Source organism: Bolinopsis microptera, chromosome 9 (assembly GCF_026151205.1).
Source record: "Bolinopsis microptera isolate Bmic1 chromosome 9, MBARI_Bmic_1.0, whole genome shotgun sequence".
Classification (NCBI taxonomy): Eukaryota; Metazoa; Ctenophora; class Tentaculata; order Lobata; family Bolinopsidae; genus Bolinopsis; species Bolinopsis microptera.
In genome coordinates this window covers 15,221,348-15,336,659 of record NC_087080.1, presented here as the reverse complement: position 1 = coordinate 15,336,659, position 115,312 = coordinate 15,221,348, and the positions used below count along the sequence as shown (strand labels likewise).

General features: G+C 38.4%; 4 protein-coding genes across 19 annotated transcripts; all 4 read right to left on the bottom strand.

Moving 5' to 3' along the window:
- Positions 1-4,703: 4,703 nt before the first annotated feature.
- Positions 4,704-7,747, bottom strand: LOC134820732 (geranylgeranyl transferase type-1 subunit beta-like). Its single transcript, XM_063831310.1, has 6 exons — positions 7,535-7,747; positions 7,277-7,402; positions 6,731-6,842; positions 6,464-6,590; positions 5,985-6,329; positions 4,704-5,700 (listed from the first exon to the last, which is right to left on the bottom strand). The coding sequence occupies exons 1-6, from the start codon at positions 7,722-7,724 to the stop codon at positions 5,530-5,532; spliced, it is 1,071 nt and encodes a 356-aa protein (XP_063687380.1). The 5' UTR covers positions 7,725-7,747; the 3' UTR covers positions 4,704-5,529.
- Positions 7,748-13,061: 5,314 nt separating this feature from the next.
- LOC134820452 (uncharacterized) lies at positions 13,062-27,895 on the bottom strand. Of its 2 annotated transcripts, none has more exons than XM_063830836.1 (14): positions 27,805-27,895; positions 27,339-27,412; positions 26,915-27,109; positions 26,454-26,527; positions 25,972-26,119; positions 23,279-23,436; positions 22,951-23,050; positions 22,538-22,649; positions 22,086-22,214; positions 16,016-16,095; positions 15,725-15,866; positions 15,425-15,550; positions 15,094-15,266; positions 13,062-13,623 (listed from the first exon to the last, which is right to left on the bottom strand). In XM_063830836.1, the coding sequence occupies exons 2-14, from the start codon at positions 27,402-27,404 to the stop codon at positions 13,489-13,491; spliced, it is 1,638 nt and encodes a 545-aa protein (XP_063686906.1). In that variant the 5' UTR covers positions 27,405-27,412; positions 27,805-27,895; the 3' UTR covers positions 13,062-13,488. The 2 variants fall into 2 exon arrangements, with proteins under 2 accessions (XP_063686906.1, XP_063686905.1); XM_063830835.1 differs by having other exon boundaries at positions 27,695-27,870.
- A 3,620-nt stretch (positions 27,896-31,515) lies between these two features.
- On the bottom strand, positions 31,516-79,793 carry LOC134820683 (potassium voltage-gated channel subfamily A member 2-like). Of its 15 annotated transcripts, XM_063831208.1 has the most exons (13): positions 67,526-67,850; positions 58,362-58,462; positions 58,092-58,154; positions 38,812-38,934; positions 38,420-38,563; positions 38,077-38,160; positions 37,641-37,775; positions 37,344-37,469; positions 36,680-36,822; positions 36,082-36,148; positions 35,741-35,905; positions 33,992-34,171; positions 31,516-32,535 (listed from the first exon to the last, which is right to left on the bottom strand). In XM_063831208.1, exons 2-12 carry the CDS (start codon positions 58,452-58,454, stop codon positions 33,995-33,997), a joined length of 1,320 nt encoding a protein of 439 aa, XP_063687278.1. In that variant the 5' UTR covers positions 58,455-58,462; positions 67,526-67,850; the 3' UTR covers positions 31,516-32,535; positions 33,992-33,994. The 15 variants fall into 15 exon arrangements, with proteins under 15 accessions (XP_063687278.1, XP_063687268.1, XP_063687280.1 ...); XM_063831198.1 differs by lacking the exons at positions 33,992-34,171; positions 67,526-67,850 and adding an exon at positions 75,870-76,105; XM_063831210.1 differs by lacking the exons at positions 58,092-58,154; positions 67,526-67,850 and adding an exon at positions 75,870-76,078.
- A 1,760-nt stretch (positions 79,794-81,553) lies between these two features.
- On the bottom strand, positions 81,554-87,123 carry LOC134820377 (uncharacterized). The gene is made up of 11 exons (XM_063830745.1): positions 86,931-87,123; positions 86,442-86,525; positions 86,053-86,112; positions 85,657-85,820; positions 85,240-85,494; positions 84,969-85,115; positions 84,569-84,701; positions 84,129-84,295; positions 83,838-83,953; positions 82,966-83,085; positions 81,554-82,767 (listed from the first exon to the last, which is right to left on the bottom strand). Exons 1-11 carry the CDS (start codon positions 87,119-87,121, stop codon positions 82,066-82,068), a joined length of 2,139 nt encoding a protein of 712 aa, XP_063686815.1. The 5' UTR covers positions 87,122-87,123; the 3' UTR covers positions 81,554-82,065.
- Positions 87,124-115,312: the final 28,189 nt, after the last annotated feature.

Below are 115,312 nucleotides of genomic sequence, written 5' to 3'. Positions count from 1 at the left end.
CAAGGAAAACCTGTGAAAAGTTTAAGGTCCTGGGCGTGTCTTTTCCAAAAGGTAAGGGTAACATTTTTTTAGTTTTAGTTCTACATGTAATTTTAGGTGAACCTCAAACTTTGGCGGGCAATATCTCTGGACTGCAAGGTCAGATTTTGATGCGGTTTTTCCTACTTGTTTGTCTCCAGCAGCTCTATCACATATATTAAAAATATGAAAATGATTTCCCCCTCTGACCTCAACACCATGTGGTATTCGTTACAAATCGTTTGTGGAATAGTTATCACCCGTGGTTACCCACGACAAATCGTTAGGGGAATAGTTATCACCCGTGGTTACCCACGACAAATCGTTTGGGGAATAGTTATCACCCGTGGTTACCCACGACAAATCGTTTGTGGAATAGTTATCACCCTGGGTTACCCACGACAAATCGTTTGTGGAATAGTTATCACCCGTGGTTACCCACGACAAATCGTTAGGGGAATAGTTATCACCCTGGGTTACCCACGACAAATCGTTTGTGGAATAGTTATCACCCGTGGTTACCCACGACAAATCGTTTGTGGAATAGTTATCACCCTGGGTTACCCACGACAAATCGTTTGTGGAATAGTTATCACCCTGGGTTACCCACGACAAATCGTTTGGGGAATAGTTATCACCCTGGGTTACCCACGACAAATCGTTTGTGGAATAGTTATCACCCTGGGTTATCCACGACAAATCGTTTGTGGAATAGTTATCACCCGTGGTTACCCACGACAAATCGTTCGGGGAATAGTTATCACCCTGGGTTACCCACGACAAATCGTTTGTGGAATGGTTATCACCCTGGGTTACCCACGACAAATCGTTTGTGGAATAGTTATCACCCTGGGTCACCCACGACAAATCGTTTGTGGAATAGTTATCACCCGTGGTTACCCACGACAAATCGTTTGTGGAATAGTTATCACCCTGGGTTACCCACGACAAATCGTTTGGGGAATAGTTATCACCCTGGGTTACCCACGACAAATCGTTTGGGGAATAGTTATCACCCTGGGTTACCCACGACAAATCGTTTGGGGAATAGTTATCACCCTGGGTTACCCACGACAAATCGTTTGTGGAATAGTTATCACCCTGGGTTACCCACGACAAATCGTTTGGGGAATAGTTATCACCCTGGGTTACCCACGACAAATCGATGGTCAGAAGACTGATCGTAAGACTTAGAAACGATTCTGGTTGGAAAAATACGAATTGAGACACGTTAAAGCAAGCTATATTGAAGTTGCCCAACGTCAATATGCTTCTTATGTGTATTAACCAGGAAATGCTCGATTACAAAAATAGGTATTCTCAAAATAATTTTTTTTGGTGCGGAAACGGTGGGCTAGATAGTCACTGAACTGCCTATGAGGTCATTTGGGTTGGACGGCACTAACCACTGTTTTGGTGTATGCCCCTTTAAAGCCTTAACTGTGATTTCGTTTTAAAAGGAATTGAGATTTGAATCTAAAAGAAAAACCGACGACAAAGAAGCAACTAGTGTGACTGAGCAAGTTCTCAGTTTTAACGAGCATCTTAAGACAACTTAAGAAGAATTAAGTAATGCTTACTTGTATAGTAAAACATTGAACCTGCTCAAGTTTTAAATTTCCTTGTTGGGGATCATGTGATGAGTCTTTGACTTCGCAAGAAATAAAACAGAAAGCCCAGAATATTCTATTAATGCTTTTCAAACAAAGTTAAAACGAATTCTTCATGTAGTGCATCCTGGGTTTGGACAGGATATGCCCGTTTAAAATATTTCCATCACGTTACATTACATGATTGTCAATAAATGTAATAGATTTGTAGTGTTGTAATTAGTTTAAATATATATTATGTCATATTCAGTTGATATTAGTTGTTTCGTATTAGTTGTTTGACATTAATATCATTAATTGTCTTATTTATTTCAAATTAGTAGTGTTATTGGCCCTGAATAATTCATGTTATGTCATATTATTATATAATATTGATATTATGTAGTATTTAGTCACACTAGTTGTATTATATTCGTCGTATAATAACACTATAACAGTTATAACCCAGAATATTCCATATTTCTGGGCCGTAACATGACAGAAGAGGTGACCTTTTTTAGAGTACAAATTAATTAAGCTGTCATGACTGGTCGAAAATGTACCAGATGAAGTCGCTTCTACCAAGAGGAACCGCTTCTGTAAATTTTGCATCAGCTGTTTAAATTGATTAATAATCTTTACTTACATCTTATCTTATCTTATTTTATGAGGATTTGTTGCGACGCAACAAGGCCATCGAATGAGTCGACCACCTTTGTTATTTTACTTCGGCATTACCTGCATTACAATGTAAACCAGCACTTTCAAGGAAGAGCTTTACAAGAAGCCGAAGGATCGTTCCTAAGGCCAGCGACGGTTAAGGCACTATGCCACACTTTCTTCGCCCGAGGCTTCGCTGTGTTGATCAAGCACAGCTACATAGTTAAAGATAACACGTCATGTTCATTGATTTGTGTTAAAATTATCGAGTTTTCAAGTTTCGACTATCGTCCTCTACGGCCGATGAGTGCATAATGATAATGCATATCCTGATTTTTCGACTGAAAGATAGCTCAGCTGCCCTAAGTGAAATTCCAGCCTGGCATAATGTAAATTATTTGGTCCCCTGAAGTGCTTAGAAGTTAAAAGCGAATATTGATAAGCAGTGCGCAGGCGCACGGTTTAAGCATGATAAAATATAACTGCATATCACAACTAACAACGTTTACTTGACCAGCTACTTTAAAAGTCAATAATTCTGCCAATTTTATACAATTTCAATCCGTCGCTTTTTAATCGGTCAAAGCGTCTAGAGCCTTTATTTTGACATTTTGAGGCGAAAACCTTAAAGCCTTTTACAATGTTGATAATTTTTTGAACTATTTTCAAAATAAAAACAAAACGAAACGTAGCGCAGTAAAATACAGCACTTTTAGTATGAAAATGTCACATACGTATTCATCAACGCAGATCACTTAATTAGTTCGGTTAAAATGAGATTAGAATTGTGACAAACGCCCTGCAGTTAGGATCAGATAATTGATGATGAAACTGTCATGATCACCAATTAATGTGAATTTGACGACATATCTCAGACGCCAGTTTAAAGTAGTAGCGCAGTATGTAGCACATTCAGTTTGAAAATATCACGTACTCATAACGCAGATCATTTAATTTAAGTTAGTTCGGTTAAAATGAAATTAAAACAAACGCCCTGCAGTTAGGATCAGATAATTGATGATGAAACTGTCATGATCACCATTTAAAGTGAAGTTGACGACATATCCCAGACGATTAACCACTAACCAGCGTGAACGTTTTTAATTGAGTCCGACATCATTAAAATTGGCCCTGAAATTAATGAATATATTACGAAATTGATTACAGTAGAATGGATATTGGTTTCGAGTACATAAAATATGACCTGCCCAACAGTATCCAAATCTAGTATGATAAAACAGCAGAGACAAAATTATATAAGACAACATAAAATAAGTACGGCACTTATATATGTTGCTTCTGATAAAACATCATCTGCATAGAATTAGACGGTTTGACCGGAACGAAATTTGGTTTGGTCAACAAACTTTCAAGATTAGCCAAGTCATTTAAGAAAGAGAAACAATTTCGAACAAGTAACAACTGAAACATTAGACTTCTGGGCGGGAGGTAAACCGGTCGTAATAGTTTACGTCGACGGCTGCGACAGTATGCCGGCTCTCTGCCGCAGACATAATCCAGTGCGGCCAGTAAAACAAGTAGTTTGGAACACGAGATCGCAGATCATGTTTCGTATTGGTCGTATTTCCCGGATGTTGGCTTGTTGTCTCCACCCAGTTCAAGCTTGTTTCGCTAAGTCCGCTGATCGCAAAACGATTGAATATTTACTGTCAAATCGTTGTGGAAACATTTGAGTTCGGGGTCTGAAACTAGTAAGATAGTCTGGAAAAGAGTCTGATAGTCTAAGCAGTATAACTAGTACTAGTATACGGATTGTAGAAGAGGACAAACCTTTCAGGAAGTCTGAGTTCTCAGAATTCCACATCTTCTTCTCAAAGATAAAACCTAACGAATGCCTTAATAATTGTCACGGGTATCAAATCCAAATTGCCATCTGACGCGAGCAGTAGGATCACACAATGGGGTCGGGTCACGGGTGGTCGGGAGAATAGAGCAGATCATCAAAATACAACACGACAACTTACTGAGTTAAATAACTCGCCCGGGTTTATAATGTCCAATAATTCGTCACCAATTTGGAATACTATGAAGAATTGCTAAAATAACAGCATAGCGGACCCTCGTGCGTCAGGAAAATGACTGGTACGCTAAATATCAAGCGTAACAATTAGCTGAGCTCACAACAGGATTATATAATACAGATCTATCGATGCATTTAATAATTTCCGAAATTGTTAGAGGAAACAGTAACCAACGATATGTGCGTGGAAATAATGGATCTCGTTCGGTCCGGATATTGAATGCTGATGGTCTTAAAATAGCGGATGGTCTTATAATAGCGGATGGTCATTTAGGCTTGGTTACTTTATTGCTGTAATTAAGTTATTGACAGGTCTGGTAGAGAAATAAACAAGTTTTGTTAAATAATGTGCACATTCATTTGGCTTATTTATTAAACTCATTAAATCCAGCATCAACAAGAAATTATTACATAACCATAATAATACACATAGATTAATATTTTAACTCCAAATGCATAAATCACTTGGGGTTAATTAAAACTCAATAATATATCAGGCGCAGGCTGCATTCTTTCATTTCTTATTTGAAACTTTCTTTGGTGCACTTTACAGCGCGACGTTTGTCCTTTATTTATTTTCAAGGATCAGATTTCTAAGTCATGAGACAAGGAGAAAACTTGGTTTTATTTATTTATTCATTAAAACTAAAACTTTACTAACTACTCTAATCAAAACTACTCTAAGTTAAATCTGCTTAGTTTTAGATACTTTCATTCTGCATGTTAATATGACTTTTAAATCATTTGAAGCAGGAGTTTGTTATCTCAAAATTCTTAACAAATCAGTTTTATTTCTTAAATCACCCTTAGCGTTGGAACAAAAGATAAAGGCAATATTGGAACATGGCCAAGTTCAATCACGAGAATTTCTCATTAGATTTATACTGTTGAAACCAGAAAATCAGCAAATGGGTACAAACGTAAGGTTAGTCAAACGATTTTAGCAGGAAGGATTTAAGAAACTGAAAATATTTACACTTACAAAATAAAGTTCAGGCAACAGCAATAATTTAAGTTGCCCTGATTTAGTTAAAGTTCAATAGATCAACTACCCTTTACAAACTGATAAATAATAAATATGTACAAAACTGTAGAATTATTTGTCTCTTTGAGCCTCAAAACTTCTTCAAATAGAAAATTTAGCCGATCAGCAGCAAACATATCACACAACATAGCACCTCAACACTACAATATCAAAAATAAGTCCGCAATTTCACCAAGCTAAGAGGTACACAGAGATTGCCAGTTCCGGTAAGCCCTCATACTGATGTTAAGGGCAGGATGGACCTCAACCTCACCCGAGATAACAAACATTCCAGCAATTCCAAAGTAGCTGTGTAGTGGGTCGGGGAGGTAGCCTGGCCATTTACTGAACCCACCCATGTAGCGATCCTGGAGGGTAAAGCTCATTAACATTCTATCAAGTTTGAGACATGAAGTGTCAGGTCGATAAAGGTCTAATTCTTGTTCAAGTGTAGAGTACATTTATTTCGAAGATCGCCTAGAGAGTGAGTAAATTTATATCTATAGCACATAAAATTTTACTGCAACTGACAAGCAGCAGAAAATAAATGCGTGGAAATTATAAATTATACTAACAACTCTGTGAAGAATTTCTGACTTGCAAACAGAGTACCTATTGTCAAAGCTTAAAAATTAAAGTCACTAATATTTACCTGAGTAGTCATAAGAAAGGAGAAGTTACACTCCTTATTAATGAACTCCTGGACACCGAGCAGAGTAAGACTTGCTCCCAACCAGAAGCTGTAGCAAGTGTCTACTGGTTTGTTAGGGCGACCGTTAAATCCACTCTGTTGTCTGTTCAGACACCAGTAAATTAGCCGGCTCCTGTTTTCTTCTGACATGTCCTCTAGTTTCCCCATTAATTGTAAAGCAGCGAGTGCACAGAAGGTGGAGCCGCCGTGTGATTCTCTGCCAAGGTTTTGAGCGAATCCTCCCTCGTAGGACTGAATTGAGAAGAGGAAATTTGCTGCCTTCTCCACGTCCATCCCCCTCCAGTCCTGAAGTGGATCTTTATTAGACCTCATGTTTAACTAATTAAAACAAGATTAACAATTAACATTTGAATATGGTATCTATCTCAGATAGACTCTTCAAGGAAAGCATTACAATTGTAAGTTTTTAAACAACTTACGTTCAAAAAGTAACTAATGCAAGCAGCGCAATAGACAAATCTCGCATCTGATTCTGTCCCAAAGGAGATACATTGATAAGAGCCGCTGTCCAGTTGTAAGGTTTTGAGTCCTTGTACAATGGCATCCCTATGAATTACAAACGTTCAGTTTAGATCAGATACAGTTTACACTGATGCAATATGTTTTTTAAATCATAAAAGTTACATGAATTAAAAACAATTCTACCAGAAGAAATGAGTTTTAGTTTAAGAATCTATTTTTCTAACCTGTCAATGCCTGATAAGTCATCTCCAAGAATTATTAGAGAGCACAAAGCAACGTAAGTCATAGCTATGTGTCCGTAATTAGCGTCAACTGATTCGGGTAGGGAATCTGTAGCTGAAATACTGAAGATAATACAAGTGATAAACATGCTCTATAATTTAAGAAGTAAATTTAATGACAAACGAGTTGATTCAAATACTAACTGTTCTGGAGCAATAGTGAAATGTGTTTTATTTTGATGGCAACTTCTGGGAAGGGAGTCAAGTAAATTATTTGCATTATAAACCTTGTGTGGCCAAGACAAAGAGAGTAAATATTTCTTAAATATTTCTTGAAATTGTATTTCTTTCAATTTTTATAAAAATGTGGGGTAAATGTGTCAAAATGTATTTGTTTTTATTTTACGAAGACTGTGAAATGTTCACAGCTGTGATATTGTAGGAATAAGGAAGACTCTTTTTAGAAGTTATGATGATGCAGATGTTAATGTGAGTATTCTTGAATTGATTTGATGATTGAAATATGTTTCACTTACAATTATTACTTACCATAAAATCCACATCTAGAATAGCCATGCTTATCATCAGGCTTTATTTGAAGTGAGTAAATCCAAGCTACAAGTTCTCCCTTTCTCTTGTCATTGATGTCATCAATTGCCCCAATCAGATCCAATGCTGAAAAATATTTCAGATTGATTTACAAATATTTGATAACATACATTAAAAAGCGGGAAAATCAGAAACAACAGACAACGGTAGATTATTTAAGTTGATAAAGAACTCAAGTGAGGTACACTAGCAACTTACCACTGAGAGAAAAGTAAAGCAAAGTTAAACGTGATGAGTCATGACTCTGATAAGCTTGTGGCAGGAGATTAAGCATCTGTTTAAAAAACTTGGTGTGCTTGTCTTTCAAGAGGTGTTTGGGCATCTCCTCTCTTTTTTCCTGTACATCATCATCTTCTTCTGTTTGAGTAATCTGATCTACATCAGACATTATAACACTACCACAAATATATTGTTATAATTTTACAGTTGAATGGAGTGAAAGTTGTAACATAAACATTCTGGGAGAATGTTTGGGATTTGTTACAAAGATGATTTTAAAAGCAGAGGTGACAAAAATAGAGTAATAGTAAAAATAAATCTATACAGTTACATAATTGAAACAACAATGGCCCCTTATTGTAGGCTGTTTTAATACTTTCAACACTTCTACATAACAAATAATTTGAGTTCAGGGATGGCAGAAAATAATGTAATCGGAAGGGCGACAACATGAACGAGGTGGAATGTCAAGCTTGGTCTAGTCAAGAACAAGGCGACAGCATGATTTATGATTGTGCTCTGCCAATTGCATCACTTGATTAATTTGTTGTATATAGGGGGGGGGGGGGTGTCATGTCCGTCTATGTCCGCCTATGTCCTGTCCTTTTTGGATTCTATGAGACAACGGACGTGTTTTTTGGGACATTGGCGGACACGGACGGACATTGGCGGACTCGGACGGACATTGGCGGACTCGGACGGACATAGGCGGACCCGGACGGACATAGGCGGACTCGGACGGACATTGGTGGACATTAGCGGACATTAGCGGACAAACATTTTGAGAATTTTTCGCAACTTGTATTATAATCTAGTACAAAACAAACGACTTATTAATCACACTAAATCTATTAATAGCTTTAACTTATTGGGGGGGGGGTGTCATGTCCGTCTATGTCCGCCTATGTCCTGTCCTTTTTGGATTCTATGAGACAACGGACGTGTTTTTTGGGACATTGGCGGACACGGACGGACATTGGCGGACTCGGACGGACATTGGCGGACTCGGACGGACATTGGCGGACCCGGACGGACATTTGCGGACTTGGATGGACATTGGTGGACATTAGCGGATATTGGTGGACATTAGCGGACAAAAATTTTGAGGACTGAAGAGTACTGAAGAGTACTGAAGAGTACTGAGGAGGATGGCTGAGAAGGATGGCTGAGGAGGATGGCTGAGGAGGATGACTGAGGAGGATGACTGAGGAGGATGACTGAGAGGGAGGAGAAGGATCAGGAAGACCCAGGAGGAGGAGGACCCAGAAGGAGGACCTAGGAGGAGGAGGAGGAGAACTGAGGAGGATGACTGAGGAGGAGGAGGACTCAGGAGGAGGACTGAGGAGGACTGAGAAGGAGGAGGACTGAGGAGGATGGCTGAGGAGGATGACTGAGAGGGAGGAGGAGGAGGAAGAGGACTGAGGAGGAGGAGGAGGAGAAGGACTGAGGAGGAGAAGGAGGACCCAGGAGGAGGAGGACCCAGGAGGAGGAGGACCCAGGAGGAGGACCCAGGAAAAGGCCCCAGGAGGAGGATCTGGGAAGGAGGAGAACTGTTGAGGACTGATGAGGAGGACTGAGGACGAGGAGGAGGAGTAGGAGGAGGACTGAGGAGGGGAGGAGGAAGAGGACTGGGGAGGATCAGGAAGACCCAGGAGGACCCAGGAGGAGGAGGAGGACTGAGGAGGACTGAGGAGGAAGACTGACGATGACTGAGAAGGAGGAGGACTGAGGAGTACTGAGGAGGATGGCTGAGGAGGATGGCTGGGGAGGATGGCTGAGGAGGATGACTGAGGAGGATGACTGAGAGGGAGGAGGAGGAGGACTCAGGAGGAGGACTCAGAAGGAAGAGGAGGAGGACTCAGGAGGAGGACTCAGGAGGAGGACTTAGGAGAAATGAGAAGGAGGACTGAGGAGAACTGAGGAGGAGGAGGAGGAGGAGGAGGACTGAATAGGAGGAGGACTCAGGAGGAGGAGGAGGACTGGGGAGGAGAAGGACTGTTGAGGACTGATGAGGAGGACTGAGGACGAGGAGGAGGAGTAGGAGGAGGACTGAGGAGGGGAGGAGGAAGAGGACTGAGGAAGATCAGGAAGACCTAGGGGGAGGAGGAGGAAGAGTAGGAGGAGGAAGCATCTAAATTTCTAAATGTTATTTCCATTTTTGTCCGTTTTTGTCCATTTTTGTCCGTTTTTGTCCGCTCTATTTTTTGTCCGTTTTGAAAATATAGGGTACCGAACGGACAAAAAACATGATCCCCTATAACAGCAAAAATTGAACATTTTATTTAGCAATTTAGGTGTCCATTAATGTCCGCCTATGTCCGCCTATGTCCGCCTATGTCCGTCTATGTCCGCCTATGTCCGCCTATGTCCGCCTATGTCCGTCTATGTCCGCCTATGTCCTGTCCTTTTTGGATTCTATGAGACAAGCGGACATAGACGGACGTGACACCCCCCCCCTATATAATATTGTTTGAATTACCTTCTCTTTTTACAGCAGTAAAAACAGACTTTGAAGAAGAGGACGAATGAAGTTGTGAGTGTAGAATTTACATCACAGCAGTGGCGTAACGTTGCTCCCCCCCCCCCCCCCCCACTGAAAAAACGCCCCCCTGTTGGCACCCCCTCCCCTTTTGGTGCCCCTCCCTAAAATTGAACAAATTAGGTGATTATAGAGGATATGCCGGTAAAATCTCTAAAAAAGTGTTTCTAGAGCAAAAAGTTAAGTTTTTCAAAATTGCCCCACATTCAAAGAACGATTTTGCTCCACCCCCCCCCCCCCCCCCCCCCCCCCCCCCCCCCCCCCCCCCCCCCCCCCGGCCCCCCAAAGATGGGACCCCCCTGCACAGTGGGGTCAGCGGGGCCCTTCATTACGCCGCTGCATCACAGAGAGTTCTCTTTAGCGTGTGAAATTTTTTGCCATTGTGGTCGTGTTTGGCTTTCTGGTTTGCGGCAGGATGAAGGCAACCGTTAACATTTGACTACAAGACACCTCGGAACGTTATCAAGCAGGAACTTGAAACACTAAAACCCTGTATTGGAGGGGTTTTTGAGGATGCTGTTGAGCAGAATCGGTCTACCAACACTTTTCAGGAAAACAAACTCATCCGAACTAGCGTTTCGTGTGGGTTCAAAACGCTTCCAGGCCGCCGATTCCTTGCCCCATCCGAGTTAGTTGTCGATCCTTCTACTACACTATCCAATTAGCAGTTAAGAATAAAAAGCGACACAGAATGGGCATTATATTTTCATGAATTGATATAAACTTGTTTATTCTGTAAAATGTGTTGTAAGTTTCTTATTTCAAAATTTCTCGTTTCATTGACATCGCAAAAATAGAAAACAATGCTTTCGAGTCCTGGACAGATGTAACTGATAGATATAAGGTTCTTTATGATATGAGTGGTGAACAATCTTGTAATGTTATCTCACAAGTCTGAATGAGGTTGCACTCTAATACGTTTCAGGAAAACAATCATAAACTTAATATGTATGTATTCCAAATTTGTATTCCTTTAAGGTTCCAGCAAAGCACAAATACCGATACTAATACACAAGTACCAATACTATACAAACCTTAGCAAGCTAGGGGGACGATTCCAAGTTTTTCAGAGACCCTCAAGAAGAACGACATGATCAATTGTCATTGACCTGATAAACTGGATTCCAACGATAATCCTAATGAAAGCCAGAACACTGTTACCAATACAAAAAGCCGCAGCTTACCGGCCACTTGTAAATTTTGATGTCAATGCTAAGGCTTACTTAATGAATTTATATCCGGAAAAAAAGGTTTAATTATATTTTAATTTCAAATTAAATAATAAAATAAAATTTATAAAATTCCATGTTCATAATTTTCATTCAAACAATATTATACAAAGTCAATTTAATAATATTTTTATTTAATTATTAATATTCGATCCATCATACTGCATACGCTTGTAGCGCGATGCACTAGTGGGCCATGCTGCGCGTCAAATTAATGCTTCTTCGTCAAATATTTTTTTTTCGTAAATTAATTCTTTGCAAGATTGTAGCTATGCATTACTGGGTTGACGGATGTTACTCGTCTAAATTTCTTCGAATTAGCCCGCGCCACTTTCTTCTCGATGGCACATGCTACGGCGCTGTGCTATGCATTATACAAAATGCTCCTCTTCCTTGCAAAATCTTAACAATGTGTTACCAGACGTGTTTAATTTATCTTTATTTGCCCTTTTCGAGCTTCTTGCATATAAGTGCAAAGCAATAAACTAGCAAGTTATGTAAATCAATCCACAATCCATTGCTAATTAGCTGTGACATGTGTGATGTGAAGGATACGGTACGCCAATCCCTTTGCGCGGCGCTTTTTTCGAGCTTCTTACATATATACATTTATATACGTAAGAAAATCGAAAATAGACTAGCAAGCCTGGCAAACCTTGTAGGTTTATAACCTACCAGGACGCGCGCCGAGTTGGACTCATCGACGCGGTAATATTTGGAACAAATCTTTTACGAGTTATATCACCCGTTACACGTTAGGGCAAACCTTAACCTGAACTAAAGTTAATATTGAACATGAAGTTCTAGTTGGACTCGTCGACGGCCAACATTTAAGTTTGGGACGAATATTTTAAGAGTTTTACTCTCCAGGAAACCCTACTGAATACTGGCTGGGGTAGTGCCAGTGGGGCGGCTTAATTCCAAAAGGAAAAGAGTTTGGAGATAGCGATAGATACTTCCGGTTTTTTGCAAAATTTTCGTCTCGTAAAAATGATTTTTTTTTCAGGGGAAATTTATTACTATATAAGTTATTTCAATAAATAAAAGTTTCATTTTAATAAAAAAAGTTTCATTTTAATAAAAAAAAGTTTCATTTTAATAAAAAAAAGTTTAATTTTAATAAAAAAAAGTTTCATTTCAATTTAAAAAAATTAAATAAAAGCTTGCAACTTTAACTTTGCAGATTCATAATCATGTCCCCTGGTTGGCTGAATTGTGTTACGTGAAGCTGGAATGCGTTACGCGTGCAATAAGCTTAAGCGGGCGCTCGAACACGCTGTGAAGACGCAACAGTAAGGTTTGCCATTTGCTGGGTCGTAAATTCATGCTCCATCTCCATTCTCCAATTTCTTTGTTCGGCTTCGCATGCACCCTTGTCATACGTTGTATGACCCGCCGCGCACGAAGTGCGCGGCTCCCCCTGTAGCGTCGAAGACGCTTCACTATAGTGAAGCGACCGTGGGGGTCACCACGTGATACAAATGCACCCTCCATCTCCGCCGGCCCGATGAGATGATGAGTCAGGAGTCGGGCAACGTCTGGCCGTCTGACAACAATTTCTGGGCTACTTATCGAGACTAGATGAATTTCTTTGTATCACGCGGTGACCCCCACTATCGCGGTGACCCCTGTCGCTTCACCCCTGTAGAGTTTCTACGATACAGGGGGAGCCGCGCACTCGTGCGCGGCGGGTCATACAACGTATGACAAGAATTTCTAAGGTGCACTTAGTAAAACTCGTAAATTAATTAAATTGTCGTGAGTTCGTACAGTAATTCTAAATCTCGATCTAACAATTCTGACAACATGATTATTATATTGTAATATAATCCTGAATGAAAATAACTTGATTGTAAGTACAGTAATTCATAGCTCTTTGACACAAGCAAAACTGAATCAATACACCCTAAACTAAAACAGCACATACTCCACTAAATGTGGCTCTTTTATTAAAACAGCTATCTTTACACTTTAAAGACTTCCCAGCTCACTTTAAAGACTTCCCAGCTCACGTGTCATGGTCATTGAGAATGAGACAGTTATATGAACCGGCCCTTTAGGATTTTTGTCAACTATCGCCAATTGCTAATATAAAGTCCTCAGTTTAAATTCTGGATATTCTTGAAAAGTACTTTCGGGCCGGCGAATGACCTCCTCCTGGCTCTTTAGTGCGCAACAGAGAACGCAGATATGATTCCCAGAATGAAGAGGAGAGTACAAATGACGGTAACCACGGCAACCACCCAGGTCCGGCTCCACCAGGAACTGTAGTACGGTGTCATTGTCATGACGTCACGCAACTGAGGGGGGTTTTCAATAATCGTACACTGTATCAGTATTATAGCATACATGTTACTGCTATTATTGGTCGAGAAAATATAGTAACACTAACACAGATTAATTAGACTACGGGTATTTGCCTCACAGAATGGCCAAAAAAAAGGAAGGTCTCTCAAAGTCACAAAACACACTTTATTCTAGTTTTTATCTCATAAGAAGCTAAGTTGACACTCATATTTTTCTTCCCGGGGGTTCATTTAATCTCATAACCATTTTTTCTTTGAGAAAAATTGGCCGGAAAATCTTCCTCCAAAAAAACATGCCTCACAGAATGGCTAAATCTGAATTTCTATAATTTTGTTGATGGAGATACTTTTTAAATTTCTATCACCACACGTTCTTAGAAAACCTATTAAGGAATGGGGTAATAACCTAAAACTCACGAAAAAACTGAGCTGTGAAAAATTATTTCACAAAAAAGAAAAAATGCCTGACAAAATGGCAAAAAAAAAAGAAAACGAGAAAATTTTATTTTTCTAAAACCTTTGGCTCTTGTTTCAGGCATGCTGCTGGTATTAATATGCCTTGTTAACACCCCTATATAGGTGAAATTTCTTAGAACTGAATAAAAAGGGCATAATTTCCTACACCAAAAATGGCCATTTTGTGTGGCGTTGTTCATATTCCCTGATTTCATGATTTATAACCTTCATTCGGCTGTAAAAACACTCCATCTGGGGTGTTATTGTATGATAAATAGCTTGTGAATACTTTAGACTTATGGTTTCATTGAATAAAAGGAGTTTTAAATTTTGGCCATTTTGTGAGGCATATTTTGGCCATTTTGTGAGGCGTTTAGCCATTTTAACATTTTGTTTCTTCCTAAATTGAACAATGTTCGTTTTGTTTGATGAATACTATTCTTTAAACATCTTCTGTCATACTGGTGCCAGAAGTTCTCACCAAAATGCAAACTTAGTTCAAAAATTTGAAAACAAATTTTGTGAGGCATATTTTGGCCATTTTGTGAGGCGTGTAGCCATTTTAGCATTTTTTTCTTCCTATATTGAACAATGTTCGTTTTGTTTGATGAATACTATTCTTTGAACATCTTCTGTCATACTGGTGCCAGAAGTTCTCACCAAAATGTAAACTTAGTTCAAAAATTTGAAAACAAATTTTTCAGTGCTCAAAATTTCTACATAAACAGTCATATTTATGCCAGAAAATGTGGTCCTAGTTAATGATTTCACCACAGGAAGTGTTGCCAGAAGACTTTTGTTTCATATGGTATCCACAAAACCTACCAGTCTTTTATAAAAAATTAGTTACAAAAACATTTACAAATTTGGCCATTCTGTGAGGCTAGCCATTCTGTGAGGCATTTACCCGTATGTCTATACTCCATCGCTTCACCAAGCTCGACATCCGTTTAATTGCAAATGTCATTTATGAGAAGTGATAAAAGTTAAATAAAGAATTGCAAATACCTTAGCGTATTTGTCCAGCAGCTGCATCCGGTCCTCTTCCCGGAAAGACAAACTAGCAGAAATGCTCTTCTCAATCCACGCGTCTACTCTACCGAACACTCTCCTGCACTTCCTTCTGCTCTGAACTTGAAGCATGATCGGGATGAACCCTATTAACAGGAATGCTATCAGACCTGTAGATTAACTATTTTAGTGTTTGAGTTCGGAAGACTCACTTAAACCCGTAAAACCCTTCATTGGAGATTTGGAATTTTGCTGATGAATGTGGACATGGCTGCCATTTAAAAATATTTCACAATCCATTATTCAACAGTTCATTAGATTTAGATACCTGCATATTTTGAGAGAGTCTTCAGATTTGAGATGAAAAGAGCACCACTGATAGGAATTATAGAAATGAAACAACCGACAAGCTTCAGTTTATTCTTGTACTTCGGGTCCGTGCTCAAATCGCGTCCTGGAAAATTAGTTCGTTATGCTGTTATTAGCACTATAGTTTGATAGCAACAGGGCCAGGGCAATAAATAAATGATTGTGGGGAAAGAGGCTGGCTCCAAGGGTGATATGCTCCAAGGGTGATATATAGGTAATAAGGGGAAGGTTGGAATTTGGTATCCAAGATATTACTAACCGGTGATAAGAAGACCAAGGTTGGCGACCATGGTGATGACACACAGAGGGTAGGCGCTGCACACAACTACACTCGGTGTCAACATGATAAGATAGCTGATCATACGGATCAGCATCGGATTTCCAGGTTGTCTGGTGACGTTCTGAAATAATCATTACTATTAGTTAACCATCCGTCGATGAGTCTATTTACTGATTACTCTTAAATGTGTTCAAGGACAGAAAGACCATTTGATTGTTTATTATAACCATCCATCACAATTAATAATTATTGTGAATTTTCAAAACTTGCCCAGTTAAGAGAAGCAGTGGCTGCCACATCCTCCCGGAATCTCAGAGCTGTCAGGATTGAAAAGGTCAGATAGACCGTACCTGAAATAGTACAGTAGCACACTTGTCTTAGAACGCACCTGAAATACTACAGTAGCTGCACACTTGTCTTAGAACGCACCTGAAATACTATAGTAGCAGCCATCAAAGCATGATCTTTGTGGTTTTTGTGGTTTTATTTGTCTCTTCTATTTGGACTAACTGTAACGTCATACTTAACTAGTGAATTCTTCTAGTTTCCCGAGATAGCTCAACTGACATTGGATTAGTGACATTGGATTGTTTGTATTGCTATGACGCGTCATCACGTACAATATCGTAGTGATCTATACTTTTTGCTGATGGTGAGTTGCAGTTCACGTGATTATGATAAGAGCATAATCATATAAGAGCCTCTGTAATGATCTTATACATAAGATCTACATTCTACAATGGTCTGCACTACAAACAATGGTCTGCACTACAAATTGTTATCTGAGGCGCATGCGGTGCTTGGCAACGCTCGTTAACAAGTCCGCGGTGCTTAGCAACGCTCGTTAACAGGGCCACCAATGACCAACGTCATGGTAGCATCATCCAAGTGCGCTACTTCCCGAGCATGTGGAACGCTCCTAGTGGGTACACATGGTTATAACGTTATAAATACACTACTTTACAGCATACAATAATCTCCTAACCCTTCACAGTTTTCAGTCGAATAAGTCAATTGCCAAATGTTATCGCAAGTTATAGCAAGTTATCGCTAGCCGCTACACCAGCTATATAAGATCCTCGGTTACTCCCTTCAAATTTTAATGAATCATATAATCCTTCATTTTACAAACAATACTGTCACTTACCTATAGGGAAACAGCATTAAACGGTAAAAATGCACCTAAAACTACTCAGTACAGAAATTCTGATGGCTTGCTGGCGTTCAGGTTCTTTGCCTGCTTTGTGATCGGTTTAATTACTCATAATCAATACACGTGCGACGAGCGGGCTACGGACATCTTACTATATATAAAGCGAGACGATATATATGTATGTATATATCCGTGCCATTTTACTGACACCACGGCATCAACTTTAACGCAACTTTCCGCAAAAACCGTAAAAGATATACAACTGAAACTTTTTTGACTGGGTCAAATGCCTTAATGGCCTTCAAATCAGCATGAAAAAATTAAAAATTGGCCAAGGAATAATAATTTTAGTGCCCAAAATTTGGACTCCCAAGTGGTGTCAAAAACGCGAATTAAATAGGTAATAATTATTTTATTCTCTCGAGTCTTGACACCACTTTAGGGTAGACGGGTTCCTGCTAGTGACTTTAATAGTTTAAATTTCTTATTACTTTATTATTATAGTCATAGCGAGATAAAAACAATGCATATGCAAAGCGAGCATGTGTTGCAGACCTCTACGATCTGAAAGGGTCAATCAACAGTTATCACTGTAATCACGTGCCTTTAATCACGTACATTACAGATCTTAACAACGCGGTCTATTAGCGCACCCTGCCCCGGCTTATGAGTTGTTCCCTCATTAATTATTTTATTACTATACCGTTTATACCGGTGTCTTAGGTTATAAATACAGAAAAGTTACCAGTGAGCCACAGCTTTAAATAATTATCGGTTTTATTCAGTACTTAAAGGTCTTAACATACGTTTGTGATAAAGTAGTCCAAGAAACTTTCCATATATTGATTCAAGCTACGCTAATTATAAGTTTTAGGATGAATGAGACTTCGATCCTGGAAACTACTCAGTACAGAATTTATGATGGCTTGCTAGCGACTAGCGTTCGGGTTCTTTGCCTGCTTTGTGATCGGACTGCCAGAAAACTGTCTAGCTTTGAGATATTTCGTCCACACAAAAAAACGAAATCTGTCAACTCTTCTTTACATAGTTGCCTGTTCTACTTCTAGTTCTATCGATATAGGTTCCTCTGTCATTCACCTCCCATTTGCTCTTAATCTGCTGAACACCACTTTAGAGTTAGACGGGTTCCTGCTAGTACTGATAACTGATAAGCATGAGTCTAATCGGTGTAGAAAAGAAGCATCGAAATGTTATTTCCATAACATTTTTTGTCCATTTTTGTCCGCCGTATTTTTTGTCCGTCTTGAAAATATAGGGTACCGCACGTACAAAAACAGACACAAAACATGAGCCCCCCCCCCCTATCCTTTTAAGAGCCCCAGGGGATTAGCACAATAATGTCATAGCCTCGCCTACCCTAGGCCTAGCAGCGAGATTACTCGCGTTGCAATATTGAAAACGCCAACTTGGAGCTGTTGCCTTGACAAAAACTGGCTTTTCTAGATGATGAAATTTGCAAGCTTTTGGTCTATTTACAAGCTTTTGGTCTATTAATTCGACAGCCTGATGCCTTTACCCCGTTGAAACTCAGTATGATCATTTAACTGCCCAATTTAAGCTCTTAACTCCAATCAGAAACCGAGTTATTTTGATTTAAAGTGCTGTAATTGCTATTAATATTATCACGAGAGTGCAAATAGGTGCAGCCTCATAACTAATGTCCTAATTATGCTGTACACCCCTAAATGTCCTAATTATGCTGTACACCCCTAAATGTGATAATGCTGGATATCTTTATGCCCAAGTGTGGCTTTTGACTTTAATCAGAGGCCAAAGTTTTATTTCGAAGTCGCAAAAGCGCCAAAAAAAGCGTGGTCGATTGCGCAAAACTGCATCATACTCCATAGTTACAATTTCTACCCAAGCCAAATTTGTTTCCGATCGGTTCCTTGAGGTATTCCAATTCTTTAACCCGGCCCCGGGGCTAAAATGTTTTAGACGGGAATGTTACCTGATCCATGAGTATATATAGATATCACCGCAGCCTTGAGGGCGGTACTAAATATTGCACGCGCGTGCGCGTGCAATATTTTATATCTCCACGAGGGCGCTAGCCCGAGGCGGAGATATTTTCGTATAGCACGGAGGGCCCAACGGGCCCGAGTGCTATACGATAGTTCCGCCCTCATGGCGAGGAATGATATCGTGTATATCCATGAGCGGGCGCTTTACAGTTTTCAACAATCATAGCAAATAGAAGTAAAAGATTTCGAACTAAAGCTGCAAATTTAATAGAAAATCATGCTTTAGCCTTTGGTGTAAGATGCAGAACAGGGCAACATTACTGATTATATAACACAATAGAAGAATTGAAATCCCACGTACTATAATGGTATTACACACCAACCAAATTGATGAACAGTCAACGGGATGTTAATCATTAACATAGATTAAAAATTGTGTATCTCCGTCAATCCATACTACGAGTAACACAGAATTCCTGTTACCATGACAACACGTCAGATGTACAATGAGAGTTAATCAGTACACAGTGTGTAGGGCCGGTCAAACAATAAATTCAGCTTAAACTATCAAAAAGAGTGCTCGGCATAACTTTAACAACTGTGTAACTATAAACTGAATGCCATCTGCAGTTACCAAGAGAGCTCAAGATAACGAAGCACGAAGGGACATTGAATATATATTATATATATTTTACGTTGAGTAAAAGATCAAATTCATCACATCAATATTAGTAGTAGACGGTATAGTTTCAAAACAAAAAACAGGGCAAAATTTCTTTCGGGAACACAATAGAATTACACGTAAAATTCCGGCCTAAAATTTCAAGAATTATTACTCGAAATAGCTTGAGCAATTATGGAAATGGAAATCAGTTGAAATAAACAATGGGGCGTGTATGGTGTATACTGTATAAACATCAACTCTAGACTTAAAGTCGCCACTAATTGTTGCAACCATGGTAACACGTCACGTGTTCAATGTCAGCCAATCATATTGCACTGCGTGGTATAGGGACTGAGGCCGATAAGTGATATAGGTAGTGCATTCCTTGAGCCGTGGGAACCATTAAGATGTAGTGTTAGTGACATAAATATGGTGTACGTGTCTTGTTATAGTTAAAGTTTAATAGTTTAGGCCCCAAAAATTTGTTTGAAAGTGAAAGTGCTCCGGGCTGTATTGTTACTTGTCACTTTAAGTATCATCTGCTCGCGTGCTGTATTTTAAGCGGGCTGGACGCGCACTGTGTCTTGTTACATCGGGCTGCGAGAGGTCAGAAGACAAAATATAGCCCGCTGGTGGATATAAAGGGGAATATAATAATTTAAAAACTATAAGTCATAAGCATGAGCAGAGGAACAGTTCAGAAATTTGGCTGTTGAGTCTAAAAAATATGTTTTTTTGCTCTAATTTATAATCTAGGCAGACTTAAATTTCAACTAAAACATGCACTGAACGATGGACTGAAACTGGTTCGTGAAAAACATAAACAGTTGGCCACGATGAATATTTACAATAATTTTGGGTACTTTTGGGGTATTATGGGGACTTTATTATGGGGGATTTCCAAAATCCATTAAGCCATTCCCCAATCCCCATAATACCCCAAAATACCCCTTGGCTTCCCCCTATTATAGTACACAGTCTTGCTCATTTGTTTAAATTGGTTATGCAGGCTTAAACAAGAAGATCTTGTTAAAGAAGATCTTACTTTGACATCAAAATCGGAAATGTCATGGTGAACCATCATATAATTTATACGTTCAGCTATGCAAGATTTCTCTGTAGTGGCTTTTTATGGCTTTTAGAGACAATACTCTAATTTATCTTCCTTACAAATAGCAACCAAGTCCCAAGACGATGGAGAAAATTTGTCATGTATTCATCATGCTGGTGTTTATGCCGCCACCATCTTCGAATGATCCGTTTTACGGTAAGGAAAAAATATATTAATTTGATGTAAATTAGAATTTATTGGTATTTCGTTCAATCATAGCTCAAAATTGGATAAATAACTTATATTTTACACAAGATATATGCACGAAGAAGGATACTGATTTCTATGGAAACGATATATCCTGGATAGCGAATTCACCTTCCATGATGGACTGCTTGTCAAAATGCAGCGAAACTGACGACTGTAAGTCCGTGGGTTTAATGCAGAATTATGGTCAAAAGTGCTACCTAAAAAGGAAGAGATACGGGGACAGAGTGACTGAAACGCACGGGGTCTACTCTAGAAATCTTGATTGTGGAGGTTAGTGGTTGCTTAATCAAAACGGCTTAGTTAGGAGTTTGGCGCGTGGTCGTCCGAAAACCGTTGTAAAATCGTATCATAAGACGGTTCCATTGCTCTCCTGTGTAAAACAGAAAAACAGCCATCTACCAAGGATTTTGAATGCGCGTTCCTGGCGACGAGAAGTAGAGCATTCAACAGTCTGCATGATTTAGAATAAGGAAATCCTTAACCAAGATATCTGGTCGATTCGAAATTGTATCGAACTAAAAGGCAGCATTTTGTCCCGGCTCAATAATAACGTTATATCGTCACTGACTTGCACTGGAAACAGCTTGTGTGACTTAAATTCTATTTGCGACAGTGTCACGTAATCGACAGGATAAAAGGCCTTGTTGATTATTTAATATTCACATGAGGCCGAGGGCGTGGAATGCGATGCATGGCACTTCAACACGAACTTTAGTACTTTTTTAGTCTTATCTTAATAAATTTTAAAAAATAACAACGGCACAAGGCTTCATCATAGCAGATAAAGGTTTAGAAAATCCACGATGGCGCACCCAGTATCATTAGAAATGGAACTTCAAATATCTAAAGAGAACTCTTTTCTTTTTCCGAATTTCAAATGAAAGTAAAGCCCTTGGTAAGGTGAAGCGTGATGACAGTCTGCTTGAAGTTTAAAGCAATAAATTACATAAAGCCTGTCATGATAGCAGAGATAAGATAACGAGTAATGTAATTTTCACTTTATTTTTTCCGTTGAACTCAAATGTGATACTTGAGGAGATATCAGGAAATTTGGTCTAATTTTAGAACATACGCCAAATATATATCAGTCACTGATATCATTAAAGTCACAGGTCCCGTGAAATAATGCGATACAACATGCAAACAAGTAAAGTTAAGACTTACAAGCGAAAGACAGGGCACCAGCGAACAAACTGACAAGTAAAGTTAAGACTTACAAGCGAAAGACAGGGCACCAGCGAACAGCTTGTGTAGATTTTTCTTGTCCCGGGCAGGTTGCGCTATCATGGGGATACCCTCGTGTAGAACTTGGGAGTATACCACAATCGGTACCATGTTCACGAAACCTGGGTAGTGGGTATACAGGGTGTACCACAAAGTGTGAATTTCTTCCACTTTAATAGTTTTTCGACACAATATATTGACACAATGTGATGAAGAGTTTTTAGCAACTGCTCCTTCATGATATTTTGTATCATTTCTCAAAAAATCACACTTTCTGTGGTACACCCTATAGTTGTAATTGTGCGAGGTTTTGGTGCAAAAGCTAAATATTGGATATTCATCGAGTTAGATTTTATAGTAGAACACCAAAGATATTTATTTAAACTTATGTATAATATATATTATCAAGCGTCGACTTTAAAACATTGAAAAAAATAAATCTTACTTGTGAAATCAAAGGCGAAAAAGCGTGTAGGATGGGGTTGATGCTCACCGTCGGCAATGTTACCCGTAGCGAGCCCGTATATACAGTGTATTATACCTACACCTATTGTGAACTGAAAAAATTTAATATATTAAAGTCACTATTGTGACGGTACATAAGAACTAGACAGAAACAAAGTGTGAAGGGCCTGAACGGAACCCCTCGGTTTCAGTTCCTTGTTTAACACTGCCGTACAGCAAGGACATCCACCGGGTTCTCCAAGGATATATACAGCTCCAACCTCTAATTCTCTAATTCGAATATAATAATAATATTTATATAAGCTGTTAAACACTAAAGAAGTGCAATGAAGTACAGCGAACCCTTTATTATGATCTATCAATCTTATTTCTAAAGAAGATTTTACTTTTTACCTGCATGATAAAGCTAAGAGCTATCTGGAAGGGCTTCATAGTGCTCACGTCCATGGCTGATATTGGTATCACTATGCACGCAAATATCAAGACTGAAAATCTGAGGAGACAAAGCGTGTCAGCAGTATTTCTGGTAGTCTGATACAGAAATAGAAAGAAAACATGCACAACTTATCACCATGTAGTTGTACTTCATTCACTTTAGCCCTCTGCGATTCAGAAGATCTGTCATAACTTAAATGGAAAGTAATTACTTGCCTGTCAGTTAGTAAATTAGTAGTTACTTTATTTAATTAATTAACTTAATTAATTAATTAGTTTTAATTGCCTGTAAGAGTTGAGACAGTCTCCCCCAGGTAGCAGCCCCTCGTAGTCAGATAGATTACACAGGCCGAGAGAGTGGATGGAGGTATTGTACGGTATTACCAGAGACCAGGTAGAAGCGAATATTGTAGCGTATGCACATAGCGTAACCAGCAGGTATACCTAAAGAAAAATTAGTTTTAGACAATTAACTATGTAAAACCAATAATTTATTGATGAATCATTTAGTTGCGATTAATAATCGTCATGATACAGAAAAAACGTGAATTTATTAAAATTACTCAGCGGAACAGAGCTCCAAATGAGATTCGTCCACTTTCTAACTTAACTCAACCGATACAGAAAACTCACAATAATCAAAGAAGCAGTAATAACTCAACCGATACAGAAAACTCACAATAATCAAAGAAGCAGTAATAATCCAACCGATACAGAAAACTCACAATAATCAAAGAAGCAGTAATATTCCAACCGATACAGAAAACTCACAATAATCAAAGAAGCAGTAATAATCCAACCGATACAGAAAACTCACAATAATCAAAGAAGCAGTAATAATCCAACCGATACAGAAAACTCACAATAATCAAAGAAGCAGTAATATTCCAACCGATACAGAAAACTCACAATAATCAAAGAAGCAGTAATATTCCAACCGATACAGAAAACTCACAATAATCAAAGAAGCAGTAATAATCCAACCGATACAGAAAACTCACAATAATCAAAGAAGCAGTAATAATCCAACCGATACAGAAAACTCACAATAATCAAAGAAGCAGTAATAATCCAACCGATACAGAAAACTCACAATAATCAAAGAAGCAGTAATAATCCAACCGATACAGAAAACTCACAATAATCAAAGAAGCAGTAATAATCCAACCGATACAGAAAACTCACAATAATCAAAGAAGCAGTAATAATCCAACCGATACAGAAAACTCACAATAATCAAAGAAGCAGTAATAATCCAACCGATACAGAAAACTCACAATAATCAAAGAAGCAGTAATAATCCAACCGATACAGAAAACTCACAATAATCAAAGAAGCAGTAATAATCCAACCGATACAGAAAACTTACAATAATCAAAGAAGCAGTAATATTCCAACCGATACAGAAAACTCACAATAATCAAAGAAGCAGTGATAATCCAACCGATACAGAAAACTCACAATAATCAAAGAAGCAGTAATATTCCAACCGATACAGAAAACTCACAATAATCAAAGAAGCAGTAATAATCCAACCGATACAGAAAACTCACAATAATCAAAGAAGCAGTAATATTCCAACCGATACAGAAAACTCACAATAATCAAAGAAGCAGTAATATTCCAACCGATACAGAAAACTCACAATAATCAAAGAAGCAGTAATATTCCAACCGATACTGAAAACTTACAATAATCAAAGAAGCAGTAATATTCCAACCGATACAGAAAACTCACAATAATCAAAGAAGCAGTAATATTCCAACCGATACAGAAAACTCACAATAATCAAAGAAGCAGTAATAATCCAACCGATACAGAAAACTTACAATAATCAAAGAAGCAGTAATATTCCAACCGATACAGAAAACTTACAATAATCAAAGAAGCAGTAATATTCCAACCGATACAGAAAACTCACAATAATCAAAGAAGCAGTAATATTCCAACCGATACAGAAAACTCACAATAATCAAAGAAGCAGTAATATTCCAACCGATACAGAAAACTCACAATAATCAAAGAAGCAGTAATAATCCAACCGATACAGAAAACTCACAATAATCAAAGAAGCAGTAATAATCCAACCGATACAGAAAACTTACAATAATCAAAGAAGCAGTAATATTCCAACCGATACAGAAAACTTACAATAATCAAAGAAGCAGTAATATTCCAACCGATACAGAAAACTCACAATAATCAAAGAAGCAGTAATATTCCAACCGATACAGAAAACTCACAATAATCAAAGAAGCAGTAATATTCCAACCGATACAGAAAACTCACAATAATCAAAGAAGCAGTAATAATCCAACCGATACAGAAAACTCACAATAATCAAAGAAGCAGTAATATTCCAACCGATACAGAAAACTCACAATAATCAAAGAAGCAGTAATATTCCAACCGATACAGAAAACTTACAATAATCAAAGAAGCAGTAATATTCCAACCGATACAGAAAACTCACAATAATCAAAGAAGCAGTAATATTCCAACCGATACAGAAAACTCACAATAATCAAAGAAGCAGTAATATTCCAACCGATACAGAAAACTCACAATAATCAAAGAAGCAGTAATATTCCAACCGATACAGAAAACTCACAATAATCAAAGAAGCAGTAATATTCCAACCGATACAGAAAACTCACAATAATCAAAGAAGCAGTAATAATCCAACCGATACAGAAAACTCACAATAATCAAAGAAGCAGTAATATTCCAACCGATACAGAAAACTCACAATAATCAAAGAAGCAGTAATATTCCAACCGATACAGAAAACTTACAATAATCAAAGAAGCAGTGATAACCCAACCGATACAGAAAACTCACAATAATCAAAGAAGCAGTAATATTCCAACCGATACAGAAAACTCACAATAATCAAAGAAGCAGTAATATTCCAACCGATACAGAAAACTCACAATAATCAAAGAAGCAGTAATAATCCAACCGATACAGAAAACTCACAATAATCAAAGAAGCAGTAATAATCCGGCCGGGTTTCCCAAAGAATACCTCCATCAGCTCTGTAAACTCAAACTTCCTGGCAGCTGTTATCTCATATTTAGGCTTTAACAGTCTGGTCCTTGAGTTGACACTACCAAAGGTGTTATTCCTGTAGGAATAATAAAAATCTAAGTTTAAGTAACACCACTATTAAGATAAAACTTATATACTCAGCAGAATAAATCAATTAATTAAATTAAATAAGAAAATAGAATTCGTTATATCGCGCGATAGGCAGTTTGAGTTGATGGCCAGAGTAAACCTACAAAAAAAAACATTTTAAAAGACTGGACCGTATAAAAATTTCGAACTATGAAACTTGAAAGTAGGGGCATCAACTATCCATCATTTGACCTACTGATTACGGATTAGTTATAATTAAAACTTTTGACCTACTGAGTACTGATTAGTTATTAAATAGTTGTTAAGACGTTAGGACGTACCTTCTACCAACGATGGAGACGTCATGGAAGTTGAGATCTGGAATATCCGATTCTCTGATCACTGTGTCTAAAGCCTGGTTAAAACACAGTGGTTAAAACACAGTTTTAAAACACAGTTTTAAACTAATAACAACACTACAAAGCTATTACATTTATTGAGAATTATGTAATGTAACGTGATGGAAATATTTTAAACGGACATATCCTGTCCAAACCCAGGATGCACTACATGAAGAATTCGTTGTAACTTTGTTTGAAAAGCATTAATAGATACATATAAATTTCTAGCCATCACGAGGATGTAATTATAATAATGATAAATTCTCGCTGATCGAATTTTTATTCGAAACATCCTCAGTTCGAAAACTTCGAAAAATTTTGACTGTACAATGTACATAATATGTTTTGTACGTTGCTGGAATATCAAATAAATAAGAAAAGTTTATAAAAATAGCAGTTACCTGTGCTCTGGAGCAAGTTTCCAGGGTCCAATTACTAGTAATAACAAGGGTCAATGTTACTAAAATTAGAGTCATAGCTCCCCACATTATACCCCCGTGGTAGAACACGTAGGGCATGGAGAAGAACCCGGCTCCGATGATGAAGTTTATGGACATGATGAAAGCAGGTACCATCCCTATCTCCGGTACATCCTCCTGCGGATGGTAAGGGTTGGTTAAGCTTGAATTGAGGGAGTTTGAATAACCTACGTTGAGCACCGATACTTACAAAGCTTTTGTGTATAATTCTGATAATGGTATGGATGTAAAATGATGAAGGAGAATCTGATTCCGACTGGAATAACAGGGATTATTTTGTTACTGCAAGTCTGAGAGAACGTATGCGGAGTGAAACTTCTCATTACTCTGTTCACTGTTGACCTACCTCATACTCGCTCCCCTCAGAGTTGATTGACTGTTTAAATGTTCTGACAGGGATTCCTTCGTTCATTCTGAAAGCTGGAGTGAGGTAAATTTTATGTGAAATCGGGTTGATTTTATTTTCCACAGAAGGTCTAAAAGTACAATGAACAGCTGGATAACGAATTGCTTTAAACAAGACTTGGATGTAATATTAACGATACAAACCACGACTTAATTAGAACAATAAACTAAAACTCAACAAGAAAAATTTCAAGCTACAAATTAAAAAGGGAAACGGAATTTATAAGTAAAGTTAGAAACTTCAACCATTCGAATAAATGGCATACAGTATTTCTGTGACTTAACAATATTACGCACCAATTCTTAGAATAAGTAAAATTGTGATTTGAAACGATACGCACACCATGTACTAATATAGTCAGAACAAGGAAGGAATTAATACATGAAAAAGATAACAGGAAACGTACTCCTTACGTAGTCAAGTGGCAGGAGGGTTCAAATTACACGTATAGAGTCACTAGACCAGACGGCGCAATCTCTCAAGATATACAGTCTCGCAAAATGTACAGTCTTATCTTTAAAAACGTACAGTCTTATCTTTTTTTAAAGCATGTCTGTAATCTTAATACACCTCGGTGGTGATTATGAGTAGTATGTGATAAATCATAAAATATTACATTTCCAATTTTGCAGGAGGTGAAATTAACGCTGAAATTTAAACTGAGCAAAATGAATTCGAAATGTGCAAATACTGATAAAGCGTAAATTTGCGATTCTTGTAGATAAAAATGGGTCGAATTTTATTTGAAATAAGAAATTATTAAGTTTCTCCAATCTTTATGCATTGATGATTATCATAGTGAGAATTGTGATATCATTATCTCTATTTGGTCTTTATATCACGTATTTATAATTATTTATCGCGTCCGCATCATATCTTTCCCAATAAATTCATGCTCTCTTTGTTCCTCAATAGTAAGGTAATCCCACTGGGAGACAACATTCAATTTAAAATTGAGAATCGAATAAATTTTAACCAACCTCCGAAACGGAACATGATTCTGGATCCAATGAATCAATATCGGGAACTCAGGATAGCCGATAGGCGCTTATCAAAGTACAAAGTTATGTTATCGTCTGCAGTGTATCTAGATATAAACTGATAATTGTATGCTCTTTCTAATCCTATCGCATTTCAAATTTGAATACCATATTCATAAAAAATCAGGAAAATGTGACCAATGTTCTACCGAGTAAGGTAATCAACGTCAACTAACTAATGAACCGACGAAATTGAATAAAGTCTCTGTTCAGCTGAAAAAGTTAATCAGCTGGTGTCAAATATCAATAGACTGGAAACATGACGAACATGCAAAGTATGAACCACGATAACATTAATTATACTAATAGGTCAGACGTCATATCAGTAGGTGCTAGAAGGTATGTAACAGGTTAATACGATACCCTCTCAAAATTTTTTATCAAAGAGCCTTCAGATTAGATTGTTCATAGCGGCTTGTGAGTCAGTACTGCAATAATACGGATCAGAAACCTGGACACTGACAAAGGCTCAAGAGAAAAGTTCGGACGGGACATACACAAAGATGCTGGGTATGGTGCTGGGTCTCATGGAAAGACAAGGTGAAAGGTCAGCAATATAACTTTGTATGGTAGCCTAGTGCCTACCGAGGCTGTCAAACAAGTTACGAAGCAGCTGAGATTAAAAATGGCGGGACACTGCATCAGAAATCCTGAGCTACTTGCCCGTGATTTAGTCTTATAGAAACCTATGCATGGTAGATTGGTAGAGCACAGCAAGGCCGACCAAGACAAAGCTACTTGTCTATGTTACTGAAGGAAGTTGGGACAAACTCTAAAGAGGAACTGCGAACCCTGATGCGGGACAGGGATATAATATATATGGAGGGGGTTATCTGGCGTAGATCGGACTTAGTTCCGACATAGTATTATAAAAAAGTATAGTAGTACTTAGTAGCTGTAGTAGTATAAAGTAATATAAAATGTTGTATTTATTGAAGTAAGAAAATATTTTACTTAGAAAATGCTCAGTATGTACCCAAGCCACTATAAAATGTACAATTTACAATGTATAAACTATAATGCGATGAAAGTGAGGTAATCCCACTGAGAGACAACTCACAACGTACAATTTAGAATTGAATCAATTTTAACCAATTACCTCCAAATTATAACGGAACATGATCCTGGATCCAATGAATCAATATCGGGAACTCAGGATAGCCGATCTGCCGATAGGCGCTTATCAAAGTACAAAGTTACGTTATCGTCAGAACAAGAAAGTTGCAAAAAATAGGAATTGGTATTTTCCTTGACGGATGTTACTCGTCTAAATTTCTTCAAAGTAGCGCGCCGCTTTCTTCTCGAAAAATGGCAAGTGCTACGAAGTAGCGCGCGCCGGGCCAGATCATTAACAATGGTCAAGTATTTTCCTTGCACATGCATATTACATTATAAGCCACAATCGACTCTCGGGTGCGACTGCCGACTTATAGAACTGAACAGTGAACAGCTGGTACAAACGAGGCTATCTGACATACAACACGTAAACATGAACAAAGTTACACTCGATATACAACGTTCACTGAACGAATATTGTACATCAGACACATCGCACGTGTTTTTTTACGCGCGCGCACCCACGTGCGATGATAACGCGCTCCAATACTCCAATAGGTTAATTTATGACACGTGACCTCTGGTAGCCCTAAGCTAAGGGGTCTTTCGAAAGTTCCCACACATTTATTATTATATCGTTTATTTATGTTTCGTAGTTGGAACTGTTTTCAGATGCGCGGCGCTGGGGCGGCTTGTCGCAATTGAAGTTGAATCGTGTGGGCACGTAAAGTGCATATAAACTTAAAGGTGCTGACCAAAAGTGATCAAATTTAAACTTCATACAGTTACACGAGAAATGTATTTATGAAAGGCGAGTCATTTTTGTTGTTACGAGACTTTTGAGTTCGTGGTAAATGTAATTCAAGTTGTCTGTTTTTACTTTTTGATTCCTCCATCCGTTCGCGTTCATTTGTATTATCCATGAAACATAAATTACGTTAAGTTATACTTATATCTACTATAACGGTTTCTTGAGCTGTCACTTCAATCAATGGAATATAAACATTACACAATCAGTAATTATAGCACAGGCCACCGGATATGTATTTTAAGTTCACCCTCCGTCTCAGCCACATGGCAACCTTTTATAATAAGCCAGCGATTTTCAAGTTTTGAAGTAACATTCTTTTAATATATAACATCGCGTTGTCAATGGACCTTTCTCAGCGATCTGATGTGGATCATGGTTCTATAAGTTTTACAGTTTACTCTCATGGTGTAGCCAGTTAAGTTAGTGTCGCCTGGTCCCCGTGATCATGACGATTGTGGTATTTATATACTCTGAATAAGCCAGGGTTTTTGCTAAACTAATATTGATTAAAATTAGTAAAAGCTATTTGCTTACGCGTTTCAGCTAACATTCGTCCGTTTTGCTATTTTTCCAATTCCACAGCAGAAGATGAGCGACTGGTCGGGTGAGTGTTTTTAATCACCCCTTTATTTTCTGGATATAAATTATAGTGCCTCTGTTTTACATTCCAAACCATTTACGAAATCAGAGCTAATTTAAGATTATTTGCAATTATAAGCAATTTTCCGAAGCAATTTAGAACCGAAAAAAGTCTAATTACGCACTTCTATTACGACATTAGAACATTAGGCATCAAATTTAGATTTTATTTCAAATTGGTTCAAACTTTTAGACGTTTAAGCCAAAATCAAGACCAGAAATTAGCCTATAATATATATAATAGGACGGCTCCTAGGACTGAACTAGTAATTTGTCTATCCGCCACTATAACTGTTTTCTCAAGCCAAAAACGTTAACTCAAAAACTTAAGAGTTAGAGCTGACACAGACAAGGCATGGCGATACAAATTTCTCTATAAAATGCTTGTAGTTGTACTCATATTGAATTCATATACATTAGTATCTTCTTTATGGTATTTACCATCCCATTACCATATGATTAAAAGTGAATATGCGGGAATGGGTACCCTCGTCTGTTTTTTATCACACTCATCTTCTCTAGATCAATTGAAAATCTCTGTTTTATTCATTTATTAACAATCGATACACCATTGTCATTATAAAAAGCAAACAATTGAAAATGTTGAAATAAAACTTTTGTGAAAACTCTAGTACAATAATTTATGAATGATCTATAAAAATCCAAACAACAGTAACCATGGCAACTCGTATTAAACAACATTATTAAATATGTGAGCTAAACTAAGTTGAATAATGAATATCCGTTAATTTTTGATTTGTTGAAAATAATGAATATCAAAAGTACCTCAGTTCTCTGTTCACAGCCTTAAAATTTAATGTTTGATTGGATAATATATTTCATATGACAGCAAATATAAGGTTAATTAGTGGCACCTTCTATTAAATGGATATAGAACGGCCCCTCCTAACATGTTACATGTAATAATTTGCTAACCACTTTATCAAAAAGCGTCACATGATTAAAAGAATTCCCAAATACAATCAACAATTTAAAAATCTCAGGATTGTCCTAAGTCCTCAGTTCAGGTACAAAGGGATGGATAAGGGACGATCAAGATCAATTTGCTTTTGATTATTTCCAGCTTCGTTGCAGCGCATCCCCTAAACTATATAATTTCCAAATCTTGGCTGAACGTCGACATAATGTCACTTGGATATTTCCGAATCCAAGGTGGCGTCTTGCGAATATACACAATAAACTATATTAGCTTCTCAATCTACTAAAATCTGATAAAAACACCATCGTGAGGCAAACGAGCGCATGTACATGTAACATGCGCATGAGCACATGTAATACGCACATGTGCTCGCGTGTATGTGTTCTACGTTTGCGTGTTAGTTATTTGGTCTTTTTCCACCTGTTGGTAACCTGCATTTCTCTGCTCCTGAGCCTGCTTGGCCGCCTGTTGAGCCGCCTGCTGAGCCTGCTGCCTTTTTTCGTTTTCTGGACTGAACTTTTCGAAGGCTTTGTTGAACTTAGATACTATGATAGTCATGGGAAGTGCTAGAAAGATCATGGACACGAAGACGAGTATGCTGGCGACCAACTTTCCGGCCCAAGTTTCTGGATACATGTCCCCGTATCCCACCTGAGAGAGTATCTTTGTCTATAACAATTGATTATTGCAATTTATAATTATTATTATAGATCTCAAAATAGCAGTTCCGGACAGGTGCCTTGTCGTCCAATCAGAATCTAAGATTCTCATCAATTTAACTATGAATCTTCTATTTTTACTCCTACTTTAGCATTGTATTCGCGGGTAATGGTGATACCACGACCATGCCGGTCACACAGCTGCCTTATATATAACTGGTCTAGTACATAAATAGATTGTTCATTCAGATTTAAATTGAGCTTGCATATTTAACATATTCTCTTCCTGACAATACTCTAGACGATAGTATGAGTATTAAGATGCTGGAGCAATTGTAGCGTGTGACGCGTCACTGTAACGCACTTGTTGTTCATCAGCGTATGATTGAGATGTTTTTAATGGGTCGGCTGACATGCAAATTAAAATTCAACTCAACATTTAAGCATGATAGTAAGACTGTCTTAAACTTTTAACGAAAAATCAACACTCCATGCACTGTAATTTCAAAGTGATCAATACTTCAATAGTAAGTTTACTGTTAAATATTCAACAGTCAAGTTATTATCATTGACCGACAGGCCTTAATTATGTTTGAAACAGCAACACTCGCAGGTGATACATGAATGTCAAGCAAAATCACATGTAAACATGAACATTAAAGCAAAGCTACATGGAGAGAACTTCGGTGATATAATATATGTTTGTAGCTTAATAGATATATTATATATTAACTTTAAGTTTTGTCAGTAAAACCTAAACTTACTGCGCCCGATTTACCCCAAACCCCAAATTACCACAATTGTTTTCTTCTCCTAATTGAGAGCATTTCATACACTATGAACAATCAAGTTAATCCAATCATCCCTAGGGACTATGTTAGTCGCTCGCCTGATTGCTATCATCTGATAGTGATCAAAGGAGCGGCAACCCCGACTTGGCTGTTGTCTATCAAGACATTATCATCTGGAAGCCCAGGGGAATGGGGTATAAATGCTAACCAGGTGGACCCCAGTAGGATACTCCGCATGGAGGGTCGCTACCTCATACCTTGTGACGGTAGTCAGTGGGTGCCGTAACAAAAAAAAAAAAAAAACTATGAACAATCAAAAATCTGATTTACCGCGAAACCCAATTTACCGTGGCTGTTTGCTTTCCCCAAATCAGGGTTAAATCGGGGTTTTACTGACTACAAATATTAAATTATAGGGGCTATGGGGTAATATGTACGACGTACATTTTACTCGCAATACTAGACTCCCTAATTTTAGCATCTTTCGTGCGATCAAAACGAATTGTTTAGTTAGGAAAATGATAATAAATGAAGTGCAACAGATATCAGGCGCATTCGGAAAGATATTTAAGCAGGATATATATGGCACAGTTACAGCAAGGTCACGAACAAGGTCACGGTTTAACTTTAAGGTCAGCAAATTTCTGATCTTCGTACCGTTTACTTGTCCTCCTTAGGTGTTTTCCTTCTGGGCTTCTTGAGGGTTTCAAACGCTTTGTTGAATTTTGATACAATGATAGTCATGGGCAGGGCGAGGAACACCATTGAACAGAATACCAAGACACTTGTGACAACTTTCCCCAGTGCTGTCTCGGGATACATGTCCCCATAGCCAACCTAATGGGTGCACGGTTTGGTATGTAACACTGGGCTTTCCACTCTGATATGTAACGTCGGACACAATTAGCTTCCTCACTACTGGGTTCACGGTTTGGTATGTAACGTCGGACACTTCCTCACTACTGGGTTCACGGTTTGGTATGTTACACTGGACACAACTAGCTATCTCACTACTGGGTTCACGGTTTGGTATGTAACATCGGACACTTCCTCACTACTGGGTTCACGGTTTGGTATGTTACACTGGACACTTCCTCACTACTGGGTTCACGGTTTGGTATGTTACACTGGACACTTCCTCACTACTGGGTTCACGGTTTGGTATGTAACATCGGACACTTCCTCACTACTGGGTTCACGGTTTGGTATGTAACATCGGACACTTCCTCACTACTGGGTTCACGGTTTGATATGTTACACTGGACACAACTAGCTTCCTCACTACTGGGTTCACGGTTTGGTATGTAACATCGGACACTTCCTCACTACTGGGTTCACGGTTTGGTATGTAACATCGGACACAACTAGCAATTCCTCACTACTGGGTTCACGGTTTGATATGTTACACTGGACACAACTAGCTTCCTCACAATTGGATCGGCTAATACATCTCTCACATCTAACTGTCATATTTTCATACTTCACAAATCACAGTGACCACCTCACTTCACCCACACTTCGGTGACTGTCACTGGTCCAGCTAACTCACTCCAGCTAACTCACTCCAGCTAACTCAACATGTTTTCTATTTATAATATCCGGATGCTTTGGATGTCCTCTATTATGATGCAAAGCAGGCGTTGTTCAACTTAATCACGTTGATTATCATACTTATATTTTCGTTTCTTCTCACCGACCTCACGTTGTCTGAACAGAACTCGCTAGACGTTTGCACGTGCGCTAGACGTACTATGCACGTGCGCTTGTAATTCACGAGGTTATTGTTCACGTATGATGATGTTGTCGTGGTGTGCACCAGTGGCGTAACGAAGGGCTCTGCTGACCCCGCTGTGCAGGGGGGCGCCGTCTTAGGGGGGCGCCAAATCGTCGTTTGAATGTGGGACAATTTCGAAAACTTAACTAAAGTACTAGCAAAACTGCGCGTTTTGCTCTAGATACACACTTTTTTAGAGATTTTACCGGCGTATCCTCTAAAATCACCTAATTTGTTCAATTTTAGGGAGGGGCACCAAAAGGGGAGGGGGCGCCAACAGGAGGGCGCCTTTTCGGCAGGGGGCGCCAACAGGCAACGTTACGCCACTGGTGTGCACTGTGCATGAAATTAGTTGTAAGGATTGCTCCTTGCACTCAAAATTTAGACTCTCTGCTCTGGCCTCGGATAAATAAATTCAGCACCAGTCAAGAATAACGCAACGTTCTTCAAGAGAACAACATAGTTCAACATATAATAGTTCAAACGGCTTAACGATTATAGGGAAGTGCACCAATCCGTGCACAATACGTATAATAGTGCACCAAAAATCCGTGTAGTAAAAAAAAGGACGAATAGTAAAATCATCGCACGTGCAACGAATAATTGCTTTTCAAAACAACACATAAACCTACCGTTGACATGGAAACGACGCTCCACCAACAGGAATGCATGATTGATTCGAACTTGGTGTCTTTTTGCTCGTGCTCAATGTAGAACATGATTGTCCCGAAGATGAACACCCCCATGAGCCATATAACTAACAACATGGCTAACTCGTATACGCAGTCTAACAGCACCTGGGACAATACTTCCAATAATTCCTAGATTTTAACTTCTGTGGATTTTAACTTCTGTGGATTTATTGTTAATTTAATGTTTGTTTTTTATGGTAAATGATCATGGTGAAATCTAGATCGACTTTTACAGTTTAAGGGTCAAATATTTAGTTATCATTTTAAAAATAGTACAATACCTGAATCATGAGAATCAATCTGCCACTATGTCTGATAAGTTTCAATACCCTCGTTATTCTAAATATCCTGAAATATAATAATAACGATGAGTCTTACTTATCTTTGTTACCGTAATCTAAATATCCTCAAATGTGATTTTATTCGGCTTTGAATATTCGATAATCCGAAGCTTGGAAACATCATTTCACTTAAAATATCCAAAGATAATATTGTCCGTCATTCTGAATACCTTAAAACGGTTGGCCATTTTGTAAACTTTTCTGAATACATAATATGTATATATAAACCCTTTATAACCCTTTATATAATAACGGTTTTAGTTCTTCTAGTCCTTCTAGTTCTTTAAACCAGCTATTTTAGTCTGATTAGATAAAGAAAGAACATCTGGAATTTTCGAAAATCGTGTACAATCGACGATAATCTGCACTCAAGCAATTAACTCCAGCTGTCTTTGTAGAGATGATTGGCCCTCATTATTGTTGAGCATTCAATGATTTAAGACAAACGCCGTAATACACATCAATTGCAGATCACCAGTTCTAGAACCTGATAAGCGTTTACCTAAGCATTTCAAAAGGCATAATTATATAAGTTTACCTCAATATTTTGAAAGGCATAATGATGTTGTTGTTCATTGCTCCCGTTCTCATGAACCCACCCAGCGAGAGCTCCAAATAGAAGGGCATTATTGCCAGGAAATCGAACCAATTTAACGGCTTCTTGAAAAACCTCGCCATGTCCTGAAAGAAAGCTCATTCATTAAACGTGGGGATTGACCGATTTAATTCCGGTTCATCGTTAAATACGCGGTTCAATATTGAAGCATGTGTACATGATGATGACTGGGAATTATCACACGGATTATCATAAATAAGTGATCGGGTGGTGGGCCTCAAAACGTGACCGGTGAGTCGTGCCATCAATGTATTGTACAGTGAACTAACAGATCAAACGATCAATAATTTTCTTGGCTTTTTATGGACCTATCTTTCAAGCCTACAAAGTATAGCACTGCAATTTCGTGCGGTGCGAGCCCCGCCCCTTAATACAGAGGTGAGCATGCACAACAATCTTAAATTGAAAGTTGCTCAGAATTTATAAGTCACATACAGTAAAACCCCGATTTACCGCAGAGTTTGAGGAAAGGAAACAGCCGCGGTAAATTGTTGTTCGCGGTAAATCGGGGTTTGCGGTAAATTTAAATCGGGGTTTTACTGTATTTAAGTATTTAAGACCAGTGGCACAAGAATATGACACTTACTGGGGCTACTAGGCACCTCAACACTATATCCACGGAAAAGAAGCAGACGCACGCGGCGTCCACAGCAAAGTAAGGTGTGTCTGTGTCGCCCGGGCTTCTGTTCTTGTTACCATAGGATTCCACTACCTGAGAAGTGATAAAGTGAGATGATAAAGTGATATGTAAGCTCTTCATGATCATTAGAAAATTAAATCAGTGTGATTTTAATGCAGATATCTGGGTTTATTTGAAATGAATATCTGAGGAGACTCACAATTCCTCGTAATAAGCGTGATACATGTTGATTGTTGCACTTACCAGGTTGATGACACTACACAAAATAACGAAAATGTCGACGGATGCCCAGATCCTAGCCCCAAAACTAGACTTGGGCTTGTTCAGAAACACGTACGTCGTCTTCTGTAACTTGCCCCATCGAAACTCGTGAGGTGGCTGAGATGGTTGTTGTTTTTAATTGAGATGTTGTTTTAAGTTTCTAAAGTTAATAACTTTAGTAGTAGTAAAGTTAGTTAAGTAACTATAACTAGTTTAAACCGCTATTGACCATGTTGATCATTTAAGTTAAACTTTAACCTTAACTTCTTTTCGTTGTGTATATATTCGAGTAGTGATCTTACCGGTATATATTCGAGTAGTGATTCGTTCATTCGTAATCAATGAATATATATATTCATCATGTTGATCATTTAAGTTAAACTTTAACCTTAACTTTTTTTCGTTGTGTAAATCTTACCTTCTTATGATCCGTGTCGTCTATCAGTGCGAAGCCATTCTCTCCTCCCCTTGGCTCCGGGTTTATCCCCCAGAAATCAAGTTCCTGGAAATATGTTGAGATAATAGCAATAAAAAAGTACTCTTTAGTCATTAACGAATCTGTATATATATGAGTAGTGATTCGTTCATTCGTAATCAAATTTAATTGATGAAGGATTATTTGGATTCACGTCCTCTAATTGGACGTGTACTCGACAACTAAAAAACTAAACTTCGCCAGAAATAACCTGATCACATGTAACGATTATTTGCTTCTGATCAATCGTTATTAAGAATAATGTCTTTAAGATTCATCCTCAAACCTGATAAAAGACTTGTTCCTGAATAGCAGGAGGTATGTAGAGCGATCCCCGCGACTGGTAATAGTACAATATCGCATGGAATGCTTCCTGGTTTCGGTCGAAGAAGTATTCTTCTCTCGTTTTGTTGTAGTACTTTTTTCTCAGCTGAAATTTTGACGTTAAAAAGGTAAAAAGAAAACTTTTACACGCAATTATTAATTTTCAACAATATTTCATTGTTCTTGTTTTGAAGTTGTTACCAGTATGTAACAATCGTGATATAAACAAAAATAATATTGACAGCCAGAAAGCTTCAGATACGAGTTTAAATCATTCGAGTGTGAAAATGTAACATAATATATCTAACATTGTCTTAGATCTCAATTTCAAACGAATAATTCTGCTATGATTACCATGGGGTTGCCAAGTCTGGTTTCAGGGAATCTTTCTAGGGTTCTCAAGCAGGTCTCGAACCGTTTGCCCGATATATTAATAGTTATAGTGTCGAAGTTGGGCTCCTCCTCTTCCGGATCCATCTGAAAGTTTTAAACGGGATAAAAATTTGAACTCGGCACGAGGTTCTTAAAAACAGGTTTAAATTTTAAAGGGGTTTTGAGACCCAATAATCGTGAAATTTATATTGCTATTCACAGACATTAAGTTTGTAACTAATGTCTAATACACGGTGTTAGCAGAGTTATTTAATACAGTAAACATGGTAAAGATGAGTGAAGAAACTGGGAGGAGCAGATTAAAGGGTATTACAACAATTAGGTCGACTGAGTATTCTTCATCAGGAAACGTTATCCGGTGATGAAATGTTACTCCTCTGACCATAAAATAAAATAACAACAGAAGAATTGAATTATCAACTAACCAAATGTGGACAATCTGACGCGCCATGTTTTACCCGAAGAAAATTTTTCGTAGAAAATAATTTCCCCATTAAGACCGCTTAAAGTTAAACTGATCACAAAACAAATACTTATCAATTAACAAATACTTATTCTTGACCCGAATAAAATGTTTAATTGCCCTATTAATTATCATAAACTAATCATACACTAATCTGGAACCCATCATGATTTAATATTATGATCAATTAAATGAAGTAATTCCAAGTATCAGTACTTATGTAAAATCCGGATTGGTATCCTTTCCTGATAAGAGCATTTTTCCTTGTCGCATCAAACGGGACCAATACAAATTTATACAATAATACATATCAGTACTTAGGTTGCCAAATCATTATAGCCCGATCATAATAGCTGTAAAAGAGGCTACTAAAGATGGCATCTAAATTGTCAACGAGATAGTAATGATACACACGGTATCTTAGTGATACCAGGCTCCACTTACAATTATAACCGGGGCTAAGATATCACTGGGTAGGGGGGGGGGGGGGGGAGATCCTTTATAATTTCAAACGGCAGTGGCCTGAGTGTAGCCAGTTAAATGCTATATTCATATTTTGATGGATTAATTCATGAAGCTGCCCGCCTGATCGATCCAAATCAATGTACAAGCTGTGCCCCTTAAATCTACCCAATTATAAGTCCTAAATATAGTCCTACCTGCGGACAGAGCAATTTTAAGTTAAACCCCACCTTAGCAAGTGTATCGGATAGATTTGGATTATCCTTAAATCTAAATTTAAAAATTCACAGCGGTGGTTACAGCGTTATACTGTAATTACTGTTCAGTAATTACTATTCAGTAATTCTCTGATCAGTCAAATTAATAACGCTTTTAACCAAAAGAGTCGTTGGCTGGGTTAACACTACTGAAGAATATACAGAGAAGATTGAAGCAGTATAAATAATAGAGAGAGAGAGAGAGAGAGAGAGAGAGAGAGAGAGAGAGAGAGAGAGAGAGTAAGAAGGGGCCAGCAACGAGGAAGGTAATGAGCGGAAGACAGATTAGGAGTAGGAATCGACTGAAAAGTTGGAAGTTGATAGGATGGAGGGGAAATACGGTAAAAGAGCAGGGTGGAAGGATGGTGGGGAGATAAGTTAAATTACGCACATCATCCAGAATCCATGGATTACTGACAGAGAGATAAAGTTATAAATGGGAAGAGGACATTTTTAATTTCATCATAAAATACTGCAGCCTGCCAGAATTATGGTTGATCAGTTTGACCAACATCTAGCGAAGTCTGGCTATGGAATATGCCGATTACATATTATAATCGCAGCTATTTAAACGTACCTCAACGCGTACAACTGAGGTTATTCTGTAAAAATAGTATGATTTAAACGACATTACGAAATACTTGAACGTCTCAGAAGACAAACAATTTTATTCGGTCCAAAACCCCGGTACTGCATAGCTCATGACTGCTTTTAACTCAGCTCCGGTTTCAGGAAATTGAGCAATGAACAGGAGCCAGGAGCTGATACTTTGAAAATTGTTTAGAAGACTTTGATGTCCCATGAAAAGTTCTAGAAGATCAGTTAGTGATCAGTATGATACAAACTCGATTGAATCTATAACAGATCCCTCTGTCGTTTCCGGACGAAAGGTCTCACAACCGACACTCTTTCAGTCTTTAAAGGATTCTTCCACCTTTTAAGACGTCTAGTTCAGCATTGATCCTTTTCAGTTTCAGTAGTCACTTTTATCTACAAACATTTCTTACTATAGTTTGTTTCTGATCCGTTAATGGTCTCCTCGATAGTTAGTGGCCGGTGAAGATGTCTTTGGAACGAAATAATATACTTTAAATTAGTCCAATAAGAGACTAATTGTTAGTTGTTACAGTAATAATTGTTAGTTGTTACAGTAATAATTGTTAGTTGTTACAGTAATAATTGTTAGTTGTTACAGTAATAATTGTTAGTTGTCACAGTAATACTACAACATGGGTGTAAAAGTCTGTTACTGTGGTTATAAAGTATATTCTAAAGTTAAGTTATAAAGCAGATACTGGCATGCACAAGTACTAGACCTCATCTTGGAGAGGCATCGTCCAGGCAACTTGAGGGGTAATTTGCTGTGAACATCTGATCACGGCTGCTGCAATTTGCGTTGGTCCGTTGCTGTTTGACACCATTCTAGCATCGCTAGACTATGGCTCCTCTCTCTCCTTTTGGGTAAGAAAACTGTTCGCTCTCTGATTTATGTTTTCAGTGGACGGTTATCGCTATAAAAGTTTAAAAGCTTATAAATTGTCTTCTTGTGAGATACTCCTGTGAATTGGCAAGTGAGTATGACTCTCCAGCTTTACAATTTAGATGTTACTTTCAGACGTCAAACCGTGAAGTTTTTACAGAAATACTCTTCTAAGTTCTATAGCTTTATTCTTAAACTCTGCGTTTCGAACTTAATCAAAGGGCAAAAAATAAAAAGCATAAATCGTGATACTAAATATATTCGCACAATTATAAAACCCATAACAAAATAGCTTACAATTGGAAAATCACCAAACTGTGATGAAAACCGCAAAAGTCTTCACCTGAGGGCTATAGGACTCAGGGTGCAAGCCTAGTTAAACTTACTAGCCCATAAGCTCAATACTATCGATACTATGTACTGAGTACTCATGACATGACACTATGTGCAGGTAATTAAATAGACTCGGATCCAGACACTTTGATCCAGACACTTTGAATTTTGTGAGTAAGTGATAACAACGCTGGAGACACGAAAATACAAATAATATTGTGATCTGCAATTATCGATACAAAGGTAAATTGAGCGATGTATCAAAGTACATTATTATAGCCCGATGATAATTAAAGCAATCGCCACGCTAATATTCGCTTGTAATAACGCTGTAAATATTGCCTGATTTAAAAATGAGTACCATTCAAGCTGACATCGGCTACATAATAACACTCCTTCACGTCTTCAATTTATTGCCTTCTTCGCTTAATTATCGACAGGGCGGAATGTTATACTGTTACACTGTAAGAAATCCTCTGGCATGCATCGCTTCTGGCTCTTAAGACGTTAAACTATTATTCGTCTTCTGTCTTTCGATCACGACGTGGAGTATTTTAAATTATACTTACATGGAACGAATTCAGGGAGGGTCAGAGTCAAACAAATAACGGAATTGAAATCAGACCAGAACTAGTAGTAGTACTGTTCCTCTCTATACCCCTATCTTATCATCTCTGAATAATGAGGAAAGCTAATGGCGGTCTAGGGTTACTCAACAGTCATTTCTGATCGCTCCACCGATAGTTCATTGGCAACCTCACCACCTCATCATATTTCAGTATTCTGTCGTAATTGGTCACTCATTTCGTTATCAACGATCTACTCCTAGACAAATGACCGAAAATTGTTACCTTAAAATTAACCATGTAGCTAAATTTCTTTCGTGAACTGTGCTATATCCCTGGAAAAAAATTGAGACACTTGAACATGATCATAGGGGTTAACTGGCGACTCTTCCTCTGGTGCAGATAAAAAACGGTAGGCAATAAACTCCCACAGTTTATAATGCTTACCATTTCTTGGCAGAAACTAGTGACTAGTGAGTCATGACCTACGTAAAGAATCACTCTAAAACTTCCGCAACACATTGAAGTGTTAATTCAAGGTTCTTAGTTTAATGCGTTTTAAAATCCCTGACTTTAGGAATATGATAGATTAAGCCATAGTCCCTGACAATTACACGGTTATAAAGTATAAACATCGTGTAAACTCAATGAGTTTAACTCATCGACTGGCACTGACTATTTTTAATTCATATTATATGTTCAGTCCCTATCGATGCGATGTAAAGATGTGAGAAGCAACAAAAATGTTTTACGTAAACCTAATCTAAGTAAACTATAGGTAAAAATATAATATTAATCATAAGCTAAAATGTACTAATCTTTGTATTCTAAATGGGGAAAAAGAAGAAACATTGTCAGTCAGTCGAGAAAATTGTAATATTATTATGTTTAGCCTAATAGTATGCTCATCTTTATAACAAAACCTTTAAATTCACCCATCGTTCAGGGACCTATTAAAACACTGAGTGTAAATTTGTCGATCTATGACAAGATTCCAAATTTCGGCCTGACGAATTGTACGTATACTGATCAACCGGATTACAAAATAGCTGACGATTCACAAGGCAGCTTAAGGCAGTCAAATTGAAACCAAATGGGAAACACTAACTGACGTGACGTCAGACGTCAGATGTCAGGATGACGTCAATGTAATTGAGCTAATGGCAACTATTAGTAATACCCACACAACAATCTTTCCTAACTTTCAAATATTAGAACTTGTGATTTGTTGAACACCAGCAACCACACCGGTAAACAGTTGGTAGTTAGGTCCTCCATGACACCTCCGTCCTCCATGTATAATCATTAATCAATTCATTCTGATGCCAGCTCTACGACCAGGAGTTGTTCTAGTAAAATATAACAGAGGCATGGGGTCATGCATGATGCATTAATCTAACCCTAGGGGGCCGTCCTTGTATGCAGGCTCGTGTGCTATTCAGGCGTTTTATTAAATAATACTCCGCTCTAGCAATCAGAATATTCAGATTTCTCATAATGTGGATCTATGGCGAGGAGGTACTTTGGTATAGATGTGCAGATTTATGTTAAATAATCTTCACTTACACGGCTGATTCGATATCAAAATATAGCTGCTCATTTCTTATCAACTATGGGTACCGCAGTGATGCACGCCGCCGCCGGACGCCGCGTGAAAATTAAAAAAAATTTCAAGGCAAATTTTTTTGGACGATTGCAATTTAGAAAAATATAATTTTAGGGCACGCGCAGCCGGGCAAACTAGAGTTTTCTGATGGTAGCATTGATAATTGTAGTTCAGCGGGTGGATGTCGTATTTTATGGGGCTACTCGCTGCTATGAGGCCACTTCGTTACGTTCATCATCACATTCAGCCACGTTTTCGCCATAAATGCTGTAAAAACCACACTTATTACATCATTATTTCATGATCGCAAGTACGCCACAATTTTTGTGGGCCTGGAAATTCAAACCTAAATTTTGACAAAATTATGTTCCACGCCGCCGAACGCCGCCACGCCGGGCCATTTTGGGCACGCCGCCGCCGGTTGGCGAAAAATGAACCGGCGTGCATCACTGGGGTACCGTCTAGAATCATAAATTGATAAAAGAATAAAATGCAGTAATAATAACTAACAACTGGCTATAAAATTCCTAATTGATAAAAGGTTTATTTGCCGAAAGTTCAACTGCAGGTAACGACTAGCTGCACCAAGGAGCACTAAACTTACCAAACTTCTGTCACCATTAAAAGTACGATAAATACTAGATATGCCGTCTAGGACAAGCATAGAGGGACAGTGTGAGGTGTATATAATAAAGAGACATATAAGCATGCAGATTGCAGCAGCACTAGTACTTTAGTACCCCGGTTGTAGCACAATATGCCCTGGTACAAGTGTAGATGTAAGCCTGATATAATGTTATTGTACTCTCATAAGCCCATATAAGGATCGCTGGCGAGACAAGCCCCCTCACTTTCATCTCCATCATCATTACCGCTCATTATCAGACATTATTATTACATTTTTCGATCAATATCTAATGATTCTTATGAATGCAGCTATATCTCAAACTTGGAGGCGGATAATGATGAAGATGCACCACATAAGCAGATTTAGAGCCCTTCCTGTCTAGTCTATAAAAAGATAAAAGTACCGAGTCAAACTCGGCGACACTAATCGCAAATCATCGGTTACACCCTCACATATACACACACACACACACGAAATTAGCTGGAAAGCGTTTAGAAAGCTTCGGATCCTCACAGAGGAGGAGGAACCTGACAACTGATGCTAAGTGACAAAGTCTGGTAACTTGTCTGGTAACCCTGGTAACTTGTCTGGTAACTCTGGTAACTTTTCTGCGAGCTAGACTCAATACGTTCACGGTTTTGTTCAGCTGCAAAGATGTAAAGAGCACGGTAATGTGAGATTTATCCAGGATTCCTATTTTATCTGATCATGTGGACAGTGATTATATAGTTACACTTCACGTGCCTCAAACTGAGAAATTGGGTAAATTACACGTGTTTGCAAGTAAAACTAAAAGCAACAAAGGAAATTTTATCGTTCATAAACAAGAAACTTTCTTGCAGAATCTCAACTTTTCGACATGATTCACTACAATTAGATGTCGATTATCAATGGGCATGGGGTAATCTGTCTTTCGATATGTTTAAAATTTTACGTTTAACAAATTTTCCAAAAAGACCGCACTCCTCGTGGCTCGGCAAGACTAACAGTAAAAAATTTTACTCCCGACACAATTTGACACTTTTAAATGCCAAAATGGCTGCGATATCGGGATGATTGTTGACGCGACAGTTAAAACTCGAAGAAGAAAACACTCCGTCATAATTTATTCTGCGATGGAAAATCGCCTGAAATGTTAATATATATCGGTCTCATTGCAAGTTTTCGAAGAGAACAAGGGAGGGCTTCCTTGAAACAAGACTAAAGAAGTGTGGAATTTTCTCAAGTAATAATCGCACTTTGCGGTTGGAACGAATCATTTGATACAAAATGGCTCACCGTCTTCTTGTAAGTATGAAAGAAATATTCTTATATTACAATGTCGATTCTGTGGTGAGAGCTCAGCTATTTCAGTCTTATTATTTTCCGTTATTTTCCGAGCGACTGGTTTGGTAGAACTTCGGAAACTAATGTTTTCTTAATTTTGATAAATTTTCATAACCGAGCACCCTTCACAAAATTTGATTGGTGTACAGCTCTCTTTCTCTTGACTACAGATGCCAGATCCTTTATAATATGAATAAATCATTTATTGAAATTTCAATGAAATCTTGAAACACCAGCAAACCTGTAGGTTGCATGTCAAAAGTTTACATCGCTTCTAAAATGCTTGACCTAACTTCTTTGCACTAACCAATAAATTTGTTAAATTTCGCTTCTTCCTCACAAATTGTCCCTTGAGTGTAGACTATTCACTATTATCCGACTTTCTGGCTCCAGTAGATTGACCAATATAATGGAAAAGTGCCACTACCCTTACTAACGCCCCTCCCCCTGCCCGAGATAAAGAAGGACATGTTATACATTGTACATTGTACATTGTATATTGTACATTGCACATTGTACATTGTACATTGTACATTGTAAATTGTACATTGTACATTGTACACCAAGTACATTGTACACCAAGTACATTGTACACCAAGTACATTGTACACCAAGAGTGCTGCAGAATGTTTTTCACGATTTGTGCATAATTCATAACATCACAGATAAAATCACAGATAAGACATAAGTGCGGATAATCCAACCGCGCAAACCGGAGCCGATTAGGCGATTATTGGTGATCAACACTTTATGGCAGTGCCTTGATAATAGAAAGAAAGAGGACCTCTCGGAGAATACATTTTGTTAGTCATGTTCATTATCCAACATCCAATCATTTCTGATACTAATTTAAACAGTTGAAATCCATCAAAGTGTTTAAAGTTCACGGTAACACGACTCCTGCCCGATAGAACTATTTTCATGTGTTTGAAGTGATATCTCAAATTTGGCACATAGAAATTCACCTCCCCTCTCTTATTCGAGTTTAGTTAGCCATCAGGGATCTCCAGGTAATACATGTAAATCAGAACACCACTTAAAAGTCGAGTTATGTCCATTTTCATATAATTTATGTACAAAACACCTGTCCTTACCCCTTACTCACCTTATTACATACCTCCTCTCAGCAAAAACACCAAAATTACACATAGACATTCAGTGAAATGCACCTAAATCCATTATCCTCTCTCCCACCAAGCCATTATTATCTCTCTCTCTCTCTCTCTCTCTCTCTCTCTCTCTCTCTCTCTCTCTCTCTCTCTCTCTCTCTCTCTCTCTCTCTCTCTCTCTCTCTCTCTCTCTCTCTCTCTCTCTCTCTCTCTCTCTCTCTCTCTCTCTCTCTCTCTCTCTCTCTCTCTCTCTCTCTCTCTCTCTCTCTCTCTCTCTCTCTCTCTCTTTCTCACACACACACACACACACACACACTCTCTCTCTCTCTCTCACACTCAAACTAACAACCCTAACTAAGATATAACTGAGCTTCTCCACTGTTCTCCACTGGTGATCTGAGTCTGTACCACCCTGATCTGTTCCCTGATGGTGTAACTCAGTCACTAGGCAACACACTCTCAGTCACTAGGCAACACACTCTCAGTCCTAACCACTGTTGCGTTAGTAACAATAGTTGGATTTCTATGCTCACTACTTGTGTTATCAGCAGCATTAGTTACGAGGAGTGGTTCCCATGGCATTAACACGAAATCAAAGGCGGGATGGTAGCAGATCTATTATCACGTGATCAAATGGTAAGTCTCTACTGTCTAAACTATCAAGCTAGTTTAGGATTTAGATATTGTATTCAACATTCGAGAAAGCTGTCACATCTGCAAAATCGGGGGATCAAGGCTAAAGCAAAGTAAGATAAAATTTATGCAAAAGTAAAGTATCAAAAAGAAGAAAATTCGGGGAAAAACAACCTTGCAACTGAATCATTATTAACCAGAAAGATTTGTTAATAACCCAGTAATAACGTAATAGCTCACGTTTGAGGAATGAAAAGGCCAATGAGCATTCTCATAAAATGATCTTGGCTGTGATTAAAGGACGAGCTACAAAGTCTCTGCTTTTAGTCTAGTGCCTTAAAGCGTCAATTGGAAGATATTGAGTCTTGTCCTGTCGAGAAACCAACAGTAATTCCTCCAAAGAACATTCTTACAGAATGTTTCCCAGCTCACAGAGCCGATTATCCTATGGTAAAAGCAAGCTGGTTGGACAAAACCACAACACCGGAGGATCAAGTGACACAGAGTAGTACAGAATGGCACAAGTGGCACAGAGTAGTACAGAATGGCACAAGTGGCACAGAGCTGCACCACACGGTCCACACTGCCTTTTATGTGCAGTGGTCTGAGCCGCGCTGTTAAAACTGATACCGGCGGTTATGTAACATGGATGCAACAGGTATGTAACAGCTATGTAACAGCTGTGTAATGGATATCGGCAGCAATCTAATAGGGTTAATTGATTAGACTCTTCACTCTTCACGTTGAATAATGGTGGGTTCACGCGCTGGTTGGTTGTTTCCATCGTCATTGTGTGCGAATTGCTTACAGTAAATGTTAAGTAGTTACGATTCCTCAGTTAAATCAGTTTATAACAATGTAATTGTACTAAATGTAGACTGGTAGACTATCCCTCTATTATTGAGATAACTAACATGTGATACTCCCCAAAAGTTTCTTATGTAATCTTCTTTTGCGACATTACCAAGAATCTTGATGAATACTCCAACTTTCTCGCGTTTAGACTTGAACCAGGTGTAAGTGGCTTGATCCCAGTTGTCTGTTACTGGACGTCTCAATGAAGGTTTCAAGACTGAAGTACAGGGGGGTCTGAAATCTGAATGTTATATGGTTTCTATAGAGGTTTTTTTCGATCTTGCTGATGTCTCGCACGGTTGTCGCCTCTATACCAAAATGTTGGTCGACTTTACGGATGGAAGAGTTGATCTTTAGCATGTTTGTCACCTCTTACTTCTAATCGTTGGTAAGTCTGCTTGGGTGTGGGAAGATACAATGTAAAACTTGAACTTTAACGTTTTACGATGCAAATGATTCACTAAAGAATGACTTGTAAACAGAAATATGTTATTGGTGTCAAACAGGCTCCTGAAGCTAAGTCAATAATATTACATTTTTCTGTTTGAGATTTGAATAACGTTACTGTAATGTTCCAAATTATATTTTAAATGTTCAAAAAAATGATCATTTAGTATAGATTTCTTACGTGATTTAAACGCAAACCCTGCATTTTACGTCGCGACATCTCAAAAAGCACTGATCAGACCTTAGATTGCACTAAAATCTCTTATCATTACACTGAAAGGTATAGCACTGCTCGATCTAACAAAGAACCCACACGGACCTGTCAAACACGGACACTGGCTCTAAAGTCGACCTGGATTTTAGTTAAAATGAACTACCCTGTTAAAGCGGCAATCTAAATTGAGAGAGATTAAGTCTACAGTTTGGTTTGTTCCTCTGCAGCTTAAGCTGATCGATTAGTGCAATTGTGCGTCTAATGAATTTTAATTTATTATTTTTCTTTCTTTATTCCTCAAATTATAACTATATTCCAGCAAAGCGAAATAATTATTTCTCTATCCTTCTGCTGCAGTACTCATTTGCACTCTTCCTAACAGTGTTACAGTGATATCACTGTAACACTGTAACATGCAGTGTTACAGTGATACATTCAGCTAACATTGTGTTATTGTACTTGAGTAGCAAACATCATGATTCATCATCAACCATATTGTTGCCTATATATTATAAGTGTTACAAAATATTATCATCATGTTATACCACGGTTTAATTATTATGATAGTGGCATGGTGATGTTATGGCAGTGGCATGATGATGTTATGGTAATGCTATAATGTTCATGAGATGCAGTGAAATGTGAGGTTATCTGAAGTTATATAATAGTATAATGTAAAACTAAAATCCGGTTGTACGAGACCACGTGATTGATATGTTACCTCGGTGACGTCCGTGACGATCAGCATCTGAGCCTTGGTGTCCGGAACGACATACCCACAAAAGGGTCTACCAAATCCCCCTACTACATTCTGTTTGGAGCTGGTGGCTGACCTCATCTGGTTACTCCGTCATGACATGACTACCTATCTGGTAACTGTATCTGGTAACTATCTGGTAACTGCGTATACAGAGCTATTGAGTTGGAGCGTGCTAAGGATATTGCGGGTCAGAGAGGTGTGAGCAGAGCTTTTAAATCATTAGTTGAGTGTAAAAACTAGAAGCTGACCCAGATTGCTCATTGTACGAGCAACATGGCGTTAAAAAATCAAGACCAGTAAAACAGCCATTAAAACAGACTGAATCTAGAAAAATTGCCGGATTGACAGCACAAATTCGTTTGAAAGTAATGTCAAAGTAGTCAAGCTAAACAAGTTCACCAGCAGATCGTCATCAGCAGTAAGCAATATGCGAGCGTGACGGTTTAAATGTCATGTAACGAGTCTATCTTAAAAAAAAAATTATTATAGCTTCATCATATTCACAATTGATGTATGGCAACTGATGCATGTTTCTAAGATTATGAGAATTACGGATGAAAATTTCAACTGATTCTCACACGATTTTATAACCATTCCAACTGCTCGTATGGCGGGATTATCCTGCACAGACTTATAACCCATAGATCGGTGAGAAAAATAGCGTCCATACTTATACCAAACCCAAATACCAAGTTAGTGAGATCAATTTATTAATATGTGATTGTTGTTAATTACGCAGAATGAAAACTTTGACGCGTGGTCTAGTTATGACATCACTCGGGTGTGCTATAATGTGCTGATACTCAAGGTGGTAGCAACACAAAACCGGGAACGGAAACGCGGAAAGCGGACGTGTTCCGATCACGGCAATTTGAACAAAATTACTACTTTCAAAGTTTAAATTTGTGACAGCTACATATGGCCTGATTGGAGGGAGGGTTAGTGCCAATTAGCAGTTCTACTGGAGTATGAGAGCAAATCTTTAGGAGTTACGATTATGACACTATCATTACAGTAATTATTTATTCAATCTGCTAGCTTTTCGCCCGGTTAATTAATACCGGTTTTACTTTTTCCTTTGATGTCACGGATATTTATCAAATATCCACAGATGAAAGTGGTTCATTATGGAAAAAAGAGTTACCGTCCATCAATTGAAGAGCACCAATTGTAAGCTATCATAGAAAATGCTTTGCAATTTTATATGATTTTTTCCAATCACCACGAGTTTCTTTTCAACTGATGGCAACGTTAAATAAATTATTTATCAGGATTAAAAATACAGTACTTTTGAAGCCATTAACCACGTTCAATCTCATGAATTCAGATAATGAAAACGATCCGATAAACTCGCGAGCACGATGTTACTATACGTGAGAATATGTCACATTGCGAGTACGATGTTACGTGAGAATATGTCACATTGCGAGCACGATGTTACGTGAGAATATGTCACATTGCGAGCACGATGTTACGTGAGAATATGTCACATTGTTGCGAGCACGATGTTACTATACGTGAGAATATGTCACATTGTTGCGAGCACGATGTTACGTGAGAATATGTCACATTGTTGCGAGCACGATGTTACGTGAGAATATGTCACATTGTTGCGAGCACGATGTTACTATACGTGAGAATATGTCACATTGTTGCGAGCACGATGTTACTATACGTGAGAATATGTCACATTGTTGCGAGCACGATGTTACTATACGTGAGAATATGTCACATTGTTGCGAGCACGATGTTACTATACGTGAGAATATGTCACATTGTTGCGAGCACGATGTTACGTGAGAATATGTCACATTGTTGCGAGCACGATGTTACGTGAGAATATGTCACATTGCGAGCACGATGTTACGTGAGAATATGTCACATCGCGAGCACGATGTTACTATACGTGAGAATATGTCACATTGCGAGCACGATGTTACGTGAGAATATGTCACATTGCGAGCACGATGTTACGTGAGAATATGTCACATCGCGAGCACGATGTTACTATACGTGAGAATATGTCACATTGCGAGCACGATGTTACGTGAGAATATGTCACATCGCGAGCACGATGTTACGTGAGAATATGTCACATTGGGCACCCGTTTTATGTTAGACTAGTTAGTAAATCAGTCAAATCCTAAACAGATCATTTTCTTAAACGCGTGGGTTGATAGCGAGTAAAGCTCGAGCGTTACAATGGTGACTCATCAGCCCCGTTGACTCACAAATCAAAGAACTTATTAATTTGTCAACTGTCAAAGTATCGTGAGTTGCATAATAAGTAACACTAACCATGCTCTGCAAACAAGTGGTGATTGTTTACTATACACATGAATAGTGACTACGTACTACATTATAGTGCATTTAAGCAAGCTTTATTCGTTAACGGCCAGCCAGTTTAAGAGACAGTGAGAAAATTGACGAGATCAGAGAAGCCAAGCTTCCAATCTTCATCCAAGTGATATGATGGCCGGACAACTGGAGCTTAATTAAGATTTCATCACAACACTCGATTAGCACATGATTAGCGCACTCGATTAGCACATGCTTCATGTTGACAGCTGGATAAGGATGGAAAGTTGGAGAGTTCTGAGAAACGTTAACCAAACTTTCAATCTTAATCAATGTGACAAGATCATGTGGATGACTTAAGCTTCATGAAAATATCACAAGACAAAAATACAGGTGCTACTGTTGTACGTAAACAGCTGTGCAGAACAAGTTACGATGGAAAAGTCGCGATATTACAGAAACCAAGCTTCCAATCTTCATCAATATGATACGATAACCTGTAGCATTAGCAGACTTCATGAAAATATCACAAGTGCACATAAGCAAGAGCAACTCATGGTCCACCAAAGGGAGATAATTATGGTTTGCAATTTAACGGAGAGAGATTCTACTGTCCTAAAACCACTAATCGGCCTCAAACTATCTTAATGTACCAGTACAAGGGTGTAGGGCGCGAGGGAGAGAGATGCTCTATCCTAATAGGTGTACGTGTAATACACAGTAAAGAAGTGTTGCCAAGAATGCCAAGAATGCTCCGTTAAGTGGACAATGCTACTGTTACCCCCCACCTCTTAAGTGCTCATGGTTTACGTAATCCCTGTGTTCCTGGCTCTCGCCTGGCAGCACTTTTTACTAGGAACTAGAGGAAATGCAAGCCGATAAGCACAGAAACGTCACTCTGAATTGCAACTACTACTATACGTAAGTATTGCAACTACTACGTAAGTATTGCAACTACTACGTAAGTATTGCAACTACTACGTAAGTATTGCAATTACTACGTAAGTATTGCAACTAATACGTAAGTATTGCAACTACTACGTAAGTATTGCAACTAATACGTAAGTATTGCAACTACTACGTAAGTATTGCTACTATACATAAGTATTGCAACTACTACGTAAGTATTGCAGATGGTGAGAGAGGGATCTGCAAGAACTTGTTATCATATAGATTAAGCACCGTCTACATTTGGTACAGTTCTGATACATAACCATGAAAATGCAAGAGAAGGTCACAACTAAGAATCCTCAAGAAATAAAGATTAGCAACATATTATGATATGACTATAGTAAGCACTCTTGGAACACGCCTACTGTACCTTGATCATGGTTGCTGGATTCGCTACTCAATTCTAGGCTCCGTATACTTACACAGCTGTTAAAACGAGTAGAAGAAGTCATATAAAACGTCATAAGGCTTCAAGCACACTGTTACACCTGTGACATGACATGTTTTGGTTATCAAGGGAGCGATCTGTTGACAAATCGTTGGCACTGAACGAAATACATGAAGATACACCAGCTTGTGATAAGTTGTATGCAGTAGCCTACAAGGGTGCAAGCAAAAGCATAAACAAAGGCACAGCACGTGAGCTGGGGCAAGCTAGAAAAGACAAAAAGGGAGCACAAGGCCCACTATATGGTGCCGGGACCATGCCCGAAACTAGCAGCTCAGTGCCTACAAGCAACCTAGTCCCTCAAAAAGTAGTCCCCAGCATATCATTGTCTCCAGTGAGAACGAGCATATGTATTAACAGAGTAACAGGAAAGGGAAGGAGTAAACGAGCTGCTCTCCTCGCTGGGAGGACAATGCCCGAATACTCACCTCACTTTAAAGTGTTCCCTCCATTAGGCAGAGCTTACTGCCCAGCGTTACCGCATGTTTATATTCAAGAGGTTAACACCATGAGGCATGAAACTTCAGCTCTTGTACCTTCGCTGAGGTATGTGGCATGGCTAGCCGTAAAAATCAATAAAGAAGTGGGATAAATGCTAATTAGACCCGTATTGTTCGATAAGTGAGGAGGGGTGGTAACGAGGGTATAACTATCAGTAGATTTGGTAATTACTTCCAGGTGATCACGGGGGGGGGGGGGGGGGGGGGGGGGGGGGGGGGGGGATGGGGGAATTAAGTTAATAATCCTGATTTGCATCTTCAATTTGCATCTTTGACTAAATCCGCTGCCTCCTTCGCTCGGTTAACACAACTCTAATAAAATATTGCTCAGTCATTACAGCAGAAGCCAGTGCAGCGAGAGGGAACGGGCTGCTTCAGAGAAGACAGAATCGAATTACCAAGCGAGAAATTCCAAGGTAATGCTAAATGTACAAATAGTTGAGATGTAAATTGAACCGAGCTCACAGGTACTGAGGTACTACTTTGCATGACCTGTGTCCAGGGAGGGCAGGCACATGAATAATCAAGTAGCAGGTTACATGTGACAGGCTCCCTCGGAGGGTAATTGGTCATGATTGAAGGTTGATATACCGTGAGTGAGATCTGGGTTGACAAGTGCAGTGACACTGTGATTGATTGTAGGAGTGGGGGTTGTGTGGAAGTGTGTGTGTGTGTGACAGAATATAAACTGTATTGTGGCCATGCATAATTAATTATAGTAATACGATGCAGTAAAACTGTTGTGTGCTGAAACCTGTGAAGGTGACAGGTGTCCTTGGTCGTTTAACTTTTTATTTTCGTAGATTATTTCGAATGGACAGTATTGACTCATCGATTATAATTGAGTTTGTCCGAATAATTGCCGATAAGGTATTTTACGATATTTGCACAAATAATCATAAAATTTAATACATATAAGAAACTCGAATCCCGCATGTTAAGCCAAGAAGTTAGAACAATCATAACAACGAAATAACATAATGAACGGGTTGATCCGTGATAATAGTTGGATCTACTCAATGTTATACTTTGATGAATCTGTTCTTGAAGATTCGAACCATCGTAGCATCGGAATAGGAACACAATATACGCTCACCTGCTACTATTGAGTATTGCAACTACAAATTCCAGACCCGTTTATTTCGAGATTGTAGTTTGTTCAAATAATTGCTCATAAGATATTTTAATATATTTGTACTAATTTAATATAATTAACTTGCTCCACTCTAACATTTAGGAAACATTGTAAAATTTTGAACCAATAAGTCGTCTAAATAACAGTAATTAGTGCTCGCCACTTGATCCTTTTCAAGGCAAAATCCCTAAATTTAAAGAGGTCCTTGGCATTTCTTAAGCTTAATAAATCTTAAATAGAATTAAGGTAGGATATTAACAAGTTAAATAAATTAATTTGATGTCGACTCTTTAAACTCATTAAATAAGACAAATTTAAGGAATGAGACTGGAGAGGTACATTAATCTGATCGTAACAATTTTATTAAATGCAGCATGTCCAAGATTACAACGTGAATGTCCTAATTCTACTGCAAAGCAATGATTTATAGGTTCTCAAGATTTATTGGTTCTCAAGTTTTTCCATTCGGATGCTTTTTCTACCAGGAGTTAGTTTTTTAGAATCAGTCAGATGAACATGAGCAAACTCAGTTTCCGATTAATTTTCAAATTCAAGTTCCACTCAGATAAGATTTGCTTGGTGGAAGGCAGCATGATCTCGAGCTCAAAAGTCTGGCAGCCAAATATTCCACCCTGTTATACATTGGGAGGATGATTCACATACCCAGGATATCGACAAATGATTAAATATCAAAGTTGTCTGTTCCTCTTAGATTTATTAACGACCAAAAAATTCTAAATCGACCAAAAAATCCACGCTCCTACCATGCCCTTTCTTTTCGCCTGTCACGCTCTTATTTTACATCCTACAGTAAATTGTTCTGTTTTGGTCAACTCAAAAGTAAAAACACTTACGATACAGGTGATGAGGTTGGTGCTGACCGTTGTTGCCCGGCTCAGACAAGTCGTGAGAGCAGAACCCTGCATTTTATCAACTGCCTTCCTCCTTTGTTCTTCACAAGAAAAAGTGCAACAGCCAACTCAAGACCAAACGATCAATGCAACAGTAAAAAGAGAGCTGTTGGCTTTATAACCCTGATACTCCTCTAAGTGTTGACAATCAAAGCGTAAGAAAATCCGGCAAAATTAGCTTTATCCTGATCATGACCCTCCTTGGTCTATGATTAGTTCACTGGAGACGAGGTGGAGACCAGTCAGTGGTGGCTTGTTCACCACTAATTTCACTGTAGATCAGGGAGATTGTACCGAGTAACATTGATTTACTGTCTAGAGCCATTCACCTTTACCGACAGCTTCAAATCACAGCTTCTTCTTATGTATCGAGATCTTTCCATTTACCAACCAAATTTTGCACGCACTTATAAATAATTGGTTATATTTTTTTCCAAAATATCATGATAATGAGGGAGTATCCGATAGAAAGGGAAATAAATGTTAATATTTCAAATCAATGGTTCTCTCTATTATCGACTTAACTCATCATTTGTCGCTTGTCCATTTCCTGAAAATTAGTTTGCCAGCTCATAATATTAGCTAGACAGCTCTTCTATGCAGAATCAACTCAGTAGACACTACGAGAGGATAGTCTTCTTGATTTCCTGGTCCTGTATTGAAAGTCGAAGCCTCCAGACAAATGATCAGTCATGATTAACTTTTTATTTTTGGTGTATTATATATTATATATGTTATATCCATATTGTGAAATTAGTTGAGTACACTGTAATCATGATTCTAGTGTTGATTTCACAAAATGAATCTATCTAAGCACTCATTTAAAGCGTGTTAAAGCTTTAAATTAGAATAAACTTACCTTGCAGTCACATTAATCCCAATAGACATTCCACGTGGAATTAATGGCAGAAAAAATCATGACTCTCGTCTAGCAAACAGAAAACCCTTGTCATTGAAACCGCTGTCATGCGAACAGTAGTATTTATCTTCTCTTCGACCCCCGCCCAACATTATTGCAGGTATTACTATAAAATCATATAATATGTATACATAAATATATAAAATCATTCTCATTATGCACACTGGTATAAACTATTAAACCAAAACGAGGAGTAATTTTTCAGGACGGTCTTACCTCCCTCGCAAAACTGATGAGCCTGCATTGGTCCATGACTTGACCTTGTGACTGGGATGCGTTTATTGAGACAACATCAGGCATATTTGAAAGAGATTTCTGGAGCTGTTCTGATGTTGGTTTCAAAAAATGCGAGATCAAGGTGTTGAGCAAGGAACAATTAATGGTGCAATTGAACGGAAATAAGATGGAATTGTTTAAGTGTTTCTTCTGATCGCATTAATATCTATCGATTGTTAATTGAGGTTAAAAGCTTTGAGTGGCAGGAAATTAGGTTTCAGTCCAGCAATATTTGAATGTTTCCCCTGCGTTTTATAATACTGATGTGAAATTGACCAGAGGTTTTCCTCGTGTAATGTTAATAACTTAATGGAACAATCTGGAGGCGGTTTATTCATGTACAGCTTTTACTTAGAGCTTTCGAGATAAGCAAAAAGATGGAACCTTTTAATCCACCATCTTACCATGTCTTAAATTAAAATACACTTTTAGGCATGTGGAGGATGTCATTAGGTTCTGTGTTCAGTCACAAAATGAACTCTAAATTCGGTATCGGTCTAGACTAATCTGAAGTTTACAAGAAATCGATTAACACGTATTGTACAAAATCAAAAATATAAACTCTGAAAGAAATCAGAACACAGACCCTATAGAGCCGTACAAGACAAGTTCCTACAAACATTTAAATTTAGAAATAAAAAAATAAAAAAGGACGCTTACGCACCTCATATTTTTCCTGGAGGAGACCGCTGTGGCTAAATTTTATATTGTCTGCAGTTGCACTACTCTGAACATAATAAGAAACAAATTAACACTCTGGGGTCATTGGAGATTCAGAATATGAACTAAGCAACAAACAAATCCGGCACACAAAAGGAACAAAAAATAAAGACAAGCTATGAAATAATGAAATATAGTGCTGACTTTAAGTTTAACCCGCAAAATTTCAAAAACAAAATTACAACAAAATGATATTAAAAAATAAAAGACTGACCTCGTATTTGTTTTGGAGGAGGGCGCCGTGACTTCCATCGTCGTTCTGTCCGTAGAGGGCTGACGACACCAGTACAGTGCCCTGGGTCCCCATTACCACACCTGAAACAAATCTTCATTGATCACAGTTGTCAGTAAAGTCACAAATTTTACAGATTGCAAAACTAGGGTTTGCAAACTGTCATCAAACTAATATGCAAATTTTTTATTTTAACAGTTATTACTTATTATATTCAATTCCATGGTTTCTTCGTGAAATGTGGAATATCGTGTCGTAGTGATTATTGGCACTTGAAGCATACTTCAAGAATCAATATCCGTGTACTTTGTACAATTTACATAATATTTCTTATTCAAATGTTGGCTCGGATATACGTCCTCTTTCAGATTCCTGTCTGTAAACTTCTTATAGCTAGAAATCAATGAAAATTGAAAATACACGTTAATGAGCATCGTGGGTAATTAATGTTAAAAGTGAAAATGAATTCAATTCTGTGTCATAATGGTTAACAGTCATTAGCTAAATTAATGAGTTATTACTAGCCCCACACCCATTTTAAGTCAGAAATATTATATTCAATACCCTACCTCCAAATATTAGCACAGGAAGAAGCTCACAATATACTGAGGCAATGCGCAAGTTTGTCAGAACTCACGTCTGAGCTTTAGCTCGTATCGATGCCCTATTGTCACGAAACCCCGTTAAACCGAGCCAGCCTTTATCATTTAAATGTTCGCTACTTCAAAGTCGACTAAGTTAAGATTCCAAACAAAGTTAACGGAGTCATCAGCAACTTTTACCACTTAATTAGCAATTATCGGGAGCCCCTTTGTATTTGTAATCAGCCAGTCCCCCGGTACAGTGGGTTCACCTCAATAATCACTAACTATCAGGCTATTGAACGATCTGAGACCCACACCACCACAAATATAGAATGAACAGACAGCAAATCTGGCCTCTGAAAAGTGAAAGACATCTGTGGTCTTATAGTAAGTACCACATCTAAAATTTAATGCATTACTAATCAAGGATGAATAGCTCAAATGAACGTGTCCTTACTGCCCAAGACGTTGCTGCTAATGATTAAATGAATGGACAAAAGGATGTCATGAGTCATTACAATCAGTAGTCAGTACCCATTGAGGAACATTGAGGTAATTCTTATTTCTATAAACATCAGACGTTGTCCTGTCAGAAAAGATGGAATAGTTTAAGTGTTTCTCCTGATCGCATTAATATCTATTGATTGTTAATTGAGGTTAAAAGCTTTCAGTGGCAGGAAATTAGGTTTCAGTCCAGCAATATTTGAATGTTTCTGCTGCGTTTTATACTGATGTGAAATTGACCAGAAGTTTTCCTCGTGTAATACTAATAGCTTAATGGAACAATCTTAATGGAACTCAAACTTAAACAGTACACACAAGTAAAGTGTGCAGCCGAATCCTCTGACCTGGACAGAAAGAAAACAGAAGAGACACAAAGCAAAATCCCAGCCTTTAGGGCACAAATAAGATAAGCAAGCACTTCAAAGGTGATAATCTGAAAGTGTAAATAACAGCCGACCTTTACTGAGGAGATAGCGTCTACGACAGGGCCTCAGCTGGATACTGTCGGACAATTGTCTGTAGAGTTCAGGAGTTCCTCAAGGCAATGTTACCACACCATACCGTATCAATGTTATACTATCATACTATAGAGATGTACATCTGTATCATATCTGCAGCCTGACTAGGAGTAACTGTACTGGAGCAAATTGTTTGGGTATTACCTTATTACCCGTGACTGTAAGGGGTAGACGTGCTTGTAAAGTGTTGCGTGTTAATAGCGTGTTGCAGTCTGCGTGGCAAGGTGTTTATAAGGTCTCATTACGACCATGCAGTGCAGTGTCTGGGTTACTCATAGGGCATTTAAACAGCTATTCTGGCTTCCTTAATGGCGTAAAAACGGCAAGTATATACCTGCAGTTCTGTATATATATACAGAATACCTGGAATTGGCACGCAGTTTTAATTTCATCGCTAATATTCAGGCAATTACGGTAAAAAGAGGGCTCTGAGGCTTGTAGAGTGTAGACATGCAGATGTGACTACATAACCAAGCAATCATGTAATACAGTTGTTGCTACCATATACTCGCCTGGTCCTGTGATAACTATCTTTGGGATTGGGGGTCTTGTTATAACTATCTTTGGGATTGGGGGTCGCATAATGAGTTAAGTATATTATGCTGATCAGTTATCCTAACCTCTGAACAACTAGGGAACTGAAAAATAAAACACCACAAAGGAAGAAAAACGAAACTAGGCGTTTAACAATTGTCTGAAGGACAAATTATTAATAATTAAGTTTAAATTATTAAATTATTAAGTATAAATTATTAATTTAAATTATGAATTATAAATTATTATTAATTATTAAGTTTAAATTATTAAGTACAAATTATTAATTATTAAGTATTTTCATTGTGCAATTCTGATCATCATTCACTTTAATTACTTTCTCATTTGCAAAAATTGAGTGATTTTTCATAATCAAGTATTTTAATTGTGTAATTATAATCATCATACACTTAAATTATCTTTTTATTTGCAAATATGGTAGTGATTCGATAATTATAATCAAATCACAATTGAATTTAAATTACCTTTTCATTTGCAAACATGGAGTGATTTTGTTCAGAACTTATACTTATAGCCGTTTGAAATCCTACACATAGCTTTCACCCTGTATATGTGCGACCCAGCAGAGAATTCTCCGCGACTGCAGAGAATTCTCCGCGATTTTCAATACCAGAAATTATCGGCGCATGGGAGCGCCCTTAGATAGATTCTAAAATTATTTGTTTAAAACGGCTTTGATCACAGTCGCCTCCACATATAGTTTACCACCGGTGTGTATTTTAATTCTGCCGAAGATTTATAAAAGGAAAATCGCGTGTCGTAGGGATAAATAAATCTGTGGGCACAGTAACGGACAATATTTAAATCGAACTGATCTGAATTGAACAATTTGGAGGCTTCTGCACTGTACTCTCCAGCCTTTCACTTGGGTTCGTAATTAATATCATTCCATATTTCACGGAAAAATAAACGCTCTTAATTTTGTGTACGGGTGGTGCTAATCTAAAATTACCTTTTGACTTTTTAAAGGCATTGCCCGCCTTATGAACGAGAAATGCCTTATGGATACCGTTGACATCACCACTTGCTAAAAGATGGTCCGAGTTCCGTCTTGAGCCACTTCCTATACCACTCGCGGTGGTTGACAAGAGAGCCACTTTGTGTTCGCTTCTAACTGCCCTAGTCCCACTTAAAAGTTATGCTATAAGCTGATTTATTCACTGCTTCTAACTGTGACCCTTTAAGACTGACTCTATCTACTTGTCACGAGGATGATCCAAGAGAGTGTGCTGCTTCGCTTCTGAAACGGGCCCAGGGAATCCTCGACACACGATTTCAACAAAAACAGCACTGCACGTCCTGTTGCAACATCAAAAATAGAAAAGTACAATATAGAAACGACAAGAAAAAAGTAAAAATACAACAGCAATAAATAAACCGGAAATGATTAGCAACTATAAACTAAGTTTATAGCACCAGAACTTATCGGCGCATGGGAGCGCCCTTAGATAGATTCTAAAATTATTTGTTTAAAACGGCTTTGATTACAGTCGCCTCCACATATAGTTTACCGCCGGTGTGTATTTTAATTCTGCCGAAGATTTATAAAAGGAAAATCGCGTGTCGTAGGGATAAATAAATCTGTGGGCACAGTAACGGACAATATTTAAATCGAACTGATCTGAATTGAACAATTTGGAGGCTTCTGCACTGTACTCTCCAGCCTTTCACTTGGGTTCGTAATTAATATCATTCCATATTTCACGGAAAAATAAACGCTCTTAATTTTGTGTACGGGTGGTGCTAATCTAAAATTACCTTTTGACTTTTTAAAGGCATTGCCCGCCTTATGAACGAGAAATGCCTTATGGATACCGTTGACATCACCACTTGCTAAAAGATGCTCCGAGTTCCGTCCTGTGCCACTTCCTATACCACTCGCGGTGGCTGAACAGAGAGCCACTTTGTGATCGCTTCTAACTACCCTAGTCCCACTTAAAAGTTATGCTATAAGCTGATTTATTCACTGCTTCTAACTGTGACCCTTTAAGACTGACTCTATCTACTTGTCACGAGGATGATCCAAGAGAGTGTGCTGCTTCGCTTCTGAAACGGGCCCAGGGAATCCTCGACACACGATTTCAACAAAAACAGCACTGCACGTCCTGTTGCAACATCAAAAATAGAAAAGTACAATATAGAAACGACAAGAAAAAAGTAAAAATACAACAGCAATAAATAAACCGGAAATGATTAGCAACTATAAACTAAGTTTATAGCACCAGAACTTATCGGCGCATGGGAGCGCCCTTAGATAGATTCTAAAACTATTTGTTTAAAACGGCTTTGATCACAGTCGCCTCCACATATAGTTTACCACCGGTGTGTATTTTAATTCTGCCGAAGATTTATAAAAGGAAAATCGCGTGTCGTAGGGATAAATAAATCTGTGGGCACAGTAACGGACAATATTATTTAAATCGAACTGATCTGAATTGAACAATTTGTGATTTGGAGGCTTCTGCACTGTACTTTCCAGCCTTTCACTTGGGTTCGTAATTAATATCATTTCATATTTCACGGAAAAATAAACGCTCCTAATTTTGTGTACGGGTGGTGCTAATCTAAAATTACCTTTTGACTTTTTAAAGGCATTGCCCGCCTTATGAACGAGAAATGCCTTATGGATACCGTTGACATCACCACTTGCTAAAAGATGGTCCGAGTTCCGTCTTGAGCCACTTCCTATACCACTCGCGGTGGTTGACAAGAGAGCCACTTTGTGTTCGCTTCTAACTGCCCTAGTCCCACTTAAAAGTTATGCTATAAGCTGATTTTTTCACTGCTTCTAACTGTGACCCTTTAAGACTGACTCTATCTACTTGTCACGAGGATGATCCAAGAGAGTGTGCTGCTTCAATTCTGAAACGGGCCCAGGGAATCCTCGACACACGATTTCAACAAAAACAGCACTGCACGTCCTGTTGCAACATCAAAAATAGAAAAGTACAATATAGAAACGACAAGAAAAAAGTAAAAATACAACAGCAATAAATAAACCGGAAATGATTAGCAACTATAAACTAAGTTAGTGTGTGTCATTAGTACCATACCCTAAACATAATATCTCCAATTATCGGAGTCATTATGTATGTTATACTTATCAAATATCGACACACCCAGTTTCTGATGATATTATTATTAGTATTACGATTAAGCTGTATAATAATAACTTATAGTATATAATAACTTGTAGCAAATTTGAATATCTTATACTTCATTCATTAGGTTATCATGTCCACTTACTATAAGAAGTTTATGTGCGGTCGGGCAACTGCTTTTGATCTTTGACAGAAAACATGCATCGGGTATGAGAGACCAGTATATGAAACGTATTTCAGTCAACCAGCTGCGAATAGTGTCTTCTCAGTCGTGGAGCAGCAACGAAGCAAGGGGCAGGGAAGACCAATATAGCAACAATTATCAAGGAATACAATAGGTCAGAGAAATGGTATCACTTGAGCACTACTGAAATTAATAATACGCAACACAATAACAACTGCCTCCGACAATCTAGCTTCAAGTGGGCTGATGAAGGCAAGCATAATATTGCCTCAGGCATATTATGTTTCCTTATAGATTAATTTCGGGTTATGAAGCATTAGTCATTAGTTACACGACAATCGACATTGGAAATCACAATGAACCCTGGATGCCAATCCTAGCTATAAGGTTAATCATGTTTACTGTTTAACAGTCGACCTCAATTTTGATTACGATATTTTTTATAAAGGGTTATTATATGTATACTGATGACTTAAACATTGGAGCCTAAAATCCTTCTGTAATTGAAATTGAAAAGTGAGGCAGGTCAGAATCATTTGGAAGTTAAGATCAAGTTCTTTTAAAATTTAAGAAATTGTTGGCTTCTAAATTTTAAGGCTATACGATCCCTATTGTATTTAATGGCTACGTTTTTAAATCAAGGTAAGGCTAGGGTTTCTGAATTGAAGGCCAAGTAACTTTAAATTTTTAAAGCTAGGTAACTGATATGCTTCCTCACTCCTCATATACAATCGAGTGTGAGCCATCTCAAATACAATCGAGTGTGAGCCATCTCAAATACAATCGAGTGTGAGCCATCTCAAATACTCCGCTTTCAATTATCGGAGAGCAATTTCCACGTTGTCAAACTAATATAACTGAATTCCAAAAAGAAATATCAAGTATTCCTTAACACAAACCTAAGTGTAGGCTAATCGAGTAATCGTTTCTCAACTTATGCAAACCTAATAAATGTGAGTAATTTTGTAACTTGTGAGTATATTTTATTTTATTGACGTGACGTAACGCTGAGTTGTATAGGTAATTCGTGTATTTGGACGTCACCCAAGTGATGTTTTCCGTCTCACGTTTGCTGCAGCGGCCCGCACAACTGCAGTAAACGAGGTATATTGATCAACCCAGAAATGTTACCTAAGTAAAGGTACGGTAATAATAAACTGTTATAATCTATACAGCTCATATTGATAAGCCTTGCCTTGTAGTACCTATTGTGTGTACACGAGGATCACCATTGTCTAGTGTATCTATAACCCGGCCTGGCCAGGGATCCTGTGACCTACACACTTCACTTTGTGGCCTTACGTAAATTGTCACGATTAGGACAATTGTCACAATTCACAATTGTCACAATTCACGTACAATTGTCTATCGGTAGTCTATAATAGTTGTTTGAATTTTAATAGGACTAAGCCATCCGCGTTCGCGGATACTGTTTATCAATGTGTTTATGTCCGTTAAAGGTGACCAGTTTTTATTGTACATAATGTGATGTTTTGTCAATAATAAGACTTCGATAACGGCTCACAGATAGTTCATTGTTCATATGTTGCTTGACCTCAGTTCGAATACCTTCAAACGAAGACGATCGCGAAGTACAGAGAGAATAAGCGCATCTACACGTATAATATGACCAGATTGTGATAAAAAATAATAACCAATCTTTGCTGTTTTTAAATTTTTGATATTAAAGAGAATGTTGATATGTATTTAGTTTTTGTGAGCGTTGGTGATGCTGAAAACTGTAAGGATAAACTTAAAACCAACCAACCAACCTGTTATTTGGTTGCTCATCACGCAAACAGGCCAAACGAAAAGAAAACCAGCTCAGATTCCAAAAAGAATGACCACTGCAAGGATCACTAGATGGGATCAAGACCAAAGTGACCACTGATTGGATTACAGATGTGAAGGAAGACAGATTACACTTCTCAGATGAGATCACAACTTCCTTTAAAGAGCCAGCATAGATCTCAGATCAAAATGAAGATTGGATAGGATGAACTGACCATGTCAGAGAAAAATGAGAAATACTGCTCAGAATAAATTAGGAGGATTCCAGATCAACTGGACAATAGCCTGTTCAAAAGTGAATATGTCCGGAATCGCGCTGAACAGCCAACACTTGATATGTTGATGGAGCCGCTGAAGTGACTTTGTTTGCCATTACCAGGGCACTTCCCCGACCAGTCTGGACGAGTAACCTGGGAATTATCAGTTGGTAAACAGAGGAGGATCAGGCATTGTGGCTCCTCAATCCAGTCCTGCTTCACCCCAAAAGTGTCACCAGCATTCCAAGCACACAGTTACCAGTTTTCTTTCTCCAAGTCACTCGAAATCATTGTGCCAGTCAGTGGGAGCATTTATTCCAGTAATTTCACCGGCTGATAATAAGCTAATATTATGCCGATTGGGCAGATTCTTCCCGGTATAACTAATGCATAACTACTCACTACCTACTCAAGGAGGTGGAGTTGGTGGTTGCCCTTAGTCATGACGCGGATACGCAAATTCCCCCGAATATTTTTGTGCCAGGATCGACCATTGGTAAAGACAATAGATTTGAAGATATTAGCCATGAGCTTGCTGGCCAAATCGACAGCATCCTATACTCAAATGGGACCAAAAGGAGTCAGTTCAAATTTCCATTGGTGGTCATCTTAATAAGGTTAGTAAATTATGCTTCGGATCAACTCAATTTCCTATCAATATAATTGCCGATCAAGTAAAAGTGTGATGGTACGTGGTACATCAGTGAACAATCATGATCATGAGCGTATCCAGTGAAATTCAGGGAACTCCATCTTTAAAGTCTTATAAATGGACCTGATGTGTATCCTTTGATCAGTGGGGTGACATCATTCACCCCCTTCACTGTTTCCCCGGAATTGTTTGATTATTGCCATGACCGGGAAATCTATCGACGTTATAATTCTCCAAAAAGGAATCAAAAGTGCCTGTTTTGCAATTGAGACGACTAATTCAAGAATTTCAAGAATTTCATTTTCTGTTTTTCTATTTTCGTCATTAAAAAAACCAAGAACAGTTGGCTGGATCGAACTAACTTGAAGAAGATTGACTATCTGAACATGGTGAGTGACGTGGTACGATTTCGTTGTCACCTTCAATCTTTAGCTGATCACAGGTAGATTTATGTGTGCTCTGCAGGTTGAGATATCTAGTGAAATATATGAACATGCCGCTTACACAAAAATGAAACGATCAACCGAACGCGAATGGGGTAGAACAAATAAAACGAATGGGGAAAACTGGAAAAGAACTGTACGAGAACTGGAAAAGAATCAAATGGTGTAAAAAACACAACCAAATAATATTGGTCCTAACTCCAAACTCTCAGTAACAGTCCGGAAAAGGGCTGGCTCGATGTACACCGAATTATGTAGCTGTAATTATAAAATATACCCGGGATCGCCACTTCACTAATCAAGAGTTAGCCATTGAGCAACATTGTAATTGATTCTCTTGGAAGGAGCATCAGCAACGGTCGTGGAAATAAATTATAGATTTCTTTCCTCCATTGGCTTATATTTAGAAACAATGAAATAAGTTATAAAGTAAGAGTATTTTTAGGTTTAACTTTATTTATCGGCATAGAATTAGATAGATAGGATAGTTCACGTATAATTATCATCAGTTATTATTTAGTAAGTAACAATGGTATACTGATAATTTCGATATTAACCTGATATGGCGAGTGTTCCTGGTTCCTGTTTGCTCTGGATTCACTTGAGAACTGGAAAATAAATCAAAACAGCTTAGTTATGAGATGGAAGGGACGAAAACGATATCACCAGAAAATTGTATTCTTTGTAAAGAGCTCTCCCACACGTGTGTAACTTCTGGGACAATGCCTTTTTTTCTGGTTTCTGGGCAGACTAATCCTGAAATCCGGAATCTTTGTCCAAATATATTCTGCTACCTTAGCCAAAGTGAGTCATCTTAAGATATAAAAGTTGTTGAGATAAAGTTGAAATAACTAAGCAAAGTAATACTGACTGAATGTACTTATCCTAATCCTACAAAGAGCAAAGTGAGAGTACGCAAACGGTAAGGAGGCAATTCCGGCGACCTCTTTTCCCAGATCACTGTGAAGCGATCATGCAGTTCATCACCATAACAATCTCTTCAGAAACGACAGTACATTACCATGACAATACAATCTATAATAGCGCTGATGGGGCCCCTTTGTGCGGCCTAAACGAGTGTAGTCTGTGCTCCAGATCTCGATATAATACTATGTACATATGGTGGGGAGCGGTCTGTCTCGGGACTCATTTGTTCCAAACAGACGGCAATGATCCACGTCTTTAGGAGGCTGGTTGTCTGGCTGATAATTGCTGCTATGGATAACTTCATACTTTCACACAACTCCGCACTGCAGTATTACAAATACATAGCAAATTGCAAGGTGCACTGTCTCTGTAAAAATATATAAAAGTTGAGACAGTATTGCCAGTATCATAGCAGTTGATTAATGACAACTTGAGATAAATAATCACACTTTAGTGATTGATAAGAGTGTTCTAACGGCTTCTTGTAAGCCTGCCTCTTACAGGTCTCTTCAAAACAATCTTTGTATTGTTAGCGACAATGTTTTACTTCATTACATATAATTATATTTCAAACATAATTTAATTTTAAAGGAACAGTTTTCCGGCGCTCACCTTGATTTTCAATCCACAATTAGAAGTTAGAACGATGCCTTGATCCGTGCCTAGGTTAAATTTTCATCCAAAAGCACTTCGACAAACAACAATGAACACTAAACAACGATATGAAACGCGATAATTACTAGTTTTAGCGATGATTAGATACTAATTAGCTGATGTTCTCAGGAAAACGACGTGAGTAAAGAAAGGACGAAAAATGCCCGATTTTAATCCCAAGCCAAAATGTCGATAATTATTGTGGAAGCGAGTCGATAGTTTGATTTCCTGCTTCAATTTCTAAGTAAATACAAAATTATGAGTAAAATTGTGTGGAAAAATATGTCCTATTCTATTAAGTGATGGACACTGTAATTCACTTTTGCCCATCTTATTAATGTTTAAGTTAAAGCGAGACAATGAATAGCAGAATTACGGAAATGTGATGATATATGTCAACAATTTCGTTGCATAATACATCATAAGATCATTGCACATCACACATATCAATAGCACATGGGAAAATTCGTGCGTGATTAGAATTTAGAATAATTCAAAACTGCAATTGAAGCTCGGACTGGGTATTACTCTACGATCGCTGTAAGACTGCGAATGTAAAAACGAATAATTTCTTGCAAAAACAAGTTATAAACTCATTAAACTAAAAGAATTTTAAATTCTGGATTCTTAGTAATGTAATCCCACTGTCATGCAAGATTAACTTTGCTAACCTCTAGCGCTGCCGTGGGCCCCCGTTGCTGCTGTTCCTGTAACCTTCACTGTTGCTGGTGTTCCTGTAACCCTCACTTTTGCTCTTTTACTGATTTCCCGCATTAAAAACTACAAAACTCGAGAGAAGACGATCTCAGTAAAATCGGGGAACAAAGAACTGTAATAGCCCAAGATCGCCCTGGTTTATAAGATCTAGCTGGATCAACTAGCAAAAAAGCTAAACGGCGTTTAACTTTACCTGGTCCAGAAATCCAGAAGATGAGAAGCCGACATTATCTTTTACAATAATTATGCTATTTTTTGTGAGTTTTTACCGATCCACATTCCCTACTAAGTAGCCCTATTTTCGGATTTTCGTTAATCTAGTTTCCACGCGATCTAAAATGTTACTTCTGGAACCAAGATGATTGGGAAAATTATTACATTTATCTATGAAGAGGTGTGTTACAGACAATCGTGCCAATTGATTCTCGTGATTCAGAAGGATTACAAGAATGTTCCATGATTAATTTGATTATATACCATGATAAAACTGGGATCTATAGTACTGTTCCTAGCTGTAGTAACTGTGCAGTGATTAAATCGAGACATTATTCAATTTCCACGCACTTTACCATGTCTAAAACTCGACTGCTCTACCGCACAAACGATGAATATTGTCAACTTGACTTATTCCTATCTTCCCATAATTTTGCCCAACCGGCAACACTTTTCTAAAAGTTTAGTGCGCGCACAAAATTAGTATTTTCGTGACTTTTAGGAGTAGGACTTGCAGGTTTTAGGTTTAAACTTTAATATTTGATAACAAACCAGTATTTTCTGAGAACCATGAAATATGATGGGCATCCATGGACCCCATACATAAATTATGGAATTGTGGCAGTAATCTGACCAAAATTCAACATTGCAACTACGACTTAATTCTAACCGCCCGTATTATTTGCCATCGATGGATGAAATACAGTTTGCTTTACAGTTACAGTTTCACAATCTATTTCGGAAATTCAACGATGACGAACGTACTATAAGACTAAGAGCTTGGATGTCAATAAATATTATGTCCCATATAGTTTAAGGTAGAGAAGGATGGCTGAGATTGCGTTAAGAGCTTACTTTCACAATTGTGACACGTGGTAAGAATGCTCAAGAATTTATAAAACTTACTTTCGGTTCTGAAACCTCCCGATTTAGGAGACCCGTTGTATTGTTCCTGGCAGGTTTCAGAGGACAAATCTGTGTAAATGAACATGACCACTGAAAACATTATCATAAGTTGGTCGAAGAGGCGTGATGCTCCATTTCTGATAGGGATTCAATAAAAAGTTTTCCCATAAAATTGCGTTACCATTTTAGGAGGAGAAATTTATTTTCAAGCATCAAAAGACTTTTTGACTTCTGAGATCATTGTATAATCGAAGCAAAAACGTGTCATGATTCTTACCGAAGAAATCTGATGAGAATATTCTGGAAAGCTGGGATTGTGCAGTAATCCTGAATTACATGCTCAAAAGAAATTCTTAATGATGAAAATGGGTTTGAACCTGGGGGTGGAAACGCCATCTGCTAGCCTATTTGTCTAGAAGCTCGATTAGGCGTCATTAAACGAAATCGTTTAAATACCGTTGCAGCTAATCACAGTGAAAGTGGAAGAAGTCGGGAAATCTTTGGAAAATGAGGATCAATGTAATTGTCTTAAATTATCACTACAGGTCGGTTGAATATGTGCAATGTGCATCAGCTGGTTTAAAACCGGAGGAAGTTCCACATATATCTACAGAGTGCACGTGCAATATTTGCACGTGATAGCACGGGTCTAGTGTGACCATAGGACTGCAGGTTTCCAACTGCATTCTCGACTTCAGGGTGTACAATCTTGGATAAGCGGAGCTGGAATGATTGATGGGCGGGGTAGCGGCAGAGGCAGAGGTGGAGGCTGGATGCACTACACTCAGTATTGACTTATAAAAACATCACTGTCAAAATGCGACAAAACATCTCCCCACCAGTATCCTGTAATCTTCTATTTTTTTCTTTTTGGCAAGATACAAAAACCCTGGTCTTGGAAACCATTCATGTTAAAGTGCCATTCGCAAACACTTAAAAACAAATATTGACGTAGAAACATCCGAATTCAGACCAGAACTCTGTCATTGTTCATGACAAGACTAACCCTCAACCATGAATTTATGAGATTCTCTTTCATGTTTTGAAGTAGACTTAAAATTTTCCATTATTTAGTATTCTCACCTCTTGGCAATACAATCTTCAAGCTGTAATGAAACAGGAACTTGCAATTTTACTAGAACTGAATATGTAAGGTTGGGTAGAGGTGCGGAATTTCAGATGGTTTACTGCATCGTACAAGTTTAAAGTGGGGTAGCGTGCATTTTCCAGCTCCAGATAATAAAAGAAAACCGGGTAACAACAACATTTCCCAAAAAAGAAAAGAAGAATCCCATACTGCCACGGTGAAATTGAAAGTCATCGTCAACAAAAATTTAATTACAAACCACTTCAGGTATACGTTGACTCGTCACATTTAAATTTCACAAATAAGAAGGCTATAATATTGTGTTATTGTATTTGTCGTTGAACACATGACAGTATAACACGTGATATTATACACGTGATATAACACACGTGACAGTATATATTTGTGAGAAATCAAAAATTGATAGGGACTTGAAATTTGGTATGCATAAATTCGACATATATTGACACAGTGTGATGAAGAGTCTTTAGCAACTGCTCCTTCATAATATTTTGTATCATTTCTCAAAAAATCACACTTTCTGTGGTACACCCTGTATATATACAGGGTATAGAATGATGACATGGTGCTAATGTATATGTACATAAGCACCATGTCATATATTCATAGCTTCATCACTTTAGTTTATTCAATCTATAAGCAGCTGCAATTTTTACGGAAAATTCTTCTTTATCTCTTTATTTTCGCATGAATAGACGTGTTCCTCAATATAAGTTACGTTACAGAACCATCTTGTTCACGGTTAAATCAAATCCTTGATCGTTTCTTTGGGGAGAGATCTGATTATCTGAGCACCAAGATAATGAGACCACCAAGATAATGAGACCATTACCTTGTTACCATGGTAATTATCCAATTACCGCTGTGTCATATTGAGTTTAGACTTGAGCACCAGCTTTCAGGAAAATCCTATATTAATTGATCCTTTGTCCCCACTCCTGTTTTTATTAATTAAAAGTGTCGACTAGTATTATATTTATAAATTACCAAACAAGCCATAAAATTCCCCTACATGCAACTTCATAAAGTCACCTGAATTGTTGATGTTGCGTTGATTGCTGTTCGATTTCGAACTGGGCACGGGCATAATCCTCAACATGGCGATTGACAAAGAGCAGCTAAACGAAGAGAAGAAAATAAAACGTGATCACGGTTTAATATGTGTTACTGACAAAATATAGCGACGGACTGAACACGAAATCGCACTTTCCCATCTCCCTAACTTTCTCTCTCTCTCCCTCTCTCTCTCTCTCTCTCTCTCTCTCTCTCTCTCTCTCTCTCTCTCTATATATATATATATATATATATATATATATATATATATATATATTTTATTGTGTAGAAGTCCAGCCATGAAATATATATATATATATATATATAATATATATATATATATATATCTATCTCTCTCTCTCTCTCTCTCCCTCTTTTTCTCTCTCTCTCTCTCTCTCTCTCTCTCTCACAATCTCTCACAATCTCCTACAATTGGCAGATGCATGTCTATTACCTTATTACCTAATTTCGCAATAATTATAACACTCATGTCCAATAACGTTTCTTATAATGACCCGAACAAAGGTGGTTCTAACCATGAAATTCCCCGGTTGTAACTCACAATGTCTCCAACAACACGAAAGAGACAATCCTACTCTTACAAACCTCTGAGACTGGTAAAAATGAACAAGGAAACAGCTCTCTAGCTGTGTAAGTAGAGGAGATACCCGAACTTGCAAGCAAACCGGTAGATCCCATTCTTATACTGTCTAAAGAGGCGGACACCAAATACCAGGCCTGTCTGGAACGTCTGTTTAAATTTTCAATCTCACTGTTATTTGGAAACAACGGTAGACAAATTATTGTTAAACCGGGCCGGTGGAGGCATGGTCAATGTACTCGATTTATGGATTTTAAATGTGATACAAGTGGCGTGAATTATTCTCGTAGGGCATCTCAAAGGTTTCTCAAAGAATTTTTGTTGGTGAAATATTTTCCGGAATTGAACGATTCGGTCGTGGAGATCAGGTAGACAAATTGAACAGTCAATGCCATCTCACGTTTTGTTTACTAGGTAAATAAGATAACTCATTCTGTCACATACTGTCCAGCTAACGAGCTGGTCTTCAAAAACTTTTAGTCATTACAATCGAACATTTGTCTTATAAGCATTGGTGAGGTGGTCCGATCTGACATGGTTCTGTTGACATGCATGACAGCTTACTCAAGATTAACTGCGGTACTTATGTCGTTTATGTAGTTTTTATGGGCTAATCCCTGTTTTCGCTCAAGATAATAGTCTCACTCCGCCTCATCCAAATGTTTCTGCATAATCGTGAATACGTACGTAATATTAGGGGTCGTTCACATATTACGTAATCAATATTTTAGCAATTTTTACCCCTCCGTAATCGACCGTAATCCAGACCCAACCCCCCCCCCCCTCCCCTCCTAACAGCAATATTACCTAATTATGGCCTTGAATTAAAATATTGTCAAATTGTTATTATTCTAGAGGGTAAAAAAGTAAAAAAGTAAATTTTTATTACGTAATCAACGACCAAACCCCCCCCCCCCCCCCCCCCCCCCGTAATCAACCGTAAGCATTTGGAAACCCCCCAGCCCCCCTCAGCTGATTACGTAATACATGTACTGGTACATATATAACTATCCTTCACTGGTTATGCATGCCTTACGCCTGCATTAGTAAGGGGTCGTTCACATATTACTATTAGGTTAGCTAGGTTTTATTTATTTTAGACCCTCCTCCCCTTTCTCATTTCTGTAAGCCATACACAGCTCTTGTGTAGAAATTACGATAGCTTATGCTTTTTCAAACCCCTTTCCCTAAGCTCGCTTACGTAACATCTGAACGTGATCTTCTGAGGATCTTAAATTCCATTGTGAGTATCACATTTTGTGGAATTAGAATCCTTGCCAGTCAGGGTTTAAGAGAAATTCTAAAAGATTCCTTAAAGCTGGAGATTCTTTTTTATATCTTTCTCTGTCCTCCTCCAGTATCAAAAGAAATTGTCCTTTTGATCGAACCAAAATAAGTTAAAATAAAAAAGCTCTTTTAAAGCTTCTTTTTAAAAGGATTCCATGGATTTTGCAACGAAATATCCGATTTTTGCAGGTTGAGCAGTGAGCATCCATCGTTAAGCAGTTAATTTAAACAGGGAGAAGCGGTCGCACTAAACGGAAACGATACATCGATACTTCGACTTCCAGTAAATGATTGCTGATTTCCGTTGGGCTGCAATTTTCTGGATTTCTGGCAATTTAAGCTTTCAAAGTTAAACATGGTATTTGGGATTTTGATGTTAGCGCAAATAGTAAACATTTTTGAAAAGCCTTCTAAGTGCATCATTGTATGCTTCAAATCTTTTCATACATGGGTGAGAGCGATTTCAGTGTGAATCTCTGCCGTGGGAGAAATCTCTCGCCTGTGAAACACGAATCGCTTTATCAAAGAAGCATTTAATTAAACCTATCATGAGCCTCCAAATTGGCCAATACTAACTGGAACCAAAGTGATGAGCGATAAAATGAAGTCTGTTCGAGAACAATTAGCAGCCGGCCTGAAAACTGGAAAAGAGAAAAGCAAGCGAAGTTCGATTTGCTGTAATCTGAAAAGCAATTGCAAAAAAAGACGCCACTAGGACTGTTTGACTCTGGCCGTCCAGGAATTAATCGATTATTCCAATATTTATGCATCTCTCTTTGTAAAAAAAGGGTTTACCGTGTTTACCGTGTGTTCAAAAATCAATTACGCTGTATTTTCAGTTTTTTTTCGGTGCAGCTGCCAAAACCCATATCCACTTCTTCAGCTCAAAAAAGAAAACGATTGGCATAAAAGTTTAATTACCTTACGAGACAAAAGGTACGAGAGTCGGTGGTTTTTTTCGAAGAAAACACCATATTTTCGGACTACCCGAATTTAGGCCACCATCATTTTTCCCCCAAATTATTTTTCACGTATTTTCTTTAATTACGACTTTGTCGATTTACTATCAATATATTAAGTTATCAATATGATATGATTCATCTAACAAATGAACACTAGTATTGCGCCTGGGACTACACTGGAGAGAGAAACGTCCCTGGACCAGAAAATCAAGAAGATCAAGAAGAAATTGGCTTGTAATTTTTCATATTTTATTTTATTGATTTTCTCAAATAGTGGGTCTTATTTTTGTGAATGAAAAAATCCCCAAATACCATGATTTAATTTGGGGTACGAAATGAGTTGGTTTTCGGCGAAAAATCCCATATTTTCGTTCCCAAATCATTCAGGTTACCGGAATTTCGTCGAGTATAAATATGTCAGGTAAGGTACGATGTATCAGTTAATAGATACTTATAATCGGTGAACTACTTACTATCGTGTTGGTCGGAATTTGAGACCATCCCCCACATAAATCAGCTGTTTTAGGCTCTGGAGCTAAGGTCCCACGGTAGAGCTGTCCTCAAAAACTTACAAAGCTATTTCCAAAAAAGGGTGATGTTTGCAAATCACCCGCCATACTAAACTTAAATCTGAAAAGTCATTTAGTTTATACTTTTCACCAAAAACGTCCTTTTGAACTGTAAAATGGTGCAATGTAAACGGTCAGATATCGATCTAGAGTAAGGCTTGGCTTTCTCGGGCCCAGCCCGGCCACGTGTATTTAATTAGGCATGTGGCCCTCCGCAGAGTGGCCCTCCACAGAGTTCAAGTTGATAATTAGATAATTATAGGTAATAGTGATAAACTATATCATTTCCCGTTTTACTTGATGTAATCAATTAAATAGTACATACAATACACCAGGGTAAGTATAAAGACTTCCTTTACATGTAAAGTTGGCTGGTGTATGTGTTTTTTCATTATTTCCTTGGCTTTAAATTTGAGATTTGAATGTTCTGAAGCTTTCTGGTATGGACAGCTTATTAGAGTCATCGTTTTTACTAATCTTCACCTCTATCTGCATTAGAGGATGGAGTTCTAGAATCAAGATACATTTTCTAGCATTAACTTCAGCTGTCTTAATCCCTAATTGAGTTATGATAGATAACAGTAGGTAAGCATGATATTCCGAATAATCATGTCATGTCATGTCATGTCATGTCATGTCATGTCATGTCATGTCATGTCATGTCATGTCATGTCATGTCATGTCATGTCATGTCATCGTTATATTCGTCAAGAACCGAGGGTACCATTTCGGCGAACCATTATATTAACACTAACACTGCTTAGATTACTATAAATACCATCGATTTCAACGATGATGGAACTAATGATGTTTGCATGTTTTACAGGTTGGCCTCAATGAATTTTCTAAAATGGATCCTTCGATAACATGGCTCAGAATTCAGATATACATCATAGTGTATACTCAGAGTTTCAATAATTAATGGAGACTAAGGTACTTGAACTTCTACGGTTACTTGAACTTCTACGGTTACATACGATTACTTACGGTTACTTACGATTACTTACGGTTACTTACGATTACTTACGGTTACTTACGATTACTTACGGTTACTTACGATTACTTACGGTTACTTACGTTTTCCAGAGCTGGTCAAATCCCACACGTCAGTTTTCCTGATACTGTTTGAGTACAAGCCATTCCCGAATGTTCAAGGAACATTAAATTAAACAACCAAACGTCATAAAAACCATCCAATTCAACATCAAGATTAATGCAATACACGAAATGTACGTCATAAATAGTTTATAGTTAAGTGAAAATAGGCCTAAGTAACTACGACGCTGAAGTTTTAATGGCATGATTAAAATAAAAGATTGGTCAGTCTTAATTGGAAGAATGAACTCTGATGTAATGGTATTCAGAGGTCAAAATTCAGGTCGCCGGTCGGCACATACTAGGATGTCGAACTTGTATTCCTTCATAGCTCGTCTAGTTAGGGGGTAATAATTGTACATTGGGCTACTAAAGTTCAATGTTAGAGCGGGATAAAAATAATTTGTATTGTACGAGAAGCTGTTCGTTACTTACTTTCCTTAATTCACCGTGGCGGAAGTCACCCGTAAGATCGCAGCTTATACACAATGTTGTACACCACAATTTCACGAATCACTTACCTCTATTTTGTATGACCATTACGATTTTAATTTACTCACCTCCATTCTTAGGCTTTGTAGGCTCGCTGAGAGGTTTTTCCTTGCCAACCATCGAGACAAAATATCCGGAAAACGCCATGAACGTACGATATCTTGCTAAAAATCTACTGAAGACTAGAGGTCACGATACGATTATTAAATTAGCGAATTGAGTGGACCTAAATAACAATAATGGTTACCACGAGTTATTATTGACTGTAAACGATAAAATATTTCGAATCTTGTATGTATTCGAAAATATCATCAACGCAGCTTATCTTTCAGCAAACAAAAAACATGTAATCAAGGGTTGCTATGAGTTATTGCTTCATGTACAACCTCTCACTAGAGAATGAACATTATTGTAAAGGGTCGTTAGTACGGTTCGGAGTCGCACGGTTTGGAGTTGCAAGACAACTTCAAAAATACCATCCCACGACCCAATTTTGGGAGTTAGAATAACAGGTTCTTCTGCGATAGTGTAAACGCGATAGTTAGCGCCATTCAGCGACAACTATAACGCTGAATGGCGACAACTAGCGCTATCCAGCGCTAGTTGTCGCTGGATGGTGCTAGATATCGCGTTTACACTATCGCAAAAGAACCGAATAACATTTATATTTATACTTATAGCACGTACTAAGAAGGACAATCCTAATGTCTCTGATTCATATTCACAATAATAATAATATTGCTTTTAGCATTTGAACTAATTACAACATCAGGAAAATACCTAATAGTAAAAGTTTTACTATTAGGTATTTTCCTGATGTTGTAATTAGTTCAAATAAAGTGCAAATTTCCACGCTTGTTACCAAAAAAATAATTTTATAAATGAGTCCAGGCAATAAAATTTGGCATGCAATTTTGAAACAAAAGCCCTGTTGGATTGGGTGAAAATACAGTACTTGACGTGCATTTCGGGAATTTTAGTAACAGAGTATACCGTTCTTGTCGTCATGCCGTATCATCACAAACTAGCTGTACTTCGCGAAAGCGATGCAAAATGCAATTTGAATTAACATTAGCGCTAATGCAAGTACTCACTTTATTCGAAGCTTATAAGTGTAAGTGAAAGATTCTAGGCAGAAAAGTGAAATTTGAACGAAAGAGATCTTGTCACTTTGTCAATTGGGGCATAGATTTTTGCCCTAGCTTTTGTGGTTAGAATTTAATTACAGTTACAAACAACGGAAGCAACCGAAATTAGTGGAGAACAATTGTTTCACGATAATGATATAACAATACCAGTCATCGGTGCCAAATAATCATCAGTCCAAGAATGATCTTATTTCTTTGATAATGATATTAATTCTGGCTCTCCACCGCCGCTAAAACCTAAAATAGACCTATCTATATCAATCTAAAATAGACCTATCTATATCGGTTAATAACAGCAGCAGTCACTATCTGTAAACACGAGATATGTCACAACGATACTGCTAAGTCAGTTATACCTAGTCTGAGTCAATGATACGATTTAATGACATGAGATTTTAACTTTAAATCGCCATTGGTGCCGCAATGGAATCATCAAATCACCAATAATTCAATGGCAATCAGCTCGTCTATCGATCATGAGTCAGCCAAACGCCATAGTTTATTAGTAGAGTGGTGTCAATAGCGCTAACAGCCATGGCATGGTTGCAGCACCATAACCGAATGGAGGGTAACAGTATAGTCTATAGAGAGTGATCCACCTCGATTGTGAAGACTTGAATATACGATTATATCATTATCATACCATCTCAGTTCTCATGAAAAGAACCTCGTTTGCTGTAACATCCGGTAGCCATCCCTGGCCCAAAGGTTGCTACCCCTGTTAGAACAAAGGGACGAAAAGGAAGAGATTAACAAATGCAATGTCTTTTGGAGATCAGGATTATAATGTAATGTCGAGGTGTAATATATCGTGATGCAGTTCCTGTTCAGACGAGGGTCGTTCAAGGCGAATGTTAAAATCCCGGCAAGATTCCAAAAATATATATTTTGGAAAGCATTGACCGGTCGATTAGGATTCCGGGTGACAACTTATCATTTTGCGCTTAATGTAATTGTAATCAATGTTGTACTTATAGTTATTTAGTGGACATTAATTAAATTGAATAAACGCAAATTTAAACTTGAAACGCACCTTAGTTTTTGGTAGTTTTAGCAGATTTTATCGGATACAAATACAATTCACAAATAAACAACACGCTTACAATTACATTTTACAAGAAAAAGCTCAAACTATGATATCATAAATTAAAAGCTTGCCCTCCAATCTCCTTAACTCTATTACTATCATACGATAGCCTTGAGAACAGTGATACAGATGTAATTTTATTATTTTGAATATTCAGGTATTTTGTAAAAGCAAATTTACACAAGCGCCCCAGTAAAGAAAGAAACGTTAGCTATGATACTATAACTAAGCGATTGAGAATAAAGCGCTGTTTTACCTTGACTCTAAACTAGATAATTAAGTTATAATAAATAATGCGTAATGATAAATAGGTAGGTAGGTATGGTATGGTTTACATAGGTAGGATTTTCCGGAATCTCAGAATCGAAAAATTTACACATACTTAGTACCGAGGGTCAATAAATAATAATATAAACTATTTTTAATTAAGGTACTTACTGGTAACATGAAGGAAAGCACACCATTGGATAGGAAAATCAACCTACCTTATACGTGTTTCAGGAGGAAAAGGGAATAAGGACTTTATATGAATCGTTCACAAATCTATTTCTGTAATTCTGTCTTGGAGTATGACCTGACCGGACGAACTATAATAAATATGGACGGCAAACAAAATATAATCAAGGGAAAAGTTAAACGCACTGAGAATGTGTCTAACTAAATCCTCCCATAAACCCCCCGAATATAAAATTAATTTGTGCTTGCGAGAGACTGTCTCTGAGTAAATTAATATAGAAAAAATAAACAGTCCCGCCCAGGCTTGACCCTATCAATTAACCATGAAAATCACTGACTGGGCATGGCTCAAGCAGCCATGACGGTAGAATTCGGTTACAGTAGGTGGAGATGACCTGCTGCTCCAAGTTTACCATGCTCGGTAGAGCCAGGCAGATATCTCCATTTCGTATTTAGTCCATGTGTGCCAAGATTTACGTCCAATTTACGCAAAAATCGTCTGTAAATTGGTCGAAACTTTACTCGGTGAGTGCGGCTGATTTTCATTAGACGCAGATAATTATGGTAATTGTGATAATAATTACGTAATTATGGTCTGTATCTAATTATCGGAGTCAGTGCTCAAGAAGCCAATGGCTGAGACTTGTTTAAATCCCTGTAATCCCTTTTTAAACCATGCCCTGATAGCTTGATAGTTGATGTAGCCATGTGACATCGCTAATTTCCATTTTTCAGCATACTCCCTTCTATTTACCTACCAATTTACTTATTTTGTGCGGCACTGGCAGAAAGATCGAAGATTATCACGCTTAATGATTCATTTGAATGCAACTAAATTCTCACAGGACATTTATTCACTCACTTTCTCGCCAAGATTTGACTTTGCTAGGTCTGTGGTCCGAGTAATATTCAGATGGTGGATCAATTAGATTAATAATAAGTTTTATATAAATATAATTATCAGTTTTATAACTGACAGGCTATGCTCGCGCCGGGAGCGGCACTTATATCAAAATCATGGCCGACAGATGGTGAGTTACTGTTGAGTTTACTTCGTCAGCGCCAGTCTGGAAGTAACACGGCTAGTCCTGCCCACGTTGAATTTTCTGGATCCTTCAGATACTGAGACGGCTGGTGGTAAATTATCAAGTGCAATTAGTGAATTAAAAGTCGGACCTTCTCTTAATTATATTAGGAATGATACGTCAATAATATGAGCTCGTCAATATTTATGATTTGATATTTGATAGCTCTGGTTAAGTTAGGTGCTGACGAGGGTCGGACAGGGAATGAGAAAGAAAACTACATTTTATATGTGGCTTTAGAAATCAAATGCCCCAATGTGTAATTAAACTATTTAGTTTAATCAAATGAAAACTGACCATATGTTTATTGGTCACATAAACACTCAAAATCAACAGTAAACAAGCTTGATACAAAATCATATCTTTGATTTCATGCTAAATAAACTTTGATCAGCTTTCCCTAACAATAAACCATTTATTATACTTATCATCAATGAAGAACAAAAATCAAATATTAAATATGCATTCCTGCTTAAAAATTAACTTACAAACAATCATAAAAAGAGTATAAATAGAACGATAAGCCGGTTTGAATGTCTGTACCGTTCTGTATAAATAGAATAAAAGAAAATGAAGTGTTTCGCTGCTACTGATAAGTTAGAAAAATTCGTTGCATTATTATTATTACTGATAACACAAAGTAACTATTATAACTACGAACAGTCTTGGTTTACGTCACTGAAATTACAAACTATGACGACAAGTTGGTCAGCAAACCTAGCCCTGAACACCCAAGGTTAGATGTCATCCGCAGATAAGATGTCGTCTGCAGATAAGATTTCGGTCTGAATTTGACCATTAGTTTCTATACTCACGACCGTGTCGTATTCATTGGAGGCGCTTGAAATTACTCCGGTATCCTCCGAGATTTCGATGTCAAAAGCGGAGCTACCACTTGATTCCCTCAACGGTTCGCCAAGAGACTCTGTAACTGAAACCCCAATACCCTGATCAGTAGAGATACTGTTTCGAGAGTTGATGGAACTGTTAGATCTGAATCTGTGTTCCCTGGTTGAAACGTTAGACAGCTCAGCTGCCGGGTTAATCCCGCCACCACTGCGGCCCTCGCTTCCTGTTTGCTCTGTTCTACTGCCACTTGGCACTGACTCACCAGAAACAGATAGTCCTGAATTGCTGATAGCAGAAGATCTTGAAGCGGTCTCAATATTGTTATCAGTTGGCGGTGAAGCCTGTACTCTGTTTTGTTGGTCTGAAGACCGAGAAGGCTGGATATTGTTAGTCTCAATGATGGTTTCTTCTGGAGCCACCCTAGATAATCGTGAGAGGGAAGGACTGGTCACCACATTGCTTCTAAAGTGGTGGTTTGCTGTGTTCCCTCTGGCGCTGGAGGGCGGGGAAAGGTGATCTAGGTTCAGGAAACTATCTGACATGGATTTTTTGTCCATAATGTCTCGTATCAGGGTCCGTAGGTTGTGATTCTGAAGGATTTGGTTTATTCTTCTTTATTTCAGACGATAATGAAACGTGATTTTAAAACTGCACATGAGGAAATGCACTGTGGAGTTTGCCGAATTTGTAACCCCTTTTTAGGTTTCAAAAACATACATAATATAGTTCAAGTTGAACTTTTAAGATAAAACGTATAGATAAATAAATTAGCTTATCAGATATTTTACCTGTATGAGGCGTTTACTGATCTCCCCGTTTGTCATGGGGCTTGTTCCGTTTCTCTTAAACCAGGCCAGAATTGCTTTCTCCTCGTATGAGAACCCATCACTCGCCACCACTGGGTTTTTCTACGGAGAGTTGGTTTTATTAGTCTGTGAAAGCTTTTCCAACTTAACGATCCGTAAATTTGACTATGTTGGTGAGCTTTTAATCATATCCCTGCAGTAGTAGGAGCATGCCGGGCATGATGGAGTTTATTTAAAGTCAAACTATACCCTTTAAAATCGAATGATCAAAGCCGTCGAATCTTGAGACTTGAGAGGGCATCAAGATTCATACAGCAAATATTATAATTTTAATGGGCCTGACACGCGACAGTAATTGGCTAACCAGTTTCAAGCAGCGACGAACAATTTCACGTGTCAAAACAAATGTGGATTGTGGAACACATAATTAAGGTTAAATATTAGAAAGTAGGACTAGTAATTTGAACATAAGTGGGTCACTCTGATATACAGACTATTAGTCACGAGGCGGTAATGACAAGTTATATTAACCCTCAGTTTAACTTTAATGCTCTCACCGTAATGAAGGTCGGGTAACGGGTTATCAACTTGTAGCAAAATGGTTATATCATAAACTTGACAATATAGTTTAGCAAGACCCACGAAGGTATGGTCAAGTGAAGACCCACGAAGTTGTCCCAACGTAGGGTATGGTCAAGACTCACACGCATGTTGTTGTGCCCACGTATGTTGTAAGTTGTTGTGCACACGCATGTGCAAAGTCTTTTCCAGGACACGGACGGAGGACACATAACCGCCGAAACGTGGATCTATATTTCAAATATTCAGACTATTTATTAAACTATTTAACTTACCATGCATTCCCTGGTAATGGGGCAGATGAGTTGGTTTGGGGGCGAAGAGGTGGAGATAGCGAGCATCTTGTAGCCTTCACCATGTGTAATAGTAGAGGGTAGGGCGTCACAGTTCTCTGGGGAAATTAGCGTGTAAGGAGATACTGTGATGAAGATAATTGTACCAGGAGTATATCATATGTTAAGTTTGGGTGTCTGTAGTTATAATTTTGGGGAGAACTCGTGGGATCAGCTGTGACGGACAACTTCGTTCTCTCTGTTTTAATGATCGCGGGTGTTAAATTTACTCACCGAATATAGTACCACCAGTGTCACTGACACCTGGACTGGAACAGCGCTGTTTGAGTCTGGCTAACTTCTGCTTGCTGTAGAATATGTAGCCGACACTGCCAGCACCCGTTATTATGAGCAAGGCGACTGAGAGAGGAGCCAACCACTCAAACACTGCACCCCGTATCCTAGGAGACAACAGTTTAGCTTTTTTAAATACCTTAAATCTTGTCGGCAGAGTTTTGGCGAATTTAACAGAAAATTGTCGGAGACAAAGCTCGGGAAATTGCAACATACTTCATGAATTAAGAGAGTACCTAATATTACTTGCAAATTGTTTCAAAAAATATGTCTGAAAACTAAAGAGATCTAGAGTAGATGAAGTAGATAAAGTAGATGAAGTAGATGAAGTAGATGAAGGCTACTGTAAAATCACCAACTATAAGGGCTTGTAGTTGTACCTGTCAATGGTTTTAACAACAAACTTTGCTTCTGTCGTCCCCAGCACGTTCGTAGCCCGACACGTAAACACTTCCTCACTCGTGACATCAGTTACTATTAGTGTCGCTGCGTCTACTATCACAATGTTGCTGTCTGAAGTTGGAGACTTGTGAAACAGTGTTTTAGTTTTACGTGTTTTAAACACGTGCTGGTTAACTGTTAATATAAGTTGGAGGTGAGAAATGTAGTTTACGGACTTTGTTGGTTGTTTCAATTGAGCCATTATGAACAAGTTGTCAGCTTTTAGAAATCGCTACGCATTCAGACAAAATTTCAAAGTTAACTATCATAACCGGTAATTAAAACTATCAAGTTCCACTTTTCGTAAAATTAAAGTGAAATCAATATGAAATGTCTTACGTTCGGTGTTTTTGACGCTGTTGTTACGATAGAACCACTCGACAGTTGGTGGTGGAGCTCCAAATGACTTGCAGGTCAATTTAGCTGTTCCTTTTCTTTGTACCTCCACCAGCGAGTTGCTGTCATCTATGTTCGGTCCACTACTTTCTGATAGTGAAATTTAAGGTGAAAGAGTAATTAATCAAGATAGCGAAGTAGAAGAAAATGCAAACACTGATATTAATTTGTACTTAATGTTCATACAATTTAGCTAACAGCTCGGTGAACTCACCTTTTTTCAACAAAACATTGATGTAGACTGTTCTGTTCTGTAATGGAGCTTGGTAGATGACCCTATACAAGCCCTCGTCTCTGGAGGTCATGTGTCTGAGCACAAGAGAGCAGTCCTCCTCTCCAGTCTGGTACCTGAGAACCCCTCTTCGATACCAGGATACAGTGCCTGGTTTGGACTTGTGACAGGGTATAACCTGCTCGTATCCTATCTTGTAGAGTGTTATCTCTGCTGGGACTGACAGCTTCATCTCATCTGTTGGAATGTTAGATGTTAAGTTGTCTTGGTAATAAAGAGGAACGTAAAGAGGTTAATGAGTACTGAGTAGTAAGAACTAAGCATGAAGTTTGCGTGATCTTAAAACGTCTGGAAGGTTCTGGAAAGGAAGGAAAGTTTTTAATTATGATGTTCACTGACCACATCCTAACTGCTGAGGAGTAAGCTCATCTAATCTGACATTGTGAAGGTCAGGGTTGGAGGTGGAGGAGCATGTGATGCTGGTGCTGGCGTAGTTCAGGAATTGGGAGGGAGGCAGCTCCAGTAGCTTACAGTCGCAGTGGATTGGGTTATCCAATAGATCTCTGAACGATTGAGGATTCGTTAACGATATCTATATCTATAAGTCAGCTTATTTAGTATAGTGACTTAGTGAGTAATTTTGAACTTTGAATTTAAATCAGGGACATTTTAACGGAAAGATCAGTTTCATTGGTATCTTTGATGTTATTACATTTAACTTATTTTACTCTAACTTCGTATTTTATTAAATATATATTCTAGAATCCCGTATATTGAGTATTTAGCGGTACTTACAGCTTGACGTTGGTAATTCCCTTGTCTGGTATAGTAGTTAAAATGTTATCTGTCAAAATTCTGAAAGACAATTTGTCACTAGTTGAATAGCGGGAATGATTTATCCATTTATGGTCTTCATTCAATTTTGAAGTATAACGGTAACCAAATATATTCAACAATCTGACATCAGTTCGATTATATAACGATTTAACAGCAATAATATGATAGTCCCCAATTCTACTGAGCTACAATAATTTGATATACATCGCAGTCTAGTTCCGACTTAAAAACCAGAAAACTAAGTGTAACTTCACCATTAATTACTCGTAATTTGAAGAAACATTGTTATTAATGTGACTTACAGCTTTAAAAATAAAAATTTTTTAAAAATAAAATAAAAAACTTACAGCTGTTTTAAGTTGTTTAAATCAGAGGCTAGCGCAATCAGCTTGCTCCAACTTTGGTCTCTTAATCTGTTATGAGAGAGGTCCCTGCAAGATTTTAATGGGTCAGGAAGTTATAATACTTGTATTTAACTTTATAACTTTATAATACTCGTATTAAACAATGACTATTGAGCAATATTATATATAATATAATATATAATATTATATATAAGTGCTTAAGGTCTTGATCATGATATTATGCTCGTATTGACGTAAAACAGTAGAGCAAAAAATAGCTGCAATTCACAAAGGATAGATAAAAACTAAAAAGCAAAGGCACTTAGTAAAGATCTAAAAACCTCATTAGCTCTAACCTAAGCCCATTATAAATGTATAGTCATATTATAAGTGTAAGTCATCTTTGTAAATATTTTATAATATGGTAAAATATCATACTACATAATTTATATTCTACGAGAATTTCGCAATTTGATAACAGTTTTATCTTACAGTATGGTTGTGTTAAGGGACACTCCGCTAGGCACATCAGAGAGTTCCAGTGAGGTACAGTTCACAGAGGTGTTGAAACATATACAGGAGACCGGGCAGGAGGAGACAGGGAGTGAGATACTGATGTCTAGAAGGAGGACGAGGACGAGGAGGATGGAGGAGGGCTGTCTAGATTGACAGGGGTTGAGCATTGCCAGCTGGGATACAAGATTAGATAGAGCGGGTTACATGTATTATTCAACATACAGATTATAGGGATGTTTCATCTCGAGGACATAGGATGAATTTAGAAGCAGAACGGCTTCAAATAATTAAATCTTTTATCGTTTATTATACTGACGAAATATTTGAATATTATCGGAATAAATAACACTAATTCGGTCACGTAAAAAAAAGCTGGTGGTGCAACATTGGAAGTACCACTGGAAGTTAAAAGAACACCACCATGTGGGAGGCAGTGGGCCGCTATTTACACAAGGCAAACCCAATACAACACTGCAACACTACAGCAACTGTGCTAGAAAATACAATCTGCAGATTATTGTGGTGAGTAATGTGAATGGAGGTACTCTTGACTCTAGAGAGGTCGAGGAGATGTAATTATCTCCTAGAAGGCAAGCAGCAGAATAGTAGACGAAATTATGTAAAGTGGTAGTTATTAGTAGTACAAGTAACAATTGAAAAATAATATACAAATCGTGTGTGGTTATAAGAAGTGTGGTTAAAAGGTAAAAAGAAATGTTTTAAAGAGACATTCAACTCTTGACACACGAACATCATAGAAAGTGCTCAACTCCTAAAGTAGTAAAATTAAAATGTGATGAAAACCACAAGATCAGCCGTTGAAAGGTTAAATTGGTTGGGTGTGAGACTTGGGACCAGCCACATGACAGTGGTCACAGTGGGGCAGACAATAGGAAATGGGCTACCCCTCTGTTGATGGGTCATTACAATAAAATCCTGACACCTAATTAGCACAAATTTGATTAGGGCTTACATTTGTAGTAGTGCCTGTTTGAATAGAATTGTAAAGTGTAGAGTGTACAATAGTACAATCTTACATTACAACAGTCAACAGTCAGCAGTCAACAGTCAACCAAAGATTACCGGTGTAAACTGTAGCAGGAGGCATTAAGATTTATAAAGCCACATTGTTGCAGCCAAACAAAAGCCTTGTAACTAAGCAAAAGCCTTATAACTAAGCAAATGCCTAGTAACTAAGCAAAAGCCTTGTAACTAAGCAAAAGCCTTATAACTAAACAAAAGCCTTGTAACTAAGCAAAAGCCTAGTAACTAAGCAAAAGTCTTCTAACTAAGCAAATGCCTAGTAACTAAGCAAAAGCCTTGTAACTAAGCAAAAGCCTTATAACTAAACAAAAGCCTTGTAACTAAGCAAAAGCCTAGTAACTAAGCAAAAGTCTGGTAACTAAGCAAAAGCCTAGTAACTTAGTAAAAAGACACCAGAAGACACCAGAAGACACGGCGGCACACTGCACAGTAGTAGAACAGACCTAGACTCTAGAGGACTACTTACTATGACATTATGTCCTAGTATATGTCCTGGACATGCATTAGGTACTATATATACCAATCGTAGTATATATACATAGAACATAGAACTAGGACTTGTTTGAAGCACTTAAGTGAGACTAATTCATTTTTCATGATTCAAAGCGAGCATTTTTAGACCACAACAAAATACAAATTATTTGTAGAAACAAATGTCCATGTAGAAATCAAACAATAACTTTGTTTAAAAATAGTTCCAGATCAAAGCTGAGACACGAATTAAAACTTAGAAGCAATGATTACCTTATAAACGGAATACAGATACGCGATAAACATAATGGCCAATAGACAAAGAAGAGTACTCAAGAGTAATCAACTGTTATAAAGAAAAAATTATGTACTTACATGATCAGATTAAAACAATGTGCTACTTTATTCCACACCAAAAGTAATTACTAATTATTACTAAATATTACTAATTAGACGGAAAATATCATAATTAAAAACGCCCGTTGTTAAATCATCGCGGTTGAAATAAAAGAATGCTGTCGTTGCTTCAAATTACTTAATGCTTATGCTCTTATGTTGTATGTGGGCAGCTGAGAAGCGGTTATCCAACCTGAAGTCTTGCAGCTGCTCTAAGCGAGCGTTCACATCAGCAAGTTTTTGGCCATTTTTACTTTGCTTTTAACTATCCTTTGAACTAGAGATTCAGGTGAAAGTTGATTGAGTTAAATGATGGTCACTAAGGCTTTCGTTATGCGAAACGGTTATGCCATTGCAACTGCTCTTGAAGCTCAATTGCATCGAATAACACGTAATTGTCTCTGAGTTGACAGTGCAGCAATAGGTAAAAATGACTAGCATCAAGCAAGAGCAGAATAGTGGATAAAGAATATAGAACGAGATCAAGCAAGCAGCACGAGGATATTATTTACTAACAAATCGTAAAAATACTGAGATTTGGAATTTTCTTACTGTACATGTGAGCATTTATATTAAATATCCTGAGTCTAGAATAAAAGAAATTTTAGGAAATTTTTCCTTTCAACAATCGGAATAAAAGCTACAAAATCCCGGCAACTTAACAGAATGGACTATCAGATATTGGCGTGAGAATTGAGAATTCCACCCTCTTGTACAACAGAGGTGACAACTAATTTGATCCCGAATCTGATTAAGATAATGCACTAAGTGGGTCGTAACGTAAGATTCCATGTAATGAGCTAATCAATTAACGTAGTAAGATGAGACATTTCGCCTAATTAATTGGAATGCAAAATACCGGATCAATTAAGACGATGAAACACAAGTTAGAATTGTTTAAGATGAAACGTTGTGATGACTGAGACCATCATGTGTTGATTAAAACAATGTTTACTAACAAAACATCTTAGAAAACTGAAAGACTGCTGACGATGAAATCAATGATGTCATTGGACCTGCCGTTTTGAAATCTAACATTGCAAACTGGTCATCGTCACAGTCACAGTCACAGTCACAGTCACAGTCACAGTCACAGTCACAGTCACAGTCACAGTCACAGTCACAGTCACAGTCACAGTCACAGTCACAGTCACAGTCACAGTCACAGTCACAGTCACAGTCACAGTCACAGTCACAGTCACAGTCACAGTCACAGTCACAGTCACAGTCACAGTCACAGTCACAGTCACAGTCACAGTCACAGTCACAGTCACAGTCACAGTCACAGTCACAGTCACAGTCACAGTCACAGTCACAGTCACAGTCACAGTCACAGTCACAGTCACAGTCACAGTCACAGTCACAGTCACAGTCACAGTCACAGTCACAGTCACAGTCACAGTCACAGTCACAGTCACAGTCACAGTCACAGTCACAGTCACAGTCACAGTCACAGTCACAATCACAGTCACAATCACAGTCACAGTCACAGTCACAGTCACAGTCAAGTCACAGTCACAGTCACAGTCACAGTCACAGTCACAGTCACAGTCACAGTCACAGTCACAGTCGCAGTCACAGTCACAGTCACAGTCACAGTCACAGTCATCGTCCATGATCGCGCAGTCTGCCAAGCGAGTGCGATTCTTTAAAACATTTGATGTGTGAAGTTGATTAAATTCAATACAAGCTGCATTAACTCAGCATTGCTGAGGCTGAGCTTGTCATCCCAAGCAATATTAAATAATAAATACTATTATATGCTACAATAAGCCCATATTTATTAAAACATTACGTAACCTTTTTTATTTCAAAATTCAAATAAACTTTACATCAATGTATTACAGTTATATTTAGAAAAGACCACAATAGCTCCTGTGAGGCAAAAACATGGAAAGTGAGAGCTAGAAAAATATTCCTGAGACTCAACACTACCAGACTGCAGCTGGAGTGAGAAACAATATGTAAACATCATAATAAAATCGTAACATGTCTATTGTTTAGTGTTACTAATAAATCCAATAACCATGCTGGCAGCCTGGCATTGTTTTTTGATATGAACGTGGTTCAGTATAATGTAAAAGTAATATTTTACTTTCAGGTTTGTTTTAAATACAATTAACATGAAATGTACCTGATATAAACGATTGCTCCAAAATTCGAAATCGATTACCAACCTTTAGTCTAGACATGAATGGTTTCGATGGTTCTGCAAAGTTTAACCCAGCTAGGGAAAAGGACTACATTATCGACCAATTTCCTTTTTATTACATCACCGGCACGTTCAGCTGCAAGTAGATTGCTAGTAGGAAGTTGCAACACCCTAATTAGGAGAACAGAATTTGATATCACTATTAAAGTATTAAAGTCTGGAAGTGATTCGGCCGAGGTGATTTGGGATTGCTTCTGCTATTTATAATTATATTAAACTTAAAGTATTCGGCTGCTCAGTGCTCTGGTGGTTTGAAGTATCTAGTGAGCGTAATATACCCAGGGTTTTATCAGGAAGATGGATATTAGCTTAGTTTTATTACTATCCCATGAAACCGGCCAACTGGAATCCAATTAATCATCTTAGTGGAGAGATCTGATCTTACATATCAACGAGATGCAGTTCACGTTTGCAATATATTTGAGGGATGTTCGATTATGAGGACTAAACTTTTACTGTGTTTAGCAAAAATTACAAAAATGAATTGAGCCGGCAATAATGAGCTGCTACGTTTTTGCATTGCTTCTTAAAGTGCTTCTTCAAACACTGCTAAAATACCAAACACTGCACAGGTTTTTGGGTGCCGGGCCATCCTAGTTACCTTGCTATGGGCCGTTCCCCTGGCTTATGCAGGTCTAGTTTACACATATATATACTGCACAGCAAAGAGCAGAATTGGAACTCTATCTTGTGATATTTTATAACTACTGTCGACTGCAATTACCCGTCCTTTTAAGGGTTTAACCATCATTATTAATAGCTGCTAGTCTGAGAAACAGGTTTTAAAGTCCGTGAGAACTTGACACAGCTGGAAAAATATTAAATAAGAAACGAGTTCATGTCAGCGTTCATGAGCGGCTTCTGCCACGATTTTAATAATATGTCGCAAAATTATTTAACCCATTTACGTCAAAATAAGTTAATGGGTTAAAACTTTCTTCTATCACTACCATGAATCCACCACCAAACGAGCACTCAAGCATTATAATATCATGACAAAAGCGAAAAAGGATAAAATGGAGTTGGTAGAAGCAAAACAATGCTGCAAGCTAAATATCAGCCACGGGGGATGAGTGATATCCCTATATTAGGAGAAAGGAAACATCTGACGAGCAAACAATGGGGGCAACACGAAATAGCAAGTACTATATATTACGTACTAATATATTGCGGGGAGCCGAACTGCGGAGCACACAATTACAAAGAAACTCTAATTTGATGTTCGGATGAAGGGATGTCCGATTTATCCAGTGCCCTACAGCCATATTATTCAGCAAGAATGCAGTCCACGAACTCTTAGGGACTATAGCTGAGTAACAGGCCTCCTAAGTGTGATTTATCCACCGCCCTACAGAGGGCACTGATGTGTCCTTCTTGCAGTTTATACCCTTTACGAATCACACTTCTTTGTTATACTGAAAAGTACCCACTTTGTACTTTGAAGCGTGTACTATACGGATCTAATTAGACTGGATGCAGGAATATTTACATAATCAGGCCCTGCATCTATGTATCCAGGCTAGCTTTCTCCAAGAAACGAATACTACTACACTACTAAGTGCGTCAACTGTTAGCTTTATATCACTAAAAGGGCTTGCCGGCTTCCCAAGTTATGTCCCAAAATACCGTTTAGTAAATTCCATCGAATTAAGGTATCCTGCAATATTTGTGCTCTGCGCAATGTACTGACTCAAGAAATACAGTGAATCACTAATGTTATAGATTATTGAGCTATATTTATGTTTCACGTGCATGTTAAACAGATGTATACATATTGCATATTGTTTTGCAGTTCAATCCGTCACAGCATAATGTATGCTTGTACAAAAATTGGAAACAAGTAAACAAATAAGTCACATTGTCCAATCAATTCGAACAAAAAAGCAAAATCAAAACGAATCATAACTAGCTGCTCAATCATAAAAGCCTCATAATTTAGTTATAATCCTTACGACATGAACATTAACCAATCAAAACGTTTGTAAAAGCAACATTGACCACTTAGAGAACAAGTTAAATCTCGCAGTTAAGCAACAAACCTGGCCGTTGAAAGAGAAAAGTAATCTTACATCACTCATGTTCGAAACAGTAGAAATTGCTTGTTATTGCTATATTTTACACTCGGTGGGAGAGAGAAAGAGCGGACGGAGATCAGCCGTGCTCAAGATCTACAGAGGCACACCTGCATGACACGTCCAGATAGAAAGGTTGATGACTTCACTTAGTGTGGCGAGAGAAGGCACCAACTATGATACTGATACTCTGAAGTCTGATACTGAGTACGCTGTGAGTCAGTGAGTGTGAGTCAGTGAGTCAGTGAGTCAGTGAGTCAGTGAGTCAGTGAGTCTGTGAGTCAGTGAGTCAGTGAGTCAGTGAGTCAGTGAGTCAGTGAGTCAGTGAGCCAGTGAGCCAGTGAGTCAGTGAGTCAGTGAGTCAGTGAGTCAGTGAGTCAGTGAGTCAGTGAGTCTGTGAGTCAGTGAGTCAGTGAGTCAGTGAGTCAGTGAGTCAGTGAGTCAGTGAGTCAGTGAGTCAGTGAGTCAGTGAGTCAGTGAGTCAGTGAGTCAGTGAGTCAGTGAGTCAGTGAGTCAGTGAGTCAGTGAGTGTGAGTGTGAGTCAGTGAGTGTGAGTCAGTGAGTGTGAGTCAGTGAGTGTGAGTCAGTGAGTGTGAGTCAGTGAGTCAGTGAGTCAGTGAGTCAGTGAGTCAGTGAGTCAGTGAGTCAGTGAGTCAGTGAGTCAGTGAGTCAGTGAGTCAGTGAGTCAGTGAGTCAGTGAGTCAGTGAGTCAGTGAGTCAGTGAGTCAGTGAGTCAGTGAGTCAGTGAGTCAGTGAGTCAGTGAGTCAGTGAGTCAGTGAGTCAGTGAGTGTGAGTGTAAGTCAGTGAGTGTGAGTCAGTGAGTGTGAGTCAGTGAGTGTGAGTCAGTGAGTGTGAGTCAGTGAGTCAGTGAGTCAGTGAGTCAGTGAGTCAGTGAGTCAGTGAGTCAGTGAGTCAGTGAGTCAGTGAGTCAGTGAGTCAGTGAGTCAGTGAGTCAGTGAGTCAGTGAGTCAGTGAGTCAGTGAGTCAGTGAGTCAGTGAGTTAGTGAGTCAGTGAGTCAGTGAGTCAGTGAGTCAGTGAGTGTGAGTCAGTGAGTGTGAGTCAGTGAGTGTGAGTCAGTGAGTGTGACTGTGAGACTGTGAAGACGTGTGAGTGTGAGTCAGTGAGTGTGAGTCAGTGAGTCAGTGAGTCAGTGAGTCAGTGAGTCAGTGAGTCAGTGAGTCAGTGAGTCAGTGAGTCAGTGAGTCAGTGAGTCAGTGAGTCAGTGAGTCAGTGAGTCAGTGAGTCAGTGAGTCAGTGAGTCAGTGAGTCAGTGAGTCAGTGAGTCAGTGAGTCAGTGAGTGTGAGTCAGTGAGTGTGAGTCAGTGAGTGTGAGTCAGTGAGTGTGAGTCAGTGAGTGTGAGTCAGTGAGTCAGTGAGTGTGAGTGTGAGTGTGAGTGTGAGTCAGTGAGTGTGAGTCAGTGAGTGTGAGTCAGTGAGTGTGAGTCAGTGAGTGTGAGTCAGTGAGTGTGAGTCAGTGAGTGTGAGTCAGTGAGTGTGAGTCAGTGAGTGTGAGTCAGTGAGTGTGAGTCAGTGAGTCAGTGAGTTAGTGAGTCAGTGAGTCAGTGAGTGTGAGTCAGTGAGTGTGAGTCAGTGAGTGTGAGTCAGTGAGTCAGTGAGTCAGTGAGTGTGAGTCAGTGAGTGTGAGTCAGTGAGTGTGAGTCCGTGAGTGTGAGTCAGTGAGTGTGAGTCAGTGAGTGTGAGTCAGTGAGTGTGAGTCAGTGAGTGTGAGTCAGTGAGTGTGAGTCAGTGAGTGTGAGTCAGTGAGTCAGTGAGTCAGTGAGTCAGTGAGTCAGTGAGTCAGTGAGTCAGTGAGTCAGTGAGTCAGTGAGTCAGTGAGTCAGTGAGTCAGTGAGTGTGAGTCAGTGAGTCAGTGAGTCAGTGAGTCAGTGAGTCAGTGAGTCAGTGAGTCAGTGAGTCAGTGAGTCAGTGAGTGTGAGTCAGTGAGTGTGAGTCAGTGAGTCAGTGAGTGTGAGTCAGTGAGTGTGAGTCAGTGAGTCAGTGAGTCAGTGAGTCAGTGTGTGTGTGTGTGTGTATGTGTGTGTGTGTGTCACATTATCACACCACGAGAGAAAGATAAATTTCTACAGAGTTGATATGTTTGTTTGTCCCATCTTACATGTTGACTGATGAGATATTGTAATTATGTTCTGTAAGGACATATTGATGACGAAACATTGTTTATTGCATGCAGGTGCCAGGTGCATTTTGCCTTTTTGAGATTTGAGTTCCCGGCTTTTACTGGTAAACGACTATAATAAATCGATCTAGATATCGCTTATATTAGTTAAAAAGGATTTCGGTTAAGTGAGACAAAAACAATTGTTTTAATTTTTTAAACCGAGTGTAACACATTAAAACATTATACGGTATGTCAAGAAAGCATGAAGGAGGGATCTCTGAGAGGCGAGGAGGTCGGTTTTAAAATGACACAGGTCGCTGAGAATATTAGAGTAAGTAGTCTACCAATTTCATTGGTATAGTATCCATAGGATGATTTAGAAATTAATCCAATTTTCCAAGCAGGCTTTAAACTACACTCAAAACCATAAAATCAAGGACCGAGAAAATCTCCCAAGTGCCTGAGAGGTTAATTCAATATCAGGTTTGCTGCCATACCAGGGAGTATAAATTACGAACAATTTACGGTCGCTCAAAGTTATAGTTATAGACGCATAATTTGTTGCATTTAGCGACATCTGCGGCAAATCTGAATTATAAACACCAAAGTTGTATCGAGTTATACAAAGATTTGCTCCTTGCCCAAAAATATATTCGGATTCCTAGGAACCGGGCCGGCGTGTTGGTTTAGCAGCGGAGATTTAAACTTGGTGAAAGTTTATATGATCGTTATTTTTGGGAACTAACTAAAAAAGACCTACAAAGTGGGAAAAATATTGTGTGATCCCTACGAATAAGAGATACGAGAAATATTTGCTGCATAAAGTATACTTTTTGAGAAATATTTCGCGGACCTGAGTGCAGCGGATCAGTACAACTACAAGGTGTCTTTACGAGCTATTTATGGTCACTTGAAAGCTTAATGTAGTTACTAAAAGGTGCTCATGACCCTACAATATTATGACCTCCACCGTACTGCTCCTGTAAAGTTCATGTAACCAACGCCCATAGTTCACATAAAAGATTGATGAGCTAGCCTGTAGGCTGTATGGCATTGACGTTGCCCCTCAGCCTGCCGATCCGATACCAAAACAGTTAATTTAAAATGTTTAACTATTTTAAATTTTAGATATTTTAAAGGACCAGTTAACTGAAAAATTTGTAGTCTCCAATTTGGCTAAGATTTAAATCAGCTGTGACAAACTGGTAAAGAATCGTATCGCCGAAAGAACCAACTCTCTAGCGTACGTGTAACGCGTGTTATTGCAATAATAAGCTGTGGCCGCGTGACGTCATAAAGTCCCTCAGTGCGCGCTTGCATAGCGTAATACAATGCACAAATGTTTATCATCGTCAATAAAACACGTGTTACTCACTCAAATTTTAGAGTTATGACTATTTCCCTAGTTCTACAAAATCCTTATAGTTTTGGCTATCACCCTAACTATATGAATAGCTGATTGGATGTACAGTGCTCACGTCAGGATTTTAAACAGTGACATAAGTTCTTGAACAGTGGCGGGTGAATGTACGGTTAGAAAGTCTCTGCTATTACAAGTTATGTCATATGTGATAATTTTGGATTGTTTTCATTGCTTCATTACAAACGAAGGGAGACTGTACCGATTATTTTTCCCCAGTACATGAAACTAATACACAAAACAATGTGCTATATATTAAATATAGCTGATAAGAGTGTAACTCTGTAATATAATATTACAGTTGTTCGGAAGAATGCGAGCAGTCGAATGGTTCGCTGTCCTAAAAGACATAGTTCCGAGAGCAATTATATTTTTAGCATAGCGAAATTTCTTACTATACTTTAATCCACACGTGCCAGACAGTACAGGAGACAAGAAGTCTGGCTATTTTACGGCCGTTCCCATGGGACCATTTAATTAGTAGAAGTAGCTCCTATCAGAACGGTGCCGTGGGAACCGAAAAATACCCGGTCTACTAAATACTGATTGGACTGTATAGTGTGCGGAGTGTTTTGAATTTGACTTACCTAGTTATCGTCCTACTTGTATGATCATAAAATTAAATACCAAGTGCAAACGTGTTCAGTCAATCGACCCACTGAACAACTATAGAATTTCCAAGACCCTATTATTCTTTGGCCATATATATTACGGCACGATCGATTCTTAGATGGCTAAACGACAAACGTTAATCTATACAATTCTTAAACTATGAGATAGCACTTTAATCTAAAAATACACTTTTTATATTACTACTGATTTTTACATTTCAATTTTCACGTAAAACATTGTAGCCATAGGTTGATCATGGACACTGACAGCTTAATTTTAGATAATAATGATTTATGAGTTTCTCTAAAGTTAACTCTAAACTTGTGTAGTCTAGTCATTTATGGACATTTATGGAATTGAACCTGCAAATTTTCGTATACTCCCGAAATTTTGCAAAGACCTTCCCAAAAGTATGAATAAACGATTTTCGGTTGGAGACATATTGACCACGCCGATATTGACCCAATAACGTAACCGACCCTTTGCTTCTGAAGGTCGTGGAGACTTCAAAATAGGCTTAAACGAAGCCGCATATGCAAGTTTATATAGGAGTTATTCAGCAACACATGGCCTAAAATCCTTACTTTTCGAGAAATTCGCCAAAAACCATTTTGGGCGTGGTGCTGAGCCCATTTTCGATAGGATCGTGATAGAGTCTTTAAACAGGGTGCAAAAGAACCGCATTTAGCATATTAATATATGACTTACGAAGAAACAGATGCCTTAAAGTGCTTACTTTTTCAGTTATTGGCGAAAAACTGATTTCCGGTTCCAGAAATCATGCAAAAATATGGGTATCTCGTAAATTGGGCTATGAAGGCCCTACAGATTTTTGAATGGATGCAAATTGTGCAGAATGGCCATGTTTATATACAACTTATGAAGCAACATGTACCCTAAAACACTTACTTTTCGAGTTATTTGGGGGAGAAACATTGTATTATGTCCATTTTTACCTGTAAAATACAGTCTCACGAGCTGCTCTGTGCGCGCAAGGGACTTTATGACGTCATCGCCAAAATAATACAAACGCTAATTACACGCGTTAGAGAGCAGTTAGAGATTTAGGAATTTCGACTCGTTGCTCAGTTTGCTATTTGTCACAATCTGTCAAAATATGAGGATAACTTTTTTTTCAGTTAACTGGTCCTTTAAATATTTGAAAAGAGCAATTTCCCTTTGTCGGTTCTACTATCTCCGTGACTATAAGTGAAGCTCCTGTGACAGATATCTAAATATTAGTCCGGACTAGAAATAGTCCGGGGAGCGCTGTAATCTGTATACAGATATAATAGTATTACTATCTAATTTCCATTTAATTGGAGTAGTTTAATCACCTTATCCTTTACGATATTTGTAAGAAGTATAAGGATCAATCGACAGTTAATCGGTAACAGGTTGCACAATTCTCAGAGAAAATTACCACTCTTTCTGCTCTGTGATTTTGATCACTGAGTATAAAACATCTGTGATCGACAATGTTCTGCTTGATCTGTTTAACCAGTATTTCTACCAGACATTATTGTCTCAAGATAGTAAATTATAGCGATCAATAAAATCAGAATGAACTGGTCGATACGAAATTTACTAAGTGTGGACGTACCAAGATTCCCAACAGTCATTTAGGCTTTTGCAGTTCATCAAGTTTGATTCAAAATACAAAATAGTATAAACGAATGCTGTAAAGTTTCTAATGTTGCCAATGGGTAGGTACAAAATGGTAAGTCGATTTGAATTGGATAAGAGATAGCTCAGAGCATTGTGAGAGTAAATTCAAGTTATATAATCACGGACTTGAAGCAGGCTTATTTTATATAACGTTTATATTTAACGATATATCAGGGCATCTGACATAATGATACTGATTAGAGAGTCTTAACGATCGATAAGAATACTAATTACTGTTACTATAAATATAACTACACTATTAGCATATGTATGAATATTAAAATAAAAGCTATATAACTCTGGTAAACTGCTCAATGGTAAACTGCTCAAACAGTCAGATTAAAACGGGCAGCACAGCCCAACTTATTCCGTTTTCTTAAGTTAGTCTCCGATGTTCTTTTAGTCGTCACAAATAACGAGGTAACTGAAAATCCTGATTGTGCCATCGAGGAAACTGATTAATCTGACATCTTCCGTCAAAAAATGTCATCACAAGGGTAAATTTAGATCCGGATCATTCGCCTAAAACAGCAGAACAACAGAAAGCTTAGAATATACTTCAATTTTATAAACTGTGCCTGAATTCACAATTATAAAGATTTAAGTTAACAGCGGACAACCATACTAGTTCTGATGTCGAAGATAATGAGCAACAATAACTGAGAAACTCAGAAAGGCGGAAGGGAAGGGCTTGCTAGACTGTTCAGTGTACACTGTGGTGTACTCTGTGAGTAACTTACTCAACTGGTTTTAACCCCCATATTATAAATTGAGGGCCCCCGGTGGTGGCCAATGAGGACGCGTTCTGGTCGAGGAGTAGCAAGTGTTGGACGAGCCACGTGACTTACCCCGACCAATCAGAGCGCAGTAATGATCACGTGACCAAGGTCACCCACGTGCTTTTTACTGATTAATGCGGGGATTTGCGGAAGGTCATTTCTCCGTGAGCGGTCAATACAGCGTAACAGATCAAGATGTAGATATAATTGTACTACCGCGTGTATATTATGTTAAATAGAGATTGCGTTGAAGAGAGAGTCACTTACTGCCCCCTCAGGGGACGCTTTTGTCACCGAGTGAGAGTTGATGCGTCACGTGACTGCTAATTACTTGCACGTGCTAGGTTTTACGCGCGCTCGTTGGACGTCGTGTATTGTAATGTTTAAATCACGTGACTAAACGTTGTCGTGTGACAGGTGCACGGAGAACGAGAGATCCGCCAAATTCAAATGTTTCCTGATCAAAGATGGGATAATTAGTCTGTACTCTTGTATAGTGAGGCTTACAAACCTCAAACTTCAACGTACCATAACCATGATAACTATAATGAAGTATGATAAGTATAACTTATTATAAACTCGTCCAGGAAATGTCATGTCTGAGATTTAACTCGTTAACATTTTGCTAGGAAACGTCTAAAGTTATCCGATCAAACCGAGCTGAAAACGTAATTCAACATTGCCATCCCAGTCCCCATTTGAAACGTGAGTAGTCGAGATGAGTCAAACTGTAAAACCATAATTTAGACAGCAGTTTAAACTACGACGACACGTGCAGCTTCAATTACAAATAATGAACGTCATTTTAAATGCGGTATTGAAGGTGTTTATGAAACCGTAAACTCGAACAAAATATCTAGAATGTAGTAAAGGTTAATAAGATATTGTGTGTGAAATTCAACCCTATACTGACACAACGCGACATTATCTTCTTGTATGTGTCAGATACTGCTTGGAAACTTGAAACGCCCTGTAACTTTAACATATTAAAAGAGTCTTAATAAAGCTTGTGCTGATAAGAGTTTGCTTACAGTATGCAAAGCTAAGGGACAAATCACCATACAAACGGGAAATCACGAACAAATAGCTTCAAACTGAAATATTATTCGCAACACAGACTCCGACGTCAGGGGAGGAATCAAAGACACAAAAACCAAAGCTGCTCTTCAACCGCGGTTTAGAGCTTATATACGACTATTTGTCTATAATATGTAATAGTTTATTAACTTATGGGAGTTGCAACATCTAACCCAATTTAACCACATATGACTCAAAACTAATGAAATCGGGATAAGCTGAACTAGCACTAGAATTACAAGCATTACATTAGCTTTGAGTAAACCATTTTGTTATCTTTCTTATTATTTATAAAAAGTTGTGATGTCATATGATTATAAGTTATAGTCACGATTAATACTCGGAAGTTAGAGCTACAACTATAAAACATGCCATAGTGCTTAAAGACTGAAGATTTAGGATATTAGAGGTTGACTAGTTGACTGAACCATTGAACCAGCAGTATTTTACGTATCTTATAGCACTTGTCACCAACTATTGGTTTAATATTGGTAACACAGCACAATGGCATTCATAGTGAGTGGTTATATCACAATTATAACAAGTAAAATTGAGTACAGGTCAAGCGTAGCAGAAGGGTGAAATTACACAGTAAAGATATCAGGATAACCTGTACGACTTGTTACAAAGCAAAACACTTAGATCCGTCACCTGTGACCCTCTCACTTTCTCAGCTCTCACTCTCTCCCTCTCTCTCCCTCTCTCTCTCTCTCTCTCTCTCTCTCTCTCTCTCCCTCTCTCTCTCTCTCTCTCTCTCTCTCTCTCTCTCTCTCTCTCTCTCTCTCTCTCTCTCTCTCTCTCTCTCTCTCTCTCTCTCTCTCTCTCTCTCTCTCTCTCTCTCTCTCTCTCTCTCTCTCTCTCTCTCTCTCTCTCTCTCTCTCTCTCTCACCCTCTCAGCTCCTTATAAGTATAAATACATGTGATCTCGCGGGTCTGGAAACCTGATATCTAGAATATGTACCTGTCACATATTCGCAGAAATGGCATTAAATTGAAACATACGTTAAACTAACTAAGATTTAAGGTTAGGATTCCATTTTCAAATTAGTAGCAAATTAACTTTTAGTAGCAATTAGTAGCAAATTAACTTTTGCCTAAAGCCTGAAATTGAGGATTTAAGGCATGAAGGACCGATCAAAATAGCAAATTGATATAATACGCAAGGAACTGCAGTCGCGACAGTTAAAGTTAAACTGCCAACTGATACACTAACCCAAATGCGTTATATGATGGTCTGGTGCAGTAGTAGACACTGTCACGAACATTTGTACTCAGCATAAGGTGCTAATGCAGATATCATATTGCTGGCAGTTTGCCGGGTATATACCACATTATTTGTCACGTGCTGGTAAACTACCACCTACTTGTATGATGAAGATCGTAATTGCGACAATATGGAAGGGCCCATACCGGGGCTCTCATCGGAATTCTGTTATCAACATTTTGGAACGTCTCTCATCACCATCAGCTGACATCGGGGACTCGGTTGCTCCCGAACAATCATCACGGCGCCGGATCGTGCAGCTTGATGACACTTCCCTCGGGTTGGGTGTCTGTTTACCTGGAGATTTTACGCTGTAAAGATAATGCGGCTATTTCTATTCTCAGTAGTCAGTGAAGCAATTAAAAAGTTCCATGCGGCTTTTCTCTGAAGATAGTTCAATTAATAAGGTCTTCTGAGAAATATGAATTTGGCGTACCAATTGAAAAACAAAATTAGGACAGGCTGCAAAATTCAATTCTCAGGCAAACTTGTGAAAATTTAATGACTTGTCTGCCTTTTTGGATGCACACTTATCTAGTCTGACCAGTCAAAATTTTAGAGGGCAAGTTACTTATAAAAAACCAAAACTCTAATCAAAGGTAAGTCTGGCAGTGGTTCACACTCTGTTGATATCTCTTTAATGAGACTTGATTGAGGCCTCTCAACTTCCCTAGTTGAGTGTGTCCCACAACCAAGCTCATTGCCTAGAAGTTCTGCATTATTATAATGCACCTGGACATATGTGGCAAGTATAAGCTCTTTAAACCAAACCAACCAAAACCAAATACTTATAAAAAAACAAACAAACAACGGCCACTCAAGAGTGTTTATTAAAACAAGTTTTTGCGAGTATCCATTTTTAAACTCCGGATGTAAATATAAATTTTGGTTTTTAATGAAAGGGCGATCAGTTTGGAATTGTTAAACGAAAAAGAAAAAAAAAAGAAAACTGCGTATTATCACACGGAGGATAGCTTTTTGAAGCAAATCAGTACGAACGACTTACAGAAATCGTTAGTCAAGAAATTTAAAAAATTGTCTTCATTGTCACATGATTACTTTTTAATTTTATTACATATTAAAAACCTTGGATTTTTCTTCTTTTATGTCCGGTAGTTCACGCTTCTGTTCTGAAGACTCTGTCCTCTGATAGGAATATAACCATTACTTTAAACGCACAGGTTTTTACAATCGAATCTTTCGGTCTTTCCCGCTTTGTTTAACCCTGTAGGTTATTATAAATATCATTTTTTCATCCCCCGCTCCCTTTTATGGCCCTGAAGGCTTGGAACTGAGGGCCAACTGGCTCATGAGCAGAGGATCATTAGCTAGATTCAGAGATCATCGACTAAACGCCTGGTTGGGTGGTCGTGAATTGCGAACTTTATTTAATTATGTAATAATGAGTCGAATATAATTAATGTGAATATTTCCTCCCAAGCTTGGTTTTTTTGAGAAGTGGGGACAATTACTGTCGATGGTGCCTTGCAATGGCGATATTTGTGGATGCTGCTGATGGCGAAGACTTTATTCAATTTATCTACTGACACTGTCGTACATGTACTAAATTTCAGTAATAATCGATAAACATTTTTCATTAAACTTGAAGACTATGTATAACACGGTTATCAGCTAATATAATGCCGAATTAATTTCATGCTATTGCTACATAATATTATGAATGTTTAGCAGCATAAGATTAGCAACAGCTATGTAGTGACCGGAGTTTCACGTTAGAATGGGGCACTTCTTTGTCTTAGTTTATTGCATAATAAGGTTGTCACGTTGCTGCTAAACGCGCGCTGAACTATAAACTCTCAGCTCTATCACACGGCCGAACCTACGCGCGTTTAAAATAATTTGCGCTTTCATTTTAAAACGTTCACTTTGACAAACCATAACTCTCCACCAATCAAGTCAAATTTCAATTTTAAAATATCAAAAGAAAGTAGAGAATTTCACCAACATGAAAGGGGCATCCTGGATGGGTAGGTAAAAACGCGATCTTCAGCCTCAAAATCTACTTTTAAAACTTCATACATTTTCCGCCGAAATTATAATTCTTATATCGCAAAACATCCCCCTACCTCCCTGCACCTCCCCCTCCCTTCTCACCCCCCTTCCTGCTGCTTTCTTTTGCAGCTGAACTATAAACTCTCAGCTCTATCACACACCCAGAAAACCTTACCGCCTGCTGGGCTTGCTAGAGGTGATAGATTTTCAACAGCACGTTTGGCGTCGCGCGTCACATCAAGTTTACCTTTCGCACGCTGCATTGAGCCTAGTAGTCATGACAACGACATTACTTCGCAAAGTTTAAAAGCTGTGATATTTTGTTTAGCCCAAAATCAAACTTTTTGGTTTAATTCAAAATCTAAGTTGTCCCAAATTGTGCTCCTGGGGAGCCAACTTTAAATTTACGAGACGGACATTTTGTTGAAAACCGGAAGGTTCTATCTATTTTACTTTTGGAGATATACCCCAGCCGGTAGGGTTTCCTGGGCCGAACCTACGCGCGTTCAAAATAATTTGCGCTTTCATTTTAAAACGTTCACTTTGACAAACCATAACTCTCCACCAATCAAGTCAAATTTCAATTTTAAAATATCAAAAGAAAGTAGAGAATTTCGCCAACATGAAAGGGGCATCCTGGATGGGTAGGTAAAAACGCGATCTTCAGCCTCAAAATCTACTTTTAAAACTTCATACATTTTCCGTCGAAATTATAATTCTTATATCGCAAAACATCCCCTACTTCCCTGCACCTCCCCCTCCCTTCTCACCCCCCCCCCCTTCCTGCTGCTTTCTTCTGCAGCTGAACTATAAACTCTCAGCTCTATCACACACCCAGAAAACCTTACCGCCTGCTGGGCTTGCTAGAGGTGATAGATTTTCAACAGCACGTTTGGCGTCGCGCGTCACATCAAGTTTACCTTTCGCACGCTGCATTGAGCCTAGTAGTCATGACAACGACATTACTTCGCAAAGTTTAAAAGCTGTGATATTTTATTTAGCCCAAAATCAAACTTTTTGGTTTAATTCAAAATCTAAGTTGTCCCAAATTGTGCTCCTGGGAGCCAACTTTAAATTTACGAGACGGACATTTTGTTAAAAACCGGAAGGTTCTATTTATTTTACTTTTGGAGATATACCCCAGCCGGTAGGGTTTCCTGGGGACACGCGCCGAGTTCCAATATACAATGGGGTGTGTCTGGGTGTTGTAGGTTTATAACCTACCAGGACGCGCGCCGAGTTCCAATATATGGAACAGATATTTTACGAGTATCACCCGTTAAGTCTGGGTGTCAAAGATCTTCAAAGTGGGTGCTACTTGTGATGAACTCTAGAAGGATGGGATGGTAATACTCGGTCTGGCCGTCTGGAAGCCCATAGAATTCCAGTTCAGAAACCGAGTAAGGAGGTGCGGCTACTGATGAGAAGCCTCCTTAAAGTTTATTTGGGTTAGAAACGACATCTGGGTCCCTACCCTCACACAAGATTGTTCTCAATTTTCTTGTTGTGTTCCACAACTAATTGCATTAATTACACTAACTAGCAGGAACCCGTATAACCCAAAAATGGTGTCAAGACTCAGTCTCAAGAGACTAAAAGTAAAATGATTATTACCTATTTAATTCGCGTTTTTGACACCACTTGGGGGTCCAAATTTTGGGTTCTAAAACTCCTATTTCTTGGCCAATTTTTTATTTTTTCATGCTGATTTAGAAGCCATTAAAGCATTTGACGCGGTCAATAAAGTTTCAGTTGTATATCTTTTACGGTTTTTGCGGAAAGTCGCGTTAAAGTTGATGCCGTGGTGTCAGTAAAATGGCACGGATAAACACATATATATTAAGATTATAATAATTACTAGCGACTTACGACTTAGGGCGGCTTCAACGTCCGAACATGAGAGATAGTTTTTTTCCAAATCTGTCTATCCAGCATGAGTTTGTTAATCAAGCCCTGTGTCCTTCCGAAGGATGTCAATATATGTGAGGTGTGGTCTTCCCCTTCGACTATGTCCTTGAAGGGGTTCCCAGAAGAGAAGTTGATGACTAAGAAGTTCTTCATGTCTGGCTAGATGACCTGTCAGTCTCATCCTCTGTTCAGCTATCTTATCAGATGCTCTGATGAGATTGAGGTGTCCATATACCTTGGCGTTAGTCTGCCGCTCTTTCCAGTCTATGTTAAGCGCCATCCTCAGCATTCTCCTATAACATCCATCAATACGTTTTGCGAGGGTCTGGCTAACAGTCCATGTTTCAGAGCCATACAGTAGGATGGACTCAACTGTAGCCAGGAACAGTCGTATCTTGAGATACGCATATCCGACTTCCATGCAAGCTTCATCTGGTGTACGCTGTCGAATGCCTTCTTGAAATCAATGAAGAGCATTACCGCGGTCAGATCTTTATCCCGAGCTCCCTCGAATACCCTTCTTAGGCCAAGAATATGACTAGTTGTTGACCTACTCTCTCTAAATCCGTTCTGATTGATCCTTAAGATGTCCTCCATGGCAGGTTTGATCCTGTTCAGCATCATTTTATTGAGAGTCTTACTCACTAAAGATGTCAGTGCAATACCTTTGTAGTTATCTACTTTGGTCAAATTCCCTTTCTTTGGAACAGGCACGATGTTTAGGTGCTTCCATTGGTCAGGAACATCACCATCAACCAGTGCTTTATTGCAGAAGTCGAGGATCAAATCATCAACATCTACCCTCTTCAGCACTTCAGGGGCAACTCCATCCTTTCCAAATGCTTTACCTTCTTTGATCGATTTCGTAGCCTCCTCCATTTCCTTCTTGGTGAACTTATCCACACTGATGTTTTGTGGTGGATGTACGACTGGTATGTCCACTTCTTCGTTTGGAACTACTGGAGGTTGTCCAAGTAGCTTGGTAAAGTGGTCTTTCCAGGCTCTCAATCTACCCTCTTTACTACCTAGCCTTCTTCAAGACCACATGGCTTCTTGTTATGATTTGATATTCTATCTATAATTCGTGAGTTCTTCAGAGAATTGATACACTTGTTATAACTTGGACTTGAATCCTAGGCTAAGGATAGAAATGGTTAATAATCATTATATTGCATAATATTACAATTCACAACATTCCTCCTTCATCTTTCAATACCTCGTGTTAGGATAAAAACAGCGCGCATACAAAAGTACTGGACATAAATTACTTTATAAAATTTAAAACGTTCTGCGCGTTCCATAAAATCCTTCCTCTCTCTTCTGTCATTCAAATACGTGAACATTCAAAGCTTTTGATCCCGAAATAATCAATCAATTCTGGTTTAAAAATGCACGATGCTTTAATTATACGAAACAAAATTATTAAAAAAACAACATCCTTCTCGGATTTCTTACTCCTTGTCAATATTCAGTTAACTGTACATATTGTGTAAAAAATTCACCGTATAATATTCGTGTAATACTCAATAACAATTGTGTATAAAATCTTAACTTCGATCTTAACGATATATTTCATAAGATCGTTTAGGTTTTAGAGCTAATCGCTCTGACCTGTGAGTTTGGTTAGTTTCTTGTGCTTCACCTGAACTGGGGTTATTGTTAGTTAACTCTGGTTCGTTCGTTCTGAGAGGTGTGTTAGGTAAATCAACTTCAGTTAATTGTTCTGACGACACAACCGTACTAGAATTAGGTAAAGTAAAACATTCAGTCTCTGGAGAATTGTCCTTTTCCGACGTCTCTGCTTGTTGTATTACCGGAACTGATCTTTGCTTGATATGGTCTGCGTGTTTAATCACGTTTCTTCCGTCAAACATAACTTCGTACATAGTAGAGTTCCCGATTCTTCGTTGAATTTCTCCTTGACTCCAAGTGTCTTTGTTCTGTGGTTGCACATATACTTTCTGCTTGTCTTCAAACTGGCGGTTTCTGATTCTGCTGGCATTCAGTATTTCCTGTTCTTTATCCACGTTCAATCTTTCAGACGTTTCACGATCTGCTGGAAATACGTGATTCAACCTTGTTCTTACATAGAGCTTCTTAAATAGTGCTTCAGACGGTGGTATCCCAGTAACGCTGTGCGGAGTGATTCTGTAGTTAACTAAGAAATTTGCTAGATTCTTGTCGACATCTTTACAATTTCCAGCCTCATAAGAGAGACAGCGAGGTTCTTGGTGAGAGCAAACAACAGGCGTTTCCCGAAGAAGGAAGTCACTAAGAAGGATCTGCTGAAGTCCAGCTGTAAAGTCCCCGCTACACCTCAACGGAACTCCTCTGCGGACACGTGACGGTCAAGTCGAGCTTCATTTCATTTCATATCACGATCAACATATCATATCATTTTGGAACTTGTTCATGGGAATTAAATTATTTTATTTGCACTTGTTTCTCTTTCAACAAAAGATGTTACGAAGTTAAATTTTTATGATTTTTAAATTTTTATTTTAAGAAAACTCTTGCACATTATTTATTTATTTATTTCTATTATATTGATGTATAGTCAAGACGTGAGTGTTAGGGCTCTCATTGACAAATTTATGTTTAATCCTGTTTAATCCTGTTTAATACATCTTTTTCATCGCGTCTTTGAATGTTCCTACAAATCTCTCACAGCATCCATTACTTTTTGGGTGATACGTTCCTGTCTTTAAGTGGTGTATGTTGTTCCTCTGCAAGAAATCTTCGAATTCCTGTGAAGTAAAGTTTGTTCCGTTGTCACTCACTATAACAAACGGTAGTCCGAATCTACTGAAAATGGTTCTCAAAGCTCTGATCGTTGCTGATGATGTGGTGTTATTGTTCATCTTTACCAACGTGAATGAGCGTCATAAACTAATAACCACATGCTGTTGAGAAATGGTCCAGCGTAATCAATGTGGACTCTTTGCCAAGGCATTGATGGTCTGGTCCATGGGTGTTCAATCAAACTTGGTAAACTCTTCCCATGTTTCCCACATGTTGTGCACGTGTTAGCTATTTGCTCGATCTCTGAGTTTATTAACGGCCAATATACGTAAGATCGTGCTAATGTTTTCATCCTGCTGATACCTAGGTGTGTTGCGTGTAACATCTCCAATACCGTAGTCCTTAACTTAACTGGAATGATAACTCTGCAACCCCATGTCAAACATCCGTTTTCTATTGAAATGTCATTTTTTCCGATTCCAATAAGCGGTCATTTCATCTGTGAAATTTGTTTCTCTATCTGACCATCCATTCTTCACGTAGTGTAGAACTTTCGATAAGACAGGGTCCTTCCTGGTATGTGATTCGATGTTTTTAGCCGTTAATCCTGTATTTTCTATATCCACACTCTGTACCCAATCGTTTTCTGTTTCCTTTTCATCTTCTGGGGTGTGTGGTCTTGGTAGTCTCGACTCTCGGTAACATGTCTGCGTTCCCATGGGCTTTGGTTGACCTGTAGCAGATATCGTAGTCGTAATCCATGAGAAATAATGACCATCTGGTTAATCTTGCTGCGGTCATGACTGACAGTTGCTTGTTTTTGCTGAAGATGTGTACTAGTGGCTGGTTGTCGGTTATCAGTTTAAACTTCCTTCCATACAGGTACAAATGGAAACGTTTAACAGCCCACACAATCGCTTCTGCTTCACGGTCGATTTGTGCGTAGTTCTTTTCCGCTGCAGTTAAAGTCCTTGAAATATATTCGATTGGACGTTCCGATCCATCAGGCATTGTATGTGACAGTACTGCACCCAATCCGGTCGGAGAGGCGTCGGTGTCAAGTTTCAGCGGTTTCTTAGGATCGTACAAAGTCAGCACTACATCCGAGCTAAGTAGTTTCTTTAAATTCTTCCAAGCTTCTTGTTGTCTCTTTGTCCACTTCCATTCTACTCCTTTCTTTCTGAGTTCATCTAATGGAGCAACAATCTGTGACATGTTTGGTAGATACCTCCTGTAGTAGTTCACTCCTGACAAGAATGATACTAATTCTTCTACTGATCGTGGTGCTCTCATGTTTAGCATATCTTCCACTTTCGACTTAACGGGTCTGATCCCGTCTTTGTTTACCTCATGTCCTAGGTAAATCACAGAGTCTTTCAAGAATTCTGACTTTTCCATCTTGCATCTGTATCCTTGGTTTTCCAATCGGCCAATAACTTCGTTGAGTATTCTCAGGTGTTCCTCTCTGTCCTTTCCGGAAACGAGGATGTCGTCCACTCTGCAACAACACATTGGTATCCCTGCCAATGTTTGATCTATGGTCTCTTGAAAAATGGCTGCTGCTGGAGAAATACCGTAGGGTAAACGATTCCACAATAACTGTCCTAAATGGGTGTTAATCGTTGTCAGTATCCTGTCTTCTTTCCTGATTGGGATGTTATTGTATGCAGCTCTAACGTCTAGTTTTGTAAACTGCTGTCCTCCCGTTACTTTGTTCAGGCACTCTTCTATGGACGGCAGTGGGTACTGCTGTGCTGCCATAGCAGGATTCAAAGTAAGGTTATACGAACCACATAAACGAGTCTTTTCTCCTTTGAACACGGGGACTATAGGTGTTCCCCAAGGACTTGCTCCCTCTATCTTGGTTAGTGTTCCCTCGTTCAACATTCTTGTCAGCTCTTTCCCTACTTGATCCTTTTTCGCGTACGGCAAAGGTCTCACACCCAACGATTTTGGTTGAGCATCTTCTTTCAGCACTAGTTTTGCCATTGCACCTTTGATGAGCCCCAGTCCTTCTTCAAAAATAGGACTGATTTTCAGCTCGTCTAAACTTCTCAAAGGTTTCTGAACTTCTTTCTTCTGTGTGACTGTTCCCCTGTCCATGGTTCTTTGATCACCCCTCTCTGAGGGTCTTTGTTCACCCCTCTCTGAGGGTCTCTGACTAAGAGGTAAAAGGGACACACAGGACTGGACTTCGACAGGACTAACATGGACATTACTAACATTCACAGACTTACTTACACATGGGGAAAAATCAAAACAAGAAGAAATAGCAGTCTTTGATCTCTTCAGTGTTGTCTCCAACCAGTCATCTCCTAAAAATCTGGTTATCCAAGATTGTCCCATTAATGATGGACATTTTCCTTCCACAATGAATAAGTCTAGTTTTGGAATCATCTTTCCATTGAATTCTACGTCGACTTGTGCTTTCGCCATCACTGGTAGTCTCTCATTGTTCGCTGCTCTCAGTCTTTTTGCCGAAGGTATAAGAGGAAGTAAATCTAATCCTACCTTAGACAACACATTACAACTAACAATACTTACGCTTGATCCGGAGTCAAATTCCATGTTCAAATCTCGTCCATTTAGTTTCACTGGCACTAACAGTTTTTCTGAGGAAGTATGGTTACAATTGAATTCAACAATCTCTTGATTGTCAATCAATTCTATAGAAGAAGAGTCATCACAAGCATCTAAATTTGAATCATCATACTCAAATGGCCTAAAGGTATGATAAGCAACAAAGCATTGTATGAAAGGTGCAAAGTTGAAAAGTTATCCAAGCGTATTGAACACCAGCGGTGGAAGATGTTTGGACACATTCTCAGGAGTATGGAGAACACCCCAGCCCAAACGGCTCTCTCTTTTGCTATTGAATCAGATAATTTATTCATTGGTAGATTGGGGAGACCTAGAATGAACTTGTTATCGGTTTTAAGAAGTGATTTAAGTAGTAGAAATTTGCAAATGGACAACTTGCATGAATTGAACGAAATTAGAGATATAGCTGCATGCAAAAGATGTTGGGAAAATCTTTTTCAAGGGTACAGTTTACCGCATTAAGGTATTTTTAGGAATCATTTTTGTCGGTAAGATCCTGTTTTATAATAATAATAATAATAATACTCAATAACTGTGTCAAATTCAGAATAATCATCAGAGGGTAATAACTTCGAATAATCAAATTTGTCAATTTCAATCAATTCGTTTTCACTTTCTCTCACTCTAAACATATCTACTGATTTCTCCTCAACACAAACAAAAGCTATCTCGACGTCGCTCTCGTCATTCTCATCGGTCTCGGAAGATTCTTCAACATGGTGAGATTTATCACCTTTTCTGTACTTATAGTTCTTCTTAGTACCCGTGCAGTTTCTAGCAATGTGGTACTTCTCTTTGCACTTCCTGCATACTGTTCTACAGTCCCTTGTGTTATGACTGCGCGATGTACACTTTTCACAGTACATTTCTCCTCTTGGTTTTAAACTACTTTCTTTTCTGAAATGCTTTGATTTCCTATCCGAAACCTTATTCACAGTTCCAGAAGTTCCACTGTTTCTGACAGTAACACTATTTTTCGACATATATATTATATTGAGCTTCTTCCACAGATTTCTCTAAAGTTGCTACATGCTCTCTCGCTGTTGCTAATGTTAAATCTGTTTTCTTCAGGAGTTTCGCTTTCACGCTTTCATCACTCAGTCCAGCTATGAATTGGTCCAGCATTCTCGATTCCAACTCAACCTCAAATTCACAGTCCATGGCAGTTTCGGTTAGTCTTTCGACGTATTCTGCCACACGCTCTCCTTTCACTTGAAAGATTCGGGTGAAGGCGTATCTTTGAGCGAATTTAGTTGGTTTTGGTGAGTAATGATTACAAAGTTTCTGTTTTATCACTTTGTACTCCGTTGTGGTTATATCCTCTGGTTTTGCGAAGTGATACGCTTTTTTGAACATTGCTGCGTCCATTGATACTATCAACATCTGGGTCCACTGTAGCTGTACATTCCGGTCGTTTCTCCTGTCTCGCTCTGTAGTCCAGGCGGTTCTTGCCTCTACATCTGCGTTCAGGTTCTCCGGTACAACTTCAATCACTGGCTCTACGATTGCTTGTTGATGCTTAACGAACACTTCGAATTGGGTGAACCACAACCTGATGTTGGATCCTATTGTGGTGGTCAATTTCTGGTCATACATCCGCGTCGCCATTGTTATGATTTGATATTCTATCTATAATTCGTGAGTTCTTCAGAGAATTGATACACTTGTTATAACTTGGACTTGAATCCTAGGCTAAGGATAGAAATGGTTAATAATCATTATATTGCATAATATTACAATTCACAACACTTCTTCTTTCTCCCACTGACCTCATTAACAGCTCTCCTTGTTCTTGCATATATCGGCTGCGTTTTCAGCTTTTCTTATTTTTTGTTCAAGTAGCTCTTCCTCCACAGTACGGTAGCATGCAGAGAGAGTGTCTTTCTCCTCGGCAACTGTCTGTCTGTTGTCTTCACAAGGATCCAGATGGTAGGTCTCTTTGGCAGCAAACAACTTGTTTCTGGCTTCCTCTACTCTTGGGTCGTTCGCAGGATCGTCATACCGCTTTTTAGGTTTATGTGGAAGATGCTTTCTATTTGCATACTTCACTGCTTTAATAAACTTTCCATACTTAGTGGTGACGTCATTAGTAGGACCTAGATCTAGTTGTTCCTCACTCAAGAGTGCACTATACCTATTTCTAACTTCAACTCCATACTTGATCTGTAACTCTTGATCAGTTTTGAGACGACTGAAGTCGTAACGTGTGAGCCGTGGTGGACTTATGCTCTTTCGAAGACTGAGCTTTACATTTGAGAGTACTGCCCGATGGTCAGAGCCCAGGGAATTGGAAGAGTTGCATGGCTCGGTGTTCTTTATTGAGCTCCTCCACTTCTTCCGTACCAGGACATAGTCAATCTGGCTCCTAGTTAGTATTCCATCTGAGAAGTGTGTCCACTGCTTACCATGACAAGGAAATGACATTATCTGTAATTACATAATTCTTCATAAATTTAAAGTTAAAGTTAAATAATCGCATTGGGCTACAAGGAAATGACACAAAATGAGTACCTATAAGTATAACATATAATAATTCGACGAATCTTGCGAGCTTGGCTCTCCCATTGCACACCTTTCCTTTCTTTACTAACTGGCTCGTTAGAATCTTAATGTTCAGATTATTTTCTTTTAATTTAAGAGAGAAATTAAGATTTTGTGACAATAAGCACGTAGAATTGTAGGTATATCATCATTTTTTCATTATCTGTTCTTACAAATACAATAATAAGATTAAGAAAAGATAATGAATAAATATTATTAGGTGTGTAGGATTCCAGAAATTTCACAACTCACATAATTATTGTGCATTAAATTTTTATTCCGTTAACATTGGTTAGCGCTTTTTGGCCAGTCCCAATCAACAATCAAAATAACCCTTATAACTGGACCATAGTTAAATATATACCGTCTAGACTGTGGTCTCTGCATATTATAGAGTGACCTGTTGTAGCGAGCGTACTAAATCACTCTACAGTCGATCTTCGAGATTGTTCTAAAAGGGCCCCCGACAGTTGAAACCAACCTCAATAGATGTATTTTCGGACGCTGATTCCGAATCACCCCCCATGACATAGGGTTAAAATGATCCCCTGACAAGGTATAGGCGAAAAACTGTCTCGATCACGTAATATGACCGTATAAGGAAGTTAGTCTAATTTCTCGTTAGGGTTAGGGTTTCAGCATATGCTTTTGTTAAGGAGTGGGTTAGGGTTAGGGTTGGGATCAGATAAGAGGGTTAGGGTTTCGAATAGTCGTTCAGGACCAGCTAGAGAACGGGTTGAAAAAGTCACGTGACAGTCAAGTGTAGAGTGATTAATTATCATCCCTGTTGCATGTAGCGATATGCACTACTGTGCCGCGCCGAGCTGAGATGAATTGACATCGTCAATTAAAGTGACCTGCAATTCTACAGCAGGCTTGTCCGCCGTGGCTAAATGGATCGGCGGCGGCGTTTCACTAAAATTACACCGGCGGCGGCGGCGTACGCCGGCGTGAGCCGTGAAATCAAGGCCAACTAAATTGAGGTCTATGAAATATGAATATGATCATGTACTTAATTTGGGTAATTTAGACTTAACTTCAACAAATGATGTTGGTATATTGTTATGGTATTATCTGCTATCAAATAAAAGTTGAGACAAATTGATACAATTATTTTATATAAGGTAAAATACATAAACAATAAATTATTGCTGAAATCAATGGATCTCTCAATATTTTTTGTTGGAAACAAAATCATAGTTTTTAGAACAAAACAGTGTATATTTGAAATTTTTAACATTCATCCTAGATCGCTGACTAGAAAGAATTAAACCTGCAGCCGAACAGGTTCTTTCAATTTTCGCACTACTGGCAGGTATACAATGCACTATTCTTACTATGTTTGAGAGTACTGGGAAAGTTTTTTGCCTATCGGCCCAAAATCTTAAAAGTTCGAATTGTAAAATTTCTTCTTCAG

Coding starts and splice junctions, on each gene's coding strand:
- LOC134820732 (XM_063831310.1), bottom strand. CDS start 7,724: ATGTCTGATGTAGATCAGATTACTCAAACAGAAGAAGATGATGATGTA. Junction 6,330..6,463: donor GCATTAGTTACTTTTTGAAC/GTAAGTTGTTTA, acceptor GATCCACTTCAG/GACTGGAGGGGGATGGACGT. Junction 5,701..5,984: donor CCTTTCTTATGACTACTCAG/GTAAATATTAGT, acceptor TTTACCCTCCAG/GATCGCTACATGGGTGGGTT.
- LOC134820683 (XM_063831198.1), bottom strand. CDS start 75,906: ATGTGGGGGATGGTCTCAAATTCCGACCAACACGATA. Junction 38,564..38,811: donor CCAGACTTGGCAACCCCATG/GTAATCATAGCA, acceptor TCAAAATTTCAG/CTGAGAAAAAAGTACTACAA. Junction 36,823..37,343: donor TGAGGTGCCTAGTAGCCCCA/GTAAGTGTCATA, acceptor GCTTTCTTTCAG/GACATGGCGAGGTTTTTCAA.
- LOC134820452 (XM_063830835.1), bottom strand. CDS start 27,743: ATGGTGTGCGTATCGTTTCAAATCACAATTTTACTTATTCTAAGAATT. Junction 15,867..16,015: donor CCACTGCTTCTCTTAACTGG/GCAAGTTTTGAA, acceptor TGATTATTTCAG/AACGTCACCAGACAACCTGG. Junction 15,551..15,724: donor CCTTGGTCTTCTTATCACCG/GTTAGTAATATC, acceptor CTAATTTTCCAG/GACGCGATTTGAGCACGGAC.
- LOC134820377 (XM_063830745.1), bottom strand. CDS start 87,121: ATGCTCAACCCCTGTCAATCTAGACAGCCCTCCTCCATCCTCCTCGTC. Junction 85,495..85,656: donor TCCTCAGCAGTTAGGATGTG/GTCAGTGAACAT, acceptor ACATTCCAACAG/ATGAGATGAAGCTGTCAGTC. Junction 83,954..84,128: donor CACTGGTGGTACTATATTCG/GTGAGTAAATTT, acceptor TAATTTCCCCAG/AGAACTGTGACGCCCTACCC.